The sequence below is a fragment of the Prinia subflava genome, chromosome 20, assembly GCF_021018805.1.
Source record: "Prinia subflava isolate CZ2003 ecotype Zambia chromosome 20, Cam_Psub_1.2, whole genome shotgun sequence".
Taxonomy (NCBI): domain Eukaryota; kingdom Metazoa; phylum Chordata; class Aves; order Passeriformes; family Cisticolidae; genus Prinia; species Prinia subflava.
In genome coordinates this window covers 7,135,614-7,257,509 of record NC_086266.1, presented here as the reverse complement: position 1 = coordinate 7,257,509, position 121,896 = coordinate 7,135,614, and the positions used below count along the sequence as shown (strand labels likewise).

General features: G+C 45.3%; 5 protein-coding genes and 1 long non-coding RNA gene across 6 annotated transcripts; 4 read left to right on the top strand and 2 right to left on the bottom strand.

The window, feature by feature from the left end:
* The first annotated feature begins 3,007 nt into the window (after positions 1-3,007).
* LOC134560597 (homeobox protein CDX-4-like) lies at positions 3,008-16,863 on the top strand. Its single transcript, XM_063416765.1, has 3 exons — positions 3,008-3,455; positions 13,176-13,321; positions 16,609-16,863. The coding sequence occupies exons 1-3, from the start codon at positions 3,008-3,010 to the stop codon at positions 16,861-16,863; spliced, it is 849 nt and encodes a 282-aa protein (XP_063272835.1).
* LOC134560599 (uncharacterized) lies at positions 15,642-41,539 on the bottom strand. The gene is made up of 3 exons (XR_010082759.1): positions 41,130-41,539; positions 40,105-40,242; positions 15,642-15,907 (listed from the first exon to the last, which is right to left on the bottom strand). It is a non-coding gene; the product is annotated as an uncharacterized LOC134560599 (long non-coding RNA).
* On the top strand, positions 25,632-33,801 carry LOC134560625 (homeobox protein CDX-4-like). Its single transcript, XM_063416820.1, has 3 exons — positions 25,632-26,093; positions 31,013-31,158; positions 33,595-33,801. Exons 1-3 carry the CDS (start codon positions 25,649-25,651, stop codon positions 33,799-33,801), a joined length of 798 nt encoding a protein of 265 aa, XP_063272890.1. The 5' UTR covers positions 25,632-25,648.
* Positions 41,540-41,559: 20 nt separating the features above from the next.
* Positions 41,560-60,936, top strand: CHIC1 (cysteine rich hydrophobic domain 1). The gene is made up of 6 exons (XM_063416766.1): positions 41,560-41,764; positions 48,032-48,086; positions 54,434-54,589; positions 56,124-56,180; positions 56,365-56,424; positions 57,125-60,936. Exons 1-6 carry the CDS (start codon positions 41,595-41,597, stop codon positions 57,173-57,175), a joined length of 549 nt encoding a protein of 182 aa, XP_063272836.1. The 5' UTR covers positions 41,560-41,594; the 3' UTR covers positions 57,176-60,936.
* Positions 60,937-64,352: 3,416 nt separating this feature from the next.
* On the top strand, positions 64,353-86,949 carry LOC134560596 (pre-mRNA 3'-end-processing factor FIP1-like). The gene is made up of 16 exons (XM_063416763.1): positions 64,353-64,797; positions 65,546-65,585; positions 68,432-68,516; positions 69,646-69,752; positions 70,468-70,526; positions 71,563-71,673; positions 74,224-74,354; positions 75,055-75,179; positions 76,156-76,261; positions 77,258-77,456; positions 78,350-78,376; positions 78,902-78,959; positions 79,425-79,480; positions 80,521-80,725; positions 82,192-82,350; positions 85,858-86,949. Exons 1-16 carry the CDS (start codon positions 64,704-64,706, stop codon positions 85,988-85,990), a joined length of 1,695 nt encoding a protein of 564 aa, XP_063272833.1. The 5' UTR covers positions 64,353-64,703; the 3' UTR covers positions 85,991-86,949.
* Positions 86,950-88,503: 1,554 nt separating this feature from the next.
* On the bottom strand, positions 88,504-117,861 carry LOC134560595 (ligand of Numb protein X 2-like). The gene is made up of 10 exons (XM_063416762.1): positions 117,648-117,861; positions 104,926-105,346; positions 102,160-102,386; positions 100,685-100,881; positions 99,118-99,477; positions 96,850-97,032; positions 95,660-95,834; positions 95,280-95,490; positions 91,425-91,583; positions 88,504-90,575 (listed from the first exon to the last, which is right to left on the bottom strand). Exons 2-10 carry the CDS (start codon positions 105,312-105,314, stop codon positions 90,440-90,442), a joined length of 2,037 nt encoding a protein of 678 aa, XP_063272832.1. The 5' UTR covers positions 105,315-105,346; positions 117,648-117,861; the 3' UTR covers positions 88,504-90,439.
* Between the last annotated feature and the right edge of the window lie 4,035 nt (positions 117,862-121,896).

The following is a 121,896-nucleotide window of genomic DNA, read 5'->3' as shown; positions in this document are numbered from 1 at the left end:
GCAGAGATGTTTTCCCATCCAGGACCTCTGGTGGACACCACTTCCCAGCTTGGAAACTATTCAAATTCAGAACTAGAAAAATGCATCTTAGAGAGGCCGAAGGGTAAAGGTGTTTTAGGATCATCTCAGTAAAGTTCTTTTCCCTCTTGAGAACTCAGGGCGATTTCTCATTTCCATTCACTTTGCATTTGAGAACTTTTGAAAATATTTCATTTTAAATTAACTATATTAATACGTGACTATTCACATAGCTCCAGCAATTACAGTCAAATGACTGTGGTTTAACTAATAGGTAAGATTGAAATGACATAAATGATAAAAGCCTGGGCTAACCAAAGATAAAGTGCAGCTTGCTGGAGCCAGACCAGCTCAGGGTACTCAGGAATCCAAAGGATGCAGTTTCCTGCTTTGTGGGCACAGCATGTGGCCAGAGGAGCAAAGCACTGCCAGTTCAGCCATCCCAGATTGTAAAGCCCTTTCTTTAGGCACTATGGAAGAGGAAGAATCTCCTTCCATGTCATTATATCCTTGTATTATTGAAAGCATCAAAAGCTATTTGATGTGATTTTTCTAATACACAGGAATAATCACCATTTTACTGCTTTCAGTAGCTCCCATGACACAAATTAAACCATTGTGAAATATGGACCAAAATGTTCCTTGTGGAGCAATGCTGCACTGGGAGAGAATGAATCCATGGCTGGAGCCTGGTGTATCCAACATTCCTGAACACTGAACAAGGGCAGCTCCAACTCAGCCCTTCTGCAGAGCTCTGTGTTGGGCTGTATCAGGCAGATAAGGCAGGAAAAGTTTCCTTGAAAGAACATAATTAGAACATTTTGCAGACAGCTGGAGGGCTCCAGTAAAGGAGAAAATGCTGCTTCTTCCTCTGGCTGATTTATTGCTACACCTGCACTCAGGAGAGGCATGAAACACCTACAAGGATGAGGCTTCAGCAGTTTTGAAGAGGAAGAAAGGAAATGAAACCAACTTACAGCAAAAAGATGAAAAGAATTTTTCTTTGTAACTATTTCAGCACTCAAGAGCTACTGAGCAACCACAGTACTCTAAATTTGAGAAGGAAGAAGAACACTTGAGTTAAAAAGTAAGAAGATCCCACTACATTAAAATCACACTAACTGTAGACAGGCTGTCCAGAGACGCCTAATTCTAAATTAGACAACTGTGATTTATTTTGCTGCTGCAGCAGAATTAAGCAGTTCAGATCCATGACCCACTGATCACTGACTTCCCTGGATTTGGGAAGTCCTTCCCGGCAGCTCTGCTGGGTAATTCTGAGTGGCCAGCTGTCACAGATGTGCAAATTGCAAGCGAGTAAGCTCACATATGCAAGCAGCAGAAACAGCTTCTGGCAACTTCCCGCCACCTAATGATTTTTAAAATACCTTGCAGCAATTACACCGACACAACATCAGCCCTCAAAAACAAGAAAATGAGCCAAAGAGCACAAATATTTTGGAGTGCACAGCAGGACAATCTGAAATACTCTGAGCAGGTAGCTGTGCTTCTGAAATTATCAGTCAAAAAAGCTTTTTCCACGACTCCAGCCCCAAGGCACATTGTGACTGCAGCCTAAGGACACCGTTCTCTCACTGAAGGAAACAACGGTGTTGTCAGGTGTGCAGAGTGATTCCTTCCTCCCAGAACCTGGATATTTAAATGGTGTTAAAGTGCAAAAGACTCCGAGAAAAAATACACCTCTGAACAAAGGAAAAACTCATTATACTTTGCACCTGTTTAAGGAAAAACTCCTTTTAACAAGTGGGATGATTAATAAAGGTGCAATTGAGTATCACATCGTTAAAGGAACAGGAATGAAAACAGGCTGAACTGCCATTAAGAGGCAGTGCTAAGGCATCTATCTCGTTTAGAAAAAGAAATCCACACTTTCTCTCCTTGCTCCCGGTCACAGATGATCTCATAGGGATTTGTTACTCACAAACATCAGATTGTCCCTGAAAGTTAGGAAACTGCTTTCCTGAGCTAAAAAGCTATAATTTGTTCCCATATTTCCGAGAAAAGGTGTTACTTATTGTGAAGAAGCACAGCAATGAGAACAAAAAAAAAAAACCTTCAGGGAAAACTATCACTCATTTCAATATCACAACCAACACGTAAGCACAGGGAAAGTGACAAATTCTGCATTCTCTCAATAACAGATTCCCTTTCTGTGAACACTGGAGGTTAGAATAGAGGAACTTCAATCACCGTGGCAAGCAGCCAGCTCATGAATAGCTTGCTAACATCAACAAGACTATTCGTATGAACAAATGCTCAAAATGACTATGAGACTCCTTGTATATCCTTTGTAATGGTAAAATCACCGGGATTACTGTGGTTTCTAAGTGCTCTCCCACACAGATGAAGAGCTGAAGTCAAGAAGAGTGCTCATGTGAGGAGCTCTGTAAGAGCTGCAGTTAAATACTGAACTGCTCCTTTGGGTTTAGCTTTTAAAAAAATAGAGCAGAACTACTACTGGACCAGCAGACAGCAGGCTTTGAGTAACTCTGAGTGCCTGAAGTGAGATCCTGACACGCACTGCTCAAGAAAAATACAACTTCTACTGCCTGAGCAGTTATGGTTAACTACACACTCGGCTCTGCTGGAAGACCACGAGATTTCAAACCACATTCTCAAAGTAAAGAACGGGGCTGGCAATCCATAAAGATCTGTGAGAAAGGAAGCCCTGGAACTAGCAGCAAGGTGGGGTTGCCTGCATGGGCAGCCCTTCATTTGAATGCAAATGTAATTTTGGGGCAGGCAGTTATCTGTGACATCAGGCAGGACCTTAGTAAACTGTTACCACCAGCACCTGGTAAAACCATTGTTAATCATGTGTAGTAAAGGGACATCAGGGCTAGCAGGAGTCATTTATAGAGCCAGGCTGGGCTAGAAAAGAGAGAAAGAAAGAGGAGGGGAAGGGAGATCAAACAAACCCTGTGAGGAGCAGGATGTCCCGGCGAGACAAAGGCCGGCTGTGAGCACCATGTACGTGAGCTATCTGTTGGATAAAGACACCAGCATGTATCCAGGATCCGCAAGGTGCACCAGCAACAACCTGCCCGTGCAGAACTTCGTGTCCGCCCCGGCCTACCCCGAGTACATGGGATACCACCCTGTGCCAGGCCTGGACGGCCACGGGCAGGCGGCGCCGGCCTGGGGCTCCCACTACGGCCCCCAGCGCGAGGACTGGAGCGCCTACGGCCCAGGCCCGTCCGGCGCCGGGCCCGCTGCCCACATCAATGGCTCGTCCCCTGGCCAGGGCTCCTACAGCTCTGCTGACTACAGCTCCCTGCACCCCGCTGCTGCTGCTGCTGCTGCTGCTGCGGCCTTGCCTCCCGGAGAGACAATTAATGCCCAGCAGATCTCCCCCAGCAGCCAAAGGCACAGCTCCTACGAGTGGATGAGGAAAACGGTGCAATCCACCTCCACAGGTAGGAGGGCGCGGAGGGTTTGGGCTGAGAAGAGGTTTTTTGCTTGTTGTGTCGTTGTGGGGGTTTTGCCAGGTTCCCTGGATTCAGATTAATAAAGATCCTGATGGCTCTGAAGGATTCTCTTGCCAGCAGTTGAATATTGGTTCAATTGTTGGATGCTGAGTTTGAGCAGTTGATTAAAATATTGGTTCAATTACTGGATGATGGGTTTGAGCAGTTGATTAAAATATTGGTTCAATTACTGGATGACGGGTTTGAGCACTTGGTTGTTTCTTACGTTTCTTGCTTGGCCTTTAATCCTGTGGGAAATGAAAAGCAATGCCCTTTCACTTCTCACTTCAGGTATGTTTTTAAAGTTTGTGATAGCCAATGGTTGTTTTTAATAGGAGTCCTGTAGATTGGGATGAAACAGAAAGTATTGTGTTCACTGCCACCTATTCTTTGCCTACTTTCCTCAAGTTTTGGAGTACCTAGGAAAAGTTCAAGTAAAATATACTCAGCAGGGGTTGGCAGTGAGGCTTTCTAGCAGAAACAACCCCTCCAAACCTCAGAACACTGAAATGAGATTTGCAAGACCAAACAATGAGTCAATGCTTTAAAAACAGGAATGATAAGGAAAGGCTTGCATCATGTCATAGTAGCAGCTCTCAGGATATGCAGGAATAAAAAAATCCATGGTAACACAGCCTGGTAATACAGCCACAGATCAGGCTCTGCTGCATGACAGTCAAGGAGTACAAAACAATTCTTCAGTTGTATTTAAGCAGTAAAAAAAGCCATGAAGCTTGATGGAAAGGTTCTGTTTGATTGGGAGGAGGAACAAGAGAAAAAATATAAATACTGAGTATCCCTAAAACAAATATCTGCACCCTGTCTATGAAAAAAATATTCAACAAGAAAGGGGAGAAGAAAAAGGAAAAGAGGGAAAACTGCCTGAAAAGAACAGAGGCACAATCTGCTGTATGAAAGTATTTGATCCTGAGGTGCTGAGCACTTTGACATGCACTGAGATCAGTAGAAATTAGGGATGCTCAATTCCTCCCCTAAAGAGATGCTCCCAGTATTTCAGTGTTGCATCCCAGGAAGTTTCCTTCCCTTTCCCTCCCTCCACATGTACCTGTAAATAAAAGTCTTCAAAGCAGGGACTGAATCAATCTCTGGTGGAAAAGCAATTACTTAAAACAGACATTCGAGAATTGAAAGCAACTGCATAGAAAAGCTGTCTGTATTAAAATAATGCATCTAATTTGTATGGGCAGAGTCCTCCTCACTCCTGCTGAACACAACTTTAGTTCATGGAGAGTCCACAGAATTCAACAGAACAATCAGAAAAGGCTGTTGCTCTGTGTGAATAAGAATTTGGGAGGATAATAGTTCATATCTTTAAAATCGTATTTGTTCTTCACTGAATATTATCCAAGAAAAAACAAGAGAAGGCCTGTTTCGAAAAAAACTTGCAGCTTACTTTTGAGGAGTATTTACAAGGGCAACAAAATTGCTCACAAATTGTGGGATTTACAGATGGCAGAACCCTTACTCACAAAACCCACTGTTCCTCATCCCTTCTTTACCTGCTTTGTGCTTCTGTGGATTCCAATCACACCAAGGGAGCAAGGCCTGATTTGTTCTGTGCTGTCCCTTTGATAGTGGGACACTGGATAGATTGATACAGCACATATATAGAGATATATAGAGAGAGAAATACATAGATATAGAGATATAGAGAGATACAGATACATATAATATAAAATATCACATTCTAATTGCTGCACAATAAGCACTTAGACATTTCCAACTTTCCAAATTTCAAGCCTGCAAAGGTCAGAGCAGTCACAGGAGGGCTGGGAGTGTCTCCTTTCTGGAGTGGTCTAACAAGACATTGAGCGTCCTTGTGTCTAGAACTGCAGAAATCAGCAGGCCACAGGAACAGACCCTCCCAAATGCCTGTGGGCCAGGGGAAGGCTCCATTTAAAAGCTACTGAGTGCTGCTTTAGGGAAAAATCCAGAGAAGGAATTCTCCTTCTTTCCCTCTTATATATTAGTTCTTCTGCTAGGCCAGGCAGGCTCAGTGCCAGCAGATCTCCTTCACTGGAGCTGGTTCCCTTCTCTTCCTCCACTCCTTATCCTCTGTCTTTTTCTGTTTAAAAGCAAGGGCACTGTTGTCCTTCATGGTTTCCCAAAAAATGAAATAATTTTAAAATATTTGCCCTTGCAGCAGTGTCAGCTCTAGGAAAGCACCTGAGTGAGTTTGGTTCTGTGCACGCAGGTGTTGCAGTGATTTCAGATGGGTGACCAGGCTCACTGCAAATGTTGTTTGCTGGATCCTGATCAAACCCCTCATTGTTTTCTTAGATGGAATCCAATTCTTTTCACATCCTTAAAGCTGTCTCTGTTCACTGAGCATTATCCTTCTGTCTCTTTACAAAACCTGTGGGAATTTCAGTGAAAGTTTGGTGTTTCAAGAATGAAGGAATCACATATTATTTATCAGCTTTCCTTATTCCCTGTGGATAGATACAAACTACTGTTCTTAATGATGAAAAAAATGTGGCTCAAACTTACCTGAGTTGATCATAACAGACATTAATTAAATTTGTTATTTATTCATTACATGCTGCAAAGCACTAATTATCAATACTCATACTACCAATAATATTTCACTGTGAAAACAATTATTAAAGCAAGTAATTTTTGCAAGATATTCTCAGAAGTTTGAAAGAAATGTTCCTGTAATGTTATCCCTTTAAGACTGGGAGAGATTCTTGCCAAAGGTTCACTCTGGCTTGGAGCAGCTACAGAGACAAGGCCCTGAATCCATGGCATTCCCATCTCCAGAGATTTCATGGTTATCTTCTCTTACTGCTGCTTTGCAGCCTCATGTCCTGACAGATGACAAACAAAGCACTTTATTGCTATTTCTACCACTGCCTCATGCCCTCCAGGTCTTTTGACACTGTTATCTACACAACTAACTTGAAACAAAGGAAGAAATAATTTCAAGTTTTACTCTGTAACTTTAAAAACAACATCAGTGTAGAACCATGTGTTCAACTGATGTGAAGTGAAATTTGTGGAAGATCTCACTATTTAATGTGAGATTATCCTGATTTAATACTACTAGAATGCATTTCCTGCAGAAAAGCCCTGCTGAGCTTTCGTGCATGCTTCTTTCTCTGACTGAGGGGTGGCTGAGTGTCTGTCCCTGCCCTGGCACTGCAGGGATTGGGGTTTGCTCCTCAGTGCAGCACACACAGAACCCAGGGCCCGGTGTCTGCACTCCTCAGGGTGCTGAGGGGACAGGAAAAAGCCAATGTGTTTTGGCTCAGAACGCTCGGAGGAAGCACTGAGTGCTCAGGATTTGCAGCCACAAACACTAAAAGACTCTGCTCCTTACACTGCTCCTGTCTCCTCAGTGTCCCCTTGAGAGGGTGAGCACAGCCAGGACAAGGAGCAACTGTAACACAGAACAGAACAAAGCCACAGCTAGAAACGTGAGGTGGTGATTCCACACACACACACACACAGGAGACATAATTACAGGTAAATTCTTTGATGGAAAGTAGAATAAAACCACCTTAGAAGAAGCTACAAATCTCGTCCTGTTGATTTCAGGATTTTATGGAGCTGTGTCATCACTCACACAGGAGTAGACTTGACTTTATGACTGTGTGAGAAAACAACACACACCTGTAGTAAAAGTGTGCCCAAAACACTGAGTTTGAGCAGTGAACTCCCAGGAGAATGTGCTCACAAAGCTGAAAGTGCACCTTAGGATCTGCACTTATGTTACCATAAAACAGGGTGGGGACAAGTTTGGAAACAAGTTTGGAACTGATTCAGAGGAGAGATTTTTTCCTGCAGATGACAACTCTCCTATCATTCTTCTTCAACAAAAATTTACTCTGCAGACAAAAAGACAGTTTTCTGCTGCTGATGGCAGGAGACCTGAGAGCATCATGACTAAAGCACTGTAAATGTAGCACAGTCTTTGAAGGAAGAAGTTATATTACCCCAAATCTAAGGAAGAGGAACAAGCCTCTTGAGAGGTCATTCCTGTAAAATGCTGAATGCTAAAGAACACACAACACTTGGGGAAAATCTCAGTCTGTTTCCTTTTACGCATCATTGGCAATGGGATTTCCCCTGGTTTCTCACTCAGAAATCCACCTACATTTTCTGCAGGGTGGGTGCTTCTGCCTGTCCAATCATTGTTTAAAGAAATAAAAATGACTCTGCTTTGGATTCAATTCCTTCTGTACGATGAAGATGAAGAGAAAAGTTTACACTAGCAAAGAGAAGGACAGAATATGGCCAATGAGCTTTATTCCAGAATAGCAGAACATATTCAAAACTGAAAACAGAAGGGAAAATTCAAGTCTGTTGAAAGGTTTCAATTCTATGATTCTATTCTGGTTTTTTCAGCATGTACAATCTGAACATGTATAAAAGAGCAGATGAGCAAGATGCAGCAGAAAATACAAACACAAAATTTCACCGAGTTTCACAAACCTTTAGCACCTAACTTTGCAGTAATGCACAGAACCAGGACTTCTACTTATCACACCAAGGTTTCTGGCAGGAATAGGATACACATATATGGATCTATGCCACATTTTCTAATACATTACATGGTGAGGTTTTTAATTTAGCTTTACAAAACATCATGAAACATCATGTGCAGCACAATGTTTATTTTCAAAACTTATTTCAAATTACTTTTGCTTCACAACTTCAATTAAGTCTGTGAAATTACTGACTTAAATCAGGGAGAATGTGCCCCTTACTTCTCCTACACTTTTAAAGTACATAAGTAGTTAAAGTCCAAAACAAAACTCTGAGGCCTGCTCTCTGTCAGCCTGTATCTTTATAAACTCAAAAATTAACATCAGTTTTTAATACTAAAGTAACAGAGAGATGCAGGTGGTAACTGAGCATATCCTCAGGCCAGAAGCTCTTTCACATTTCTGGGATGATTTAAGGTAACATCCAGCCACCAAGGACAGGATAACTTCCTCTGAAGCACTGCTAAACCCTGGAATCCAGGCTGCAATGCTTTGTCAGCAACCCCACAGTAATCCCACACTATCCTACCCTAGGACATCTTCAGGCAGCTTCTGGATTTTATGAAAGATGCTGCTTTCAGTGCTTGCAGAATATTCCTGAAAAGTTAAGAGAGGAGGCTCTGAAAGAGGGCTGGTTCTAATGCTAATTTATTTTGCTTTGTAAACTAGTTGTGAGGTCCGATGGTGTTTTGGGGTTTTTTTTTCCTTTCCTGGCCCACATTGTCTGAGGTTTTGAGGCCTATCTGTCATATTGAGGCAACAGACCCTTTTAACACTTCGCTTTGCTTTGATATGCAGTCTTGTCTCTTCCTTCTCCCTCCTTTCTTCAGGAGTTATATTGCCGGAAAGGGTGATGATTTTCACAGCAAATAAAGAGGCCTTCTCCCAGCTTTATTGTCTTCAGAAGAAATACTCTGTGAATTTTATGACCAATGGGAAAACTGTTCCCTTCCCCCAACTCAAAACTTGGCCAGTCACAAAAATTGCCGGAGTGGGTGTGATGGAACAGTATTGTTAAATTATAGCCCATGAAAAGATTCCCAGCTCTGAAATGTTGGATTTCTTGCTGGTCCAAAGGCACTCCTCAGTCACCACTAGTGCAAAAGAGGGTTTTGACAAAACTCCCTCTTCTTCTCTAGCTCATTAAAGCCAGGAAATCCACTCCCCCAGCACAAAGGCAGGCAGGCTGCAAAGGTGGCTGCTTCAAAGCCCTTTTGTTTCATTTCTCTTCCACCCGAGCACCAATAACCTCCCCAAGCACAATTCCATGGTATAACTGTCCACACCAGAACATGTTCCCTATAGAGCTGACACACCATTGCTGATTATCATTTTAACCTGGCACTAACAAAGGATTAACATGGCACAAGGTCAAATGTTGGCTATTTCATTCACCTAATTGAGGAAAATATGCAGGATTTCACTAAAGAATTGGATTAATACAAGAACTTTTATCATTGCATCATTGAATTCTGCCATTATGTCCTGAGAAATGAAGAACATCCTCCCACTGGCTATGGGGTCAATCCATTAGTCCCACCTCAAATTTTACTCAAGTAATATTTCTCCTGGAAATAAAATTAATGCAATTAAATTAATGAAGTTAAAATTAAAACTAGTAGGTGTGCAGAACACACCAGAGTGGATCTGCTCTGTCTGACAGATGGAATTTAGAAGCTGAAGTCCCAAACTGTTTAGGGATGGGTTCTGCTGCTGCTGTTTGTTAACTCTGGCAAATAAAAGTGTGCTTTGCCTTTGAAAGGAAATGCCATGTGCAGACTAATTCCAGCCCAGAATACAACAAAGGCTGTAGGAAGACTCTCACTGACATCAAGGAGAGTAAAGGCCTAACAAACTAAAACATGGCTCTGCCAGAGCTAAAAGTATCTCTTGGAAGGCTCTGGCAGATCTCAGCTCCCACTGTCTCTTGTCTCCCATAGACAGTGTTACTTTACACAGAGAAAAAAATCAAATTATTAAAGATAAGATTTATGTGACACATCAGAGAATTTTTCTTGGAGCATTTCTCAGAATTTCCTTAGTTTTGCTTTTGTACTTTTTAACTCATTTTCTTAACTTTAAGAAAGAAATTAGATGTCAAAGCTCCCAATCTTTCTTCTAAAAGAATCCAGATATTATCAGTTCCACTAAAAAAAAAAAAAAAAAACCTGAGAGTAACTCATACAGAATTAAAGGATCTTTTGGGAGAGAGTTCTGTTTTCCATATTTAATTTCTTCTTCAACTTAAAAAGAAAAAAAAAAACAAAAACAAAACAAACACAACCCTCTCTTATTCAGGTAATAAGGGTTTAAGCACTTAAAACCAGAAACAGGAAGGTTTTTCTTGAAGTTTACCACCTTGTTTTGGCAATAGAGGAACATTTGATATTTGTCTGTGCCTTCTGAATGAGAATAGAGGTCAAGATAAGATCACCTTGTTGCTCTTTTGTGTACTCCATCTTAACAACACAAAGGACACTAAGGAAACATGTTAAACATTTTGTCCCGTAGAATGACCCCAGATTCTCATTTGAAGAGGAAAAAAACCCTTAACCAAACCACCAGTTAGAGAGATCAAAAGTTAAAAAATATCAAGTGAGGCATTAAAGCACCACAGGTGACCATATGTTAAACAAACAATTTACACTTCTGGTGAAGGAAGACAAATGTCCTGGTATTTATGTGGACTGAACTGAATCACTGCTGTTCCTTAGAGGCTCTACAACTCTTACCTTAATGTTGTAAAATTAGCAGCACTTTTCACTTGATTATCGGTGTAAACCTCCCTGGGCTAATTCTGCTTCCACTGCAGTTTCACAGTGCTGGAAATGCAGTGAATGAGAACTCCTGTACATCTCCCCCAGCCAGGCAGCAGCTTCACGGGCAGGTAACAGATCTGAGACAAGGGAGTTTGGCTGCAGAACCTCCGGCCTAAGGAGTAACCCCAGACCTATTTTCCCTATTGAAATATTCCAAGTAATCAGGCTGATGGCCTTAAGAAGGGTTGGATGATGCCCAGAGCATTGCAAAGGCACTATTGATGCTCCCCCAGGGCTGGAACATGGAAGCTGAAGGATGAAATTCTGCTGAAGACTTGGCTGTAGAAGCCTGGGGAGAGTCCCAGAGAACCCCTGTCTTGCAGGGTGAACCAGAACCATCCCCATCCAGGCTATGAAAGGATTTATTTACAGGATTTATTTACAGGATTTATTTTTTTTATTGCACTGCCCAGGACATCCAGTGCTCACCAGCTCTGGCTCTGGGATCTATACAAATAGTTCAAAGAGGAGCAGAGCCTGAAGAAACTTCTAGTTCAAGCAGTAGGTTGGTGAGCCAACAATTCTTAGAAATGGCAAAGTCCTGACTGTCAAATACTGGAAGAGGTGAAAGTGACCCTATATGTTGTGCATGGCAAGTGGAAGGCAAGGCTAACTTTAAATATATTCTATAAAAAATGAAGAGACATCACATCTCCCTCCACAGCTGGGGGAAAAACATTTACCCAAGACTCTGCTGTAGTCCTGTACCCTGAATTCTGATCTTTGGGTGCGATGAAACATCAAAAGCAAGGGGAGTGGGAAAGAGGGGCTGGGTGAGGCCTTTGGCAGCACTGAGATGAGCCCTGCAGCTCCTCTCTCCAGCCAGGGAACGCTGGTGGCTCTGGGGCTTTGGGCCATCAGGATCTACTCAGACACTAAAATTTACCACCTTCTTGCCTGACAATCTATTTCACCCCAATCAAAATTACCTGCTCTTATTAGAGTGTAATTATTAGGAGTTTGTGGCAGCTGTTTTTTGAGGAGTTAGGCATCCCTACAGCCTTGTCAGAAAAAGCTCTATAAGCAAACAGGAGCTGCTGTGCAAAGCCACAAGACCCCTGCAGCAACAGCAGAGAGGTACAGGTACAAACACCTCGAGTTCTGTGCATCACCTGAGAGAACCTGAACCTCTTCTGCTGCAGGGACCACTGAGGACAGATTCACAACCTCTAGCACCACAATGGAACACAGAGCAAAAAAATACTGAAAATGTATTCCCTGTCCCAGACAATTCACTGGCTAAGTATGCACAGCTGTAGGAATGTCCATATAAATACAGGTAAATAAGGAAGCATCAAAAATTGTAAGATTGTGGTCAGCAAAGATGACAACACTGGTCTTAACACTGATCCAGTCTGTTAAAGATGTGGGAAGACCTCAGGCTTTGGCTTTAAGCAGGTGCTGATCTCCAATATATTGATTGCCAAATATGAGCAGAAACCACAGAGGAAGCAAACCAGCAGCAGCCTTTCCCATTCTCAGCTTGCTTTCAGAGCAGCCACACATTCTGGCCTCAGAAATGACCCCATATGGAATCCACAGCATTTCAGCTCCTTGCATCTGTGTTCCCTGGCTCCTGTCATCTGCCATTGCCTTTTAATGCCCTGGATGCTGCTGAGCCGTGTCTGCTCCACTCAGCTGCACCCACAGCTGAGGGGAGGCAGCAGTGTGCTCCCAAAGCAGCAGATGCTGCTGTCCCTGCCCATTGTGAAGTATTATTGCTTGCCTTTTCTCTCTTTTATGAACTGTCATCTGAAAATCTATGTTACTGTTCCCTGTGCTGTTATCAGGTCGTGGGCAGATTGTGCCAGACCTGACAGGAAAACACAACCTCCAAATTGCAGTAACAATCACAACGTTGTAGGAATTTTTCCAGCAACAAGAAGTGAGGAACTTTGGAAGCTGTCAGTATTTTCTGTGCAGTAAAATGTCCTTCACAATTTTCTCTGAGGCAAGTAAGAGTGGCAGCTCTAGGGACAGAGATAAGAGCAATTCAGTACCAGGCAGGAAGCTTGCAGCAGAGCTGGGAAGAGCACCCAGGTTTCCTGGCTCCTTATTCTTACCAGGAATGCCTTCCCTTTCCCAAATGATAACACAAGACTGAGAAAGAACACAAGAAGCAGTTTATTATCTATTTACTAAGGAGCAAACCTAATATCTGATGGGATGAACCTCCTGTGTTGTAAATCAAGACCGAGTCAAGGGAGTTACTCTGGGTAAGTGCATAGAGAATCAGGCCTAAAATCCCCCCAGATATTTTCATATGTAAAGCCAGATATTTTGTGTTATTAAAGTGAAAAAATTCTAGCTTGAAGCAATGTGTTCTTCTTTCAAAACAGGTAAAACAAGAACAAGAGAGAAGTACCGAGTGGTTTACACAGATCATCAGAGATTAGAATTAGAGAAGGAGTTTCATTACAACAGATACATTACAATCAGAAGGAAGTCTGAACTTGCTGCAAACCTAAGACTTTCCGAGAGACAGGTAGAGTATGGATCCCCCATCCAGGCTTTCCTTTGCATTTATGATTGCTGCTGAGGAGATAACTGTATGGTAAAGGATACAGAAATGTTAATGCCTCCAGTAACCAAGCACTGGGTTCCCTTTGCAGTAGAACCCAAACCAGAGCTGTGCAATAACCCAGGAAATGCAAACACCAACTTATTCACATTCTGACAAACACGAGTTAAACCACAGCACCAAAATCCTGCCTGGATTTCTCTCTGGGCTGTGGCAGCAGGGAGAATTTCGTGCTGAACTTTCAGAAGCAGAAGTCCTGGTTCTGCTGACATCAGTGGGAATTCCATAACCCAATCCAACAAGGTCAGTCCTAGCAGAGGTGGAAGTGATGAGCTCAAGTATGTTCAGGACACTTGAAGGGTTTTGTTTCCTTGGCTGCCTTGTACCTTTTGTTCAAGATTTCCTACATAAGTGCTACTCCCTTCTCCTGCCCCATGTGCTCCCCTCCAAATTCCACTTCTGTTCCCAGCAGATAAATCATAACACAGTCCCATGATTAGCCCTGATTCACTGTTGTTTTATGGGCTCTGCAGCAGGAACAGCCCAGAACCCACCCAGCTGCAGCTCTGTCCATCCAGCTTGAACTTGGCTCACACAGCACCCACTGAGCTCACAGAAAAGGAGAAACAAACACCCATTTTGCAAATATTCCTCAGTCTGCTGCTGAATGCCAGGATTTAACTGTTGAAAATTAAAATTGTTTCAGCCAGGTATAAAAAATACACTATGTGTCTTTTTGCTGGCTGTTAAAACATTCATAATTTGACTTAATTATGCTGAATTTGAATATTATGGCCCTGCTTCTGTACACAACCAGTGATATTTATTTGAAACTTCCTAGCTCAGTGATAGTTCCTGAAGAATATTTTTGTTAGTGTATTTGAAGAGGCAAAACAAAAATACGTGATCTCTTTCTTTGAATATATTGGGGAAATTTGGCAACAGCTTTTGCAATATTTGTTCTTCATCAATATATCATGAACAAAATTAATTACAATTCATACAACCTACATCTCTGAAGTATATTTTGAAAATGGAAGATTAAGTAAAAAATACCTGATAGACTCCCACCACCACCCTTTTGTACAAATTAAACAACTCCATCATATAAACACAGCTCAACACACACTGTTCTGTCCCAAATTCCTCTGCACACCACCTAAAACCTGAATTGATTTTCTGGAAAAGCTTTTTTTCTGCTTCTGCCAAAATCCAACATTCCCTGGAAGGAATATCTCAAAAGGACAAAGAACAATTGCTCGAACAAAGAAGGAAATATCTAATGAAGGAAAGAAAGGCAAAGTGAAGCACTGTTAACATAGGAAGGACACACAAATAAAGGAGATGACAAGGATGAGAAGGAAGAGAGAAAATCAGACTTCAGGGAAGAGAGAATTGCATGGAAAAAATATATGGAAAGGAAGGAGGGCAACAGGTAAAGAATAAATCAGACAGATGCAACTGGCCCTGCCAGTTTCTCATCTGACATTACAGACCTGCTCTTACTTGGACTTATCGGATAATTGGCACACGACCCTGAAGTGCCTAATTTCTCTCTGCAGATCTGCTTCCCTAGTTTAACAACAAACCAGAATAAAACCTCAATTCACAGGCAGGTAAGAGCACTGAAGCCAGGGGGTAATTCTGAAATGTTGGGTTAGTTTTTAGACTGTTTCATCTTTTCATACATTTTGGCAAATGTATGAGAAAATCTGGATTATCCTTAGAGTCAGAACACAAGAGATCTGAGAAGGCTTGAGACTCGTTTAATGGAACATAATTTGGTACTGAAATGATATTCCAGAACTAAGACAGCGAAGGAACTGCCAAACATCTCAGATGACAGCCTGGGCCTTAAGAGACCTGGTTTAAATTTTCACAGGCTTTGCATGTACTTGAATCCTTCAACTATAAAATGGAATAATAATGGCTTAAGAAGAAGCACCTTGAGACTGTTCCAGAGAGTTCTTAAAGAGGTTTTGTTGGGCTTCACCAGTGATCTTCTTGTAAAACACAACCTGGTAGTCACAGGTGTTATCATCTCTCACTGTTTTACCTCCTTTCCAGTCATTATTCTCTTTTCCTTTTTAGTTTCTAGGAAAAAATAACTGACCAGACCAGTATTTCTCAGCAAAGTATTGATTTTTTTCCTTTGGGTTACAGAAGATGGTGACAGAAGTGTTTCCTTAGCTGTCTGAACAAGAAAACACAACAAACCTGAACGAGGTAGCTTGACTTGTGACACTGTCTGGATGTGATCCAGAGCCCCTTCCAAGGATAAACATCTGCAGTGCACAGCTTCAAACCCAGCCCTGGGGACTCACAGCCACAGCCAGTCCAGTTAGCACAGAACATTTCACACCTCAGCAAGCTCCGCAGGATTTTTTCTGACCATTACTCACCTTCAGCTCACGCCCTCACCTGTCCCACCCCAATCAAGATCCACCTTCAGCAGGTGCTCCCTTCCTTCCCGAGGTGGCTGTGCCCGTGCCAGGGCAGGGACACGGGTGGCACTGCACTGTGGGAAGCAGCAGCAGAGTCTGGCGCCATCTACAAATGAAGCAGAAGGCACTCAGCTATTCAGGCACTGCTAAGACAATATTTTGAATTAATGTTGTGTATTGCTGATGAAATTCTGCTCAGAAGTGAATTTCCACTGGCTTCCACACTGGAACTCACTAATTAACGTGCACCATCCAAGCAGGAAAGCTTTTGTGTCTCAGTTGATAGGCCAGTAGCAGATCTTGGCTTGCCCTGACTAGGGCATACAGTTTTCAATGTAACAATACTCATGCATCATTTTGGCAATCACTAGGACACATGAGATTCTATTCTGTTCAATTCTGTTTCAAGAAACTGAATAAATCAAAGCTCATTCCATAAAGAAATAACTGAACTAACCACAAAATTCACTTTTTATCAGGTTACTAATAAATATTTTATATTATTTATTATATAATAGATTATATAATATATAATAGATAATATACATTATCTATTATCTATTATATTACTAATGCAATGTAATGTAATATAATATAATATTTATATATTATTAAATATTTTATTACTAGATAGGAAAGGTTACATGTACGAAACACAAGCAAACAGCTCTGTTGTCTCAGTTTGGCGTTGCCTTTCTCAGTGGTCCTCACGCCACTGATTTTACCTGTGATTCTGTGACTAAACTCACAAAGAACCACATTCAGTCTGGTAGCAACTGCAAACAATTTTCCTCTGCTCGTCCGCAGGTGAAGATCTGGTTCCAGAACCGCAGAGCCAAAGAGAGGAAATTAATGAAGAAGAAAATGACTCACTTCGAGGGCAGCAGCCTGGGCTCTCTGCAGAGTGACTCTGGCTCCGTGAGCCCCATGCCGGTCCCCGAGGCACAGACTCACCCGGAGCTGCCCGGTGCTCTGTTCGCGGCGCCCCCGGCCGCGGCCGCCGTCCCCATGGGCGGGCTGCAGCACGGGGGGAGCCTGCAGCAGGTGGTGGCCTCGCAGTGAGGCTGCGGCGGGGGCACCGAGCCCACGCAGCGGTACCGGAGCACTGCAGCACCCGGGGGCCCGGCGGGACGGGCCCGGGCCACGCCAGCTTCAAGGACACTGAACCGAGAGCCACCTGCAGGGGTGCGGCACAGCACGGGCTGCCCAGGGCCGTGGGACTGCAGGAGCCCCTCGGGGCAGGACGCCCGTGCCGCAAGGAGCCCTCGGCCTGGGAGCGGCTGGGGACGGAGAGCCCAGCGGCAGCCACGGCCGCTGCTTCCACTGCAGACACAAAAAAAGCACCGAAACTCGCCCCGGGCAATTAGCCCACAGTGCTGAGGCAGCTGTGAGTGTGTATCCCGCACCCCCAGGGAAGGAGAACGTCCCTGCTCCTTTGATCTCCACACAGGCTCCATGTACAGATCCCACTTGTGGACTTCACACATGCATCTCGAGAAATGCAAACTGCCTGATGTGTTTGGACCCACTCGATGGAAAGCCTGGAGCCCGTGGTTGCACTCGCTACATGTTAAGGGCAAAGCTCAGGGATGAGCTTTTTGGGATTTTGGGGGGTTTGACAGGTATGATTTCCAATGCTCCATAAACTGGTATAAACAGGCACTCTTCAACCTTACTTTAAATGTTTTCAAAGCATTCTGGAATTGTGAATCTTGGCCCGAGTTCGTTTTTGGACAAAGAAAATTCATGTCAGATTCATTTTGGATCCAAAAACAAAGAGCAAAGTGGGGCAGAAATCCTTTTAAAAAACGTAAGTGTTTTGAAAAGTGACTGCATTTCATGAGACAGCAGAGCCCATGGATAAAGATGCAATAATTGCATTCAACCTATTCTAAATCTGGTCTAGTTTTATGAGTTATTGTGACACTAATAACAATTGAGAAACCAAATTAATAGAAGAAAAAGCAAACAAAATACTTCACTTAAAATAAACCTCTCAGCATTTTTCATGTGGGTCTCAATTCCTGAAGGGCTGATCCCTTCCATACTAAGCAGAATTTGGTAGGTCATCAGTACTTAAGAATAATCTGGATACTTATTTCCCCAATAGGATTGCCAATTGCATGTGCAAAACTTTTGTCTGCAAAGGAAAATTTTTAGAGCACATGTGTGATTTGGGAATTGACACTCTCATTGTCCAAAGCAGCAAAGAAATTTAGGATGCCTATCCTCAGTAATTCCCATCAAGGAATGGGAATTTTCCTCCTGAAATCTCTCAGTCACTGTTGAAAAAAAAGACTTAAGAGCATTAAGTCCTTTAGGCACTACATTCTTGGGTTTGTTCTTTAATTATAACAAATAGTACTTTTAGAGTATCAAAATGTTGGTGATGTGAAATTACTTTGTATATAAAGAACATTAAAATAAATGTCTTTTTTCATAACCATTTTGCGATGTGTATTGCAGCAAGTGAACCTGCAGATTTTCATGATTAGTCTTTTCTTGAATTGCAATATCAAATTTAAAAGAAGACTGGTAGTAAAAGAGTTTAGAGAAATTAAAGGAGCTTGGGAAGAGCAGAATGGTTCAGGGAGCTGGCAGCTTTCACTACTTAGTAATTTGATTTATCATTTTGTCTGCAAGAAGGACAGTGCTAAACAAAGGCAGAGTTCAATGAAATGGAGAGGGTGCACTGTAAAATTCCCACTCATTCCTGCCCCAGTGGTGCTCCACTTGCTGCCAACAGCACAGGTAACAGAGGGGAGAGGAAGAAGCTGCAACTCAAAGTTCAGCAACAGAAAGTCTCCAACTGATTTCCACACGGCAGGGAGAGAGGAGCATGACAAAGAGCACAGGGAACAAAAGGGATTTCCCATCCTCATCAATGAGCACTGCAAGCAAACTGCTCTCCCAGGAAAGAGCCATTGGATCTACCCAAGGGAGGAATCCACTGGAAATACACAGCACAGCCATTGTGCTGCCAGAGGGAAATGTTCGAGATTTTATTCACATATACACAGATATTTAACTTCACAGAGACTGGAAAAGCTTCAACAGGAAAAGCATCCTCATATTGGCCAATTAAGTGGAATTGTGCTTGCAGACTAGAGAAAAAAAAAATTAAAAATCCAGATTTAGACTTTCAAAAGGTAAGAATACAGAAGAAAACTTCATCTTTTGCAGTGATATACAATAAATTAAGACCCTAGCTAAGTGATCAGAAGCCTGACCCCAGGGTTCTGCAGAATCAAGTACACAGCTACCTATTTTAATCACATTTTCATGACAGAGCTTAATTTTGCATTAACATCTCAAAAATGACAAAAGTACTTTAACGAAGGACTTTAAGAAATGTGTCTGAACACAACTTCTTTCTCTTTAAAATTATTTAAACATCATTCAAAGAGAGTGGGATCTGGCAGAACAACCTGGTTTATCTTGTTTACATGTAGAAGAGTTATTGAGGAAGATAAGTGACCACTTTGAAGATCTGCTTCATTTCTGCTCCAGTTTGCTGAAAGCATGCTTGCTATAGGTTGCTATGTGTTTCCAATCAGAAGTTGTTAAGTACACAAAATAAGGCTGGATTTTATTTGCAGAAGCACATGTTCAAAGGTTAAAATTTATTGCTCCAAAAGCAGTATCTATAAACCAGGGTAATACCTTAGAGATTATTAACCTTCGAGTTATGCCAGTGGCTGTTTTAAGCAGTTCGATTTTTTTGTAAGAATTCTCAGCAATCTCTCCACTTAAGTATTTCCAATGGGCTCTAATCCTTTAAACAGTTGCCCACCAAACCCCGAAGGAAGTGACTTTTTCTCTAAGAAGCTTGTGTAGTGCTGTTAGCTTGCTGCACTCTGTCCAAATAAAAATAAGAGAGACAGAAAATTGCAGACAAATCAGCTGAAATTATTTGGGTGCAGCGCTGTGGGCTATGAAATACTGGTGCTATCCTCAGGCTAATACTCACTTTCTCCATGGCTTTGGGTATATCAAATAACTCATCACTTTTATCACATCTGAAAACTCAGGACACTAAAGCAGAGCACAGTGAAGATTGATTGGTTGTTAGGGAAGTGCCTTGAAGAAGAAAAGCATACCTTAGGCTACATCACAGGAATATCTAAGCCCTTAATCCTAATTGTGATTAAAAGAACTATCAAGGAATATCCAATTTTCAGAGGAATTCACTAAACTTTAAACCCTGTTTCCCAGCTAAGTTGTGATCTAGATGGTACAAAAAAACCCCAAGCAAACAGCACCTTCTACCAAATCTTCTTGCAACTAAGCAAAATATACAATTCAAAACGGTATTTCTAAACCAAAATCTTCAATTCTTGCTGAGGGGTTATGTAATAATTAAGGGATATAGGAGAGAACATCAAGTGTGCGCCACTTTCTGCCCAAGGAGGAGATTCAAAAATGTATTAATTGTGGATGTTACCATACAAATTAAAAGCACATTTCTGCTTTAGCTCCCTTGTTTGGTTTGCTGGGGCAGTCCAGGGGCACTGAAATGACACATCCCTGAAAATGACTGTGAGTCATTTTCAGACAGCATTGGATGTTATAGTTGGACACAATATGGCGCAAAGCCCGCCAGGTAAAGAAATAGCCACAGGCTTTATGATGAAAATGTTTGCCAGCTGTTTGCATACCCAAAGAGCACAAATTCTTTCAATTCTCTAAAAAAACCCTCTTTGTAAATGTCTCACAGTAAATGGAGGGTTAATTGAGATACACCTGGATGCTCTTGGTCATCTAAGCCACAACAAAGGAGTCCCTCTAAGGCAGAGAGGCTTGACACGGACAATAATCTTTAAATGTGTGGGGCAGAAATGCCAGGCTGCCAGCACCACAAAGCTGCGGGTGGCAGGCAAAGAGGGAAGGCAATCGATTCCTTTGTTACCTCCCGCAAGAAACCCCACAGCAAACACGGCCTGCAGGATTCCCCGGGAGCAGCCAGCGGCCCCAGCCGGCCACGCCCGGGCAGGAGGGAGCAGCTCCGCGCCCGGGAGCCCCGCACTGCCCGGGAAGGAACCGAATCGATGGCCATCGAGGATTTGCTGTTCATCTTCACGGTTCTGCTAAAGAATTGATTTACCCTGGGGTTCACACACGGGCTCTGTAACTCCTGCTGAATTCAAGCTGCTTGTGGAGCAGTAAGGAATGCTCTTATTTCTGTCAGTATTGATTTTGAAGCAGAAGTTAAATAATTTCGATTTCAGAATAGTAAGACCCTCGTTTAGCTTCAGACCATTCCTTCCTAGCAAAACTGATGCAGTTTATCCATGAAATATATTCATAAAACACATTTTAACATTTAGAAATTAAAGATAAGTTGTTAGAAGCAGTTAGAAGAGGGGTAGACAGGAGGGTAAATACAATCAGCTCTCTACTGAGCACTTTTCATAATTTTTCAAAAGGATTTGTTAATAACCAAAACTTCAGAGCATGAAATTAAACCCAATACCACTGAGGAAGGCTTCACAGACAGCTGGCATCTTTATTTCTTCTGTTGCTCTCTTATGAGAAACAAATCCCCAGTAGGGATCAGACACAGGGCAGAACTGAAATTGTGAAATATCCCCTCTTCCTTTTCCCCAGAAGATTCAGTTCAGCAAGTGAGAGTAGCTCAGTCAGCACTGTGCATTCAGCTCTGGGCTGTGCCACATCTGCCATGTGCACACGTCTGCATTTCACACCCTGAAAATGAGACCTAAGTAGGGTTCTGTATATTAAAAAAGCCCAGTTAAAAAGAGCAAATAATTTCAGAAGCTTTGTGTTTGTTGAAGCTTCAGTAAAAGTGAAAGCCACCTCTCTAGCTGTGTTTCAAGATTTTAAACCCATCTGCCTTCCTTCATCACTAGTTGGGTTTTTTCCCAACAGAACTGCTCTCAGCTGACAGCAAACCCTGTCCTGACTGGCCTTTCCTCAAGATTCCTACAGCTGCCTAAGAAGTTTAGGAGCAATGAATGTGCATGCAAACCCAGCTTGAATACAGGGTCAGTAACACCTCCGAAAACTGCATTAGAACCATCAGCAATACAGAGTTCCCTAACAAAGTCCTGAGCATGGAATTCCAAGCACGCAGCTCTGAAAGTATGGGCCTAAGCCTGCAGTGTTACTGGAGTGCTCATCTGGAGGCAAGAAAACAAACGTCTGTTCCTATCACCTCAGCCACAAAGGGCACATTCAGCTCACCTGCTTTTTGATTCTCCAAAACAAGAGAGATTTCACATCATTTTCATGCTTCAAAGACAAACAGATTGTCTTCTTATCTCCATATAAAAGGAAGAGTAATTTTATGAGTAAGGGTTCCTAATAAAAACTATCAGAGTTGTAAACACCTTTAATGTAAGTTATCGTTCTACAGGCAAGTTTTAAAGTACCAGTAGCCTGAAATTGCAGTTTTAATAGCTGTCATTAAAACACTTAATTGCACGTTTGTGATTATGTTATTATTACTGGGGTGGAATTGCTCTCTAGAACAGCTCATATACAACAGTGCACCATCTCCACTGCCTGTACAAACAAACCCTTCAGAGCTCCAATGCTGAGCACCACACTTGTTATTATTGATAGTTTTTCATCAACCACTTGTTAAAAAATAGAAAATTTTCTTCCCCAAGGATCTCAAAGTACATTTGATTTAACACACATAAACCTTCACTTTAACAACCACTGAGACAATTCCCATGGCCACTGGTTTAGCAGATAAATTACACCTGGCATTTGAACAGGTAAAGAAATAAACAACCTTGGAGTTCAGTTTTGCTGGCAATGCATCTCTCTGAAATCTGCCAAGGAGCACAGCACTGCTGCTGCTGGTGCCACACTGATCTGTCTGGTTTTGCCTTTATCTCCCTCTGCAGAAAACGGTCCAAATACAAGACTCCACATGGCTGAGATGTCTGGATGTCCAGCCCTGCCTCAGAGCTGTTTTCACTTCTGCACCACCCCAGAGAGTCCAGAGAGGGCCCATGTTCCACCAGCACTTTACACAGGCAGCACCCCAAACCCTTACTCCTCCCGCTGCCATCCCCCACACAGTCCAAGGCAATGGCACTTCACTTTTTTCCCTTCTTTTTTCTATTCCCTGAAAGCCATGGCCACCAGAAACATCCGTAGAACTGCAGCCTCAGTTACTGCACTGAAGGTTCAGTGGTTCTCTGGCTCTGAAGCTGCTGACATGCTGGGCCTGGGCAGGGAGGAGCTGAGCAGGGCCAAGAAATGATCCTGGGGAAGGCACACTTGGATTCACAGTCAATTGACTCTCAGAAAACAGAGACCTACCCCAACATTTTGGTAGCCTCAAACTACAAAATGACATGCAAAGGTACAGCTCCTTTTTAATATCTCCACCCTGTTCTGTTACACAAAACAGGAGATATCAGACCCAGGGTGCAGATCATCTGAACATTACCATTTTAGTTATCTTATTCTCACTTTGGTGTTAAAAATCTGCAGTCCTCCCCAGCAATCTTATCCTGCTATGTAAATCTTTTTAAACAAAATGCCTTATTCAAAGCTTACTATTGTTAGCTGATATCAAATCAGTGTAGCAAATTGCCATCAGAGTATCTTGATCTAATTATGTTCTGGAAAGAATTGGAATAGATCTGAAGAAAATTCAGATAATGGAACAGGCAAAACAAGAAAGGGAAAGGAGCATAAACAAGAGATAAAAGAAGAACAGAGAATAAAGGATAACGCTCTGAGATACAAAAAAATAGGATTAAGTGGTACTGAAATTGTGGGGGGTATGTGCAGAGACATCCCATAGAGCAAGAGGAACCCCAGGGATTAAAAGTGTTCCCATCATCTACTGCAGAGTATGAAATTACATCATCCCAGGGATGGGAAAATGGTGTGTTTTGTGGGAATTGTGGGAAGCCAAACAACGGGGCTGAGCTGAATTCCCTGAGCAGCCAATGCTCATGGACACCCCGTGGATGCAGATGCAGTCAGTGGAGCCAAAACCTTCCCCTCTGTGATCAGCCTACGACTGACAGCCCTGCACAGCACTCAGCAGTACAGGGGAATTGAACTGGGCAATAATGTTCACAAACAGCATAAATATTCCAAGGATATAGGAAACACAACTTCTTTCATTTGGATGACATTCAGTACTAAAAATCTGTGGGCTCTCCAAAATTGTGTTACAAGTCCCTTTCAAGATTAAGGGAATGAGAGTCTCTTTCCATTTATTTTTAATGTCTATTTTTATAAGGGTACACCAAATACAGATCTTATTTTTTCCATACCCTATCCCACACTACTTGCCTCAACATTCTGAGAATCCCAATGCTTAATGTAGAAATCTGTAAATATACCAAAATTAATTACAAAGACTTTGCTACACTTCTCAGTACAAATTCTTTCCCCAAAAGCCCAGTCCCAAAGAGAGGAGTATCTTTCCTGTCTGTAAGTACACACTTAGAATCCTTCAGTGCTGGAATTAGAAGGGATGTGTGAATACGAGCAGTGTCAAAATACAAAGGATACTGAATGAAAACCCACACCTCTGTAAGGGGAAACAACTCATTGTAATTTGCACCTCTTTTGCAAGCATAGCCCTTACAAACAGCTCATTGCAAAGAAACCCATCCAAAATAAAAATACAGCGAATTCACTCCACAAATTGCAGCTACACAACCCAGAGAGGCAATTCTAAAGTCCTAGGGTGTGGTTTAGTTCTCCTGTTAATAACAAGCTGTTAGTAACAGGATATAAAGCCACTTTCAGAATCATTTTTCTCAGAGGGACACGAACATTGACCCAGGGAGCACCCGTGTGTCTCAGAGCAGCATCAGGGCACTTCTGATCCACAAACTTAACAACCCAGATGTCTCTCCCTGCTGATTTCCCTGGCCCAAGCTGCCAAGGAGAGCAGACTACAGCCAGCAGCCTCAGAGGAAGGAGCCAGCCTCCTTTCAGGCAGATAAAGGCTGCCTTGAAACAGAAGGCAACAATATTCCTGGGCCTAATCAAAGACTTTTTTCAGAACTTTTTACAGTCATTTTCTTTGTACTTCTGGCACCATCTTTGTTAGGAAGATTTATTGTCTGCTTTTTAAAATTTATCAGTTTGCAACAGCCAGCAGATGAAGGGATCTCTTAAATCACTCTGTATGGGGAGAGTGTGAGCTTTAAACTCCCCCATTCTGGAAAACCTCTTACAAACATCAACAATGAGAGGAACGTTTTTGAGGTGGTTATACTCAAGACATGCTGTTTACAAGGTGCTCTATATTTTGAAGTTATTGAATTACAATTTTCAAATTGACTGTATCCGTTAAAGACTAAAAAGGAGATTTTTAAAGTTATATGAGAAATAAAGAGAGTAACAGATTTGTTGATTGATAATACCTGACAAAATAAGGGTTTCAGACAAGAAAAATGCTAAACATTGCTATTATAGTTGCTACTCTAATTTCTTTTAAAAAGGTCTATTTACTTAACTATTCAAGTTACAAATCCAAGCAACTGTTGCATCATCTTACAGAACTGGGATCACTGTTGAATATCAGGGCACGATAATAGGATAGATAAAAGTTCTCTGAAAGAGAAAGCACCAGAACCAGCAGCAAGGTGGGGTTGGTCAGCCCTTCATTTGAATGTCAATGTAATTATGAGGCAGGCAGTTGGGCTGACGTCAGACAAGATCTTGGTAAACCATTACCACCAGCACCTGGTAACACAGTTGATAATAAAAGAGGATGAAGTAGAAGATTCCAAGCAGAGTGGCATTATTAGAGAAAACCAAACAGAAACATTTTTGAGCAGCACAAGAAGACACTGAGGACCAAGATGTTGTGACGCCGCGTTTACATTGTGGGACAGCCATGTACGTAAGCTCGCTCTTGGAGAAGGAGCCCAGCATGTACCCAGGATCTGCCAGGGCCAGCAACAACCTGCCCGTGCAGAACTTCGTGTCCGCCCCGGCCTACCCCGAGTACATGGGATACCACCCTGTGCCAGGCCTGGACGGCCACGGGCAGGCGGCGCCGGCCTGGGGCTCCCACTACGGCCCCCAGCGCGAGGACTGGAGCGCCTACGGCCCAGGCCCGTCCAGCGCCGGGCCCGCTGCCCACATCAATGGCTCGTCCCCTGGCCAGGGCTCCTACAGCTCTGCTGACTACAGCTCCCTGCACCCCGCTGCTGCTGCTGCTGCTGCTGCTGCGGCCTTGCCTCCCGGAGAGACAATTAATGCCCAGCAGATCTCCCCCAGCAGCCAAAGGCACAGCTCCTACGAGTGGATGAGGAAAACGGTGCAAACCAACGCTGCTGGTGAGTGCAAATTCAACTTCCAACCTCGGAAAGCATCTTTTGCTATCACTGAGCTTAGAAATAATTAACTTTACTTGAAGCACACAGGTTGATGGGTCATTTATGACATTTATTTAACCTACTGCTGTTTAATGCAGTTTTAGCTAAATTTGTGCTAGTTTCACTAAGGGCTTTATGTGGTTGCTGTGGAATGGGTGATGTGGTCAGACACAGCTAGAGCTCAGCTCCAGGAATCCCTGTTAGAACACTCTGTGAAGCATTTTGTGTGATAAACATGATAATCATGAAAGTGTCACAGAGCAATGCAGCAACATTTAACTACTAGAGACCGAAATACTATTACTACTTATTTTGTGCTGCAGGGGAGATATCAATACAGACCCAGGCTGATCTTTTTAAACCTTACAGACTTCTCAATAATTATAAAGAAAACTATGTGCTCTTATCTAACTGCAGTGATTATGCAATTTTCTGCAATTTTCCTGTGTCTCATATTTTTCTGCCCAGATTTATTAGGTGAGCACAAATATTCCTAGAGAAGCAATCTCACTTAAACAATCAGTATAGACTATTTTGTTGGCAGATCACATAATTCCTTGGTTAAGTTTCCTTTTCATTTAATTTCACATCAGTTTTACTTTCCTTACATGCCAGAATTTTTCAGCTTCCACAATTACACAATTAAAACTCTTTCCTGCCACTCACTGATGTGCCTGTTCTTGCCACAAGCTGCCTGCCAGATGAACCTTTCCATGTATATTCCCGAGGTGGAAACTGGGTGTAGCAAGGTTTGCTAAAGCTGTTAGTAAGGCTAAAAGTAGTAACTGTGTGTTAGGGAGCATCAAAGAAATGCTCTAAAGAAAGCAGAGCAAGTACAATTGGAGCAGTCTTAGAAGACACAGAAAATCTGCACTGCTGCTTCAGACAGAGTCCTCCTCCAAATGGTTTTTACTCAGGAGTAAAATTAGCTGGTAATTGTTTCTTAATTATAAAGCAGGCACACATTGTTTTGCCTCTGTTACTAAATATAAACTGCCTGGTGAACATTAGGATATCACAGTGCTCTCCAGCCACTTGGAGCCTCTACAAAAGCCTTCAAAGCCAGGCAGATTCAGTCTGCTTTCCCCCCTTCTGTATACTCATGTAAATCCCAGGAACTTCATTAACATCATTGGAGATTGCCAGGTGTAGAAGTGATGCAAGCCTTGAGTGTAGATCAAATTCAGCTGAGCCTGCTGAATGTCAATGAGGCAGCCCTGGCTGTGTCATACTGGCATTGAATTTTCAATGTGTGGCACTCTTGAAGAATAACATTCCTAAAGTTTAACACACTTGAAAATCTGAATCCTTGCTTTACGCTTATTGAACAGTCTTGGAAGACTCTGAAAGGTTTCTCATGCACTTGATCAAATTTATAAAATATATTTGCAATTCAGAGACACAGTTTTGGGCCTGAATCCATCTGTAGTCTAGAAAGTGCTTACAGAGGATTTACACACATTCTGAAATACTTAGGAACCATTGGGACAGGTGGAACAGAGCCCATCAATAGCTGCATGACCTGAGGCTGTGCATTCCTAGAACCCAATCCTTTGAAATGTTAAAACAGCCAAGGACTTCACAGAAATGAGCTCAAGGCATCGACCCACCTTAAAAAAAGAGATTGTGAGAGTAAAGCACAAATCTGGTAATTGTGCAAAACAAGAGAAGCACCACAGAGATTTGGCTTTCCATTGGTGTTTAAAAAAAAAAAAAAAAAAAAAAAAAAAAAAAGGAAAATTTGAACATTTTTATCCTGACACAGAAAAAATTGTGATAAATTGAAGAAAATTCAAATAAATTACAAGGCTAAAATTATGCATGTAACTGCTCTGTACCACCTTATCAATGTTTTCTCTTGAATGACTTGATGCCATCATAACCCCTCTTTGAAACACACTTGCTTTTTTTTCCTTATTGCCACATTATTTGGGTTATTAAAGTAGCTACTGGTTCCTCTCCTTCAATCTTATCACTGCTTAATCAAGTTTGTTTCCTTAAAATCCAAGAATTACAGCCCTAAACTCTACAAATGCATTTCTATGCCATAAATGTGTATGTCCTTAACTCTGCCAGTGCATACACACATCAATGTACGTGAGCAGAATGGAGTTACAGAAACCACAACACATCTAATTAATGAGGGAACCTCCTGAAATATTGTCCTAAAGACAGTGGGAATTATTTTGAGTGAGGGGATGTCAGTGGGAATTGTTTTTTCTCTGTTTAGACTCTGTTAAATACACTACATTCTGATTCAATATTCTTATTTAGCAGTTGATACTAAAAATAAAATTCAACTGCAGGTAAAGTGAAATGAAAATTTACCTGATCAAATCAATCTTCAGGATAAACCAAGATCACAAAGACAGAAGTACTCTGTCCTTTCAACAAATAAAACGTGACTTGAAATGACACATCCTGTGACTAAAAGACAGTAATTGTATATTCAGAACCAACCCTTGTTTTACTTCAAACACACAAACATTGCAAATACATAAGGCCATAAGGAATTTTAAAAAAACAAACATGGAAAGTGGCCTTGGTAAAGAGATCTTCCCAGTCAGGCCCTCCAAGTGAGGAAAGGAACATCTAAAGAATTCCTGACAGTCTGATCCTGATTTTACTGAACATCTGTGACAAAATCTGCCATCGACTTCAGTTATGCTGGAGCAGAACTTCTATTATTTCCTAAACCCTGTGTAATCAGCAGGGTAAGATGTGTATTTTCTGAGAGCAAGAGAACCTTCAGAGTGTAAAACTTACTGAAATGGTATCTAAGGGGCCTAGAAAAAGGTTTTCAAACTTCACATGAAACTTCATCTGGGAGTGACCCTTCCCAGAAAGGGAGGGGACTTTAACAGGACTAAACAAAAGATCAGCATGATTTTCATATGTTACAAGCTCAGGCACAGGATTTTTTTTAACTATAGCCAACACATTTTGTCTTTGTTTAAACAAGCAGACATGTACAAGTAATTCAGATTACAGAACAGCAGAAACACGGCCAGAAAGCAAAACAGAAAAGCAGGAAAAAAGGCCAGGCCCCTGCTTTAATGCTAATTTATTTTTCTTTGTAAATTAGTTGTGACATCTATTTTCCACTGGCCTACATTGTCTGAGGTTTTGAGGCCTATCTGTCATATTGAGGCAACAGACCCTTTTAACACTTCGCTTTGCTTTGATATGCAGTCTTGTCTCTTCCTTCTCCCTCCTTTCTTCAGGAGTTATATTGCCGGAAAGGGTGATGATTTTCACAGCAAATAAAGAGGCCTTCTCCCAGCTTTATTGTCTTCAGAAGAAATACTCTGTGAATTTTATGACCAAGGGGAATGGGGAAAACTACTCCTTTTCTCCACCCCCTCAAATCATGGTTATATTTGCTGATTATAGTGAGGCCGGAATAACCTTGTTGAATTTTAACTTGTTTTCAAAGATTCCCTCTAAGCCCTCAGTTTACAAGGAACCTGAATATCTATACTATTGTTAGCATTAGAACTATCACTGAAGGCAAATATTTCAAAGCAACGATTTGTACCGAGAAAAAAGCAAACTTAGTTGGCTGATTTAGTCCTGCAAATTTAGGCAGTAAAATCTTCTATGCTGCAAGTTGAAGTGGCATAGGATTTGGGAAAATATCCCTAATTATGCATACTTCAGCTATGTCTACCTCCAGATAAAAATATCCCAGTCTGTCCTCGGGCCGGTCCAAAATTAAAGAGAACTGAGGAAAAAATATTCCTTCATCTATTTCTGTCCCTTTTTCCTCTGCTAAGATGAAAGCGTCTGACATTTGTTTAGGGCTTGTAAATTCCAAACCAATTGGCTTGTGTTTCTGAATGTGAAAGGGGTTCTTGATAAGATCTCCTTGTCGCTCCTTTGTGTGGCGTGTGCTTCATCTTAACACCTCAATGGATTTTAGGGAACCACTTTAAAGGAGCCTTTGTCCTACAGTTTGTCCCAGAAAACTCACATCAAAAAAAACTGGGAAGATCAGAAGAAAAAAGGAAAACTATCTAGTTGGCTGTTGAAAGTGCAAAGGAGAACAAGTAAATTGTTCTCTGGATTATTATTACATGAAGAATTGCTTAAAATCATACTAAATGAGCGATACATTCTAAACATTTAGTAATGCTTCCCTTAAGAGTATTTATCCAATATATCTAAGAATATTTTTTATACATTAGAGAGAGGATGATCCTGAAATCCTTTTAGAAGATTTTATTGCCTCATCTTACAAACTGTCAAATACCTCCAACTCTAAAGGGAAGCTCAGCACCCTCAGGAATGTCCTACAGGCACTCAGCACCTTGCAAGGCTGGACCTTTTTGAAAAAGTAAATGAAATTATTATCAAACTTCTAACTTTATCCTATGGCAAAGAAAGAAAGGAAAAGCATTTCTAGTAGGACATATCTTTGTGCTAGAGAAACAATCTTTAGAAACTCAGATAAAGAATTAGGCCACGGTACAAGTGCACAAATTGTGGCTGAAGCTCAGTCTTGAAATCCTGGGTATTTATGCTCTCATAGACACAGAAGTCACTTCAGTGAGCACTGAAATGAAACCCCCTGGAGATTAATATAGCCAGCACCAATTATGTACTGCTATCAATTATTTAAGATGCTTCAGGGTGTTGATCGCTTAAGAGCTTCACATTTGAATGTATGTTTACAGAGAGAGGGAAATAAAGAGGGAAAGACAGTTATGGTAACTAATACTCATTTCATCCTGCACCTCTATTCTCGCTCTGTACCACAGCAGCAATCTTGTACAAGTATTCTCTACTTTAATTAATGTCTGTGAAATGCCTGATGTTTGCAAGCTGCTGTGGAAAATCCAACTCAATACATGAATATTTTTTCTTTCTTTCCTAACCAGGTAAAACAAGAACAAAAGAAAAGTACCGGGTTGTTTACACAGATCACCAGAGACTGGAATTAGAGAAGGAATTTCACTGCAACAGATACATTACAATCAGGAGGAAGTCAGAACTGGCAGCAAACCTGGGACTCTCCGAAAGACAGGTACAGAGAGCACCCCCAGGTGTGCCCGCAGTGCCCAGGCAGTGCCACTGCCAGGGGACACAGCAGCAGCCACCTCCCGCCTCTGCACACAGAGAAGCCACCACACAACCCCGCAGCTCCCACAGGCTCCCTTGACAGAACCCTCCAGTTATATGGAGCTCAACAATAGGAATTAACTCACACTTTTAAAAGTAGTTATTCTTACTTTCTAACTTGCTAGCCAGCTGGAATTTAAACACTTCAGCTTAACAGGATCTTAGCTATGGTCCCAACATTCATAATTTTATTTCTTCTTGAAATCATGCCAAATAATGGCCAGCAAAAAATCCCAAGCATTTCACATATTTCAGCAGGAAGACAGGAAAGTTAAAATTCAATCCAGCGAGATATCTATGGGCTTTTTTGTCACAAATAGATTGCCACAATTTCCACAGGCCACATTCTTCCTCTGTCAGATTTCAGCATATTCAGGGAGGTTTTACAGCTTTGGAATTTCAAATCAGGATCTCTTTTTGCCACACATGTGTAGCCAAGACTGTCCATCCAGGGAGTGTTCAAGAGCATACTTGGATCCTTGCTCCCTTGGAGAGCAGCTCTGCCTTCACTCATATCTCGCACATATTTAACCCTGTCCTGGATAAAGGCAGGCTCCTGAGCAGGGCACAGCCACATTAGCAGTGCTCATTCAGACACTATAGAGGAATCCAGGATGAATTCCCTAAAACCCCTGTGCTGGAGAGCACCTTTCCCAAGCACAGCTCTGCAGTGTGTGGATATAACTGCTGGATCCAAGCCTCCAGAATTGCAATGGTTCTGCTGCAGCTGGAGAAGGGCAGATTTGGTGATATTGAATTAGTCATCTCATTTAAAAACCAGATTATTGCCCCGAGGTAAATATAAATGAGAGACCTTTCTTTTTAGAATTTTACAAGCTTTTGTTCTTTCTAAATATACACATTCACGTTCCTCTTTCAGTGGCCTCCTCTGATTCTGCACTCAGTCTGTGGAAGAGCATGGAATAGAGAGGGACCAATGGAGACTGGAAGTGTAGGAATGCAGAGACAATCAATGGTATTTTAGGATGAAGAACTGGAATTTCAGAAACATATTTTAGTGCAATGATGTTCAGTCCCAGACCCAAATAGTACAGAGTGCACTGCAGAGACTGTGAGTGCTCCCAGGCACGAACAACAAAAACCAACTTTACCATGGATGGACTGAGGTTTGTCACACAGTAGGATAGAGCTGAACTGAAAAATTTTCAGGGAATTGCAATTATGAGAGATTTGCAACCTCCACCCTAATGTTATGCAAGCTGGTTGATTTAGAACACAGACATACCAAATCAGCAGTCTCTTTTTACAGAGCTGCTGCTCCTAATGCCACCCCATTTCTAACTGGTGAAGTTCCTTCAAGTATAATGTAGACAAAATACAGAATTGATCTGCAATTCCACAGGACATACAAAACTAAATGCTTCTTCATGCCAACGTCAGCAAGGTATATAAAAATAAACATAAAACACTGAGATTCTTAATACAAAGCAAGGGTACAACTTTCTATATTGTATTGCATTCAACACACCTTAAAGGCTGAAACAAATACTGTGACTAAAGAACAAGTTAGCAAGAAGGAAAACACAAACAGAAGTTCCTCCTCATTCACACTTTCACATAAGGAAAGAAAATAGAGATACTTAAACTAGATTTTAAAGAGATACTTAAAGTAGATTTTAAACAGATCTTTCACCTGCACAATGAGCCTGGGAAATTGACTGTAAGTAATGCTGATATATCTATTTATACATATAACAGTACACAGGTATCTGTAAAAGAAATGTTTAAATATATATTCCAGTAATAAAAACAATCAAAATGTTTAAATACATAAGGTTATATGCACACACAAAAATCACTCACAACATAAATGAAGAAAGAGAATCTCACTACATGGCTTTGAATTAATCTGTAACATAGATAATAAAGAAATCTTCACCATTAATTCATAATTGCATCTTACTAAATTATGCACTGGCAAATCTGAAATGATGAACTCTGTGGCCTCTGAGTCTCAATAAGTTCATTGATTTCTGTGTTCCTAAATATAACACAGCGTGTGCACTTTACATCAGGCCCAAGAAAAAAGGAAATCAAGAAAAAAAGAATCAATTTTCCATTGATTATTACACCAAAATTTAATACAGAATAATGCAAAAACTTTTCATTGCACAAATTCAGTATTTTGGTTTGTGTAGGGTTTTTTTGTTTGGTTTTAGCTTTGGGGCTTTTTTTTCCTCAAGGCTTTTTGTTTGTTTGCTATGAGTTTTGGTTTTTTTTAAATAGTGTTTTTGAACTTACCTACATTTCCATTGCTATAATTACTGTAAAAGGTTGAGCAGCACTTTGAATTAATCAGGTATCATTTCTAATGCCCCAGGTGAAAATCTGGTTCCAGAATCGACGAGCAAAAGAGAGAAAAATGATCAAGAAGAAAATCTCGCAGTTTGATGGCAGCGGGGGCTCAGCTCAGAGTGACTCTGGTTCACTCAGTCCAAATGAACTGTCAAATTCTCTGTTCCCACCACCACATGGAATAAATGGATTACAGCCTAATGACATTCATCAAGTCATAGTTTCAGAATGAACAGAGGGAAGAAAACAAAACAGGGAAAAAAAAGGCAAGGATGGATTTCTCCACCACTGCCACCCCCCACCTTGGAACTGAACTTTGCAAGGACCATTTTCATTTACCTGCCTTCAGAGTGCTGATTCCTAAGCAGGAAATCTGAGCCTATAACCAAAATATTTTAATTATTGCAAAAATCTCAGGGACTTTGTGCTGCTAAGATTCATCTCTCAGCATCTTTGCAAGCAGGTAATTTGCTTCAGACACTGACACGAGGAATGATACAGCTGAAGATTCAGTACAGGTAGTCCTAGTCTGATCATACATATACACAAAAAACTAAGAGAACTGATTATAAAATAGAGTCCTATTGCAGAAAATATAAGAATCTGGGTGTGTTTGGTTTGTTCCATTTATATATTTAGAGGAAACCGTAGATGTTAATAAATATTTACATTTAAATGGACTGAAAAGAATGCTACCTTTTGAAAAGAGCAAAACTATTTAAAACAATTCTAAATGCTCAAGGAAGATAATAATGTTGCTATACCACCATATTGCATTTAATTAAATAACACAGGTCATCTCTGCCCTATGGAATTGTATTCAAGCAATAGTTACAGATACAGAATATACCAAACCTGCAAGAGTTGTTCAAGTGTAAGAAATGCAGCAATTTCTCACGCACATAGGAAATGCCAGATAATTTGGAAGATAATTATTACCTCAATCTTCTGGGACTGCACGTATCACTGCTCAAATATCCAAGCACAAATGGAATGGAAACAGACCTGTTACTACAAGCAAATCACCAAAAAGCAAATAAAGAATTTGCTTGACATCTTTAAACATTTGAAATTGAACAGCAGCAGTCTCAGGCCGCTGATTTTATCCCTGACACTTCTTTGGGGCTAAAGGCAACAACTCTCCTAAAGTAGCTGAGAGGGTATTTTGAAGCTGTCACCTGAGCTGAGCAATCACAAAAGAAATGTTCACTTCATGGGCACTCCTGGAAGAGGACAGATTGAGGACATGATCACAGTGGGTTTGCTTTAATTACTGCTCCATGTTGGCAGGTGAGAAGGTAGCAATGGTATCTGAAAGACAAGGGATGGGTCTGGAAAAAGTACAAAGAAAACCCAAAGCACTAAAAAATCCCCAAGCCCTTCAGTAGTTCTGTTCTTTGGAATTTCTTAATACGACCTTTTTGCTAGTATACACGTAAACAGCTCTATTGGGAAAATTTAATATTCCTGAAAATGTCAAGGGGAGCAAAGGTAATAAAAAGGGAAAAAAGCACATCACAAACAGAAAACAGCATTATGAAAATCATGCATCACTTATTTCAGCATCATCAAACTCTGCTCTCAGAAACAGCAGAATAAATTCTGCTTTTCTCTGTGTCAGTAAGCATTGATAATGCACTGAGCACCATGGACAGAATTTCTCAAAGCTCTCATCATCTGGATTCAAAACACTAGATAACAAATTTGAGCCTCACTATTCCCCATTTATTTTAAAATAACTCTTTTAAAAGAGTAACTCCATGAAAGCAATTCTGTTGGAAGTTAAAGAATAACACTCATCAGAATTCTGAAGCAGAGTTTTCTTTTGAAATACATGTTATTTATCTGAATTATATCTTTGTAGACATAAATGTCCCAAACTAAACTAGGAAGAAATCCTGTAACACAGATTAAGACCTTACTCACTGTAAACATTTTGTGGGTGGTTCCCCAATACATTTTCTGGTCATCTGCTATCACATGGTTGAAAGAAATGGGTGTATTCTAATGCAAACAAACTGTAAAGAGACAATCTTGTATATAAACAGTTATAAAGCTCAGCCCAATGAGAAATTGAGACTACATCTGCATGGCTTTAACTCAGGATCTCCTAAATCCGCTCGCTGATGTTCCTGTGGGATCACACGGACATTTCAGGAGCCAGGACACGTTGTGGAACATGCACACACAGAGCTGGTTCTGTTCAGACTCACAGAAATGCACATGTGACACACACATGCCTTTTTTCTCTCCTCTTCAGTCAAATAAATCCAGATATTTTTCCTTGGGAGAGGAAGTTTCCTCAATTGCACCAGCCTCTCTATCTGGGTTGTCCTTCTATACATGAAGGATAAAGAAGATAAAATAATCTCTGAGGAAACTCAGATTTTAGCTATACAAGAAAAAAGGGAAGTGAACCTTTACCTCCATTTCTATGGAAACCAGGAGAGGGCTTTTGTGAGGCTTAGCAGTGGCACAGAAATGGAGAGAAAACTTCTAGTTTTTCAGATTTTTTTCCTCTGGTAAATTTTCATATCAACAAGGAGGAATTACAAGTACACCTATAACACACAACACACCACTCATTATATTTGTGTATTAGAAATGCATTGCTTCAGCTTTCCCTTCTAATGTGTGACAAAATTAAAATGAAGCACAGTTATTCACCAGGTTCACATCCAACATATTCAAATCATCATCTTGCAGATTCTAACCAGGCTCCAGGCAGTCAGGAAACACCACCCTGCCCTGACAAACTGCTCAAAGGAGCCACTGAAGCCACTGACTGAACAACTACAGCTGATAAAGGAACCACTCTAAACTGAACCCATTTTAGATGTTTTTAGAGTTGGAATGGGATACAAAGCACCTCCTCTGGCATGTTTAATACCAGTCTTGTAAATAAAAACTGTTTTTCTTTTTCATGATCTTTATCCTGAACTTTATCCATCAGATGTGTTTTAAATGTATCCCAAGCATATGTTAATATTTAGGAGATATTTATTCATCCACTAGATAATGATCTCTAAGCCTACAGAGTGGATTAGATTATCTTCTCTGACTACAGTTAAATCAAGTAAGAAGTTATTTCCCTCATCTGTTGCTGTGCATAACTACCCCCAATATGGATCCTAAAATCCCTTTCAACCTAAGTGCAGTGGCACAGCTGTTTCTCAAAATAATCTAAGGAAAAAAAATTATTGAACTCTTGTAGTCTAATCAGGATATTTTTTAGTAAACTCCATCAGAGTGATTAACTGCAGTCAGAGTATCAGCTCAGGAGGCAGCGAAGCCAGAGAGGGGAAAATGGAAAGCAGCTCAAAGAGAATCCTCACCCTGCCTCTCACAGCCTTGGACACTTTGTCAGGCTGCAGCCGTGCCACGAGCCAGGAACCATCATCCCAAACCAAAACTCCAACTGAGCACTCCATGCTGGCACATTGCAAAGGCCCATTAAGGACCCCAGGCCGGGCTGACAGGAGCACATCCAAGTCATGCTGTGCCAGCACGGGAACACGAGGTCAGGATGTGCACTGGGATGGAGGCACTGCAGAGTCCTGGCATCCCACCATTCTCTGGGCACCTGTGTTTGACTCTTCAGCATTGCTTCTGTGACGGAGAAACTTCAGCAGATGTGATCAGCCTCTGTACTTAAATTTGTATTTACATGGATGAAACACTCAAGGCTATAAATAACATCTTTCAGTATTTATCTTTCTTCATTTGAAGACTTCTCCAGGGACTTTTTTATACTCTCCCTTAGCACTGTTAAACAATTCAAATAATAATAAATCAAATGCCATCCTTTGCACCTAGTGGGTCTCTTCCCCAAACTCTCCAGGTTTCCTGTTTTTCAGTGTAACTAGGAAACCCTCATACTGACTGACTGACTGGTGGTTCCAGTTTGCAAGGTAGTGAGCCCCTCTAACACCATGCTGATATCAAAACTCTGCATCACACAACTGATTCCAGCAGCCAGCAAATCCCTTCTACATTTATCTGCATCATCTCAATTCTTATGAGAACCCTGAGAGATGCTAAAGCTTTGGCAGAACTGCCCTCCTTGGTCCCACCACCCAGAAATACTTCATCAAGGAGGGCCTCAGGCACAAACTGCTCCTGCTGACACTCAGTGTAGCATCACAGTGGATTTGCTTTATTAATTAACTTCTAAATGTTGATCAGTGGGAGAAACTAAAGAAAAATACAGATGTACCCTTAGTTACAGATAGCTTAGACAAGGAATGGGAAAATGCCTCATTATAAGATATTTACAATGTCAGTTTATGAAGATAGCATAATTTAAACCCCTAATTGGCTGTTTGCAGTAGTCATCCTGGTCAAAAAAAAAAATGGACCAGAAACCTGACAGCCTCTTGAAACTTAGATTATTTTTGAAAATTGATCAATTGAAAATTGATCTACATCAGGCATTTTCAGTATAGCCAGCATAGAGCTGCAGACCCCTGCACAAAGCCAAAACCCTTCTATTACAAAATATTTGTATCACGAAATCAGTTTCATTGAACCTCACATGCAACTCTTGACCTGCCTTTCTTCAACAAATGAACGTATCCACATTTGCCTAATGAGTTCCACATTTCTACTTCTGAACAAAATAATGGGAATGTGCAGTGAGATGCAAATCCCCTTGGGAGTTTGCACTAGTTGATCAGGAAGCCTGAGGGTTTGTACACCAGACTCATAATACATTCTCCAGACTTCAAGAGTACATTCCCATTATCAAACAACCTCTCCCTGTGTGAAATGAGGGAATACTGAGAGCCAGCCTGACAGCCCCTGTTGTTTATTCTTCCTCCTGGAGAATGCCTGTGTGGTGGTGACTTGTGTGGAACAAACAGGGGAAAGGACTTTGGAAGAAGACTCAGAATCTCTCAGGCCCCAATAACATTCCCTTTCCATGTTCTCCCAACATGCCTTTATTTAATACTGTGCTTTGCTTTAACTCCTGGCTTTTCTGCTCTTTGTGTTTCATGCTCTGTATAAGAACACTTCTAATTCCAAGAAAGGAAGTGATTTCTGGGGATAAACATTGCCAGAGACCATTATCCTTCCACAAATCTTTCACTTTTTATGGGGTAATAGTTTCATCAAATAAACAGCATCTAAAGAAGTACTGAAAATGAAGCTTCTATTTCTTCCTGTGAAGCTATAAAGTTTGATAAGTCATGCTGAAAAAATTCCCTGTAGTATTTACTTCTCAAACCCAATACTAAACAGACATTCTTTAAATACAGACATGGGGCACAAAAGGTGTTTTTTCTAAAATAATCCATCTTTACCCAGATAGTCATTGTTCCTATGGCAGAGAACACAAACATATTAAAAAAAAAAAAAAGTCTACTGAAACTTCAGCTGAACTTTGACTTCAATCTATTATTTAAAAGGATAAGATGTTAAATATGAAGCTGCTGTAGCAAAGTACCTTTTCCAATTAAAACCACTCATTTTCTTGGTTTGTTAACACCTCAAACCCTCATTATAAAGAGATCATACTGTAAGTTATGCTTCATTTTCCACTCAATTCAGCAAATTACTGCAGCACCTGCTTTGGAGCTCATGCCTTAATGCCATCACATTTGTCCTTCTGGCACAATGTCCATTTAAATGTAACATTGGCTTGTTTGCTAAATCAAAATTGGTTGCATTAAATGGAGTTTTTTCAATTAAACACGAGACTGTGCTGAATGTGTTCCTGTTTGCCACACCTTGCCCTAGCACCTGAGTGTCACCATTGTTACACTGAATGTGACAGCTGCACATCCTTGCAGACAAGTCCAGGGGATTTATTTCACTTTCCAGCACACATTTGGCTTGTCCCTTGCTCTTCCATCCTTGTGAAATTTTCTTTATTGGAAAAACACTGCTTGGAGCAGCCTGGGACAGTGGAAGGTGTCCCTGCCCATGGCATTAAGTCCCCCCTTCAATCCCAGACCATTCTGGGGTTGTATGACCTCTCCCATGGACAGTTCACCAAAGCAGCCATGAACCAAGACAATCTCAACTGAATAGTAAAGCTTTTAATATTAAAAGAATCTTATTTTATATAAATATAAATATTTATATAAAATATAATATAAATGCACAGCATCAGAACTATCATTTCTTCCAGTGCTCTCTGTTACAACACTCACCTTCTTGGTTTTCACACCAGTTAAAGCAAACATCCAGAATTTCACTGAGAGCAAGATAAAGACCAACACCTTATTAATTCTCCTATATATATAACTTTATTTCAGTTGTTTCAACATTTTCTTTTCACTGGTTATGAATTTATATAAAGATGGAGTAGAAAAGTCAGATCCTTAAGTATAGAATAATTTTCTCTTTTTTATCATATTTCTAAACAGGATGTATTTTAAATATTTGGTCAATTACTTACCTTCTCCACAATTTACTGCAACATTCAATGCTAAATAAGAAAAAAAGTATTTTGACAAAAATAGGAGAACAGTATTTCATTTTATAACAACTTGCCTCTTAATTTTTTTCTCTGGCTTGGAGTGTGATTTACCTGCAGCTCCACATAAGATGGATAGTGTGCTGAAGTAAGAGCACGCAGCACTGGTAAAACTGTAGCTCATAAAGTATTACTTCCAGCGGCAACAAAAATTTTCACTGTCATCTTCATTTTGCTGCAGTCTAGAAACTCCTGAAAAACAATAAAGATTATTTATGATGAAAGTATTTTCGTGGGAACAACAGACAGGGATGGAGACCTGTTTTTCTGTCATGCAGGAGGAGGTGAGTTCATTCCTTAGAGCACCTGCAGGTCAGGAATTCTGATTTGGACACATACCAGAGCCAACGCTTTATAGGAGTTACACTAATAGTAAAAAGGACCAATACCCCCCTCATAATTTCATTTTTCATTCTATTGCAATTACAAACACCAATAGTTTTGGGATTATTTTCCATTTGCAGTAGGTGAGTAATTAAGTGCTTATTGCCTCAATAATAGCTTACACCTTCTTTGTGCTGATGGGGACATTCCCCTGAAGCGTTCTCTGAGAGTTTTTTCCCCCAGTTTTGCTATTTCTTTGCTATTTTGCTTTTCACCACCCCATTACGCCGCACATAACTCACTTTCCAAACCCACCAACAAACCCCACAGCTCCGGGAAAACTCCACAACCCCCGCCCTCCCTCATCATCACCTCAGGTGCCCCGGGGAGCGACACAGCGGCCAAAAACAAGAGGGGAAGGGCGGGAAGCGCTACCTGGCTGTTTTTATTAAAACCGCCACAGAAACACACCTGGAAAAGAGGTTAAAAGAAAGGAGGATCAGCACCCGCCCCTGCCTTCCCTCAGGAGCCGCTCGCGCCGGCTCGTGACCCCGGGGCTCCTGAGGGAGGCGCGAGGGGGAGTTATAAATGCGGTATCAACAGCACCCATGTTCATGTCCCTCGTACGCTGAAGAGTTGGAGTGATTTATTTATTTTTTTTTTAAAGCAAATTAAAATCCAGTGTGTGTTTTTTTCCCCCGGCTTCCCTGTAACCAGCGAATTAAAACTGCCCCCGGCTCGCGACCCTCGCGCACCTGAGGCGGGGGCGGCGGGAAGCGAGGTCGGGGTTTTTTTATAAACACTAACGATAGTAGAGGTATTCCGTTTCCTTGTACATGGAAGGCTTAGAGCGAATCTCCGAAAACAAGCTCAAGAGTTCAGCAAGGTTATTCCGGCTTCGCTGTAACCACCAACGCTAACTTCTCTCAGCAGCTCCCCGTGCCGGCTCGTTACCCGCCGATCGGGAGCGCGCACCCGAGCGGCTGCCTCCGGTCACCATCACCGGCTGCAACCCGCTCCCCACCGCCTCCGGGCAGCCCTCGCAGACGGTGTCGCGGGCAGCCCGGCGCCCCCCGCCGCACGGCGCGCCCCGGTACGCGCTGCCCTCAGCGCTCCCGCAGCCCCGCCGGGCCGCGCTGCGCCTGCGCGCCGCCCTCCCGCGGCCCAGGCGCGGCCCCGCCCCCGGCGCGCGCTGCGCAGGCGCGGCGGGAGGGCCGGCGATGAGCGTCCTGCTGCCCAATATGGCGGACTTCGACACGATCTACGAGCTGGAGGAGGAGGACGAGGAGGAGCAGGATGAGCCCGAGCCCGTGGTGCGGAGCCAGGAGCTGCCCCGGCCCCGCGACGCGCCCGATCCCGTAGCGGTACGGGGCGCCGGGCACATCACCGTGTAAGGAAGGAGCGGGGGCAGCGTGAGGGGCCGGTGTGGCGGGGCGGTGGAGCCGGGCGGGAGCGCCGGGAGGGGTGAGGGCAGCGGGAGCACCGTGCCCCGGCCCTGGCGGCCCCAGGCTCCCGCCCCGCGGGGCCCAGAGCCCTGCTCCCCCCTCCCCTGCTCTGTCAGGGGAGCCGTGCTTCTAACGTGGGCATTTTCCGGTAGCTCGAGGAAACCCCCAGGCGTGAATGAACAGCCGGAGTTGGCTGTTGGGTGCAGAGGCTGCAGCGCAGCCCTGGCAGCCCTCCCTGGTTGCTCCTCTTTATGCAAACAATTTGTTAGATAAAAAGCAAAGTCCACGCGATGCGAGGACGAACGGCGTGTTCAAACCATCTCGCTGTGACCCTTGTGTGCCACAGCTGAGGCAGGGAGCCCCCACACTGCACTGCAGAGGAGGCTCCTGCCTGTGCCGTACTTTATCTACCCCAAACTTAGTTGGGAGTTTGGTTTAGATTGAGTGTTTTTATCACTGGAACACTGCGTGAGCCAGAATGTTTGCTGCTCATTTAAACAGTGAACAGAAGACGAGCAAGCTGTGTTTCCTTATATGTAATGTTTACTCATAGGGATTTTCTTAGTATTCCTGCTCCAGCAAGCTGAAGAATTAATAGAACCAAGTGCATCCTTAACAAATTGTCACGTTAATTTTCACGGCAGGGAGGGAGGTAGTGAAATTTATGTATTGCAGAGACCCACCAAGCTCGTGTTGCTTTGGCTCTTTCATTGGATTGCATAAAATTCCCATTTCTCTCTGTAAATAGGTGCAGTGTGATCTAAGTCCCTGCAGCAAAGGCACTGGGTGGGGAAGGCTCTCCCATCCCGTGGGAAGCGGTGTTGGAGCTGGTGCTGTGTTCTCCTGGAGCCTGGAGCAGGGTTGCATTGAGCTGGTGCCAGTGGGGAGTTGCTCTGCTGCACCGCAGTGCATTTGCTCGTGCAGATGGAATTTCTTTGTGTCCTCTCCCCAAATAGCTGCTGGCCTGACTGAAGGAGAGGTAGAACACAGGCAAGATGCTCAGAATACCAAGTACCCATCTTAGGAGTTACCTGATTTGAAGTGCTGAACTAGAAAAAAAACATTACCCACTCAGCTGCTTTGCTTTCTGTGATGCTTTTTGTATGTTAGGGATGTTACTTACAGTTCCTTCTTGGCTCCAGCATCTTTTTGGGATGGGCAGGAGCATCTCCAAGAACTAGTGATGTCTACATCAAACAAAGCACTCTTGTCAGTGAAGTGGGAATCCTTAGCTCGCCATGTGCCCTTGTAACCACCTGAGCTGAATCCCCACCCAACTTATTTTCCCTTTCTCCCACTCCTCTCAGCTTTCTTCCTGTAACAGGACCTACCTGCACAGTAGGAAGCAGCTTTTATCAGCTTATGCTGTATTTTTAAATCTCCTTATACTGATAAAAACAGTTATTTGATGTTACCAATAAAATGCAAGTAAACTCTGTACACTGGAGTACATAACCTTAACCTACTATTAAATGGGAACTGGTTTGCTTCCCAAAGTTTGTGTGTTGGAACTCTGTCACTTTTTGATCACACAGATGCTGCTGCTTTTGAAATCAGTTGGCTGCAGAAGCAGCCTGCTCCAGTTACTGAAGGGAGAGACATCACCCAGGAAAACCTGGGTTTGTTTTCTGAGCCTGTCTGGAGTACTGCTAATGAAAATATCTGTTCTGACAAGTCAGCCAATATTAAAAAAAGAAAACCAATTATCTTTATAAAGCCATTGTTTTCCTTGGATTTATGTTTCACCTGTCTCCTGTTCCTCAACTGATACTGGCCTTCTTGGATACTTTTGGTGTATAGAGAAGGGATAATTCTCAAATTCCAGGGTCATCTGCTTCAGCTTTTCATGCCCAGTTCTTTTATGAAACTCCCAAGTTGGTAGATTCAAACACTCAGTTGGTTTCTTGCAAGATACTTTTTATTCTTAGGACCTTGTCAGTGAGCTGCTCACTCTAACAGAGTAACTTTTGCAGTATCCAACAGTACTAAATATAAATTCCAAGAGTTTTCTGAGGGTATTTAGCAAGATCTTGCTTTTCCCACTTCACTTTTGCTAGCCCTTCTATCCCTGTGTGTGTTAAGAGTGACCATGTAAGGTGTATTTTTATTTTAGTCAGAGAGGACATCTAAAACTGGTTGGCAAAATCTGTGTTCATCTTGCCTAGGATTCTTTGAAAAAATTCTGTCATATTTATTGTTTTTGAAAGCTTTTGAATTTTAGCACAATCAAATTGCTAGGTCCTAATAAATGCCTTTTCTTCTGCAATTCCATTTTGATGAGTTATAAACACCTTGTTTGCTGTTTCTCCCATAGTCAGTGTGACTCTGCTTGGTGTCTCCACACAGACATTTGTAGTGAGGACTGACTCATGCCTAGCAAAGGCAATAACTGCCAAAAACAGAGCAGCAACCAACCTGTAACCTGCTTATAGGGTTGTATTTATCTGCTGTAATTTTTCCATATCATTAAGTCCATGTGGATGGATGGTAATGAGGTAATGAAATAGCCATTAAACATATTTTTGCCATTAGTATCCAGCTTCCTGCTGAAGCTTGCAAACCTCCTGGTTTGGCTAGAAGTTAACTTTTGGTGTTTTATCCTGTTTTGTGTAGGAGTGCCCCAGGGACCCACAGTCCAGGTGCTGATGAAAGGTTTATTTTCACCAGTGGAGGAAGGGAGGGAAGAGCCAGTTGAGATAACATTTGATTATTGTCTGGTATTGTTCCACCTTCCACATATTTAAAATAGCAAATGACCTCAGCCTTCCACTCATTACCAAAAACTTCATTTTCCAAAACATTATCCATGGGTAAGGATTCTTGGATATTTCTGTTGGCTTCACAGGAAAATGTTCTGAAGGAGATTCCAGCTCAGTGCTCTTGAGGAGTGTCATCTTTACCCTGTAATGCTGGCCAAAGCTGATTCCTCCTGAAGAGCAGGGTGGGATCTGAGCTCCACTCCTGCAGAGAGTTAAACATAACCTGGATTAGGTGTGGGGAAAGGAGCTGTGCTCCAAGGGGGCTGGAGAACTTCACTAAACAGGTTTAACTTGTGCACTCTAGTAAGGCTGATTACTATCTACAAATACAGGAGTGGGAGAGATGAGAATGAGATGAGGGTTAAGCCAAACAAAATAAAAAGGCGAAGCACCTGTAAATATTTCTCTTCTAGATGTAAGAAAGTGTTTCCAAAATCTTCCTGTTTCAGTTCTGGGGACAGAAAACCTGAGCTCCTGCTTTGTAAGCTAATAAACATTATCTTGTGGTACCTGTTGCAGGTGAGCTTTGCAACTGGTGGTTCAAGATGTTCATTTAACTGAGGGATTTATGCATTTCTCTTATTATAGCTCCCTGGGACAAGTTGTGTTCTCGCCACTCTGCAGAAGGGAGAAAATGAGGTGATGGGATTTGCCTGATGCCATCCATGAAAACAGGGAAAGAGGGCCAGAAGTGGCAAGTGAGGTCATCCTAGTTCTGTCTCAGCCTCTAGGAAACAGTGCCTGGCTTTTGGAGGTACTTGTCATGCAGTGAGAAAAGTGCAACCAAAGGACGTGGGTGACTGATCTGAATTTCTAAATGTTACACTTTGGGCAGCTTGCACTGAGGAGTCACAGAACTGGCCCAGAAATAAATCACCACCAACTGCTGTTTTAAATGACTTAAAGGACAGCTACTGGAATTGATGTTAGAATGATTTGTAAATAAACTGAATTTTAGAAGATTTCATAGCCCTGCTCATGCTAGATCACTAGTCTGTTGTAGGAAGTCTTAATTAAGTTAATTACCTCTTGATCAAGGCTTTAGATTTTAACTTCCTTACATGAAAGATTCTAATAACACTTCAGTACTTTTATGTAGTTGCCTGTAAAGCTGTACAACTGTATAACATCCTGCTTCCATATTTTTATTTTATTTGGTTGTTGAGTCACCCCTCTGCTCCATCTAACAGGAGTTTAATGTTTCTAAACCCTGTAGTAAATAATCACAGAATAGTCTGTAAAATTTCTAGAGACATTTTATTAAAACTGTGCTAAAGGCCATCAGTGATTCTGACTAAATATAGTATTTAAAGTGTAGTTAAAACATAAAGTTATATTCTTTAGCCACTCACAGGTGTCAGTGTGAGAGATGCCTTTCTGTAACTCAGGTTTCCTGGATGTGCTGCAACTGAAGGGAGTGTTTGGCAACTAATAAAAATTTGGGGGTTTTAATATGTTTCATGACATCAGCTTTGAAATTTAACCCGAAACATTTTGTGATCTTGCATTCCTAATCAGATTTATTAATCTGAAAGCACTAATTTATCTTGTTCTTTATGGAAATTGGGGTGCAATAGGAATTTTAATGAGTGTATGTGATCAGTGAGATAAAAGACACTACCTGTGGCGTAGGAAGTGTTTGAACTCTGAATTGTTGAAGGTCAGAGGAGGGTTCTGAGGAGCAGCTGGTGCATTTGCTCTTTATTTTCATTTCTTTTGCTGTTTCCTAAGCTTCTGCTCCTGGCCACTGTAAGAATCAGTGTTGTGGACAAGATGGACCTTTGGCATGATTTAGTGGAATTGGTCTGTTATATGGGTAGAGTAAATAATTCTTGAATTTTCCAGTAGTTCTTTTATTGTGTTGTCTGATTGCTCCTGCCTTGTGATCATTTCAGGTTGTTCCATTGCTGATGCACAGAGAAGTCTGTGTTCCTCAAAGCAACCTTGTGAATGTGCTTTATAATTTTAGTCTTTTTTTTTTAAGACTGAAAAGACTATTTCATTGCTCTCCAAGCTTCTTTAAACTAAATATATAACATTACAAAACCTGGAAGATTTCGGCTTAAAAGGAAAAGGTACAAAATGTGGAGGCTGACTTGCCAGATTACAAAGGGAATGAAAATGTGCTATATTAGTAACCTTTGTGCTTGCCTAAAATCTTATTGTTTTTACTGTTTGGGTTTTTTTGTAATGTTTTACACAACTGCTGCTCTTTACAAGAGGCTCTAACTTAAATTATTTATCAGAGGACCGGATCAAACTTCACCAGTGTTGTTGCCAAACATTTCAGTTGCTGGATTTCTAGAGACAGCACAAGTTCTTCTGTTCTGCCTCTCTCTCCTTTAAGGTTGATTTGACTTTTTGTTAATTCTGAACAATTTCCATGGTCAGTTTTGGGTATCTGGGTTATTACACAGTGCACAGGAGTGTGTGTGTGTGATATTAGGATGGACACTGATGTCCAGGGGAAGGTGTTGGAATCTTTAAGGTCCTTTCCAACCCAAACCATTCCACAATTCTGTGATATTTTAGCAATGCTGGTGTTGGTGCAAGGGACCAGTTTGGAGTATGGCAGGTGTCAGTTTGACTCAAAGCAAAATTGTTTTTTCAATAACTCCTACAATACCAAAGGTATTTGTGCTCTTCTTTTTGGCAGTGATTCTTTCAGGTATTTTGATATTTTTGAACACAGATACTCAGGAGATAGTTTAGCAGAGCTGCCTTGATGTACAATATATTTAACAGAATGTAGCTGAGGGCCAGCTGCTGCTGTATTTTGTTAAATTACTGAATTTTGAAGGTCCAGGAGTTTTGGAATAAGTAATAACAGATTTGCAAGCCAAATGCAGCTCCCTGGAGCTTTCACAGGTTATGGTGGAAACCTTTTGCTCAAACCCCAAAACACTTCAGTGAAGAGTAGTCACAGTGGTACCCAAAACTTAATTTTCTTGATGCTCATAGTTGTTGTAAAACTGTCCTTTGTGTTGGCATTTTTTGCATGAGGCACCTTAACTCTGCCCAAAGGAAGTTTTTAAAACCACAATGTTACAGATTCCTAAGATGATGATGAATGGGTTCCTTAAAACAAAATTCATCTGTTGCATGTGGAACAATTGTATGTGTAAGAAAGTGAAAGGATTGCTGAACCTGGGATTTCAGAGCTGGAGGGTTTTTTCTTGCAGAAATCAAAGATTGAAACTTGCTGCCATCCAGTTGGAAAAGAGGAGGAACTGGAGTAAGGCACCAAGCTGTGTATGTGTCTGGAAATGACTGAGTGGTACACGAGACCTTGTATTAACTTAGATCAAAAGCTCGTGAAATAATGCAAATGCAAGGGCAAAAGAAATTAAGAGTGGTTTCTTTTTAAAGTAAAAACTCTTATTACATTTTTGTATTAAGGGAAACGAAATAAGTTAGGTGGAATATATTTTGTTTGTCTCTTTTGTTTTCAAGGTTTGGCTTGAGCAACAAGTTTGATACAGAATTTCCTTCTGTTCTGACAGGGAAGGTAAGTGTGAGATTAAACTGTTCTTTTCAATGGGAAGAGCCAGTGCATCCAGTGGTTTCTGTGTTGGATACCTGAGCATGAACCCACTAAAAGCTGTTCCCTGTGTGACCCAGCTGCTGCCCAGTCCCTCCGTGCAGCTGGAAACAAGAAGGAAGGATTGGCAGTGATTGTTATCGTTATTGACATTCCAAACACAGCAAAGCTCACCGTGGGTCTGTCTGGTTCCATGCAGACATGAAAGCAACACTCACTTAACCTTGCCTTTTAATACCTGGAATTTGTGCTCCCTCCTGGGTGAATTAAATCACTACAAATACTGGACCTCTCTTTTGAGTAAGCCTGACAAGCCTTGAGTTTGTTTAGACACATCTCTGGAAGTGAATCTGTTTTATGTGAAGCTTTACAGAACAAAACATAGTGTTAAATCTACAAATTAGGTAGGTTTTTAGTACATTTTCACAAATATTGTTTAGTTCTAAAAATTAGTGGTGACAAGTCTCTTGCTTTCCCTGGAGTCCTGTCATCTTACTTGATGCAAGTGTAAGAAACTGTAATTTGTAGCTGTTAATTCAGTCTTCACTAAATTCTTAGTTAGTTTTAAATTATTTTTGTAATTGTATTTTTTAAAATCTTTTAATTGCTTAATTCTTTTTCTCTTGAATTTTTTTCTTCCTGCTGTTTCACTCTCTAGTGCTTTGTTTTTGCTTTGATTTGTATCCCCCTGGTGTATCTTTTCCAGAATTTGGGAAGAAAAAAGTTTATTTGGCTCTGTCTACTTTGTCATCCCATAGAGCTGCACTCCCTCTGCAGCCCCTTGCGGAGGTTGAGTCATACCAGCAATCCACTGAGCACAGCTGGATGTTTGCTCCTGCTTCTGCCAGATCCCTCTGGGCTTGCTCCTCCTGTGTTTTCACACCAGAGTACAAAGAATAAAATCTTTGTGGTGAGGTTGTCCAGCTGCAATGAAAGCAGTACCCCTGAAAAGCAGGTTCTGCTTGGAGTTTTGGGGTGCTGAAAATCAGCCTGGGAATTCTGCCTTGATTTAGGATCTCACTGAGCTCAGAAATACAAATCTACTGATTCCAGTGTGAGGGCTGCTGACAACACTTTGCATTCACCACTTTGTCTGAGGCTTATCCTTTTCTGGGAAGCTCTTTCTGATCACTAAACAGCCACAGTACATTTTGGAAAAAGCTATTTTATGTTCTTCTACTCAAGTTGTAGTTTATTGTAAATAAGCCTGTAGAAAATCCCAGGCAAGAAACATTAAAACTAAATTTAATTATATAATTTCATCTCTTTCTGCCTCTCTAAAATATATTTGGGTTATTAAAAAAACAAACCTACAACCAGGTCTACACTTTATAATACCAGCATCAATGGCTGTCACATTTTCCACTTGATTGTCCTCCTCTTGTTAAACAGACAGTGAGCAAAAGCTTAATTTAAAGTCACTTGAGTGCTTGGACTTAATTTAGCAAAGAGAGGAAAGAGGAAATTCTTCTGTTGGCATTTACCCTTCTTGTTCTGTGGGTGTAATCAGTGCTGCAGGAGTGGCATGGGCAGGGGTTTGCTGTATATGGGGATGCTCCTCTGATGAGAATTTTGATATTCTGTTATCTTGTGGATTTGAGGGACTTTCTGAGCAAGGAAATGAATTCCCTTTTGTCAGGGGAGAACACCAATCAAACAAGATAGTAAACACATTTTTCTTCCTGCCTGCCACACACTGCCATGAAAGACATTAAAAACCACAGTTGTGGGTCTTTGGGTTTTTAATACTTTTGTCAATTGCAAGAAATAAAAAATCTGCTTCTTCCTCTGGTTGAGGCAGTCAATCATCTTAATCCCTCTTGAAAATGAAAATTCAGTCATTTTTTCCAGTAAGTTTTTCTTCAAATACCCTGTTAAATAATTTACAATAATCGGTATCCTAGTCAACTGAGACCCTACTTTAAGATACTCTGTTGTTAAAATGTAATTTTTTTGCTTTTTATGAAATGAAAATTTATGAAAAACAATGACTGTTTATATTTACAAATTGGGATTAAAATGTTTACTCTGAGCTTGCATCAGTCCTCAGCTACTCTAAGACAATGTCATAGTTTATTCATTTTGCCTGTGTAACATTAAGTTTAATGGCTTTGTTGTCCTCTGTGAATTGATATTGATAATAAATCCCATCTGCTAATGGAGTGTAAGAGATGAAGCTATTAGATGGACTTGCTGGAGTTCTCAGTGGTACTGGTTTTCTTTTGAATAAATACAGATGTAACAGTTGCAGGTTTTTAAAGCAGGATGAAAATCTTAATTGGAGAAAACTCTGTGGCTGCAGCTTTCTCCTAGATGCACAAACTTTTGGGATTTATGCCACACTCTTGTGTTAGCAATTTACTTAAGCTTCCTGCCCTCAGTTTGCCCATCTACATAATGATGGCAGCAAACCTTGTGATTTTCTTTTTCTGAAATCTGGAATCCCCCTGTTCCTTTTCCCATTTTCCCAGTCTCCTATTTTTACAGGGACTGCATAGCAGTTGCAGGTTAGCCTAGGGCTACATGCTTGTAATTACATCTTCAGTGTTTAATTGGGACTTAATTTGCTGCTTTCCTTGGGAGAGGTGCATGTGTACATTTGAGGGTAGAGCACAGGCAATAAAATAATAAAGAAAAGGAGAATCCCAGGTACATCAGATGTTTGGCCTAGTTAATTCAGATGGATTAATATTTGTCTTGCAGGATGAGACACAAACTCACCTGGTTTGTAAATCCCGAGCCAGGCTTCTTTGCAATGGAACATTATAAGAAAAGATTTGACTACACTTAATACAGAGGTAGTATTTAACTTTTAATAATGTAATTGGACCTTGGCCTAAATTGGAATGGTGGTTAAATTTAAATTGTGTGCTACAGGATTATTAATTCTCTTAAACAATCTCTTAACAAAATATTCTGTGTGCTATGGAGCACAATAGCACACACTGCTCCAGGTGACCAGAAAATGATGGAGGCAGTGATCCTTAAGGGGAAAAGTGGAATTTCCTGCTCTGATCTTGAAACAAAAGGGGTCCTGCCCAGAGAGGAGTGTGCAGGGCAGGGCAATGTGAGCCATAAACTCAGGGCTGGGCATTGTGGTGCCGTGTGATTGATAGGGCTGGTGATGATGATGATGATTGAAGGAGAAAGATCAGCCCTGCTGGGCCTTACAGGCTCCCTTCCTGTGTTTGGAGATCCTCTGCATCCTGTTGTAAAATATTATGACACCCCCTCCTTCCCTTTTATGTTTTTGTTTTTGTTTTTTCCCTCCTGAAACGAACTAATGTCCTTTCCCAAGGTGTACAGCACAGCCAGGAGCAAAGTGCTTATCTCATTCTTTTCAAGAGCCAGACACAAACTCTCCAAGAGATTTCCAGAATTACTCAAAGCTAGGCTTTCTTAGGGAGCTGTCTTTGTGCAGGAGGAGCTGTTAATTCTGATTGTTTGAAATGCATCAGCCCCTTCACATACACCTTTCAGAAGCTGTACCTGCAAGAAGAGTTAAAATTGTGCCAGAAAATTAACAGTTCTGTGATGACTTTCATTTGGATTCCATTTCATTATTAGATTAGAACAGTTATTTACAGGTATTTTGTTCTTAATCACCGTGTAACAAAGCTTAACTGTCACTGGGCTGTAATCTGAGCAACAAAATTGTGATTTCTTCTGTTTATCACAACATGAGGCTTATCTTGTGATAAATAGCAGAAATCACAGTTCTTCTGATCTCCAGCTCCTTTAGTTTCAGATGAAGATGTGTCGTTAGTGACAGAAATATTTGTTGTGATTCCATTTCCTAAAGGCAGAAACAATCCAACAGTCTGGGTTAGTCAAAAGCATTTTAATTTCATCTCATGTTGTAGCCAAGAGATTCACCTTTACATGAAAATATTTGGTGAGTTAGCAGGTAGTGGTGCTTTCATAGTATTATATTAAAGTAAATGTCACACCAGAATTCCTAAAAGGGGAATTTTCTGTTGCTTAGTGGCATCCAAAGTTGGTTTCTGGTTTAGACATTTCCTGTGCAGAATAGAGAGTTCTTCAACTTTCATCTTAAAATGTAGGAACATGTTAACCTGATGTGAACAGTGACTCCCTAAAAATTATCACAGGGACAGGGAATCTCCCTCTGCTTTCTTTTTAGCTCCCAGATTTTCCTGCCAGCTGTGATCTGAGAATGTGGTTGAGTTCTCTTTGTGTTGGATGTTACCATGATCAGGGTTACTCTTGTTAAACTGAATTCTGGGCCGTGCCATTCCATTGTCTTTGGCAGGTTTGTTCAGCTGCATTTGGAGATTGGGCTGTGTTGTTGTCAAGGTCCAGTGAACTTTGTGTCTGAAGGAAAAGGAAACATTCTTTTTTCTTAGGGAGTCTCATTACAAAAGTATAAATGAGTTCTAGAAAAAAAACCTACTGATTTTCATATTTTTATGTATACAGAATGTAAAATTCTAAAAGGTTTATCAAAGGAGGTGCCATTTGTAAGTATCTAAATATGAGGCCCGTGGAAACTTCCTTAGGAGTTGAGAATGCCAATTAATGGAGGAATCTCGGTTTACTTTGAGGCAGTGACTGCAGCAGCTGTCTGAGGTTACTGCAAACCACCAGCCCAGATGTTCTTTCCTACAAAACTCTCCCACGTTGAAGATGAAATGGTTTTGCTCATGTGCATCTGGTATTTGTTATATCCCAGTACAAGATCTGGCACTGGCAGAGAAATCCATAAAACCTTGTTCCAGAGACATTCAAGCACAGGACAGTTTGCCCCATTACAATGGGATTTTTTTCATTGCAGATGTCCCAGTACAAAAGATCTCAGGGTTTATGTGACCCTTTCCTTTCTTTTTTTTTTTCCCTAAACTAAGGTGTCTCTGGTAAAACAATTTTTTTAGTTGCTCCATTGTAGATGTAAAACAAAACAGTCTATTTAATGTGGGAGGTGGGCAAAATAATTATTTTCTATATATTTATTAATTCCTACTATAAAATACTCACAGTTAAATTATGTTCTTGTGTTATTAACTGTGGGTCTGGCTTGTGTGCAAGCCCAGCTGCCCCCTGACTCTGCAGTGCCTGGTGACCTGAATGGCCAGGAAACAGATGTTGTATTTATTTACTCCCTTCCCTGCAATGCTTTCAGGAATTCAGCTCAACAGGCAGAGGCAGCAGCATCAGGTCCTCTCCATTTCCTGCCCCGTGGCTTTGCCCCTGCTGAAAAGGATCTTTGTCATTCACTGAACTTTGCTTGGTGTTGCTGCCCTGGTTTGCAGTCAGATGAGCAGAGCTGGGCTTGCCTGGGGGCTGTGGGGCAGTGGCACAGCTTTGTGTACAGACTCACTCCAGATTTGCATCACCATGGCAAGTGGGTAGAAAGATGAGGGGTTTTGCTTTGAGTTGTGCCTGCCTGCTCAAGTCTCTTGTTGGTCCTGATTTTTTCTGCTTTGTGTCTTTGAATGCTGGATTGTGTTAGAATCAAGGGTGTCATCTTGGAGTCACTGCCTCAAATCCATGTTCGACTTGTCAGGTGGAAGGGACTTGGATTCTGTAGGGAGATGAGGGATTTGGGGTAGGTGAGAAATGAGTTATTGGAGAAAAAAGCTTCTTTCTGATACAAAATGGGGGTTCCATGTTGACTCTGCAGTGGCAATACAGGTATAAAATACTCCTTAATTTCAAAAAGCTAGTTTTCAAGAAGTAGACTTTATTCCTAACCCTGTACAAGGCGCATTTCTCTGCCTTAAATACAATCCAGTGTATTTCTTTCTGGGCTTCCCTGTTTTAGGAAGCAGCCACAGGGGAAGTTGTGGCTTCAGTATGGGCCACTTCAGGAAGTTATTTGTGGACAGAGCCTTCACCCAGGCACAGTGCAGACTTAGACTGGTGTGACATTAATTTGGACAATATTCCCCTTTCTGTGATGCCTATTTTTACTGCAGAGCTCCCACATTCCCTTGGAAAGCAGAGCTCTGTCACTCTTCCATGTTTTTGCTCAGTGTAGCCAGTGCATGTATTGCCCAGCTGTGTCCCAGTTCTGATTTTGTCTGGGCCCATTGTGTTTTCAGGCCCATTAATTACTGGTGCAATAAATATGGATGAGGCTGCTCATCTAAAAGATGTTTGGCTTTTTAACTCGGGTTGGTGCAGCGCACACACCAGAAATGAATTTGTTGCAGGAAAATGACTTTTCATGCTCACTGAGTGACCAATGCTTTAGAAGATGGAGCAATTTTCTGTTTCATTTTAACCTGTAGAGGCAATTTCTGAGAAAAAACACCCGTGCTGGCTCTCCCTGAAGCTGAGCCCTTCTGTTGCAGGTGGCCCCTGAGGAATTCAAGACCAGCATCAGCCGGGTGAACGCGTGCCTGAGGAAGAACCTCCCTGTCAATGTGAAGTGGCTGCTCTGTGGCTGCCTGTGCTGCTGCTGCACTCTGGGCTGCAGCCTGTGGCCCGTGGTCTGTCTTAACAAAAGAGTGAGTCCATGCATCATCTCATTCTGTGGGGTTTTTTAAAGTATTGGTAAGATTAAATAACTTCTCATAACATCTTCTCCATTTTAAAACACTGGTTCACATTCAAAAGGTTATTCTGGTTTCCACCTTAGAAAATAGAAAACATTTCAAATGACACCAAATTACCAGTTGGCTCAAGAGTTTTAAGAACAGCTGATCTTATCTCAGTTCAAACAGGATGAACCCTCAATTTCCAGGATTTCTCAAGGTCTAAGAATTGAGTGCAGAACTGAAACTTCATGACCTTCAAAGAGTGGCAGAATTAGACTGAAAAATCACTTTTCCTCTTCACACCCCCATCCCTATTCCCTCCACCCCCCAAATAAATATTTTTAAAATTTAAAAATAACTTTTTTTATGCAATAGACACCATAACATCTCAGAGCTGTGGTTTTATTTGCTGTATTTTACTGTACTGTTTCTGTTAAGAACAAGTACAAATTTATTTTTTAAAGACTTCCCCTCCAATTGAGAGTTGACCACTCCTGTAATCAGGTCCAAAGTAGGAATTTTGAAAAGCACTTCAGTAATATCAGGTAAACACGATCTCAATTACCTCTGTGGTTTAGGTTTAGAATTGATTTATCACAGCAGTAAATATTGAGGAAGTGCATTAATGTGTGAACTTATTGAAGTGCTCATCACTGAAGCTGCATCACTCAAAACTTACAGAACAGTTCTAGTGCAGTTTCAAAGCCATTTTTAATATCCCTGTACCAGTGAAAATCTAAATAATGCCCATGTGGTGGTGTAGTATTAATTATATTAAATTCTTAGGGCTACAGAGAATATGCATCAGGTAGGGAAAATGATGGCACTGCCCTGGCAGTGTGAGGGTGATAACAGTGCAGTGATTAAAATTACATGTGTACCATGCAGGAACATCACAGTTGTCTTTTTGTGACCTTCAAAATCACTGAAACTTGAGAAATCATCTCCTCTCCACAGCTGTAGGAGGAGCAGGACATGAAGGACACATTTGGTAGCCAGGACTTGAAAATTTGCTGTGAACTGGAGTTTGGTGGTGAGGGTTTTTTTTCAAGATCCAGATCACAATTCCATTAGCAAAATCTGGAAATTAAATGTATGGAAATCTGTGTTTTCAGTAGAACACCTGCAATGAGTGCAGGATGGGGCCAGGAGAATTTGGTAGACTCTGTTTTGTTGGCTGTGGGAGGTAAAAACACCAAATCCAAAGAGATTTCTTACTAACTAAATGAACTTTGGAAAAGCCACAGGCCTAAGTTGGACTTAATCTGGGAAGTTTTTCCAGTGATTCTAAGTTAGCAAAAACCAATGAGTGTTTCCTTTTTTGAAAAAGGAGGAAGGGGGGTTGAAGTGATAAGATTTCCATTTATTTCTTCTTTGCTTCATTCTGCTTTTATAAAACTTAACTTACTATAAACGAACCTTAGCCAGAAATGCAGTAGTGAGCTCCTTCTGGATGAGACAGGCTGCTGAGCCATTTCTGATACACTTCTGACTTCCTTTCTAGACTAGAAGATCAATTCAGAAGTTATTAGAATGGGAAAATAACAGATTATATCATAAGGTAAGAAAAAAGTGCCTTTTTTCAGCTTTAAGAATATTGGCAGTGAAGGATTTTACAGTCTTGTCATAATTCCATATTTCCTACTGATCCTAAATAATAGATTCTGATAATTCAGTATTGCTAATGCTTGTGCATTACCCATCCAAACAAGGCTGTGCTAATCTTTTGTAAATTATTTCCTTAGCTTGGTTTGCACTGGAAGCTGAGTAAAAGGAAATGTGAAACTAGCAATATGATGGAATATGTGAGTATTGCTTGTTACTTACTGCTATTCATCAGAACTGTAAATTAATAGAGAAAATTCTTTACTTAGTGACCCCGTGCAAAAAGATCTCCCAGAGAAATGTGCACTTTGGTCTGTAATTTGGAATTAGGGAGACCCACTGGGACTTTCTGCATTGGAGTGATTCCACACCAGCACCAGTCTGCAATTCTTTAACTTAACCCACCTTTTCCAGTGGTTTCCATAATTCCTTTAATTCTAATAATTTTGCAGAAATATTGCATCTTTATAGTAATGTGATTTTTTGGTTGGACTTTTTCTTTTGTGTTTTTAGTTTGTTTTGGTGGGTTTGTTTGTTTTTGTTTGGGGTTTTTTTTTGCCAGCTCTAAATTTCACATGGTTGGAAACAAGACAGACCTTGTAGGAAAGCAGAATTTTAATATTTCTGTGCTTCTACCACTCCCCTATCCACTTTAACATGTGAAGACTGTGTAGGCTTTATTAGGGAAAGAGACCCACCCCCAAAAAAGCCAAGCACCCAGATTCCCTCTATTTCAGAATGTCTGGAATCTGCTTTGTTACCCTGGGGAACATTCCCTCCTCACTGACTAGCTCAGATATATTTGGTGTTATCAGTTAGCTAATGTTCATGGAAATTGTGCTGAAGCTTTGAACCTTTTGGTTACTGTCTTCTGTTCTTGTCTTTTTCCCTCTTCAACAGGTAATATTAATAGAGTTCTTACCAAAATACCCCATATTTCGACCTGACTGAGGAACACCATTGGTCTTTCATGTTACCTGTCATTTTCTACCCTTAGTGCCTTGTAGATGATTTTGGAAAGAAGATGGTCTACTTTGCTGTGACTTAAAAATGTTCTTCAGTAGAAATCTTCCTTGCTGTTACTTTCTTTTGTTAAGAAGAGAACAATTTGCACATTTTTTTATGTTCAACGAGGCTTCTATGTTGCACTCTGAATTTTTAACATTACCAATAACTGATAGAGTTGCCACTAGGGATCTTAACATCAGTGCTGCTTAAACTTGTTCTGAGCATGCTGCCTTATTAATTTCTCTCTTTGCTGTCCTCCAACGTGCATCCTAAAGCTGTGTCCTCCTAGATTTCATCCTGAGTGTTGCAATCCTAGAAACCCTCAGTAGGAATGTCCAGGTAAACTCCAGTAGTAACGATTTTAGTAGAACCTGCTTGCATAGGACTTGCAATCAACAGCACTGGTTTTGTCCTGCACTTTGCAAAATCATCATTTACATTTAGGGGGGTTCATTAGTTTACCCACTATGGATTTGTAAATATTGACTCTTTGCATAATGTAAAGTGTGGTATGCCAAGGTTTACAGAATGTATTATAGCTCTTATTCTATTGCCAACAGTCCCCCAGCATCTGTCCACGTGCTCGTTCCCCCGGGATTGTACAGCCCCACCCACGCTGGTTCTATGGGAAAGCCATGACGAGTTTGTACATATGTCAGATGTGTAGGGCTCAGTTGCACTTTGTTTAGTAAATGGATGAAAAATGCTTAGCATTTCTGTCTTTATTTTGAGAAGTATTTCAGGTGGTGTCTGCAGCACCTGAAATACGAAGCTGAAATCTTCACCTCTGCAAAAGCTGCATTTGTGGGGTAGAGGGCAGCTGCTATTAACAAAATACCCTAAAGTCTCTTTTGAAGTGAGGAATATATGGAAGTTAACTTCTATTTTGTTTTGAAGGCAGGAAAAATTAACCTTGAATCGGAGATCTTTGTTACAAAACAAAAATTAGGAACAGCCAAATTCTAAGCTGAAGTAGCACCTTTGTTACTGCTGTGGTGTGGTTTTACTTCAGCATTTCCACAGTTAAATGACATGAAGTCCCTTCCAGTGGAAATAGGTTTTATCTCAGTCAAAGTGGAGTTTCAAAACATGCTGAGGGGAGGAAGTGCAGCAGTTGAAAGGGCTCCTGGATGTGTTTTGGCAGTCAGGCACTGTCTGGAGAGCCAGGAAAGCCTTGTGGAATTCAGTATTATTTTGGATTCTTCCCTATTTGCCTGATCTCAGGAAGGGAAGTCATTGTAGAAAAACTTCCTCTAATGGCTGACCTGAGCAAGAGCACTCGATAACAGAAAGCAAATGGGAATTGTTGCAAGTTCCCTGCCTTTCCTAACTAGAAATAACAAAGCCCAGCATGTAACTGAGCATCTGCAAGTTGTGATGGATTTCATTATCAGTGTTCAGGCATTTCTTTGCAGCATCTTGACCCCCTGCAACATCATCCCAAGTTGCTTTTTAGTTTCAGGGTGACTTGGGGTTTCCTCTGAATGTATTTGCATCTCTCCAGTTTGCAATATGCTATTAAAATACAGTATTTGTAAGACCATTGCATCCTAATACCTGTAGTAGGTCAGATTCCTTGTACACAGTGTTTACAGAAGGCCAGTTTTATGCAAGGTGTTCCTCAAAGGGAAGTTTGTGCTGTTTCCAGTCCCAGAGTGATGTTCAGAGTCTGAAATCTGAATATTTCATGCAGAAACTTTGTTTGGTAGATTGGTGACAACTAAATGTGCAATTGCATTTGTAACATGAATAAAAACCTCCTGTGTAGTTTGAAATTGTCATTAGCTACACCTTGCAACTCAGATTTCCATTGCAGAACCAAGTAAAGTGTTGTCTCCAATTTATTTCCTTTTTGGGGGGGGATGAGTGTTAACTGGAAGCAGAGAAAATAATGGCAGAAAAAGGCAGAGTAAACCAAAACTGAAAAGGCACACCCAGTTCTTTCTTTGGGTTCCCCTGGCAAATGAATTTCTGGCATAATGAACAGAACAATGGGAGTTTTTTACTGTTCTGCCAGAACTTTGTTGTGCAAAAAACTCAAGAAATCTCAGCAGGTTCTGATTTTCTTCTTCACGTGACTGTTTTCTCCCTGGATTTTTCCAGGTGGGAGAACAGGCATTTCCCATGGAGTCACAGAAGGGGCTGGGTGGAAGGGACCCCAAAGCTCCTGTCATTCCACCCCTCCTTCCACCAGCCCAGGCTGCTCAGAGCTCCATCCAAACTGGCCTTGAACGGTTAAGCACATGATATTCATTTGTAAAGTTTACATTTTAAGTACATAAATCCTGTACATTTTAATTTGTCCTTAATTAGTAATTGTGCAGTCTCAAACCATGAATGGGTCTCGTCTTTGTATTTTAATTGACATTTAATTATGTGGCCATAAAGCGACTGGTAAAGAACCAGAGCCAAACCTGTCATTTACAGTAAGCTCTATGTTTTAATAAGTAGATAAATTTGCATTAAAATGCAAAACCAGCAGCAGTATTATATTTGCATGTGAAAGACACAGGATTCATAGCTCACTGAAAGGTGAAGGCAGCTGGCAGTACTGCTGTGAACTCTGTACATGAGTTCTTTTTGCTTGGGCTGTCCTTTAATACAAAAACATCACAGGTAATTCTGTCTCCCAAGACCAGAAATCTCATTTTTGACAGTAAATGATCAGCATGAGTTGGTGAAGTGTTCACGGAGGATATCTGTCAGAATTTGTAGTAATGTAACAGATTAATGTCAGCAGAGTGAGTGCTAAAGAAAGTGCCTTGGCTGGTTCCAACACCATTGTGCAGAGGAGAAAAGGGAACTGGTTCCTCTCAGGAGTGGGAGTTTGCAGCAGATTTTTAAAAGCAGCTACTGTCTACCAAATCAGTGTTTATTTCTTGGCATCAGCATGTCGATACTAATTTTGTTTCTAGATTTTATCCAAGAAATCTTTGGGTTTGTATCTAGAAAGTTTTGTATCTGAAGAGTACTGAAGGAGTGCAGAACTCTGGCAGAGCATCAGAGCTCTTCCTTAGTCATTCCCCACCTGCTCCTGCAAAGGTGTGTTCCAAGAGGAGGGACACACAAGTGTTCAAACGTGCACACACAAGTCTAGGGAGTGTGGGTTCAGTTGTAAATGACTGACTTTAAAACAGGAAAAAATATCATTAAATCTGTGGTTTTGATAAATACAAAAAAAAAGTTCCTATGCTTTTCTTGATAGGTACAAAACTCCATATGCAAAACCATAAATGGATGTTTGTTATTGTCCCACTGACAGTTTACTACATTTTCTTGTCAACACACTACCATTGGAGCAATAAAAATGTCAAGCTATTAACATTCACCATCAATTATTTATCACTTTAGTAAGCAATGTTATGTGATTCTTCTGCCATTCTTTTGTTTTCTGCTTTTGGTGTTCTTACAGTGTTGTAACATACTTGTATTGCTTCTGAAAAGTGGTTTTGTTTAAGCTGTATGAAACTGTGTTCTTAACACTTTTATTCTGTTTACAAGTGAACAGCCACTTTTTTAACAGGACCTCACATCTGGAGAGTTTTCTCTCTGTTTTTTATTTTAAATGAAAATAAAATTCTAACTGAGCTTGCTTTCTACAATTTACTGCACTGGCTCGTGCCATTGAAAGAAGCTGGAAGTCAGACGTGCTTCATCACTTTGAGACATTTTTCTTTAATTAAATTCAAAGATGAAAACCTTGACTAGTGCAATGTGTTTATGGAAAAGAAAACAATGGAAATTTTCTGCATCTTTCCCTGTTAGGGGTGTTTTAGTGGGACGGTGGCAGTGGTGGGGTGTGTCTAAAGGAGACACACCTGACACAGCCACACCAGGGCCTTGGCTGCTTCAAAGAACAAGACTTGGAAAGCTTAGGAAGGATTTCCTAAGAAGAGAACTGCAGAATGATCATCCTGTCTGATTTTCCTGGTGCTCCACCTTCCTGCCACGACAGTGGTGGCGTCTCCATCCCTGGGAATGTTGAAAAACGTGTGGATGTGGTCCTGGGGGACGTGGTTTAGTGGTGACCGTGGTTGATGGTTGCACTTGGTGATCTCTGAAGTGTTTGCCATGATTTGGTTGGTGGGCTCACAGGCTGTCCCTTGTAAGGACATCCTGAAGGAATCTCTCCCTGCAGCATTCCTCTCCAAAAGCAGAGGTTTGCTCACACCTCACAGGGAGCCAGTGTGTGAGGGTGAACAAATCCCCGGCTGCCCGAGGGCTTTGTGCCCAGCACAACGCAGCCTTTGTGTGTGTGAGCAGCCTGGCTTTGGAGCTGTGAAAGCCAGACTTAAACCCAAAGCCTTTGGCTCATCCCTGAGGGAGAAGCACACATTCCTGAAAGGGACATGTGCAGTGTTTTTGTTGGAAGTTGTTTTGGGCAAACCCGGGAGTGGTGGGGCTGCCGGGGCTGGAGCATGGAGCTGATCGTGGATGTTGGCTGAGAAACGTAGAGAATGTTACCGGGCTGAGGGGCTGAGTCAGGAGTTAATCCCCTCGGGGCCTTAGGAGATGTAATTGCCCAGATTTAGCAGCAAAGGCCTGTGTTAGGGATATTTGGGATTTGGCCCTGCCTCACTGGAAGGCAGTCTCAGACCTGTTGGTAGAGCAGCTTTGCTGTGGTGTCTGTGCCAGTGTATTTATAATGCTGTGTCTGCCATCACTTAAACTGTTCTAGCTGACTTTATTTTTCTAGTGAAGCTTGGAGAGACTTAAACCCTTCATTTCCTAGACCAAATTAAATGTTAGCCTCCTCTCAAAAGCAAAGTTCTGTTTCTGTTCATCCCGCTTCTATTTATTTGAATTATAAATGGAGTGACCAGGTACAATATTCCAGTTAGTGCCTCAGGGCCAAGGCACCAGGTGCCATTTATTTCAGTATTGATAGTTCCCTCTCTTGTGTGAAAAGAATGTGATCCATGAAATTTAAAGGGTAATATTTGCCTCCTTAGTGGCTATATTGTATTTCTGATCCATAGCTGTCTGTGATAAATCTGGGGCTATTTCTCTTCAGCCACTTGTAGTTTGTACAGGTTCCCTGCAGACACTCTCATTATCAGTCCAGACTCCACATCTGACACTTTGTACTGGTGAATCTCTCAATATTTCCATTACTGTGTCCTCCCAGTCCTCCACTTCTCCTTGTATTTGTGCTTCCTGTAAAAGCGTTTTTGTCACAGGCTGATTCAATCTGCAAAATTAACACAAATGAGTTTACTAAAAAGATTAGTTCCCTGACAAAAGATTGACACCTGAATTTTGCTGATGATTTTCTACATGCCCTTTTACTTAGTCTCAGATCTGCTTTAAATATTTCTATTATTTCTACATCTGACTGAATGAGTAATTTCCTTGTTGTGGTTTATTTGGGAGATGGAATCTACCTGGACATGGTTGATTTACATCTGTTTATTTTATGAACATGCAAACAGCAGATTTGGGTCTGGGCTAAACTGTTGAATTCTGCATTTTCCCTAATCACTGAATGTGTTTAGCTAATGATCCATTCAATATATTCACATTTTATTTCACATTCTTTATGTAAACCTTATTATCTATAGCAGCCTTTCTTGAGCAGTAAATGAAAATTTCTGCAGGAAATAGGTTTGTGTATTTATATTCAGTGATAACAAATATAACCTGAGATTTTGGCTAGGAAAGAAACACTTCTTAACAACAGTGCTGGTCCCATGGGATAGATAATAAATTTGGAAAGAGGAATTACAGTAGCTCTCAGACTAATAAGAATTTAAAATTAAAAGGCAAATATTAATCAAAAGGTGATGACTGATCTGTATTTACTGTAAATTATATGGTGTGCAAGCCTGGAGGAGTATTTGTAAACTACTGGTTCTCCAGACAGTTTCTACAAGGATCTTCTCGGGCTTTTTCTGACAGTGAAGTGTCTGAATAGAGCAGCAAAAGGAATTCTGGGTTTTGTTGTAAATGGAAAACTGGAAAATGGAACTCCACTGTTGAGGCTTGTTGGTGAGCAGGACTTTCCCACGTCTGCAGAGGTAACCTGGATCCATGGGTATAACCAGGGGTCTCATCAGCTCCCGGTGGTTTTTGGATGTCCAAATTCCAGTTCCTACGGTGAGTATTCATCCAGCATTCCCAGTGCAGGATGCAGCAGGGCATGAGGAGCAGGAACGGACCACAGCCACACCGGAACCACAGGGCAGAGAGGGAACTTTTACTCGGGGATTTTTCTGGCACTTTTTTTTATTGCATGGAAAAGGTCACTTGCTTCAGGGTTCTCTATAATTTTTGTGAGCATTAGTGCTGAAAATCTGCTTGCTCTAAGTTTCCCTGCGGTACCGATGGAGTTAAGGGCTCCGGAGGAGAGGGCGACGCTCCGAACAGGAGCTCCCAGATGGAGCCGCAGAAGGAGCCTCAGGCGCTGCAGCTCCAGGCTGTGAAGTTCAGCGCTCACCGCGAGGCCGCACAGCCACACCCGGGAGGCGCAGACAGTGCCGAGTGTCCCCAGGTGCCGGGGAGCACCGCAGTGCCGGCAGTGACACCGAACGGCGTCCTGCGCTCCCCGTCCCTTCCCAACGCCTCCCCGGGCATCCCGCGGGACTCCTCACGCCCTTCCCGGGGAGCCCGTTCGGGCTCTTCCCCGCAGGCCGCGCTCCGCGCAGCGCCTCAGCCCTGCGAGGCTCCGGCGGGCGGTAGAATCCCCGCTCGGCCGGGGCGCTCCGGGCAGCGCCTCAGCCCTGCCAGGCTCCGGCGGGCGGTGAAACCCTCGCCCGGCCGGGGCGCTCCGGGCAGCGCCTCAGCCCTGCCAGGCTCCGGCGGGCGGTGAAACCCTCGCCCGGCCGGGGCGCTCCGGGCAGCGCCTCAGCCCTGCGAGGCTCCGGCGGGCGGTAGAATCCCCGCTCGGCCGGGGCGCTCCGGGCAGCGCCTCAGCCCTGCCAGGCTCCGCCGGGCGGTAGAATCCCCGCTCGGCCGGGGCGCTCCGGGCAGCGCCTCAGCCCTGCGAGGCTCCGGCGGGCGGTAGAATCCCCGCTCGGCCGGGGCGCTCCGCGCATGGAGCGGGCGGGCACGGCCGCGCTCCCGCACCGCGCATGCGCGCGCGCTTGGCGGGGCGGGTTTGGCGGGCGAGCGGCGCCGGGGCCCGGCGGGCTCTGAGGCGGCGTTAGGGCCCGGCGGGGCCGTGAGCGCGGCTCCCGAGCGCTGTGCAGCCGCGGCACTAGGGCCCCGCGGGGCGGTCGGGCGGCGTTAGGGCCCGGCGGGACTCGGTGGGCGGCTCTAGGGCCCGGCAGCGCGGGGCGGGCGGCTCTGGGGCCCTGCGCGCCCACGCCGGGGGTCTCGCCCCCCCTCCCGCCATAGAAGGAGCAATGGCGGCGCCGTAGGGCGGCCGCCGATCCCCCGCCCGAGCGCCGCGCCGGGCCCGGCGGGAGCCGAGCGGGGCCGCCGCTCCTCCTCCTCCTCCTCCCGCGCCGCTCCCCGCAGCCCCGCGGCCGCCATGGCCACCGAGCTGGAGCCGCCGGCCGCCGGCGCCGTGTCGGGCGCGGCGCCGCTGGAGGCGGAGGAGGACGAGGAGCACTGGCTGTACGGGGGTAGGTACCGCGGGCAGCGCGGGCCCGGCCGGCAGCGGGCCCGGCCCCGCCTCAGGGCCGCCCCCGGCTGCGGGGCCGTGCGGGACCGGGGGCGGCCCCGCGGGAGGGAGGGACCGGCATCTCCCCCCTGGGCCCCGCGGAGGGTCCGGCCTCTGCCCCCGGGCCCCCAGAGGGAGCGCCGGCCGCCCCCGGCCTCCTCTCAGGGCGGGCGGCGGTGCGTTATTGTCCTTTTACCAATAACACTGATGCAGGGAGGTTAACGCGGTGCTTTGTTAAGAGTTTCAGTTTGCCAGTCACCCAAACCTTCTGAACCCCTGGGCTAACGGGGCTGGGATGTGGCCAGCATAAACCACAGGACTTTAGTGAAGCGTCTTTGTCCTCCCCATAGGCTTTCCACATGAATGCTTTTATGTTTCCTCTTCCCTGGCACGTTAACATTCAATATAGAGACCTTCGTAGGTGACTTCAGTTCCTGTCCAATAGTTGTCTCTGTTCTCTGAGACTTAGAATACATATTTTGGATTTTGTTTGGTGTAAGACATCACCTCTGCAGATGGGTGGTGTTTGTTGGGTTGGGTTTATTTTTAGTTGTTCCATTTCTAATTGAACTTTGATGAAAAGAGAGCATTGGGGTTATAGTGCCTTGGCACCACTGGGTATTTCTGTACCTGTGATGCCTTTTGTGCATGCATTCATCTTTTTTTCTTTCACTTGAATAATTCCTTTGTTCTTACTGTTGTTTTTGCAGATGACACCACTGCTAAGCAAGAAGATGGACCAATTTCTGGGTGAGTCCTGAGGCTGTTTATTCATTATAACAATGCATGGTGTAAAGATTGAGCCTTGTTGAGCAGAGCTTCAGGAGTGCTTTAGAGCAGTGCTGTTGCCAGGAGCAGCCTGTCCTGTCCCCATCCCATGGGATCATCCCCAGCCACCCCTCTGGGGATGGCAGGCATTTATGGATGTGAAAGCTGAACTGGATGAGTGGACTGGTTTGATTTAGAACTAGCTTTTAGCCCCTTTTTTTCTCTCAGCAATTAGTTTCAAACCAGATCTATTTTCCAGTTTAATTCCCTGTGAAAAACTATGCCCCGAGGATTGGTTTTTGTGCTGGCCTGGCGTTGGTGAAACTGGCCTGTGCTTTAGTCTGGGAAAGGTAAAAACCTTGAGCTTAAAGTCTTGAGATGCTCAAACCAGCACATTCTGTGAGATCTCTCAAGTGGTGTGGGTAAGACTTGGAGATAAAACCAATGATCAGTTTGGCTTTCTGTGTGTGGAAGGGATTGTCAGTCCTGGGTTATATTTCTCTCTATTTGTGTGTTTGGCACCAGCAGAGCTTGGTCTCAGCACAGGATTACCTGTTTGCCATTTTAAATGTAACATTTTTCAGAAGGCTTGGTTCTCACTGGGCTTGTGTGCGTTCAGCCCCTTGCAAAATTCAGTTTAGTGTTTTTTATCATTGTGGATTCAGTGTCTGGAATGTTGAGGTTGTTACAGATACTGTCCTACTTCTGTGCTTAAGGAATATGAAAACTTGTTCAAATAAACAAGTGGTAAAAAACATGGTAAATTGTTACCTAAAAACAGCAGATGAGCTTTGTGAGGAGGAACAACTTTTAGACAGAAATTTACAGCTGCTTTACTATAAATCTGCTGTTCCTTGTCACATTCATCTGAATGTAATTTTACTTTACAAGGAGGACTAAAAATCTGAATTTCCAGCAACTGTCTCCAATAACTGCAAAATGCAGGAAGGAAGAATATTAGTGGTCATGCTGGCTCTCCTTTTTTCCCCCTCTTTTTACTAGTTTCCCCCCATATTTCTTTGTTGCACAATGAGAATCTACCTAAATGAAGATCTGTGGGGTGTTTTAAGAAAGATGACTCTTGTTTGTTCGGCTGTCAGCAGCGCAGCTCCAGGGGTGCACTGCTGCCTTGTCTGGAGTGTTTGTCCCCAGCCAGGAAGCAGAAATCTGCAGATTTGGGATGCAGCATCCCTGACACTCCCAAGCCCAAGGGATGTGTGAGATTCCAGTGGATGCTGTGCTGTCAGCAGTGCCCAGGGTTGTGCTGGCATTCTGAGGAGGTGAAGTCTCTGCCCGTTTCTCTGTGCCCAGACAGTGCTGGGGACCTGTCAGATGGTTCATTCCTGGGGAGCAGAGAGGGCAGGGAAAGGCCCCTGGATCCCAAGTGTCTCTCTGAACCCCAGTTCATACATTTTAATGCACACCCACAGATGCTGCATGTGACTTGAAGCTGAAGGTAACACTTGTCACTCTTCCTGAACGCAGTTATCTCCGAGTTTTAAGGAGATTCTGGGGTGGAGGTCAATGCTGATTTACTTGGATTGGGCAAAAAGGTTTAGGATCCATCAGAGATTTTCTCCAGTGGTCCATGCTTTAATCCTCATGTCACAGCCTGTGTTTGCAGCATGGAAATTCCTGGAGGCTGATTTTCCCTCTGACATCGTGGCTGCCTTTTATACCTGAAAGTGTGTGCAGGTGTCACAGCAGGAACTTGGCACCCGTGGGACCTGTGCTTGGTCAGCTGCCCAGCCTCCAGCCCCCTTTTTGATCTTGGCCTTACAAATGTCTTTGTACGTGGGACTTTCCCAGAACGGGGCTTCAGTTATGCTCAGATTGTTTATTCTTTGTTTTGCTCAGTAACAGTTGGGTTGTGTTGTTTTGCCTTTCTTGCATGGTGTCTCGTGTCTCTCTGAGGTGGCTTTGATGTGATCAGTGTCTGGATTCTGTGAGGTGTTGCCTGTTCCTTTTTGAAGACAATCCTGTGGATGTTTGTTGTCCAATGTGGGATTTTAAATTAATAGCAACATCTCCACAAAGCACTGGTGGAGAATTGGGTTTCCTTGGCCTGGGCTGTTCTGATTGTCTCTCTTGAAAAAACTCAGATTTTGAAGCTCTACCAAGTTTTACCTATGACATTAGAGACAAGTGAGCTCTCTGTATTTCAGTTCTGTAACACTTGGCACACCCTTTTCTAGCATGTGTACATCAATTCCACTTTCTTGCTTGGCCAGTGCAAAAAACTATGTTAACTTTTGTACAAACTCCTAACCTGGAGGTGAATCCAAACCTGGCCATTGTTTCATCAGGACTAATTTGTAACAAGTGAGAAGAATGGGTGCATAATTATCTGACTTTTTCTTTTGTAATTTTAACTACTTAGTGTAAACTATTTGTAGAAACACTGAAATAACTTTTTCCTTCATTTCTCTGGGACAGATGCCTTTGCTGCTGACTAAATGCATGTGTAATTATTAGCATCCTTAAGGAGGAGGTGAAATTTTGCTGATTATGGTCTTATTCTTATCAGTTGTGATTGTGCCAAATTCGAGCTGAGCCAGCTGCCACTGAGCTGGTGAGTGCTGTCAGGTGCTCTCTGCATGTGTGAAACTGATTCTGCCCACCAAAAGCAAAGCCAAGCCAGGAGGATGGATTTTTTTGTCAGGTAGTTGAGTAAATACCAGCAGAACAAACACACAAGAAGAACAAAGCATTGTGTGAAAGTCACCTGGGCAAAGGTTTAGAACTGGCTGTAGGTGACCCTCTAGGCTGGGCTTGTCCACTGTCTCTTCTGTGTTGTGGTCACTTTGTTTTCTCTGTCCCTTCCCCAGCCACACAGAATCTGCTCACCCTCTGCAGGACCCTCCCCAGGAGAGCCGGCCCGTCAACAACGAGGACAGGGAGATGGCCCAGCACGTACGTGTCCCTGCCCACGTGGGGATGTCTGTGCTCTTCAGCACTCCTGGGGACAAATAGGGACTGCAAGGATCCTGGTACTGCCTAAGACCTGGTATTTGCAGTGTTGGGATGTACTGCCAGCCATTCCCAAAGCAGCTCCAGAGCAGCCTTGTCTTGTCATCCTGCTTTGAGTGGTGAGGAGGGAGCCCCGTGCAGGCCCTGCTCGTGCCCTTTCAGGAGGCAGCTCAGGGTCTCTGAGGCTGCAGTCTGGTAGGAAAAGCAGAACACAGTGTGATCCAGCTCAGTGTTCAGTGTGACTTCTCAGGGACCTGTAAAATATGGGAAACACTTGGACAGAAAGCCCAAGGTGCTGGGAATCAGTTTTGGTTCAGGCTCAGACCTCTTAGAACACAATCTGGGTGCTCAGTGCTGAAAGAGGAGGAGGGTGCTTCTCCCCACCCTCCTCTCCTGGACTCTTTGGTGGGTTTGTTTTCTGCCACTGTTCTGCCACATCAAGAGAGTTCATTCAGGGTTCTGACAGACCCATGTGCTGTGGAAAAGGAGGGAGCGTGAGGGACACCTTCCTCATGTAGGGTGAGGTGCTAATTCAACTCATGCTTCTCACAAGACTGCACTTGCTGCAGATCTGGAAGATTTCTTTTTCTATTCCTTGACTTTTGTGCTCAGCACTGGGGTTGCCCTGGAGTCAGATCTGTAAAATGAAGTGACTTGGGGGCTGATTGTGCTAATTCAGCCAAACCAAACTCCTCAGCAGCTTCCTACCACAGAAGTTGTGGTGAGAGAATATTTGCCTTGAGGTTCTTAGGTGAAGCCTGCTGAATGTATTTTGGTGTTTTTCATTTGTGGTTGTGACTTTGACCCTTGTGGAAGAGGTGTGTCAGAAAAGCCCCAGCTCTCAAAAAGAGTGGGACAGAGGAACTGAGGGACCTGGTGAAATTCTTAGAACTGAGATAAACCTTCCCCACATTCACAAATGTTACCCCAAATTTCACGTAGCGCCAATCCTTCAGAGGACACGGGAGTTTCTCTGTGGGCAGCTGCTCATTGCTGTTGAAGGCTGTTCAGGAGGCTTCCTGGGGAATTCTCAGTTGTACTGATGGGCTCCTGTGTGACTGTGCTGTTGCAGGCCCTTCCCAGTGGTGAGGACGATGAGGATGACAGTGACAGTGACAGCGATGACGATGACGTGAAGGTCACCATCGGCAACATCAAGACGGGAGCGCCGTCCTACATGTGGGTACTGCTGGCTGGGGCTTTGGGCTCAGGGGTCCCAGCATGGTGCCATGGAAAGGGGGCGAGCTGAGAGCTGCTCTGGCTCCTGGAGCAGTGGCCAGAACACCACCGTGGGCTCAGGAGCTGATGGGCAGCTCTGCCCTGCAGTTGCTTGTTGGAGAATCCATCTGTAGAATGGGAATGGTGGTCCGTGGGGCTGCTGCTGGAAAATTAACTTACTAATTCCTGGGCTCCCTGGGGCAGAATCAAAGATGGGAAGTTCTGTTTAACTCATCTGTGAAAACTTCCAGAACCTAAATCTGTATTGCTAAGAATTTGCATTAGCTGTGAATTTACTAACTTCCAGCTGTCTGATTTTCTGTGGCTCAGAAATGGCGAGGCTGGATTTGAGAAGCAGGAAATTACATTTTTTACAACTCTGCCTAATGTGCATTGAATAAAAATAATAAGACAGCACTTTTGCTTGCTGCTAGCTGCCTTCCTCTCTCACAAACGACTTACCTGTGCTTTGCTGCATATTCTAATTTTTCCACTTTATGGATAATTTCCTTCTCTTGTTGTAGAGGTGGTTTCACTCTGATGGATGACTCTGAATAGCAAACCCAGGTGAACTAAAGCATCTCCTGAAGGGTGTCAGGGCTTGAATATATTTTGCATGAGAATCTTTAGCCAAGTAATTTGTTCAAATGCCAACGTAGTGATTCTTTTCCAATAGGGGAACTCCTATGAATCTAAACTTAAAAACGGGTAGAGGCTATGGAGCATCAGCTTCAGGTATTGCTGTTATTTTTATCCTTCACCTTTGCAGTATTTCACCTACCTGGCACTGGCAGCTGCAGCAGCTGCAAATTTTGCTCTGTTTAAAAGGATATAGAATTAATGTAAACCAGGAATAGGAAGTGCATTTCCTGTTAAAAATCAGTGCTCCCAGTCTGAGGGGCAGGATGCAATGGAGTGATTTAATAACCCATCAATGAGCAAGGTGATTATAATTCTATTTAAACTAGGAAAAAATGAATTGATTGATACTTTTAGAGTAAAACCACAGAATATTTCTAAAATATATTGTTGCACTGGGGCTGAGCATTGCAGGCCTGAAGAAGGACTGGAACTCAGTGTCCTGAGCTACTTGCAGTGTAAGGTGCTAAAAGAAACAAACTTTGGCCTTGACTATCAGCTGTGCTTATTTGGCTGCTGGAATTTTCCACACCATTCAGTTTAGTTTCTAGTGTAAATTGAGTCTTGGGTTCTGTCCTTCCACATATGTGAGACTGTCCTTTCATGGGCTTCATCTACTGCCTTCCACTAATTGCTTGATCCAAATGAATTATCTTCTGATTGAGAAAATAAGAACAAATTCCCTTTGTAGGCTGTGTACCTGACAGATTTTTGCAGACTCCTGTTAGTCTACTGAAGACTGATCCTGAAAAAGTCTCTGGTTATGAGGAGATGTGTCTGTCTTGGGAGTGGAAAAGAAATACTTTGATACTTTGCCTGGGGAGAAAAATAATTTCATTTTATTTCCATTTGGGGTAAATTTCATGCATGTTCTAATGATTTATTCTGTCTGTGGTACCAATCTGGGTTGAATTTGCTTCTCTGCTGTTCAGCTGCAGGTGCTGCACACCCTGTTTGTTTATGGAGTGACTGGAGTCCTTTTTATTAAAAAGCTGATTGTGGTTACCTGCGTGCTGTAAAGCCAGTGATTAACTCACTGCAGTGCTTTGTTTTTGCTGGAATAATTTCCTGAGCAAATGGGTGGATGAAAGGCATTGCATTAAAAGTTGTAACAGTCCCTCTCTCCCCAAAGCCAAGTTGCAGCCCAAAGGTATTGACCTGGATGCCGCAGGGAATATAAATGGATTGCCTGTGATAGAAGTGGATTTGGATTCATTTGAAGACAAACCATGGAGGAAACCAGGTGAGGCCTCGCAGTTCCTTGTGGTAAATATTTTCTGCAGTTCTAGTTGTGTCTCTTTATTTTCACATGTAATTTCTGTCCATTTACTGTTGCCAGGGAACAGGGAAGCTGGAACAATGTGCTCAGCCTCTGCTGCCTGCCTAGACAATCAATGGCATTTACTGATTGAACAAGCCATGCTCTACGTAAAATTGGGTTGCATTTATTCTAGTAATTGAACTTCCCTAAAGGGAGCAGCTATTTTTTTTAAATGGTCTATCTTATTAATTCCCTGCTTCCCGAGAACATTGCACTGATGCCAATCCAATAATGTTTGGCCTTAAAGGCAGCTGAGTGGGGTCAGGATTTGGGTGTTGATACTTGTTTTCCTCTTCATGTGCAGATTGTTCTGTGTCCCCAGGCCAAGCCCAGAGTTGTCCCTGTGGTCCCTCCTTATTTGAGTCCTGGGGCTGTCCACACCTATTTGTATGAGGGAAATTTCTCCTCTTACAATTGTAGAATGCTACAAATCAGCTGCTGTTTTTCTTCTGATACAAAAATAATTGAAGGAACTAGAAATCCAGATTTTTGCTGTGCTACTCTCATAAAAAGTGCTCTGATGAAATGTCAACTGAAACAAAAAGTGCACTTGCCTTTTCTCAGCCACCATTATTCTCCCTGCCAGCCCCTATATTTTATTTACCTTTCAGCAGTATTGCTGTGCTGAGTAAGTAGAGCTTTCCTGAGCCTGCCTGTGGTGTGGTCTGGGTGTCCCTGCCCACATGAGGGGCACTCCAGTGCTGAAAGCTCCAGGGGCATGTCCAGGTTTCAAACCAGCACCCTGCAGACAGTGCAGGCAGAATGGAACAGAGGCTTTTCTTCTGCAGGGATTTCTCCTTGAGTGCCAAGTGAGACAGAGGGGAATGGGAAGAAGATGAGTTAGAAAGAATACAGTGAAGTGGAAAGATAAAGCATGGACAAGGTTGTGGCCATGTTGTCATTCCTGGACCAAAATAGAGCCAGCTGGCCCTAAAAAAGTGTTGGAATGCAATAGAGGGAAGATTTCTGCAGAGCTGTGTGGTCTGTAAGTTTATTTTAGATAGCAAGTACCTCATTACTCAACAGCCTTTCAAGTTTATATCATTTACAGTTAATTGTTCAGCAGCTTGGTATGTCTTTGAGTGAGGGAGAGGAAGGAGAAATCCTGTGTGGAAGAACTAATAGATGTCTGAAATAGAGGCTGATAAAATCGACAAGTAAATGTGTTGCTGAGTTGGTGTGGATGCAGTTTGCATGTTTGGGTGGTACAGCAGGAAGAGTGGCCAGCCCAGGAGATAAACCTCCCTGCTTAGACCTCACAGTTAAACCAAGCTCAGCTTAGGCAGAGTTTTGCTTTGCTCTTGTAGCAGCTCTTTGTTTTGGAGCTGGTCTGTGTAGGAATATCTTTGTGTGGGGGATGTTTGAGGGACACCTCAGAGGGGCAGGAGGTGCTTTGTAGTGCTGGGAGGTGGGAGGGGTGCTCCTGGAATTCCTGCAGCTGGGATTGCTCCTCTGCATCTCTGGTTTCTTGGCAAGCAGTTTGTGGTCACCTCTGTTATTCAGAAATGCTTGTGCTGAATTAGCACATTGCACAGGAGACTGGCAGTGGGCGATAACACTCTGGGATGGCTAATTAGGGTTGTGACTGAACTGTAATTACTTGTGTAGTCTGGGATGCATCAATAAAAAGTTTCCACTTTAGCTGCCTTTCACAAAATGGGCGCCCCACAATCTCCTCTCAAAACAGCAAAGGTAGTGATGGTCTGGAGGAGAATGTGTGGGCTTAGAGTTCTGCCAGGAGAAAGGTTCTGTGGCTCCACCCCATTTTTGTGTTGGGGGCTGGAACTGTCACTCCTGTGCTGTGCCCAGAACGCAGCTCATATGTGGGCAATTGGAAGAAACCAGCCTGGAAAAATCAGGCTGGTGAATAAATGATTGCAGGGAGCTCTCAATGGCTGTGGAGGTGCTGTGCTGTGTGTCCTGTGTGTCCCACTGCTGTCCTGTGTGTCCCACTGCTGTGCTGTGTGTCCCACTGCTGTCCTGTGTGTCCCAGGGGTGCCACGGCTGTCCTCTATGTCCCACTGCTGTCCTGTGTGTCCCGGGGGTCCCACTGCTGTGCTCTGTGTCCCGGGGGTCCCACTGCTGTCCTGTGTGTCCCTATGTGTCCCATTGCTGTCCTGTGTGTCCCACTGCTGTCCTGTGTATCCCAGGGGGTCCCACTGCTGTCCTGTGTGTCCCTATGTGTCCCATTGCTGTCCTGTGTGTCCCACTGCTGTCCTGTGTATCCCAGGGGGTCCCACTGCTGTCCTGTCCTGTGTCCCTGGGGTCCCACTGCTGCTCAGCCCATGTCCCCCTCCCACCCAAGGTGCAGCCACTGTGTGCTCTGTGCACCCACGGCTTTCTGACAGGAAGAGGCACAAGCTGGGCTCCCTGAAATCTTTTGTTACCTTAACCCTTTATTAAGCACTTAAAGGACAGCTTGAGAATGCAAGTGTGCAGAACCTCTGTGTTAACTCCTGCTCCCTCTGCCAGGTGCTGATCTTTCTGATTACTTTAATTATGGATTCAATGAAGAAACATGGAAAGCTTATTGTGAAAAGCAGCGGCGGCTTCAGCTGGGGCTGGACCCTGCTCCTCCCATCAGCACTGAGAACAAGATCACGGTGGGTGATGTGTGACTCCTGTTCCTGGCTCCAGGAAAAGTGGGATTGTGTTTGTAGTCACAGAGATGAGGGTGTAAGAGCAGGGGATACCTTAGCTCTGAACTGTTCTGTGTCCTGTCAGCAAAGAGAAATACAAAAATGAATCTTTAAAGATTAAGTCTCTGGTGAAAATCTTCTCTGTGTGGAAGGAATAGTTCCATCAGCCTGGCAGGTTTGAACCACTACAGCAGCAAGACTGGAGTGAATTTCCAGTTGACTTGTAGGGGTGTCTGCTTGGAAAACCCTCTGGATGAGAGGAATGCAGGGAGGGGAGCTGGGCCCCCAGGGTTGTTCTGCTCACTGCTGGTGCCTGCTGCAGTGGTGTGACAGCCTTGTGTGTTTGCAGACTGCTTTGGCCATCAAACTTGCAGGAGTTCATGGTGGCCGTCAGAACTTCAGCCAAGTGTCAGCACAGCAAGTATTGCACCTTCCAGTTTTGACTTAGTGACTCCATGGAAAATGATCTGAGTTTAATAAACTCATAACAGGATTTCTGATGGGAGACAGTGGGCAGCAGGCTGAGGCTGAATGACAGAAATGACTGCGCCTTGACTGAAGAATAGGCTGCTGTTCTTTTTCTTTTGCTGAGGGTTAATCTCTGGTGCTCCATTCAGTTGAAAGAAGGGCACAACACCCATGTGTTATCTATTACCTTCCATAGGTTCAGCAGGGAAGAACAGGAAATGCTGAAAAAGAAGTGGAAAACAACATCATCAAAACAGAGTTCAAAACAGACTTCCTGGCTCTGGTGGGAGGACGAATGAAGGCTGGGCCTCCTCCCAACAGGTAAGAGAGGAGCCTGTTTTTCATGGGGGCACCTGGGAATCACCTGGGAACGTCTGAGTCTCCTCAAGCCTTAAAGAGAAGCTTTTAAGCTTGGCAGGAAGCTGCTGTGGTCACTCATTCAGTGTCACCTCCAGCAATGCAACCCCTGCCTGCCCATTCCCCCCTCCTTGGCGCAGGGGGGGAATCCTGGATCCCAGCTGATGGGACACATCTCTGGGAGTGGAAGGAGCCAGGCAAGCACCTCAGCTTTGAGGGCTCACACTGCTGACATTGCTTGTGCTTGCTTGGCTTATTCCTACTCCCACGATGTTAATCTTTGCCTCCTCAAGTGGAAGTGGATTACGAGTTTGGCAGAGGATAAGAGGAGCTGTTGGTTCCTGAGCCTGTGTGCGACGCTGCTGGATGTGTGGTAAACGTGTGGTAAAACAACTGAGTCATTCTAGGGGCAGCCTCTGCTGGGGAAACTGCTTGGCCCTTAGGAGATCGATGGGGTTTTATCAAAAGCTTCAGAAGAACACACCAGATGAGCCAGAGCTTTGGGCTCGGGGTGTTGCTGTTGCTTCATTGACAAAACAGCTTTTGCACACCTGCCTTGCAGAAAGCAGCCCTGCATCCCAGCTTTACCCCTTGTCTGGGAACCAACTCTGTGCTTCAAGGATGAGCATTAAAGCTCTGCTCAGTCTGTTGGATTTGAGCACTTTGGGGGCATTTCTGTCCCGGTGTGTAATCCCTGTTTTCACACCTGTTCATGGTGGTTCTTTGGATCACATTTCTGGGTGTTCAGAGAGCCCAAAGTCACCCCTGCTCAGAGGAAAATTGTTGAGGAATGCAAACGGGCTTCTCCTTGGCTTCTCGTCCCAATTTGAGAGATGTTTTCCTGGTGGGAAAGAAAGCATGAAAGAAATCTGCTGACAGCAGGGAAAATTGCTCCTTCTGGTGCTTCTGAGGCTAAAAAGACGCCTGTGCTTTGTACCAGGAAGCTGGGTGGGACCATCGATGTGATCGGGGGCCAGGCAGGCACCATCCGCAGGGTGGAAGGGAGACGCCGCGACAAGCATGCCTCGGAGGAGAACCCCATCCAGGTAAAGCTCTGGGCTGCCTTGACAAATTGCTGATTTCATGGCACTGCTGGTGAACCCTGGCAAATATCTGTGTGTTCCTGACCTCCCGTATCCCAGTTCATACCTGCAGAGCAGCAGGTAAAACATTGACCCTGTTAGGTGTGTGCATGGATCATTCCCCTCTGCAGGCTCAGTTAATTTCTGGGTTAAAAGCTTGGTCTTGCTAGGAGCCAGTTTTATGCTTTAAAGACGAGTCTTCCCTTTGGAATGGCAAGGCCCAAGTTCTTTCAAGATCACCTCTCCCAAAGTATTCCTAGGAGTGTGTAGCTGGGAATCTCTTCTGTGGATTATTCCCTTCCTTTCTACCATGGGGTTGGAATCTTCAAATCTGCAGTGGAGGGTTTGCACCTGGGGCTGGTGTTTCTTTGTACTTTAAAGTAACATTGAGTCTCAAATCAGTGGTGCAGCCCACACCTCAGACTGAGCCTAGGCCTGTGTTATAGGACCTTGTCCCTTGTAAGAAATGAAAGCCTGGGTTTAAAGCTGGTCTCAGTTCTGGGCTTGCCTGCCCAGTGTGTGACCACAATGTTCTGGTTGGTTCCTAGGCAGGAAGCTGCAGGGTCTGAGGACCATCTGCCAAACCCCCTTCTCTTAACCACCCTCCTCCTGCCAAGCTGCTAACTTGCCAGAAAGACCTAAACATGGAGCCTTTCCCTTCCTAGGCACAATTCCTTGGGTTTTCTCCATGGTTGTGTGGTCCATTTATTTTTTCAGTAGTCAGTTTTCCAGATTTTGCGAACCAGAAGAGTTTTCCTGAGAGACAGAATTTGCTGGGAGAGGTTGTTTGTTGTTTCTTCCCCTCACAAGCACTGGCAGCTGCACTTCAGGTCACTGTGGTGCCTCTGCCCATGCAGGCATGGCCACAGCCCTGCTCTGGTGCTGCTGCCAGCACTGTGAGGGCCCTGCTGCAGGGGCAGAGGGATTAAAACACTCTCTTCTCGTTCCTGTGCCCCCCAGGTCCTGGGAGACCACGGCAGCAAGCCCCAGCCCCCACAGCAGCCCCAGCAGCCCTCGCAGCCCCAGCAGCCTCCTCAGCAGCAGCCCTTCGCTCCACCAGCAGGGCCTCCTCCTCCCCCGCTCGCCGGGCCTCCTCCTCCTCACTTCCTGCACCCTCCTCCTCCAGTGACTTCTGTTCCACCTCCCCTGCATCCTCCAGGTACGTGTTCACTCCTGGAACGTGAGTTGGGATGTCCCAGGCGTGGAGCAAATCAAAGGTGGTCAGTGCCATGGGATGGGTGAGCTCTCAGGGAACACATCCTTACCCCGGCCAGGCTTTGTTTATGATGGATGTCTCCATCAGCCTGTTTAATGCTTGTCCTGAATACTTAAAAATGGCAGCTGCTCCTTGGAAAAAAACTCCTCTGAGCTTTGTTGCCCTGAGGGAACCTTCCAGTGCTACTGATCCATTTGCTCTATTGATAAATGTCAAGAGGCAGGTTCCTGTTTGTCTGCAGGAATCTGAGAACTGTTGCTTGTGGCTTAAATGCACCAGGCTGAAGTGAAGGGGGCACACTCTGTGCTTCTCCTGGTCCTGGAGCAGCAGCCAGGCTCTGGAGAAGGCACCAGGAGCACTTCATGCAGTGACTCCTGCCTGAGGAGGATTCACTGCAGCACTCACAGGTTCTTTTCCCTGGTAACTTTTCCATGGTAGCTTTTCCTACTGCCTTGGATTAAAATGCTTGGCAAAATCGAGATGGAAACACTGGAGTGGCACCTGCAGCAGGTTCTCCTCTCCAGCTCCTTCAGTTGTTCTGAAGACCAAATCAATTGTTCTTGTGTTCACCCTCAGAAAGGAGCTCCCAGTGTAAGGGAACAGCAACATTTTAAATTATAAAGGTAAAGAGATCATCATTTGGGAAAATTATATAATTTATAGGCTAATTCCTGCTTAGTGGCACCAATTTTTCTGCTGCTCTGTTTGCTCCAGGATGTGAGATTTATTCAAAATTGTCCTTTGAAGCTTAGCTGGAGGTACAGAGAGTCCCTGAAATACACAGAGGCCATGCTTTCCCTGTTGTGTTCACTTGTTTTCCTTGCTTATTTCCACAGGCCTGCCACCTCCAGGTCCAATTCCAGGTGGGTGTTACCTTTTTCTTAATACAAGCAGCAATTTTGATCACACAGATTCAGAGCATTTGGACTAAGTAACATGAAATAGGATAGCACAAGTTTAGAGCACAATTAATTTAAATTTAATAAACTCCAACTCAGCAGTGAACCTGAGCTGCTTATCTTCTATTCTGATATAATTCTGTAGGTCAGAATCACTTGATTGTTACATTCTGATCAGAATGCTATGTGTCTGCATCCCAAGAACCACTTTTCCTCCATAGGGCTGTAAGAGTTAATTTTTACTCCTTGATGAATCTTTTGTTCAGAACAAAAGAAGGTAGTTTTTGCTTTGTTTTTCTTCCCATATCCCTACAAAACTAAGAGAGCTTTAGGGTGTGAATTTGGGAAGGAGATCTTGCCCCGAAGGAAAATGATTCAATTTTAAACAGGGCCTTGTTTAGAGTAAAAAGATTCTTTATTGGTTTCTAACTGTGAGCAGCTCTTGTGAAGCTGCAAGGTCTTGGTGCTGATTTCCCCTTCTGTGTCTAGGGTTGTTCCCACCACCTCTGGCACCACCACCAGCTCTGCTCATCCCAACCCTGGATGGGTAAGACCACACCTGGGTAAGATCACACCATGGAGCAGCTCCCCGAGAGGGAGGAAGGGAGAACAGGTCCAAAATCAGTGCTGGGGGTGCATGGTCTGGTCTTGGGTTGGGTGGGGAGTGAGAGCAGAGCGTCAGGAATCCTCTGTGCATTCACCTGGATTTGTCATAGTCAAGGCACAGGAAGGAGCCAGTAAAATCTAAGTGAAGCCTAGAGTTTGATTTTTACTGCAGATGCTTTCTCTGAAGGTGCTCCGGGTAGTTTGTGAGCAGAGGTGCTTTCCCAGGGCAAGCAGGAGGATTGTGGCAGGTTTGGAAGCTGTGGGCAAAACCCGTGAGCATTTCTGGTAGTGGGATTCCCATAAGAACACTCCACAGACCTCCAGGAAAAACAGGGTGAAGATGGAGCAGAGCCAGAGCTGTGGGGGTCCCTGATGTCAGTAACTCACCCCCTTTTCTCTCCCAAAGGCAGCCAGCCAGCTACAACAACAGGCAGCCACCTCCCTTTGGCTACAACTCCGCAGGTGAGCACCAGGCAGGACACATCCAGCTGCTGCTGTCTCTGCCCTGGTTCCTGGCAGCCCAGGCTTTTCTAGGCTGACACACATCATGTCTGCTGCGGCTCCAGGGCCTTGTTGTGTCCCAGACAGTCCCAGTCAGGAGCACACGCTGGGTTTGTTGCCCTCAGTGTGGTGATGCAGTTTTGTGGCTGAGTGCTGAGGCTCAGGTCACTGTCAAGGGCAGGTCCCCAGCACAGAGAAGCTTCCCCTGTGCCTCAGCAGTGCTCTCCTGCCCGTTTGCACACACATGTGCTCACCCTCACTCACATTCTCTCCCTTTTTCCCCACCCTCAGGGAGTAGCACAACCATCCACTACTGAGCTTGGCACCTCCTCCCTGAGCTTTTGAATCCTGCCCCACTTCATCCTCTCCCTTGCCTACAGGCACCGTCTCCTGCGGTTTTGTAACAGGAGAGGCAGTGCTGGGATTTCAGCAATTTCCCTTCCCTGGTGCAGCCCCAGTTCTCTCCCAGTGCTGTGGTGACCACGAGTGGCTCCCTCTGGAAGCCCAGGAAGCCCTGCAGGGCCTGCAGGGCAGGGCTGGAGGAGTGGCAGTGCCAGCCCTTCCCAAGGAGAGGAGCCTCCAGTGCTGCCAGATGTGGCACTGCTTTGGATACGACCTTGCTGCTCCAGCTGGCCACCTCTGCCAGGGAGATGCTGGTGGCTCTGGGCTCCTCAGGTGACATCCTTCACCGGCAGCTGGTGTCCCTGGGCTTCCCCAGGTGCCACCCTAGAGCAGGAGGTACCTGGTGGGACAGGTGACCAAGGGCCCAGGGCTGACAGAGACCCTGCAGTGCTGCCTGTAAATGCCTGATCCTGTGCTTCCCTCGGGGAGAAGGAGTTCCTGTTCTTAGTGAACTGGAAGTGAAGGGAAGGACAGCAGGGAGCTGGGCCATTGCCTCCTTGGATCCAGCTCTGCTGCCAGAGGGGATCTTCGGAAAGGGAGGGACAGAGGGGGTCCCAAGCATGCTCTGGATGACGGAGGGTTCTGCTCTCTGCCTGCAGATTCAGGTTTCATCAGCTACCCCCCCATCTCCACGTCCCACACGCCCTGGGTGACCACGGTGGACAAGGGCACGAGCAGCTCCAGCAGCAGCCACTGGGAATACTCGGGCTCCCGGCGGGACAGGGAGCGGGACCGCGAGCGGGAGCGGGACCGGGAGCGCGAGCGGGACCGCGACCGCACCCCCACCACCAGTGAATACAACAAGTGAGTGCTGCCCTCCTGCCCTGCTGCCGGGCACCCAGCGAGCCTGGCCGAGGGCTGGGTTATAGAGGACACCAGCTGGACTCCCTGGAATGGCTGGGGAAGAGCTCCTTTGCGTCAATAACTACAGCACAGACCGGAGCAGTGTCACTGGCTGATTTCCTCTCTTGGGGTCTGGGGTTTTTGTTGTTTAAATCCGGCAGAACCAGTTCCTCTTGCTCTCCCACGAGGCCAGTCAATGAAATAGCCCCTCTGTGTTTACTCAGTGTTTCACAGCTCGGTGTGAAGCACTGGCTGTAGGAGCTGCTGCTTCTTGTCTTCTAAATGTCACTGTCAGATCAAAGGACAAACAGCCTGCTCTGCTTTTCCTGTGGGGCTGGGAGTGCCATTCCCTGGGAGTCAGCCAGGAAATGGGAGCAGGGCTGGAGAGACCACCTTGGTGGGAGCTGCTGTGACCTCGGCTGACAGCAGTGACAGAGTACTTGGGAAAGGACAGGGGGCTTGGAGCCTCCATGTGTTGATCTGAGGTGGAGGCTGGGCCGCAGAGGCTTCCCAAATCCATCCCTTTGGTGTTCAGTCAGCAGCAGTGTCGCTGTTTCGCAGGCTCTGGGCTCAGAAATGCCAATAATCATTCAAAACATGATCAGAATGTGCATTCCTGGCACAGGGTACTTCCTGCCAGGGAGCTTCCCAGCCCAGGGAGGGAGCAAACAGGGCAGTGTGCTCTTAATGTATTTTTTTCCTTTATAAGCTTTTGGGCACTGTGAATGGGACGGGGGGGAAAGAGAACAGGAGACAAACTTGCTAAAAGTGGAAGAGCTCAGACTCTCCCACTTCCTGGTCGATGCTGGAGCCAAGGCCTGGGTTCAGCACTCCTGAGCACATTGCTGGCATTTCTGGGAGGTGTGGAGCACCCTGGTGCAGGTCAAAGCAGGGCAAGTGGCCATGCAGTCCTTTGGAGCACGCCCAGCTGATTGATCTTGGACATTTATTTGCCCAGCTTTGTTTCCAGGAGTGTCAGAACAATGTCTCTTGACTTGCTTTCTCCCAAGTCTGAGTATTGTTCCCACAGAGGGACTTGTTAACCCTTTGATTTTGGCTTTCAGGAGTTGACCAGGGGGGTGTAGAGGGGAGTGTGGGATGTGTCTCAGTTTGGGGTTCACCCTGCCCCTCCTGGGGATTGAATGAGGCGCTCTGAGCGGGTAGAGAGGTGCAGACAGAACGCTGTGCTCACAGTTTGAGCTTTTGAGCTTGTGGGGAGGAAAAGAGCCCGTTCCACAAGAGGCTGAGAGGCCGTGTGGGGAGTGTGTGCCGAGGGGAACGCAGCAGCGGGAGGGAGCGCGATGAGAGCAGCGTGTGGCCGCATTCCTGCTCAGTGAGAGGAGCTGGGGGCTGCTGGGGAGAGCAGCCCTGCACAGTGCTCAGGCCTGGGGCCGTGTCCCTGTGTCCCTGTGTCCCTGTCCCCGCAGCGACGACGAGCGGTACCGCTACTACAGCCGCGAGCGCAGCTACGACTTCGAGCGCGACTACCGGCGCAGCCGCGACCGCAGCCGCGAGCGCGAGGAGCGGCACCGCGAGCGCCGCCACCGCGACAAGGACGACAGCAGCAAACACAAATCCTCCCGCAGGTCAGTGCTGGCAGGAGCTCCCCCTGCTCGTGCTGGGATGAGCCTGGATCATCCCAGCTCCCGCTGTCCCAGAGCCCTGGGCGGGAGGAGCCTGCTGGGATGGGGGAAGGGGACCTCGGGGTTGTGTTCGCACTCGGAGGGTGAAGGAGGGATGGAGCCGGGCTCAGGCTCCCAGCAGAGCTCCCATCTTAACAAAGCACACACAGAGGGGGTGCAAGGCCATGACAGGAGCATTGGCTTTTGGTCCTGCTGCTCCTGTGCGCCAGGGCAGAGCTCACAGAATCAGTCTGGTTGGGAAAGACCTGTAAGAGTCCAGCCTGTGACCCAGCACCACCTTGTCACCTACACCATGGCACTGAGTGCCACATCCAGCCCTTCCTTAAACATCTCCAGGGACAGTGACTCCATCACCTCCCTGCATAGCCCATTCCAATGCCCAGTCACTCTTTCTGTGAAGAATTTCCTCTGCCTGCACTCAGAAATTGCCTCTTGAGCAGGAGCAGAGCTCTTGCCCAGAGCCTGATAGTGAGGGGGGTGATGGTCTGCACAAAAATGAAACCTCTGGGGCAGAGCAGCACGTCCTGAAATCACAGCTTTTCTGCAGAAAATGGATTTGCAACAGATGATCCTCCTGGAAGAGCAGTCCCCAGCAAAGCAGCAGCTCTGCTCTCTGAGCTGAGGCAGGTTCTGTGCTCAGGTCCTGTCTCACTTCACATCCCATTAATGACTTGCTCTTGCTCTTTTTTTCTTGGTGCTTCAGCTCCCTTCTTTTAGGTGAAATTCCTGTCAGGTCTGTAGGTAATTACCCTTGTTTTGAAACTGGTATCAGAAAAACTCCTACGTAATGACTGGAGGAAAAAGGCTGTTTCTGTCCTTAAGGAGATGAGTAAGTTTTCAAGGAAGGACTGATTGCTGAAGGGTTGGAAGCAAAATGATAGGAAGAAAGACTAAGACCATAATAAAAATTGAATACAGAGCAACTGGAAGCTGAGCTGGTATCAGACAAACAAGTCTTGGCTTTAGGGTTATTTCTCAGCTTCCTCTGCTCAGAGTTGGAACCTTGGAGTAGATACCTCACTGCAGGAATCCTGCCCATGGTCCCCTCCAACCCAAACCATTCTGGGATTCCCTGCTTGAGGCACGCTGGGCTTTGAGCCTGTTTGAGGCATCTGCAGATGAAAGGGTTTCGTTTCCAGCTTCCTGCAACCTGAGCAGTCTGGAGGAAATCACTGACGCTGGTTTCAGTATTAAAGGACATTGTCCCAGCATAAACCACTGATACACTGGCCACGAGGTGGCTGAGGGTGTTTTGTGGAGAGGCAGCAGCCTTTTATTTTTCCCTATTTTTTTTTGCCTTTAATGACTGTGAAACCATTTATTAAACCAGTCAGAAAATTACTTGAAGCCAGGAGCTTTTCAGCCAGGTTCAGCCAGTTCTGTGTCTGCTGCTAAACTGGAATTCCAGCTGTGCTGGGAATTGTTCTGCACACCTGCTGCTGTCTCTGCTCATGAGCTGTGCCTGCACAGTCACAGTTTATCCTGGGATAAATTCATCTGCCTGTTCCTGTTCTCTGGGCTGTGCTTTAACTCTGCCACCTTCACACCACGGTCAGCTCCTGGGAGCTGCCTTGGTTTGAACCTGTGAGAGAAGCAGCAGAAAATCTCCTCCCAGCAGGGGCCAAAAGCTGCTCCCTTCTCCTGCTGGGAGGCAGAGCTGCTCCTGGGCTGTGCTGGCTGCAGGGAGCAGCTGGCAGGGCACAGGCTCAGGGCATGCACGGCCTGCCCAGGCCTCTTCTGCCTGGGGTTGTTCCCACATCACAGAAATCCTGGGAAACGTCCCCGGTTACCCACCCACATCTGGAAAACCGGGGGAGATAAAGGAGCTGTAAAGCACGAAGGCAGCAAAGAGCCAGGTCAGGTGTGAGTCAGCAGGAGAAACAGGATCTGCCCCATGGGAAGCCACATTTTTCTCGCTCCACTGATCCCTTTGCTGCCTCTAGTCCAGGGATTTCCCCTGCGTGTTGAGAGGAGTGAAAGTTCCAAACACATCTTGAGTTTAGGACTCCTCCTCTCAGCCTCAGAGCTGTGTCAGGATTGTTGGAGCTGCTTGGGAGTGGAAGAACACTGAGATATTACTGCCTGTGGACACTGCCAGGAGTGGCAGTGGCAGCGTGTGACAGTGGCAGCGTGTGACAGCCTGTGGCAGCGTGTGACAGCCTGTGGCAGTGTGTGGCAGAGGCAGTGTGTGGCAGCGGCAGCGTGTGACAGTGGCAGCGTGTGGCAGTGGCACTGTGTGACAGTAGCAGTGTGTGGCAGTAGCAGTGTGTGGCAGTGACAGCGGCAGTGTGTGACAGTGGCAGTGTGTGGCAGTATGTGGCAGTGACAGTGGCAGTGTGTGACAGTGGCAGTGTCAGTGTGTGACAGTTGTAGTGTGTGGCAGTGGAAGTGTGTGACAGTTGCAGTGTGTGACAGTGGCAGTGGCAGTGGTGTGACAGTGGCAGTGGTGTGACAGTGGCAGTGGTGTGACAGTGGCAGTGTGTGGCAGTGGCAGTGTGTGACAGTGGCAGTGGTGTGGCAGTGGCAGTGGTGTGACAGTGGCAGTGTGTGGCAGTGGCAGTGTGTGACAGTGGCAGTGGTGTGACAGTGGCAGTGGTGTGGCAGTGGCAGTGTGTGACAGTGGCAGTGGTGTGACAGTGTCAGTGTGTGACAGTGTCAGTGTGTGACAGTAGCAGTGTGTGACAGTGGCAGTGGCAGTGTGTGACTGTGGCAGTGGTGTGACAGTGTCAGTGTGTGACAGTGTCAGTGTGTGACAGTAGCAGTGTGTGACAGTGGCAGTGGTGTGACAGTGGCAGTGGTGTGACAGTGGCAGTGTGTGGCAGTGGCAGTGTGTGACAGTGGCAGTGGTGTGGCAGTGGCAGTGGTGTGACAGTGGCAGTGTGTGGCAGTGGCAGTGTGTGACAGTGGCAGTGGTGTGACAGTGGCAGTGGTGTGGCAGTGGCAGTGTGTGACAGTGTCAGTGTGTGGCAGTGGCAGTGTGTGACAGTGGCAGTGGTGTGGCAGTGTCAGTGTGTGGCAGTGGCAGTGTGTGGCAGTGACGGTGGCAGTGTGTGACAGTGGCAGTGGCAGTGTGTGACAGTGTCAGTGTGTGACAGGGTCACTGTGTGGCAGTGGCAGTGTGTGACAGTGTGACAGTGGCAGTGGTGTGGCAGTGGCAGTGTGTGACAGTGACGGTGGCAGTGTGTGACAGTGGCAGTGGCAGTGTGTGGCAGTGGCAGTGTGTGACAGTGACAGTAGCAGTGTGTGGGCATGGCAGTGTGTGACAGTGTCAGTGTGTGGCAGTAGCAGTGTGTGACAGTGTGACAGTGGCAGTGTCAGTGCTGGTGCATCACAAAACCCCTGCGGTGCCCTCAGTGCTGCTGTTGGGATCAAAGCCCTGTGCCCGTCCCTGGCTCCCTGCTGTGGCAGGGCTGTGTCTGATGTCCCTTTGTCCCCTGTGTCCCTGCCCAGGAAGCAGCACGAGAGCGAGGAGGGGGAGAGCCACCGGCGCCACAAGCACAAAAAGAACAAGCGCAGCAAGGAGGAGAAGGAGGCCAGCGAGGACGGGGCGCAGGAGGGCGAGGAGCAGGACACCAAGGAGTGAGGCAGCCCCTCGGCCCTCGGCAGGAACTCGCTCCTGTGGAACCAGCGTGGCATTGGTGATGTTTCAGTTGGGGGGTGATTTTTTTTTTATTGTTATTTTTTACTTTCTCCGAAGGGAAGAGGCTGACGGGGCGAGCCGGGGCACAGCCGGCAGCGCTGCAGGAGCTGCACGTGCCCTCAAACTCCCTTTTTTGTTGGTTTTTGATACAAGACAATACAGCAGTACTAGTTACAAAGCACTGAGCTGCTCTACTCATCCACGTCCCTAGGGAGAACTTTGGTGTATCAGATCCTATGGTTTCTGATGGAAGATGGCTTCAGCTGAAACTAACGCAATTAGGTGATAGTTCTTGGTTCTTTTTGTCATCATCATTCCTTTTTGAGAACTAGGACAGTAAGTGCAACTTGAAATTTATTGTCCAAAGAACAGCGTGATTTAGATGCCGGGAGCCAGCTTAGAGTCTGGTGTCCAGTAGTGACAAGTCTCATCCCTGAATAAATTTGTTTATAGCTACAAAAGCAGCTTCTGATTTCTCCATGGCCAGCTGGACGTGTCAGGAGGAGCTGCAGGATCTGCTCCAGGTGGGCACAGGGGCCTGCCTGGATGTGGCAGCTTCCAGAAGCTGCTGAGAGCGTTCACACAGAGTGTGCAGAGACTCCAAAAATGGCTTTTTTTATCCATGGCTAAGGCAGTTCTGTCATATTACACCTCTACGTGGGGAATCAACGAAGATCCAGAGCAAGAGCATGAATCTCTCTTTAATTCCTTTTGACTTAACTATTTTATTTCCTTTTTTTACTCTGAGTTGACTGAATAACCTAGAGTGCAGTAGAGAACACCAAGTCCCAGTTAGCAGCTTGCCCTCGTGGGGTTGGCGTTTCTATTTGGGTATCATCGACACTCCTGTCCAATGCATTCCTTTCCCTTAGATCCCAAAATAAATTTAGTCAAATTCCAAAGTTTCTTTGGACTTAGTATTGGTTGGGGAAGGGCAACAGAGATATTTCTGGGTGGGAAGAACAAGAGAAATAATTTTGAGGGGTTTTGGTTTGTCTGGTCCTTAGGATCCTGCCCTTCTGTTCGTGTGAGCCCAAAAATGTTTCATTTTCCTTTGACTTATTTAAAACTGTCTGAAATATTTGTCTTAAAATAATATGGTTCTGAAATGTTCTGTATTTTTTGGTATTGTAATCTTAGAAGCCTTGAGTGCACTGGGCAGTGCCCAGCCTGTGCCAGGAGAGCCCTTTGGTTCAGGTTCAGCACTGTGACAGTGCAGTGATGGGTTTGTAACTGCAGAGCCCAGGGGAAGAGGAGAACCGGGGCTTCTGCTGGGTTTTGGTTTTCATGGAGTTTTTTTCATGTGCTTGAGCTCTTGGGAAGTGTGTGTGCCCTGAGGCAGGGTTAGCTGGGAGCAGGCTGCAGGCTGCTCCTGCCTCTGCAGCCATGGTGGAACCCACATTTAGGAATCTCCCCACTGCCCCTGGCAGCTCTGCAGGTGGCAGCAACCCCAGCTCCCGGCACTGGGCGTGCAAGGAGCAAGGGAATCCTGCTGGGGCTGCAGCTGGGGCAGGGCTGCAGCTGGGAGTGCCCAGAAGCTTTTGGGAGAATGGGCTGGACTTGCTGTGCCCCAGGAGAAATCAGACCAGAGCGGTGGGGAGGGTTCAGGAGCGCTTGGTCCCTGGCAGTGCCGGGGGAGAGGGGCCCAGGCCGGCCCAGCTCCCTCAGGAGCTGCGTTAGGGGTGCTGGGACAGCCTGGCCTGCTCCAGCTCTGAGCCTGCTGGGCAGAGCCAGAGGGGGCCCGGGCAGTGCCCCCAGCCCCCCTGAGCTGCCTTTGCCTGCCTGCATCAGCAGTGGAGCTGCCACGGGAGTGCTGCACCCAGGTGAGTGCGGCCCGGCCCCTGCCAAGGGCATTTCTGCCACCTTTGCATGCTCAGGTGTCCCTGGTGCCTCTCCAGGGCTGTTCCACACCCCCTCCCTGAGCTCCTGAGTTAATGGTGATCACACCCGGGCTGCAGCCCCCAGCCCTGGTGGTGCCGTGGGAGCAGGAATCCAGCATGGATTCAGCCAGGGCTGCACCTCCTCCTGCATTACCTGGACGAGCTGGACCCAACTCACAGAACATGCTGAGGTTGAGGGGACCCTCACTAACGAGGGCAGGCTTTTGGGGCCAGGAGCAGCCGTGAATTTAAGGTAAATAGTTCTTAATTGGTTTCTTTTCATTAGGCAGAGTTAAATTGTTTGCCCTCGCTATCAGGGAAGTGTAACAGTGGGTGTTGGATACAGTCTGTACTCACATCAGGAAGCTGCTGCAGCTTCACTGGTGTTGGGGTGTGGGGTTTACTGTTGTTGAGGAGCTTTTCCCAGCCAGTTCTTTCAGGATAGTCCAGCTCCTTTCCTGGGAGAAGCAAAGACAATCACACTGTTTCCTGCCACGGGGTCACTGTTTGGAGCAGTCTTGAGGGCATTAGCTGCTACATTTAAAGAAAGGATAAAGACCACACCTCTAATGCATATTTTTCAGCAATATTACAATAATTTATAAAGGCATCAAAACAAATCCAACATCTATTAACAAGCTGATTTTGGAAACAAAATTTAAATTACGAGGACATTCTGGTGAAGTTGAAGGCACCTTGAAAGGAGATGGAGTAAAAATGGTTCTGCAGCCTCCTCCTCCCTCCACTGCCAGCCCAGCAGCTGCACAGCTCTTCCCCCCTGCCCTTTCCCCACATTTGGAGCAGGCAGTGGGAATCACCCTCTCTCTGTCCACATCAGTATTTACTGTTCCAGGCACAGATTCTGCACATTGATTGGAAAGAGATAAAAAATTGCTTCATGTTTTTGTGTCGCAGCGAGGTCAGTGATGAGTTTTCGTTTGTGGATTATTTTGCTCAGCATTCAGTGGAACAGGAAAGCAGCCCTGCAGTGCAGGCAGCCCCAGCTGTGCTGCCAGAGCCCCCAGAGGTGTTCCCCAGCCCAGCCAGGGCTGTTGTGAGGATGGAGCCGAGGTCCTGCTGTGTCCTGGGCTCTGGGACAGGCCCTGCTGTCCCTGCCCACAGCTCCCGGGCAGGAGGTGAAGTCCCTGCGTGTGAACAAGGCCCAGGGACAGCAATGGACAAACTGCCAGCCCAGGAGAGGCTTCAGCCAGGGCTGGGCTCTGTCTGCAGAGCTGCTACAAGGAATTGAACATTCATTCCAGGCAGCATTTGCACAGGGGACACACTCCTTGGGTTCTCCTGCACAAGGTGCAGCACAGGAGGAAAGATCTCTCAGTGCAACCTGGTTTGAGAAAAATCCATCATTCCTACTGCTCATTAAGCTGCTAAAAAAGGGAATTGCTTCAGGTGGAGTTTGCAGGTAGGAACTTTCACAGTGTCTGAGGTCAAATCTCCCTGCCTGGGCTTCAGTTTAGTTCTCAATTCTCACTGCACAGTGGGTTTGAGCTGAAGCCAGGCTGGGCACAGTCTCCTTCTGGAGGTGACTTTTCCTGCAGCCAAGGACCCTTTGAGCTTCCCCTGATCCCATGGGTTGATATTTTGCTCCAGGTGCAAGAGGGACATGAACAGAACTGCAGGGGAAATCTCAGGTGCTCCTGCCCCTGCCTGAACTCTGCCCCTCATCACTGGAAACACAAAAATCAGACAGGCTGGGCCAGGGATGGCTGATAGCAGCCTGTTCCCTTCCTCACCCTCTTTCTGGGGAAAAAACTGCTTTTATCCCAAAACCAGGGAAACTTGTGTGCAATAATTGTGTGAACCTTGCCCTTGACCTTTGGTAAAGTCACATTTTGCAACATCATATTTCAATGAAGTCCCTCTTGCTGATACCGGTGACAGTGGTGAGGTTCTTTAAGCTGTTGCAATTGTCCCTTTACAATGAATCAGGGGAGGTGGCAGGATCCTAAACTGGGATTTGTGACAGGACCCTCCTACAGGTGACAGCTGCAGAGGCTGGCCCAGCTCTGAGTTACCGTGGGGTTTTAGGGTATGAACTCATTCCTGGGGTCACCGAAAAATGAGCACTGGGAAATCCTGAGAGACAGAAGTGCCTAAATTGGGTCCCCATCCTTACAGATTGAGCAGCTGCTTCTAAAAGCCTCTGTTTTAACCTGTTCAGATACTCAGTGGAAAGCAGAGCCCTAAAATCCAGGCAAGCCTCAGCAGCCTCCAGGGCAGGTTGTGGAGAAACACTGGGAAGAGCTTTCTGTGCACCACCAGTCCTAAGGAGCTTTAATGAGCCTGGGAAACTCCAACAACTGTTGGATTAACCCTTACTTTGAATTCAGCATCCAGATTTGTTGGTAAAAGGTTTTCCATCAAAAGGAAGCGAGGAGTCTTCCATGGCACTGCACCAGGACAGGAGTGGACAGTCCCTGTTTCCTGTCAAGTGCAGCCTGGCTGTGCCCAGCTGCAGGGGATACCTGGAAGTGCTGGGGGTGTGCTGGAGCTGTCACACGAGGCTCCCTGGCCACGACACCACGGTCAGGGTGACTTTGTTCCTCTGCTCCTTCAGCATTGGGATTAATTCCGAGTTGCTCATTCCTATTGCTGGCACTCCGTTCACTGCCACGATTTCATCTCCACACCTGCCCAAAGACAGATCCAGTCAGGATGGGCTCATTATTAACCCTGCATTAACCCTGTGCCCACCCTGAGCCAAATCAACTCCTCCTCGAAAGCACTTTTTCCCTTGAGGCAGAGGGAAGGGAGAACCCTGCTGGTGCTGGGGTGGCAGCACTGAGGGGCAGCAGGGAGGGTTGTGCTGGTAGAGCACTGCCAGCCCCGCTCAGAGCTGCTCTCCCGCGGCCATCCGAGGTGTGAGAGGGGCCTGCCCCCCTCAGGCACACCCAGCCCCTTGGGAGGGGAGCGGGGCTGTGCCCCACAGCCTGTCCCAGCCTCAGGAGCCCAGCTGGGCTCTGGGGCAGAGCCCAGCTCCCCGCACCGAGCTGTGTCCCCCGCAGTGCCTGTGGCAGCCCTCGGGGCCAGCTCAGCCCCCCCGGGGATGCCTGTGGGCTCCTGCAGCCCCCCTGCTCCTCTCACTGGGACCACCAACAGTCAGCAAACTCCAGTTACGGGTCCTGCAGGAGGGCATGTGGTGCTTGTGCTGGGACACTTTTCCTAATCAAAGAGATTTTATACTCTGGAACCTCCAAAATTAATCTCAAATATCCCCATTCTACTTTTACCTGATTACTTAATTAAACCCTTCACAGTTAGGTTTTAAAGGGCTGTAAATTCCTTTTCGTTGCACCTTTATGAAGAAACCAAACACTGCTTAACGCAGGGCTTAGTTTGTTACAAGTTTGGCAGCAGTATTAACGCTCGAATGAGTGCCAGACAGAGTCATTAACTTGGAGCTGAGCTCCTTCCAAGGGTCACAGAGCCTGGGAACCCCCCAGCCGCGGGTGATGATTCCCCGGGTACCTCACACCTACTTGAGTTTCCTGTCCCGGAATGCCGGAGTCCCGGGCACGATGGTTTTGATGAAGAAGGGTTGGTTTCCTTTGCTTTCCTCAAAGCCTCCCACGATGCTGAAGCCCCAACTCTCCAGGTTTCCTTTAGTGAGGACAACGTCTTGACAGAAGTGAAGGTAGCTGTGTCAAAAACAGAAATTATGAGGAAAATTGCCTGAGCAGGAGTTTATGTTTTCCCTCATGGAAAGCACAGCTGTAAACAGCCTTTCTCCTGTTTTTTGGATTTGAGACACCCCTTTGCAAGGCATGTCACAGGGTTAATTCTCAAATGAGATGATGCCAGTCCTTTAGAAATCTGAGTATTGTTTTAAGAGCTAAGAGGAAATCACCCTGCTCTAAAGAGATTTGGGACCTGCAAGACTCCTGAATAACTTTGTGAATTCTGCTAATGAACCCCCACAGCACCGGTGACAAACCCAAATTAACAGAGAGCAGCAGCTACACCCGTGCAATCAGTGAGAGTAGAGGGTTTTATCCCCTCTGTGCACGGCACTGGTACGAGGAAGGTTTTCAGCATCGCTGGCAGCAAATGGGAGCTGCAGCAGCTGCAGAGGAGAGCAGGGAATCCTGCGGGCTCCAGGATGTCCCGTTCCAATCCTGGGCTCCGTGGTGGAGCTCCCTGGTTCTGGATGCCAGCCAGCGCCGTTTGTCTCCTCGGGGAGCCCGGGCAGTGTGGGGTGGCAGTGCCAGCAGCCCGAGCTGGTGGCACGGAGCCCCGCGGAGCTTGGCCAGGTGACACACAAGGTGTGGCAGCAGCGTCTGGTGTCCCGGCTCCCAGGCCGGCTCCAGCTCAGGTTACATCCTGGCACCGCGGAGCTGTGAAGCTGCTGCTCATCATCACCCCGCTGAGCTCTTCCAGCAGCTAAACTGTTCCTAATAAACGTTTTTGCCTCCAGGGCTTTGCTTGAGCAGTTTGCAGCGGAGTTTCAGATTTCAAAAGCCTTCCCAGTTAACTTCTCACCAAGAGAAAGATCCAATTATCTACTTTCAAACTGTAATTTACTTTTGTTGGAGTTTTTCACACATAAACACCAGGAGACCCAGCTCGAGCTTACAGATTCCTGCACGGTTTCCCTCCACAGGTGCCACACAAGTGCAAAAACACAGCTCTGAGCCATGGCTGTGGCAGCTTCTGCAAAAAAGCAGCCCCAAGAGCAACAGCGGCAAGGCTGCGTCAGCACAGGGCAGAAATAAAAACATGGGGCACGTTCTCCAGGAGCTGGAAAGGGCTGTTTGCTAGGAATCCCTTTTCCATCTTAAAAAGGGGTTCTAGGAAGAGAAACTTTAATTTATTACCACCAAAAATGACTGTGGGAAAAGAACTGGAGAGTTTAGGGAAGGTCGAGGTGCAGGTTTTATGGTGCCAAGCACGCTGCTGAGCTGGCAGTTCCTGGTCCCTGCTGGAGCTGGGAGCTGCAGCGGGGAGGGATTGGGAGCTCCACATTGTTGTGGAAGTGTCAGAGTGGAGGCAGATAAACCCCAGGGAAGAGGGCAGCAGGAAAACTGCTTTTCCACCCCCAGGACTTCTCCACAAGCCACTGTGCATTGTGTTTTCAAGAGACAAAGGTTTCTGAGAGAAAAGATAAATCAATCTGGAAGCTTTTGTTTTGGCACCTTTGGGATGCAGGGTGTATTGGATTAGAACATGGGCCCAGTCCACAGCAGATTGTGAGATGGTATTTTATGCTAGCAGTGGATTTAACATGGATTTTATGGCTGGCGTGGATTTAACACAATGCTAGGAAGAAATCAAAGTTTCTGTTTGACAGAAACAGAAATCAGGGATACAAGGATCAAGGCTGGAATGAAGCACGGTGAGCTCAAGAGTTACAAGGATCAAATACACTGCCCCAGCCCTGAGCACTGATTTCAACTCACATCTTCCAGCATCAGGTCTGGGATCAAACTAGAGAGAAACACATTCCTCTAAAAAGAAAGAGATATTTCTGCTGGAGCAGAGAGATAACTGAGGGGGAAGAAGCTGAACAAACCCAAAATTGCATGTGCAATTAACTTTGAGCTTTCAGCCTGCAGGACATTCCAGTGAGGCCAGGGCAGCCCAAAGGAGCAGCTCCCAGTGGCAGAGCTGGTGCTGGCTCCAGTGTGGGCGCATTTCTGGGGGTTTCTGTGTCACTGTGGGGCACACAGGCTCTGCCAGGGCCACAGGACGATCCCCTGCAGCACTGGGGCTTTGGTCCTGTGCAAAGCAAACCCAGTTTGGGTGGGTCAGGACCTCTGCAATGGGAGCCAGAGCACAGCAGGTGAGGGCACTGGGACCTCCCTGAGCCAGCCTGGAGCGCCAGGGGCACCCTGAACATCCCCAGGGGACAAACACAGGCTCTGGGTGAGCAGCCAGGGCCTACCAGGACTCACTGGGAGCAGATGGGAAAAGGAGTGAGGAAGCACAGGAATGGCAGCCTTTTTCAGTGCTGGAAACAGGAGGAACATTCTGTCAGACCCCAAAGTGGAATAACCCTGCTGTGTGCATCCTGCCAACCCTCACAGCCAGAGCTGCAGACACCTTCCAAGGCCAGGACTCAGGCTGGAGTAAAAAAGTGAAGAGCAGAAAGGGCACCTGAAATCACTTCTTACTTCAGGAGTCAAATGAAGGGGAACATCAATACCAGCAGCAAAGGACTTCCCAGCAATGCAGTAAGTGCAGGTAATGTCAGGACACTCCTGAAATGAAGGCAGGAGATCCAGGAGCAGAGAAGAGCCCAGTCCCTGCAGCAGAGTGTGGGGAAGCTGCAAGGCACCTGAGAGCCACAAAAACGGGGAAAGGAAGAAAAGAGGCCCAGCCAGGTTTTGCTTTGCTGTAGTTCACTGCAGCAGCAGCTCAAGAACAAACACCAGGCAGCATCTGGGGGTTTGTGCCCAGGTTTGGGCTCTCCAGGTGCAGCTCAGGGCCAGCTCACACCAGACCTGCCTGGAGCAGGCAGAGGGAGATGGGAGGAGGTGCTGAGCACAGGCCAAGCACAGCAGACACAAAAGCTGCCTTTCCTTGGGCTGGTCTGTTGAGCATTTACAGTCTGCTAAGTAACACAACAGAGCCTTTGTGAGTGGTTCTTCTTTAGGTGTCTCAAGGAACAAGGCTGTAAATGATCCAGGCTTCCCACAGCAGGTCTGGCTCCACCTGCAGATGCTCCTGCAGGCAGCTGGGATGACACCAGACTGCCTTTCACAGTGTTTTGATCTAAATGCTGAAGGGTGGGAGCCAGAGGTTCACCTCTCCAGGAAGGAGAGGGAAATTCAAGCTTCTCTTGGAACTTCCTAGGTTAAAACCTGTGCCAAGCCTGTGCTGCAAAGCTTTGCAGCAGGAAAACACAACTGTGCAGAATCATTTCTGCTTCATGCTGAAGATGACACAGTTACAACAGCCAAGAAGAGTTAGACTGAAAGAATGTCTGCCCCTAAGTGAGATGATCAGATTAGAAACTCCCAGACAGCCCAGGTGTCTCTTGGCTTGTGTTAGGGGATGCAGAAAGAGCCACAGGAGATTTCAGTCAGTACTTTAGCAAGGATGTATCTAACATGGACTATTTGTCTCTTAAAAAGGGAGTTTCAGGGCTTCTAAAGCATGGATAGTGTCCAACATGAGTGTGGGAATGATGGGTCACTCCAGAAAAACAGTGGAAGTTCCTTATGTACTCATTATTCTATGATCTCATTGGCAAATGAGGCTTTCCACTGCCTTTCAGCTAAACGGGAATACCAGGAATGCTTCCAAGTTCATCAACAAAGTAATTAATTTCTAGTGTTTGAGTGAAAGTCAACCCTGTAATTAACAGCCATCCATCTAGTCCCTGACAAACATACCTGGGCAGTCCAAGCCACGTGATCCAGAGGGGAGCCCAGCTGAATCCCTGCTCCCTGATGTCCAGGGATGGCTCTGGGCAGTTCAGGGAGAGGATCTCCAAAGCTTTCAGTGTGACTGAGTGGGAAGCTGCATTGGATTTCAGTGCTGACACAGCCTCATAGTAGTTGAGATGTGTCAGATCGATGCCGTTGATGCTCAGGAGTACATCCCCTGTTGGTGAAACAGAGTGGGACCACTACAGACCTTTGGCTGTGGAGCCCATTTCAGCCCCCAGGGTCATGGCAGCCCTGTTTCCAGCCTCTCTTTAGTGCCCAGGGCCTCTTCCATTGAAAATACCCCACAGTTCCTGAAGGATAAAGGGTCTGAGAGCCCCCCTTACCTCTCTTGATTCTGCCATCCCTGAAGAGGCATCCAATGGGCTGCACACTTGTCACATAGATAGGGAGCTTGTTTTTGTTATCCCTTCCACCTCCAATTGTGATTCCCAAAGATTCCTTTGGCTCCTTTTTTATTGCAACTGTCTTCTCATGACTTACATATCCCTGAGGCAAATCCTACGAAGCAATGACAGCACAAAATGCAGCTCCATTAATGCATTTAACAGGAAAAGCCCAGCTCTGGCAGACAACATTTGTCTCCTTCACTCAGAGCATTCCAGCAACGTTGCTGGAGGGCAAAGTCAGCTTCCCATGTCCTTGCTGTGGGTGGGAATCCAGAGCAGCATTTCTGAGGTGACCCGTCAGTGCTGTCCTCATGATCCCAAATCCATCTGCTGTAGGGAGATGCCCCTTCTGAGGAGGGGAATTTGGCACTGAGGAACAAGTGATGAGCTCATCTCAAGCAATGAAACTCTCCCTGACTGAATGTTTAGGTTGCAATGAAGGCACACATTAGAGCACAGGCTGTACAACAGGGTGTAAATGCTACTCAGGGATTTAAATGCAGGAACCACACTCCAGCCACACAGGACAGCAACTCCCTGAGCTCCAGGGACACTGAAACACAGCACTCAGCAGCTGCAGCAGCCTTGTCACTCAGCTGGAAGCTCTACACACAGGTTTTCTCTCTGGGTTCAGCACACTGGGGATTGTCCTCTTGCTCCTGCTGTTTGTTGTGCCCCACAAAGGGGTGGCAGAGCCACACTGCAGTCACAGCAGCAGCACAGGGCCACCTGGGGATTCTTCTCCTGGGCCACAAAGGCCCCTGGCTCCACACCAGCTCAGCTGGGTGTCACTGCAACACCCTCAGCGTGTGGGGCTTGATGGACGTCAAGAAACAAATCCCCAAAAAATCTCATGGATGGCAAATTTCTCATTGCCTTTTCCAGACAACAAAGCATTAAACACCAGCTCTGCATTAACACTGAAGAAATTTTGTTACCTTTTTCCCTTAAAATCATGTTTCCCTATAGATGACAAAGTGGTTCTTCAGTACCAAAACCCCCAAACCTGCCCGAGCAGAAATGGAGCTGCTGATGAGTGTTCTGAGATAAAACACCATCACAGAATAACTCAGTGCATTTACTAAACCAGGAACAAGCAGCACCTTGGCCTCATGTTCCAGCCCCACCTTCTGGTAGTTGGATTTCCGTCTGTAGTGGTTCTGGTCCGGTCTCCTCCGGTGGTGCACTGGGCTCCCCCCGTTGCTGCTGCTGCTGCTGCTGCTGTTGGAGGTGCTGCCATCCTCCAGTGGCTCCCCCAGCTGCACCCCAGGCTGCCTCAGGATCACAAAGTTCACTCTGGATTCCGTGGTCTGCCCAGAGAAACGAGGAGTGGAAATTAGAGACAGAAAATGGGTTAGAAAAGAAGGACAGCGCTCATTGCCTTGGGGAGAGAGGAGGGCTGGCATCATTTCCTGCAGAGGTTCTCCAACAGGTCCTCAGTGTGATGCAAAGTCTCCTGTGATGAGCCAGGGGATGTGATTGGGAAAAAAGGCAATTAGCAAACGTGAGTCAGAAGGAACAGGAGTAGAGGCAGCCTTCACTCTTCACTCGTGCCTCCCTCCCCCACAAACACCAAACAAGAGAAGGTGGAAAGGGATGATTAATTCTGCACTTGGGTACAAACAACCAAAACAGCTACAGAATGAGCAGAGCTGGAACCCTGGCTGGTGCACACACAGTGGCCATGACAAGCACTGGATGCTTTTATTGCACGGGAAGTTGTTAAAGCTCTTTCCCTCCCAGCTTTGTTCATCTATTGTTCACCATCTCCCATCCATTTTTTCCCCAGAGTGCCTCTGGTTAAACACTTCACCAGCTGCGGGTCTGGCCTTGGCAGGGCTGCAGGGGAAGTGCTCCCATTGTTCCTGCTGCTCTCCTCCAGTTTGTTCCTTCAGATCACCTGACAGAACCTTATTGTGAAGGACTCACTGGGGAAGGCCCACGTGCTCAGGGGCGTTTCCTGCCTCGGATGACAGAAATGCAGTTGCTGCTCTCACTCCTTGCCACAGGACCCTGCTCCCTGCAGAGAGAATTCCCTGGCCTTGGAACAGGGACTCTTTAAGTTACACTTAAGCAAGGATTTCAATTAGCCCTCAGGAACAGACCATGTTTGGAAAACTGTCACAGTTTTACGCAAATATCACTTTGGAAAACCATCAGTTTTACACAAATATCACTTTGGAAAACTGTCACAGTTTTACACGAATACCACTTTGGAAAACTGTCGCAGTTTTACACAAATATCACTTTGGAAAACCATCAGTTTTACACAAATATCACTTTGGAAAACTGTCACAGTTTTACACAAATACCATTTTGGAAAACTGTTGCAGTTTTACACAAATATCACTTCCAAAGAGATTCAATCAAACCTCTTGAAGCCAATCCTGAGACTTTGGTTGCTGGTTCCAGTGGGATCAAAAGAGTTCCTCGTATGGGATTTGTGTGTGCACATTGCAGCAGGAATGCAGCAGCACTTGTGGGATGCAAACAAATTCTAAGAGGCCGCAGAACGGAAGCACAACATGAAAAAGGACCTCAGTGCTGGAACTCTGCTCTTTCTCCCATGGCACTGCACTCCTCTGATAACTGTGAAGAGAACTCTCCCTCCTGCTGACCTCACATCCTTTCTGGGACATAAACAGAGTGGGATGAGGTGCATTGTGTCGGGATCTGTAGATAAAAACACAAAGTGGAGGCACTCGCCTGGGGAGATAAAGAATTTAAACTGATCTATGTGATATCTGCTGTACATGCAGCAGTCCTTAATCCTTTAACTAGAATTCCTTGCCCACTCCTTCCACCAAAACCTCTGGCATGCTGCAACAGGAGCACATTCCACAGGGAAAGACCACCCCTCTTCTACCCATTTAGTACCTTGGAATGTTTTCAGGTCGTTTTCCAGTCTCTCTTCATAAATACAGGTAAAATGGGGAGAAATGGCTTCAAATCAGTCCAAAGGGATCTGTTCTGTGCTGCCAGCCCATCCCATCTCCCAGCAGCACCCTCAGTGTGACTGCTGGAAGCACAAGAGGCTGCCCTGATCCCTCCCTGTCTGCTGCAGGAATCCACACAGTGCATCCACCATTGCCTCTGCAAGGCTGAGAGGCTGCAAACACCCCACAGGAGATGCAGTCTCCCCAGATGAACTCCTGTTCCATGAGCCACGGCTTCCCCTCAGACCTGTCAGGGTGACTCACCACAGATTCCCACTCTTGGTGTTTCTCCTCATTTGGAAGCAGTGCTTCCCACACATCCAGAAGGGAATCACTTTCCATGAGAGAGATTTGGGGGATGCAGCTTGCCCTGGTGTGTTCTGTTAGCCCTGGCTCAGAACAGGAGCTCTGCCATCAGCCACTCACAGCCATCTCCACACAGCCTCTCCATGAACTCACCTGGATTATCTGGGCAGCAGCCTCAGGAGTTCCTTGCCTCAGATCCTGGCCATTTATTGACAGCACTCTGTCATTCCGACTCAGCTTCCCATTCTTGGCTGCCAAGCCTCCCTCTAAGAGATCCAGAATAAAAATCCCTGCCTCATCAGTCTTCCTGATCAGTTTGATTCCCAAGGGCTCAGATCGGTCTCTCTTTACCAGGGTGACGTGGATCACTTCCCGGCTTGCAGAGTCCTGCTGGGCACTCTTGTTGGAAAAGCCCTTCTCCTGCAGGACCATGAGGTGGAGAACAGGCCCTGGGTGGCGCAGGAAGGAGACAGCCTGGCAGTGAGTCACACTGCTGATGTTGACGCCATTCACCTACAAAGACAAACAAAGCACTCACTAATCAGAGCCCACATTAATTAGGCACTGTCCACAGCGTGGGGCATGGCCAGGCTTCAGCAGGATGGAAAACTCCCTGTGCAATTCTCTGACTCTGAGGCACATTAGGGAGCAAAGTTTTCTAAAAAAGAATGAAGAAACCTGATGGAATTAGACTATAATTGGTGAATAGCTGAGCACAGGGACAAGACAAGACAACCAGCACAACAAACAAATCTAGAAATGTTCAGTCATTCCTTCCATGCCATGGAAATGCAGATCTGCTTTTCCTTTATTTCCAGCATTCAGTACAGGCTTGGAGAAGTCCCAAATCTCCACTTTTGAGTGGTTCTGGAAGCTTCTGGAATCATCCATCTAATTATGGTTTCACCAGGGTGACTCTGAGAAGGCAACACTTTGCTTTGCCTGTTGTCACACAAGATTCTGTGCAGCCTTTTAGGATGTTAACAGGTCTCCTAAGGGTGGGCCCTGTCCTGTTTGCTGAGACTGAGACACGGACACCCAGCTGGATAAAACAGGAGTCACTCCACTGGTCTGAGAAACCAACTCGGAGATCTCATCAGCCACTGGTGTGTGGGGGCTGCCAGCCCTTCCTGATGCCCAGTCCCATGGGATAACGAGGATCTGTGGCTTGGCAGATGATTGGGCAGCCATGGCTGGAGGTGCTAAGTGTTGTCACTGTGTGTACAAGGTGTCACCTCGGTCACCCAGGGCCTCACAGCCCTGCCAGTGTGGGCAGTGCCCTGGCTGTGGGTTGGGCTGGGGCTGCAGCTCTGCGTTTACTCACATTTTGGAGCTGACACTCACTGCCAGCCAGCAGCTCTCACCCTGGACCTGCCCATGGAGAATATGCAGCTTAAGCAACACAGTGGAACAAGCAATTAAGAGACTTCCTAACTAGAGCAGAGAAATGGGGCTGCTGCATGAAATCTGTCAGGCAGGAATCTTTTACTTTATCCAAAATGGCCCAAATTTCAAAAAGCTGTCAAATATGCAAGAGAAATGCGAGTCTGGCTGGAAGGAATGCCAGCAGTGTTCCTGAGCCCCAGCAGACTCACAATGCTGCTGACACAGAGGGTTGATCAGTGCTCTGAACCCTCAGCTGCAGAGATTTCCCAGTTCTTCCAGGCACTCTCCTCCCGCAGTCAAGGGAAGCCATGGGGCCACCAGGGGGGTTCCCTACCTCAAGGATGTGGTCTCCAGGAGCAATTCTTCCATCAGCAGCAATCACAGAGTCCCGCAGCACTTCCTGAACAACGATGTTCCCTAGGGGGGTGTCCTTACCCCCAACTATCCTCATCCCCAGCTCCTCCTCAGGATCTTCCCGGTGGATTTCGATGGTGGTAGTTTCAGCCACAAGACTGGTTCTCTGAGGAAGGTCTGCTTGTGGAAATTGAAGAGAAAAAGAAACACAGTAACAGAAGTTTCCTTTTCACAGCACCCCAAGGTTCAAACCCCTGGCAGGTTGTGTTCAGTGTAGCATCTGGAGGGAAAGCAGCTATCAGGAGAACTAAGGTCACGTAAAAAGCTTAAACCTCTTTTCTTTCTTTAGAGCTGCTCCAGAATTTTTCCCATTTTCTCCTAGCTTTTGGTGAATTCAAACTCCTTACTGGTGTTGCTTGGGGTTTATTAAAAGACATTCAGTATGGTTTGGCTATATTTAGAGATTTATTTTTCTCCTGTGACAGCTGGCCTGCTAGAAACACGCACACAACAAATTCCAGTTTCCATGATGCCCACGAGGGAAAGGGACTACCCAGCTGTAATTACTGCTCTGCAACTTCCTTCCTCTAATTTCCTTTGGTCCCCTCTTCCCATCCCCCCTGTAAAACAGGAGGAATGTTTGGCTGTTTCACAGCATTCTGGAGATTAAGCAATGCTGCATTCTGAAGATGAAAGTTGCTGTTAGCAAGCGGGCTGAGATCTCCAGCACAGGGACACTCAGGCAGGCCCAGCAGGGTGAAAGGCAGGTGTCACACAGGGATGCAAAACCTGCTCCAGGTGTGCTTTGGGAAAAAGCCAACAGGGAACTGAACTGACCTGTGAGTTACCTCTGTCCCAGGCACAGGGGGTGGAAGCTGAGCCTAACTTTGAGACAAGGCACTGAGGTTTCCACGCTGCTGCCTCCTACCAAGCTGAGACAAGGGCTGCTACACTGGAGTGGAGATGGTGATGTGATCTGCAAGGCTTTCAGAGCTGCCTGTTAATCCAAAACCTAACTTATGCTAGAAAAACACCAGGAGGGAGGTACTGACCCCTCCAGGAAACTGACTGTATATTTAACTTTCCTAACAAGATTAAAAAGAACCTGGAACACTTCCTAGTTACTAATTATCTGGCTTCTGCAAGGGCTTTAAGTGCTCGATGTTCACATTGACAGGGACTGCCTTTGTTTCTCCACAGAATACTGCAAATACTGCAATCTCACAGAGTTTCTCCAAATGGTTTTGTACAGTTCTGTGCTTGTGAGCAGACTCTGCCACCCCTGCTGCACATGAATGCATCTCCCTTCTGCTCAAGGAAGGGATGGCTACTAATGGCTGAGTGGTATTAAGGATGTCTGACAGTGCTGGGGACACTTAAAATTTGAATTTTCTGAGATAACTGCCTCATTTGTATATTATCAAAGGTAAATACATTTCTGTACTGAACTCTCACCTTCCTCAGTCTCCTCAAAAGCTGGATTAACCAGTCCAGGCTCGGCAGTGCCCAGTGACACCACAGCAGCTCCGGAGCTTTCTGCCACAAGTGAGGAGCCTCCACTCAGGACCTCTGGATCCTTGGGCGTGTTTGCCTCCCCCCTGGCAGGAGGATCTTCCTTCCCTTTGGAAATGGGATTCTTCTTCCTCTGCAGTTCAGATTTGTATTTCTTAAACCCAGGACACCTGGAGAGAGATTGGCAGGGACTGTCAGTGAAGGCTCTGCCTGGGCAGGTGACCCAGCACATGAAAGCTCTGACAAACCCTGAGAAGAAGCTGGTTCCAGATCTCACCAGTGCAGAGCTGGTTTCTCAGATGATAAAACTGATTCTCATTTGACCTTCAGTTTCTATGTGTACAAGTACCAGCTTAAGTGCTGGCTTGTTACTTCACTACTTTTGAAATTATTAAGCAAATTATTTGAAAAAGAAGAACATAACAGAAACAGGAGTCTCCCTTGCTAAATATTTACCTGGCAAACATTCCATGAAGAAAAAACCCTTCTTAAATAGAAGCAAATACTGAGCTCTGACGTTGTACAGATCCCTGTGAACTGTACCTTGATGCAAAGGAAGTGGCTCAAGTTTCAAGCTCAGCCTTGAATTAGGCTTTGTTTTAACACACCAGCAACACACAAGGGCAGCAAGGGAGGATTGGGCATTTTCTGTTGTGGAATGAGACCTGACCCTGGACCTGGTGCACGCCCAGTCCATGCAGGTGATGGCTCTACCTGAATGGGAGCAATTTAACTCCTAATCCCGCTGAGTGCTCCCACAAAGATCCCAGAACTGGGATGTAATTGTACACACAAAATGTGCCCTGGATGCAGATACATCACCAACCTGCCTTGGTATTAACAGGTGAGGAAGAACAGCTCTTTTATCACAACTATTTATAAAAAAAGGTGACAGGCAAGAAGGTGATAAATGCAAAAACATCACTTTCAGAGATATAAGTATTGGGTGTTTATCAGAGTCATTTTTCAAATTAAACTGAACTACTTACACTCTGGCTAAAGAAGTCTTATCCCAGTATTACTGCCTCTGGTTTATTCCTACTCATTTATTCTCCAAGCAGTAAAATAACCTTGAACTTAGTGACAGAAAATGAATGATCCACTTGTGCACATGCCCCTCCTAAGATACCAAAACACAAATTCAATTTGCAAATAGCAGGGAAATCCCCCAAGAAAATAAGTCACTATGTGCTTCTTATTTCCTTAAATCTTCTCCTATCAGTTACTCTCACTTTAAACAAGAAAACACCCAAATCCCAGGGCAAATTTCTTATCTGGTTTTTTGTTTTGTTTTTGTGGTTTTTGTTTGTTTGTTTGTTATTTTGTTTTATGGTTTTTTGTGGGGGTTTTTTGGGGTTTTTTCCTCCCCTATTTTCCAGTCTGACTGCGCCCACAGCCCAGGTGAAATAGCCTCCAATCTTCGAGTACTCTGTCCCCAAGAAAGATACAAACAACTGTGGAATATGTAAGAGAATGATACAGTTTCCAGGCAGGTCTCTAATGTAAACACTGGAGGAGCCTCCCTCTCTCCCCTGTGTGTAACTCCTGTGCCAGACGGATTACCAGGGACAGGAGTTTACTGATAGCAGGGCAGATTTGCAGAGCACAGGAAGGGCCAGCCCTGGTGTGAGCCACGGCCCCAGCCCTGCAGCCTGGAACCAGTAGCCAGGACAAAGGGCTGCTTCAAGAAAAAGGAGATTATCAACTTTCACTGAGGGGAAAGGGGCACCCAGGCTCCTTCCATCCCTTCCCCTGGTTCTAACATGAGCTCTCAGCTCATGGGGACTGAAGACAAGCAAAAACCACAAGGGTACATCCTTGGCTGCAGCTGCAAAGGTACCCTAAGTGTACCTGTTCCCTGGTTGGCTTATTTTTAAAATATATCATTGCCACAACAAACTACAACACAGCTGAATGAAACAAGGCCGTGGCATTTCTCACTGCTGATAAATACACCCTGCCAGGGAAGGTCTGTTCCACCTGCAGCAGGGCTTGCACTTAGTTCCGTTCCCTGGAAATAATTAACCAGGTAGGAACAAGGGTTCTCCACACACCACACCAGAGCTCTGTCACCTGCACTCCTTTTAAAGTGACAATATTCTTCCTGCCCACAGCTCAACCTGCAGTGAAGCACCAGAAGTCTCCCTTCCTCTACACAAGTGGAACAGAAAAAAACACAGGAATTTTCATTTGCTTTTCTTTCTCAGCAAAAGAATGAGAGAAGATAATGGAATTATAAGTAGGTGATTCAGCAAGTGCATAATGTGCAGCTTGGAGGGACTTGCACTATTTGAATCAAAGACTTATGTATTGCACATCTTAATTGGACCAATTAAACTGGCAGCACTGCACAATCCCTTGCTCTCAGAGCCTTGACTCTGTGCCTTTCTCTTCTGCACAAGGGAAACAAGAATAAGCTTGCTTCTAACAGCTCCAGAGCTGGTGCCCCAGTTCCGGAGCCACAAATGTCTGGGTGTTTGACAGGTTTAGTGTCTGCAGATGGCCTGAAGGTGAGCAGCTCTTCTCCATAAGAAACTTCTCCTCCAGAGCACACACACAATTACACTGTCCTCACCACCCACCTCTGCAGCCTCACCCTGCCATCCCTGGAGTCCCACCTTGCCCCAGTTCAGGAGCTGCTCTGAGAATGGCTGGTTCTGACGAGCAGCACGACAGCCCCGGCCATAACAGGATGGAAAGGGAACGCACCTGTTCTGCAGGTGAGCCTCCAGCTCACAGCGCTGCATGGTCTGCTGGCACTCGGCCTTGAAGGGACACAGCACCAGCAGCTTATCCAGCAGGTTCCTCACCAGGAGGCTGGACTTGTGGCACTGCTGGAAGGAGAGCTTCTTGCGGTCCATGGGACAGAAGCTGTACTCCTGCATGAAGTTCTCAAGGCACTTGAAACAGTACGTGTGCCCACAGGGCGTGTCCATGGGCTGCAGCAGGGGCTGCAGGCAGATGTGGCAGATGAGCTCGTCGTCCACCTCGTCCTGGAAGTTGTAGAGGTGATTGTCCAGCAAGGGGTGTGCCTGGCCACACTCACAGCACAGCTCGGGGGCCTGGGACACGCTCTCCTCAGGGACGGGGTCAGCCATGGCAGCAGGGAAGGAGATTGGCACACAGACCTCTAGGGAAAGGGAAAGAGAGAGAGATTTCCAGCAAACTGCCTGCTTTAAATCCAGCCAGTTCAAAATTAAACTGTGTTCCTGCCTTGAGCTTCCTTCCCCAGAATCTGCACCCCCACCTGCCCCCCCAGGGCCCTTCCCTCCAGAAGCTCCCAGTGAATGAACAGCCCAGAGCTCAGAGGATGCAAGGACCTCACTCAGCACAAGGTTTAACCATGCAGATAAACCGAGGCCTAAACTTCACACACGCCAGAGACAGACTAAATAAACCCTGCCCAACACAGGGACTAGAAAAGCTGAGACAAAACCTGCATGCTGTTGAGGGAGAGCAACCCAGAGAGGGAAGGGAAAGGAAGGATACACAAGACGGTGATTTTTAAACTTTGACTGGCTTTCCAGATTATACCAAATCTTATAAAGACATGTGTGGGGAAATGCCAGTTTGGGGACTTTTGGTTGTTAGGATTTTTGTTTTGTATTTGGGAGGGTAGAGAGGATGAGGCAAAAGAAGAGGAAGAAAATTCAAAAGAAACTTAAATCTAAACCACATTTCCTTCCTTTCAAGCCCACTCCCTTAAAAAAAATTTGTTTTAGCAAACAATGCATTGTTCCCCACTCATCCAGGCCTAAGTTCCCCCATGGAAACAAATTTCCTATAAAAAGACTAAAGCTTCCTAAGTGGAAAAAACGTAAAGAATAGTCCACATCATTTGTTGAAAGGTTACAGAGGATTGAGCCTCAGCTCCTTTCAGCCAGGGAAAGCAGGATAAGGGACAAAGTGAGTACTTGTAGCTGCTGCTCTGATTTTAACAGAAGTGTCCTCAGTCACATCCATTTTGAATCTTGCCTGTTGTAATTAAATATAAAATTCACTTGAGTTTCCTAGCAGATTAGAGGCACAGGGATGACCGCAGGGAGGATTTTTTTAACCTGGCAGTTATTTTAATGAAGTAGGAAATGTGGTATTAAAGGAAGCAAACTACATTACACGGGGCGGGGGGGGGGGGCGTTGTGGTGATGTTTTGAAGAGTTTGTGATTGGTGGGGTTTTTTAAAGTAAAGAATCCCAGACTCTGAAAACAAAACAAACAAAAAAAATTGCAAAACTGTGATGAAATGGAAAATTTCTGAAAGATGATGTGGAAAATACCTGAAAACAATGACTTTATCTGGAACAGGTAAAAGCCCAAGCAAGAGGGAACACTGGTCTGCACCAGTGCCTGGAGGACACAGCTGGCACACAGCAGAACTCAGGAGGAGGGGAGACAAGAACAATAAGATAGCAGGAACGGCAAGAAAAAATTAGTCATGGGTTTCTAATAAAAGTCATACATCACTCCAATTAATTGTCAAGGTAAGTCAGCTATTTAATTAAAGGGAGAACGTATCACCAACAGAATCAGCCATTTCACAGGCGAATTTTTACCCAGCCATAGGAACTTGTTCACTTCAAAAGATTAAAACATCACTGTCACGGTTCCAGGTGGCTACAACAGGAGTTATTTGCTCCTCTCTCTGCTGCTGCAGTGCCAGGAAAGCATCTTCCCCTTGAGGGAAACACTCAGGCTGGGTGAACACCCCTGATCTTCTGTTTGCATTCCCTCCTTAACTCCTGCCTGGCTGGCTCAGTGCTCCCCAAAACAAAGCACAGCTCTCAGACAGCACCCATGGAAATGAAAGCAGAGTGTCCCTGCCCTCCTCTCTCAGAAATCCCCCTGCTGTTTGGTGCTGCCTCCAACTAAAACAGGCAGCCCTTCTGTTTGCCTGAGCGGCCTTTCTGCCAGCCTTCAGCTGATCCTGAACCATCTTACAGGTGCAAAAGGAACATTTCAACATCAGACATCACTTAACATCTCCTACCAATTCTAATCAATCAGCTCAGCACCAGCAGTTAATGAAACAAAGAGCTTCCAAGGCAAACAGTACCAATCAGAAATACTTGTGCTTCGGGTTGGACTATTTGCATAAAACTTTGGCTGGTGATGAAACAAATCCACTTTCTCAGCAAAAACAAACCTCACAGTAATTTTGCTGATAAACTACTTTTATTGGGGGGGGGGGGCGTTCAGATTATTTACCAAATTCATTCTCTGCTCTATGTTTAAAGGTTACACAAGATGAATCTCACTGATGAGTAATTTCTGAGTAATAACTTGTGGAAGATAAAAATGTCACCACAGTTTTGCTGCTCCAAGCTGATCTGCTGTCTCACTTCTAGATGCTTGAAAACAAGGGGTGAAGATTTCATTTGAAGGCGCCCAGGTGAAAATTCCTTTTACACCATTGTCCCTTCAGTGAGGAGGACACTCCTGCAGACACCAGGGAACCCAAGGCTGACACCTCTGTGATGAAACCCAGCCCAGAGCCTTGGGCAAGGCAGGGCTGAGTGAGCAGCACGAGGAGGGCAGCAGGCTCAAACAAGCCTCCCTCGCTCAGGGACTCAGGCACAAAGCAGGGCTTCTGCAAGGGGAGAACTGCTAAGATCTCATCCAGCACAGATGCTGCTGCAGCCCAACAAGGCACAGTTGAAGTGTGTAGAAAATCACTGTTTCATCACAACAGGCCTGGCTCCCCTCAGCTTCAATGAGCCACTCTCAGAATTCAGTCCAGAGTCCTCAGGATTCCAGCTGGAGGGGAGGTTGATACAAATCCAATCCTTTGCAATCCAGTCTCAGTTCCTCACTCTAACCTCCAAAGGCCAGACCAACCCAATCAACCCCTACATCCTTGTGTTGTTTTCTTTGTTCCATCATTCCCCCCTCTCCAGCTTCCTCCCAGTAAAGGGTGGCCCCTTCCCTGCTCCCGCCTTTCTCCCAAGTACTGGAATCTCTCCGTGGCTTTTCACTCATGTAATGAGGGAATCACAACATCAGGCTCCAGCTTGCTCCCCAGTTACTACACAGGGACTGCACAAAACTGTTAAAGCCTGACATGTACATGTGCTGCTCCAATGGACTCTGCTGTTCTAAAAGGGTAATACAAGAAATGCCTCTAGAGTCAGAATTATTTAGAGAGTAACACACCCCACCCCGTGCGTAACGAAGAATTGAAGGAAATAGAGCAGCAGAAATATCTTTATATTTATTAATTTCTTATCCCATAAGGACTTCTTTGGGATCACCCTTATCTTTACTGTATTAAAAAAAAAAATCAGCATATCACTGTTGGCTTTTTTTCTTTTTTTAAGTAGAATTCCTGGTACTGTAATACTGACTCAAAGACTAGACTTTTTAAGATGACTTATCAGGTAGTCTAATCTGTATTCCTGCCAAAGCAAGACTATTCCTGACAATATTAGCACATTGCCTATTCTTGTTTTAGCTCTGCCAGGGCCCAGAGCCTCAGATCTGCCCCCCCTGGACATCTCCAACACTGTTAATAGCTCTGGAAGGGATCTGCCAAGAGCCACACCAGCACTGAACCCCTGGGCACCATTCCTGGTGGGCAAACTGCTCATTCCCTGCTCACCAGACTTGGAAATAGAACTGATGACTCACTTGTACAGCTTGGAAAAAAAAAAAAAGGAAAAGAAAAAAAAAGAAAGAAAGAAAAAAAAGCGCCTTTTAAAAAGTGTGATTATCTAAGAAATCTTCCCAGTCCCGTGCCTCCACTTGTGCTGTGACTGGGCAGGAGCTGTGCCTGTGGTACCTGGCTACCCAAGAGCAGCATTCCAGCTTATCACCAGCATTCCCAAACACAGCTCTGCCTCCTGCTTTTAGGGCATTGCACTGTGCCACCGTCAGTGTGGAGCACTAATTAAAGTTCCATTCAAACCAGGCCTGTCTGCTCACACAATTCCAGCATTTGGTACAAGTGAATTTTAGCCATAACGTATCTACCTGAATTTCATTTCTTTGAGGGGTAACATTGATGCTATTCCCATTTAAAAACTGAGAAATTACATCAGCAGAGGCTAAAACAGACCCACAGAGGCAGCAGCTCCTGGGAATTTAACACTTTGTTATGGCTCTGAAGAGGATCTCAAGAGACCTACCTAAGACTACACAGGAAACTCCGGGGGAAAAAGAAGAACCCAAACTAAAAACAATAAAATCCAGCCTGTCTCTATCAACTAACTGATTTCTAAAACCACAAATATGGTGAGTAAGCAGAGCACATTCCATATTGCAAAACACAACCATGCAGCCAGTCTGCAGCAAGGACACAAAACAGAAGTGTAAAATTCTCCCTGAAGGATATGGGTGACTAGAGAATGTCTCAAACAGCTGAAGTGAAAAAACAATTTTCAAAAAATTCATCAGATAAGTGGTTCTCTATTAAAAAAACAGTTGTACTGTGGGAAATATTTTAGAAATGCCATGGTTTATGCTTTTGGGCAGATGTAGGATAGCACTGACATGGTGATATAGAAATATTGGGCTGAAAATCCAAATAAAAGCTGGTTTGGGGACTGCGGGGCATGTGCCCCACGTCTCCTGCTATGTAACACTTCACTGCAATAATTATGTCAGTTATTATATTTATAACAACATTTCCCTGGGAGACTGGAATTGCAACATTCCAGCTAAAGGCTAAACAATTAATTAATTTTTGGGGGGTGGACAAAACAAGCCAGCACAATCTGGATGAAGATGGCTGAGGGCACACACCAGCAGAGCACTGACCAAACCTAAAAGCAAGTTCCAGATGGATTCTGATGGAGCAAACCCAATCCTCTAGAAATAAAACATGAGAAAAAGGGGCAGAGCTTTTCTTCAACTTTCTTCAACCAGTTTTCACTCAGTTAAGGAGTTTTGTGTTTCCAGAGGCAGAGAAGTGCATTGAACATGTGTTCTGTAACAGGAGGGAGTTTGCTGGATTTCATCACTGCTGTGAAGCAGGGGTCATGGAAGGAGACAGGTTTTCTAGGCCAGGCACCACAGTCCTGACTGAACACTTCCAGTGTTACCACACAGTTTCACAACCCTCACTGAACTGTCCTTAGTTTACAACAGTGGCACAGAAAAGTGTTGAAAGAGCAAGAAGATTTTTATAAACAATATTGAAGGAGGTCAATTAAAAAAAAACAACACCAAACCTGAGAATGGTTTCAAGTGTTGATACAATTTCCTATTATCTTTATTATTTTCTGATCTGGCTGAAGATCAGGCCACTGAATGTAAAAATCTTCTGGAAATGGTGCATTTATACAGCTAAGTACGAGGCAACCCTTTCACTAATTGAGCTTGCCTTGAAGCCCCAGGATTTCTAATGAGCCACCTCCAAGAGAAACTGCTCAGCTCTTGTGTGAACATTTTGACTCAAACTCTAAATCAAAGCTGCTTCACTGTAATCAATGTCAAGAAAAATGGAAATTAAAATTTCCATTGTTCCCATCATTTTTTATACCCATTCTTTAATCATAAGTGTGAAAATAAGTTGCATTTAACTCCCTGGTGTTTCTGTGCTCATAAAACAATTTGGTATTTTATCTGCCTCAGCTTCTGGGGAAGTATCTGTTTTCTCCACCAGAAAACAGAAAGCCAGTTGTATTTTCATTAATTATAATCAGAATCATTATCCTGTTAGACCAGAAAAGGGTTATTATCCCAGGAAACCCTATCCTGAGAGATGAGCTAAAAGGCTGGAGTAGAGCAGGACAATCCCAAGGAGTTTTCTGCTGAGCAATTTCTGCAGGATCAGCTCTGCAGCATTGATGGATTTCCATTTTTAACATAACTCACTTCCAGACAGATTTATAAAACTTCTATAAAAATCTTCCAGACTTTTAAAAAAATCCTGTCTGGTTAGTATATCTGAAAGTTTGACACAAGGAAAGATCTGTAATACTCAGTTTAAAAATCTTACTAGCAATCAACAGCTTAAATTGCCAGCATTTTTAGTTTGAGGAGAATGAAAACTTAAGGAGTTGGTACTCCTAATTTATTTCTCTCACTACCACATCCTCAGAACATTTGCTTCTCTCTGTTAATGATTGCACTGAACAGTAACTGTCTCACAGGACCCAGAGTATTAAAGTATCAGGGCTAAACAAATGTAATCTCAAAAATTAATCCCAGTTCTTTCTGCAGAGCAGGAGGTTCTGGTGCTACCTTTCTGTTAATATTAACTGGGCAACAAGAGCATAAATTTCCTCTCTCCTCTCCTTTTAAGGAATTAAGCTTTCCACCTACACTCTTCTTCAAAAGGGGATCCAACAGTGACTATTTTAACATAGTGCCCAGAAAAACGGATACATTAAATGCCATCAAATGGAAGTGCTGCAGAAAAAGTTGTTTTATTGATGTATTTCTTCCTGCTTTCCCATCTTTGCAAGATGCTTCCACTATATCCACCCTCCTTTCTACAGCATATTCCACACAAACATGCAAGTTGCTCATTTTGTGCTCACAGGAATTCTTCAGTCACTTAAATCAATTTGCTTCTTTGCAGAATTTGACCCAAATATTCCTATGGAAGTTTTACCTCCACAGGGGTGGATTGTCTTTATTTTTTTTTCTAATGTGTCTATAATCATCTCTCTCCAGGAAATTAAATACTCCCACCTCCACCCTCACCTGCATTTTCAATTTGGCAGCTATCTGCAACTCTATCCCGAAAAATCAGTTTGATGCTTGTGGGAGAAGCTTGTTACAAAGAAAGAAGGAACCCAGTGCTATTATTTAAGGATTTAATCAGTAATTAATAACCAAAGCTTCTCCTGCAACTCAAACAAAAAAAGCCCCAAACCAAACAAAGAGGGATTAGGAGATGTGATGTTAAGATTTGGGTTCATCTGAATATCTGGGAGCACACTCACTTTCCAAAGAGCTGCCTTTGCCTCTGGGAAGGTGAGGCAAAGATCGAGTGTCTGAAGGCTATAAATGAGTATCAGATGCTGTTACCTCATCACTGTCTGTGTGCCCACCTCCAAATTCCTTCTTTACAGAGAGAGATGAAAGCAAACCTGCACAGCACTGTCCATTTGTGATCTGTATGTGTCATACAGGTCAGAGACAGGCAATGGTTTCACAGCACGGCACTTCCAAAGGATACAGGAGAAGGAGCAGACTGTGCACTACATTTTATATAACTGGATAACTTTTAAAAGTCCCTGTTTGAATATCCTCACCAGGGTGGTCACATCAGAGATATTTAAAAGTAATGTGAGAAGGGAGGAGGCAGGAAGAGAGAAACTCTTGCTTCTGGGAGACAAAAGGTATTTCTGTAGCTCTAAGCCTTGCTGTCTTGTGAGAAACTCCTACAGAGCTTTAATCTTTATCACATTCTATCAAAGTGTTACATTAAAATTAATTTCAGTTAAAAGAAATTCATCTTGGCTACTCTGAGCCTTAAGCATGAAATAACTCATTTTCTAAGTCAGTTAAAACACAAACAAGGAACTCTTGTTTTCTACAAAACTTTACCACAAGCAATCCAGCAGCATGAAAGCAGTTTTGCACCTGGAGATGAAACACATCCTATCAACAGACACAGTTTTTAACACCAGAAACACCAGATTAGGGCTTTGCTGCAGGACAAAGCAGCACAGAGCTCCTCGTTACCTGGTCCAAGTCTCAATTTCAGTAGCACCATTTTTCTTAAGGGAGTTCTGTTTAAAGTTAAAGAGTTTGGCACTTGGAATCTCAGGTCCACAAAATAAACCCAGGGCAGGATGGCTGAGAGTCATTCCAGAGGGAGCAGCAGGTTTCCCCTGCCCGGCTCTTCTGTCCTGACAGCTCCCGTGCCCGGTGCTGTGGGGGACAGCAGGGGGACAGCAGGACACATTACCCTGCTCAGACTTCCTTCCACGGGGTAAGAGGGCTTTTTATGCAAAGTACTTTCCAGCCCAAGCTTGTTCACACTAACTAAAAAAGCTGAATTACGAGCTAATTAAGTCTGTAATTCCCCTTTACATTCCATCTCACCCCCAGATAGCGGTGAAGGGGAAAGAAAGAAAACAAGTTACCTTCATTTAAACAAAACCTTCTCAAACTGTGGCTCCCCAGGGCAGCTGCAGCTGAGTTTGAAGTGAACTTAAACTCTGCCAGTGCCTCTGGGTAGGCAGAGCTGCTGTAACCAGCAGCTGAAATGCCCTGCACCTCAGGTGACAGCTCCTAAGTAAACCATGAAACAGCAGAAGTCAAAACAATAAAAAAATAAAAGTCTCTAGATTAAGATTGCCTTCCCCTAGAGACAGAACTGTATTATATCTCATTTTTTAAAGTTTTGAGACATATTCTACTGTCTAAGAAAGACACCTGTGTTAATGGTTTATGAGTTTACACAGTTGCACATGGAATTGAAGGTGCCTTTTCACCCAATTTCATACAGCTTCTCCTGGTGTGTCTTACTGACTTCAAACAACCCTCACAGCTGGGGGAAGCAAAACTGCAAGAGGCATTTTGCATTTGGGATGCATTTCTTTCTTTTCAAATCTTATCCCAGTTTAAGGCTGTGTCCAAGCTGGTCCCAGCAGCAGGACTTTAAAACCCATTGTTATTCTGCCACACTGGGCACATATTTACAATACACGTGAATTGATAATTATATTTTCTCTTGTTCTAAAAATAATTTTAAAATGGGGAGCGGCTGCCTCATCAGCTAAAGGAGCTGAAGCGACAGAGCAAAGTCCTTGAGCTGTTCCCAAATGAGTGCAGCAGCCACATTCCTCCTGAGCGGCCGCTGCGGGCAGGGAAGGGGGAGGAATCTCCTCTCTCCGCTCGGTTTTCACCCCGCGGAGATTGGGACTAAAGTAGCCCCAGGTGTTGCTCTCACAGGGAATTGGGGCTTAGCGTAAGGACTAAAAGGCCCAGGAGAGCCATTATGTTTATTTTTATGTATCCTCCTCGAAATAATCACGCTGCAATTTTTGTTCCTGCTCAGTTGTGATCATGTACAGGAGGAAATCCTCAGCTCTCAGTTCCCAGGGCAGGGACTGCTGCCGTTATTTATTTGCTGTGTGGAGATCTGCAATAACATTTATTGGGTGAGAAGAATTTCTCTGTTATCAGCCCCCCACCCTTAGATAAGTCTGAGAACTTTACAAATAGGGCTGCTCATGATTTACTGGGCTTTCAGCAACGGCCACGCTGATGTCACAGGTGAGTCCCTTGAACCCTCAGGGAACAGGGCAAGTTTTATCTCAACTCCTTTTTAATTGTCAGAAAATCTGCTTTCAAAGAGGCCCTACTCCAGCTGTTTACAAAACCTGCATGATTTGAGGTACAGGCAAAGAGTAAGCAAAGTTAGAAAACACTTTTAAAAAATACACAATCCCTTCTCGTGCTTCCCTTCCAGAATATTCCAAATACAGAATGCTGCACTCTCCAAACAAAATTTGCACAGGGAACTTCTAAACTTAGGGGATCACTTTATAAATACATATATTAAAAGATTTTTTAAAAGCCTTTGTCTGTGAGCTGCTGATTGTCTCTCCAAATTTGTCCAGCTTTATTCCATTTCCCTCCTTCCAACCTTAAGTGCTTTTTCCTGGACTAGCACAGTTACTCTTACTGCTCATTTATCTAGATCCCTTCTAACCCTTTAGATGGCTTGTGAGATACTGACTCATGAGCAATTTCTTATCTGAAATATCACAAAAACTGCCAGATATTTTCAAACTTCATTCGTGTCAAGAAATTTCTAAGCCAAGAGCAACATTTTACGTGCTGCAAATCAGGGACCACAAACTGACGAGGGATTGTCAAACACAATTCCTAACAACTGTATGAGCAGCACCACTAAAGTAAGCTGAGAAGGAAAAGCCAAACAAGAGGGTTTTGTATTAAACCAGCAAAACATATTCAGGCCTGTGAGTAAGGCAACAGCTGCAGCTCCTCTAGGGAGATCCACACGAGCAGAATGAAATGATGCAGCTTCATTTTCAAAGTGAAATCAGTAAAGCTGTTGCAGCAGGAAGTTTTTATTTTAATGCAAAAAATAAGATATACGTGGCAGTGCAAGGAGAAGAGAAATTACAGCGGGGGGGGGGTTCATGAGCTACAGGTATTACATTATGCAGTGATATTTATTCTTTTATGTATGGAAGTCTAAGACTCTACAACCCCATAAATATTTAAAGTCTTTTATTAACCACATTTGGGGAAGTACTGCACTACTGCAGTTTACAAATCCATTAATTAAAATTTTTAGGAGTTATTGGAATTGCCATTCAGGGAGCACTAAATTTATCCAGAATCAATCTCAACCTGTTTCCTCAGGTATCTTCAAACTTCGGGGGTTTTTCTAGAGGTCAAGTAGCTGCCAGGTCCCTTCTGGAGCTGTTTCTTCCACATTTGAGCCCTCATTCCCCAGGCCATATGGCTGGGTTGGTTTCTTCTCTTGCTCACCTCCCTCAGTAATTGTTTGATTAAAAACTTGAGATTTTTAATTCAACAGATGCTCCTTTTTGCTGCACTCCACAGGTCCTCCTCTCCTGTTCATCCCATGGGTTTTATGCCAGTGTATCACCGCTATTTAAATGAATCCCATCTGCACCCCGTTTGCATGCTAACACTTAGACAGGGAGGGAGAAGGTGTGGATTTCCAGCACAGCTGAGTTTTCCAGCTGGGGAGTCCCCAGAGAAGGTTGGCCTCCTGTTTATCACTTCCCTGCTCCATCCCCAGCCATATGACCCCTTTGTTTAGCCCTGCACAAGCACTGGTGCTGTTCTGACTCCATAAGCTGGTCCAGGGAGCAAATCCCTTCGGGGAAGGGAATAAATATTCCCACTGCCTTAGGCCTCTCCAGCAGCAGACACACTACATCTGCTCAGGGGAATTGTGAAAGACGACTTGGAGTGTGCGACTTCAGAGAAAGAAGTTTTGTTTTGAAGGAGCCATGTGTGCAATCTGCTCTCTCTTGGCTGGAGAGCTGCCAAAAGAGCTCCGGCATCAAGGACAAACGTCAGCGCCATCCCTCAAAGGCACAGCACACAACTGGCGCTGCTGCAGGAGAGCTCCAGTTCTCTACACCACCCAAACCCTGGGCTGCTTGAGCCCCCAGGGGCTTAAGGATTACACAGGACAACTTTGGGCTTCTGTGACAGCGACAGAAACTTCTCTGGGTGGCCAATTATCTCCACTGTGCCCCTGCTGCGACACACCCCCTGCACAGCAGAGACCTCCCCTACCACTTACGGCTGCACTTGAGCTGGAATAGCTTTTTCTACGGAAACTTTATGTTCTGGTTCTTTTGCCTCGCAGAAGTTTAAATATGACACTTTTTGGGCTTGGTAAGCAGCAGGGAAGCGCTTATTTTGCATTTCTTACTTTCCCGAGGTAAAGTAGGTCCCAAAAACCGCTCAAGGAGTTGAAAGTGCCATTTCAAGCAGAGTTTAAAGCCAACTAAGCCTACAGTGCCACCGAAAGGGGCAGTCCCGCTGTCCCTGCCACCTCCTGCACTGGCATCAGCTGGCTGCTGCCTGGTCTGCTCCTTCTCCATCAGATCTCTCTCCTGCTGACATTATCCTCGAGATAACAAGTGCACCCAGCCAAGCAGAGCAGGATCACCCCTTCAGCAGCACACAGCCTCACCCCGCTTTACATCCCTCATATAAAAAAAAAAACAAACCCTTTTCATATAAAAATCTTTCCAGACAGATGGTTACTCTTTGGGTTAAACTAAACCTTATCATCACCTGTACTTCTTACCTTTAAGGTATTTCCAAAAGGTCCACATCCTCACCTTGTCATGCTTTGCTTATTTATCTCAACTTCTATTTATAGGCTTTTTCCCTCCCCCCTGCATTAATTACCAGCGAACTCGCCGACTTCGCCGCTCTCCCTCTCCTAGCAAAGACATTTTTGCCCCGCTGCCTCCCTCAGACCCCTCACAAGCAGAAAATGGCCGTGTTTGGTGGGTCCTGTGAAGAGTTAAACTCTGGGGCCGGGAGCCTTCACCTGCGCTGCCCGTGTCACTGATAAGGGACATTGGCCGCGGTCACGGCCGAGAGCCCTCCGCTGGGGGAACGGGGAGCTTCGGGACCCGCCCGCCCGACCTCAGCCCGGCGAGACCCTCAGGGGACTCCCGAGACCCTCAGGGGACCCCCGAGACCCTCAGGGGACCCCCGAGACCCTCAGGGACCTCCGTGACCCTCAGGGGACCCCGCGTCCCCTCAGGGAGCCCCGCGTTCCCTCAGCTCCGCGGGACCCCCCGAACCCCTTAAGGGACTCCGCATCCCTTCAGCCCCGGTGGGACCCCCCCCCAAGCCCCTGAAGGGACTCCCGCGCTCGGCCGGTCGGGACACCCCGAGCCCCTCGGGAAACCTCAGCCCGCTGGGAGCCCCGCGCCTCCTCATTCCCCACGTCCCTCGGTCCCGGCGGGACCCCCTCACGGGACCCCCTCACCGTCCCCGCTCACCTGCGGCCGCCGGGGGCGGGAATGGGCTCGCTCGCCCCCGGGACGGGGAGGGAAGAGGCGCTGGAAGCCCAGCGGCAAGCCGGCCTGCGACAGCGGCGAGCGCGGCGCCTCCACCAAGTTTCCGGGCGGGGAAGAAAGTCGAAACCTACGTGAGAGGAGGAGGAGGCAGCGCAGCCGCCCAGGTGTCACTCGCTCTCCCGCCCGCCCGGCACGGCTCAGCCCAGCCCTGCCCTCCCCTCGCCGCCTCCGCCTCCTCCGCCACCGCCTCCCCGGGCCTCCCCGGCGGCCTTGGCCCGCCCCGCCAGAGGAGCCGCGGGGCTGGGGCGCATCCCGGGCCTCGACCGCCCGCTGCCCTCGGGGCATCCCTGCTGCCCCTCAGGGCACGTCCTGGCCCCGGCTTCCCGCTCCCCTCAGGGCATCCCCGCTGCCCTCGGCGCAGTTCCCCCTCGAGGCAGTCCCGCTCCCCTCAGAGCATTCCTCCTTCCCTCAGAGCATCCCGGCTCCCCCTCGGGGCATCCCCGCTGCCCTCAGGGCAATCCTCTCCCCTCGGGGCATCCCCGCTGCCCTCAGGGCAATCCTCTCCCCCTCGGGGCATCCCTGCTTCCCTCAAATCAATTTCCCTTCCCTTCGCGGCAATTCCCACAGCTCTGGGGGAAATTCCCTCAGCCCTCAGGGGAATCCTGCTGTCCTCAGGGGCATCCCTGCTCCCCTCAGAGCAATGCCGCTCCCCTCAGGTCCATTCCCGTCCCCCTCAAGGGCAATTCCCGCTCCTGTCAGGGCATCCCTGTTCCCCTCAAAGCATTCCCACTCTCCTCGGGGGCAATTCCCTCTCTCCTCAGGGGAAGGGATGGCACTGGATACCAGGGAGTGCTGGTTTCCCTGTTGTTTCTATAAACTCCAAGTAGGTCCAGGTTCCAGTGTTCCTATTCAGGCAACTCCTGGGAACTCTCCTGCTTCAAACCAGCAAAATGACAAACCACACACGTGGGGTTTAAAAATTTCCAGGCTCTGTTAGCACTATGTCCAAGCTTGGAATTCCTCCCAAAGGAAGAGACCAACCCATCAGAGTTTCTGGCTTATAATTTCTTTCTCTTGTTCACCGCACAGCCTTGGAATTGCCCTTCTGCAGACAAGAGGGTCATGAAGTAATAAAGGAGATGACGTTTCTGACAATAAAGAAAAGAAAATAGAACTTTAAACCAGCGGTTTAGAGGAGGATTTATTAGGAAGGGAACCTTTGTACACTGAGAGGTAACATAGTGTAGATGGAACAAGCACACGCCTGTCTGCACTTGATCATTTAGCATATCCCAGAGCTGCTGATATCAAATCAAATCAAAGGAGGAGAAAGTGCTTTCCATGTCCTGAAAAGACCTTGTCTGCCTCAATAGGGCTGGGGATCTGTGTTACTCAGTAATATCTAAAAAATGAGAGATCACCTTTTATTTGGGGACAGGAACTAAATGGTCTTTAGGGTCCTTTCCAATCCAAGCCAGTGTATGATTTTATCTCAGTTTTTAAATTCAGTTTGTCTGTTTTGTGTCAACTTTCCTACTGAGTCTTTCTGGTTCTTTGCTGCCTCATTAACTCATTCCATTCCCTGTTTTTGTCTGTTGAAGTCTTCCAGTGAGGGGCTGTGAGCTATGCTTGGGAGTGACTGAGGGATCTTTCTGCTGCACAGGTGAGCCTGTAGGAGGTACGCCATGTACTGAAAAAACAGCAAGGCCTTTTCATTATTTTATTTAGATTATTGTTGGAAATCTAACGGAACTGAGGCACATCAACAATCCATCTTTGCCCACAGGAGATCCATGTTTCCACTGGACGTGAAGTGTAGGGTGTTTTTGTAGGGCTCAGCTGAGAACTATGATCCTGCTTTGCCAACCCATCGATTTTGGTTAGGATAAATTAAATGTCAGATAGGATTTCCTCTGAAGCACTGAGGTTGGCGAGGCTCGGCAGCATCCATCAGATCACTGTGAACAAAAAATATTTTAGGAATAAATCTGGAAGTGCATTGCCAGCTCAGACAGGCACACCAGAACTTGGTGCAGAGACTTCAGGCTGGGTCTGCACCCCAACCTCACAGCTGAGCCTGAGCCCATCAATCCAGAACTGTTATACTGCACAGCCTGGCCTGTAAACAGGCAAAGCTTAAGCTGAGCTCTGTGGAGCTGGAGAACTCCCAAGGGGAGAGGTTTAAACCTTAGCACAGAACCATTCCCTCTTCTGTGCAGCTCCAGGGTGAGGACAGGAAATGTGTGGGTGAACTTGGGGTATTGGGGAGACCAACCCCAGGGAAATCTCCTATGGATGCAAATCTTCAAAATGAGGAATTCTGTCAAGCTAGCACTCGCTGGAGATTTTTATCAGGTGTTTCTGAGTGGACAGTGTGACCATACATAATTAAGATCTGGTGAAAGTTTATTGTATAAGCGTGCTGGAATTCTGGTTTGGTTTTATAATAAAGGAGTCCCACTGAGTCATGGCTACTAAATGGACTCATAGAGGACACGGGTCTCTTCTGCAGAGCTAACATAAATGTAAGGAACTGAAATTAATTTGGGTTTTAGCCCAGGCAATAGCAGCCACATCTTAAATAGGGCTTGTCTTGATGACACGAAGGCTTTGCTGTATTACTGGTTCCTACCTGCTCCTGTTCCTGCCCTGGCAACAAAGCACACCAACCCTTAGCTCTGCACAGTGAACCAGATCAGGACACTGATCCAGCTGAAAAACAAACCAGATGAAAATCTCTATAAATATATTTTATGTTAAATATATAAACACAATTAAAATAGATGGATATATTTTTAAAGCCAGATGGCATTCCCCAATATAATTTATAATTCAGAGGTGAAATGGATGGATGAGATTCTTCCCTAGAAATGCTAAGGAAGCAGTCAGAGGAGCAAAGTGGCTAAAGTGGTGAAGAAGGATCCCAAACCACAGCTGAATATTCAGTTTGCAAAGTGTAAATTAATTGTTCCACTGGGTTGTTGTGCTGGCAGTTAATGTGTTGTGTAAACCTGAAGAGAAAGCTCAGGTGTAAGTGTTTTGCATGGAAAACATCTCAATATTTGGGAGAGAAATAGTGTCTGGGTAACACTCAAATGGTGACTTTGGTTAAATTGATGTTGGTGAGAATCTCAGTCAGCTGTGCCTTCTCTGGCACCTCTCACAAACCCCACACTCTGTCTTCACTATTGATTTTGAAACACCAAAATTCTGCATAACTCAAGGAGTTTTTACTTACTAGCAGTTTTGTTGAATTACTTGTGTAGTTTAGAGAGCTGCCAAGACTCTCTGTCATGAAATCCAGCAATCTCAGGTCGAGTTTTATCTGTTTTCACTGCTGATAATTTCCTTTGTGTGATTTGTACAGTAACCACTGTGTGGGAAAGATTATTGTCCACACACCTGTGCAGTGCATGTGTTAGGGTTAAACTGCAGCTTTCTGGCAAACAGAAATCAAAATATCAACTGAATAAACCTGCATGTTTACAGATTATGAATTCTTTTATTTCAGAAGATTCAGATAGCTTTTTTTAAATTTGAAAATAGGTATTCAGTAAGCAAGATAATTGGAAAAATAACAGCAGGAAAATTGGATGAGAAAGCAAAAACACATCACACAAAGATTTCTAGATAAATTTAATCCCATTAAAGTTGCATAAAACTTGGTAACTGTGTGTGTGGCTGTCCTCTTGTGGGATGGTGCAAGGAATATAAGAGTGCATGGTATTAATTTGGGACTCAACTTTGATGTTTCATCACAAACAAACCAAAATTCCCAACCCACACACAAGAATGTAAACACAATTAAACAACAAATCCCACAAACAAGGAGAGAGAGTCATCCCAGGAATTTATGATTAAATACCCTGGAATCTCCCTTTTGTGGAAAGCAGAGCTATGGAAGCATGTGTGCATGAGGACCCAAGGCATTCTGGTGAACCCAAGGTCCCAAACGCTTTGTTGGGATTCATTCTGCCAGATTTTATAACCTTTTTTGTTGCTTTTGCAATATTTGTTATGTTTGCTGCAAATAATTTCTACCTGTGCATTGCAAACTGTTTTATAGGGAGTGGCCAAAGTCCCAGTGTTTGGGATTTATAAATGGGAACAGACTATTAAGAAATAAAACACAAGAATCTTGTATGTGTTAGTAATGATTTAGGACTCTTTTACATTATCTTTCCTCGTGGTGTTTTATTAACAGTGGGCAGTTATTAACAATGTTGGAGTA

What these genes read in the sequence shown, in the direction of transcription:
- LOC134560597 (XM_063416765.1), top strand. Translation starts at nt 3,008, where the DNA reads ATGTACGTGAGCTATCTGTTGGATAAAGACACCAGCATGTATCCAGGA. An exon ending in GGTGCAATCCACCTCCACAG is followed by an intron (nt 3,456 to 13,175) that starts GTAGGAGGGCGC and finishes CTTTCAAAACAG; the next exon opens with GTAAAACAAGAACAAGAGAG. An exon ending in TAAGACTTTCCGAGAGACAG is followed by an intron (nt 13,322 to 16,608) that starts GTAGAGTATGGA and finishes GCTCGTCCGCAG; the next exon opens with GTGAAGATCTGGTTCCAGAA.
- LOC134560625 (XM_063416820.1), top strand. Translation starts at nt 25,649, where the DNA reads ATGTACGTAAGCTCGCTCTTGGAGAAGGAGCCCAGCATGTACCCAGGA. An exon ending in GGTGCAAACCAACGCTGCTG is followed by an intron (nt 26,094 to 31,012) that starts GTGAGTGCAAAT and finishes TTTCCTAACCAG; the next exon opens with GTAAAACAAGAACAAAAGAA. An exon ending in TGGGACTCTCCGAAAGACAG is followed by an intron (nt 31,159 to 33,594) that starts GTACAGAGAGCA and finishes CTAATGCCCCAG; the next exon opens with GTGAAAATCTGGTTCCAGAA.
- CHIC1 (XM_063416766.1), top strand. Translation starts at nt 41,595, where the DNA reads ATGAGCGTCCTGCTGCCCAATATGGCGGACTTCGACACGATCTACGAG. An exon ending in CTTCTGTTCTGACAGGGAAG is followed by an intron (nt 48,087 to 54,433) that starts GTAAGTGTGAGA and finishes CTTCTGTTGCAG; the next exon opens with GTGGCCCCTGAGGAATTCAA. An exon ending in TGGTCTGTCTTAACAAAAGA is followed by an intron (nt 54,590 to 56,123) that starts GTGAGTCCATGC and finishes CTTCCTTTCTAG; the next exon opens with ACTAGAAGATCAATTCAGAA.
- LOC134560596 (XM_063416763.1), top strand. Translation starts at nt 64,704, where the DNA reads ATGGCCACCGAGCTGGAGCCGCCGGCCGCCGGCGCCGTGTCGGGCGCG. An exon ending in GGAGCACTGGCTGTACGGGG is followed by an intron (nt 64,798 to 65,545) that starts GTAGGTACCGCG and finishes TTGTTTTTGCAG; the next exon opens with ATGACACCACTGCTAAGCAA. An exon ending in CAAACCATGGAGGAAACCAG is followed by an intron (nt 71,674 to 74,223) that starts GTGAGGCCTCGC and finishes TCCCTCTGCCAG; the next exon opens with GTGCTGATCTTTCTGATTAC.
- LOC134560595 (XM_063416762.1), bottom strand. Translation starts at nt 105,314, where the DNA reads ATGGCTGACCCCGTCCCTGAGGAGAGCGTGTCCCAGGCCCCCGAGCTG. An exon ending in GAGGCTCACCTGCAGAACAG is followed by an intron (nt 102,387 to 104,925) that starts GTGCGTTCCCTT and finishes ATCTCTCTCCAG; the next exon opens with GTGTCCTGGGTTTAAGAAAT. An exon ending in GGATGGCAGAATCAAGAGAG is followed by an intron (nt 95,491 to 95,659) that starts GTAAGGGGGGCT and finishes TTTCACCAACAG; the next exon opens with GGGATGTACTCCTGAGCATC.